Source organism: Oncorhynchus gorbuscha, linkage group LG18, assembly GCF_021184085.1.
Source record: "Oncorhynchus gorbuscha isolate QuinsamMale2020 ecotype Even-year linkage group LG18, OgorEven_v1.0, whole genome shotgun sequence".
In the NCBI taxonomy this organism is placed as follows: Eukaryota; Metazoa; Chordata; class Actinopteri; order Salmoniformes; family Salmonidae; genus Oncorhynchus; species Oncorhynchus gorbuscha.
In genome coordinates this window covers 25300414-25436577 of record NC_060190.1, presented here as the reverse complement: position 1 = coordinate 25436577, position 136164 = coordinate 25300414, and the positions used below count along the sequence as shown (strand labels likewise).

The 136164-nt window shown below is 43.6% G+C and overlaps 1 pseudogene; it reads left to right on the top strand.

The window, feature by feature from the left end:
* Positions 1–61246: 61246 nt before the first annotated feature.
* On the top strand, positions 61247–134719 carry LOC124003585 (annotated as a pseudogene).
* The last annotated feature ends 1445 nt before the right edge of the window (positions 134720–136164 follow it).

The window sequence follows — 136164 nt, the reverse complement described above, 5'->3', positions numbered from 1 at the left end:
AGACAAATAATCCTCGAGAGCCTTACGTTCGGGAGCCGACAGAGAGTATAGTCTACCCCGAGAGGAGTGGTCCCCGGAAGGAGATCAATACTACAATCATACGACCGGTGAGGAGGAAGGGAGTTGGCTCGGGACCGACTGAAGACCGTGCGCAGATCATGATATTCCTCCGGCACTCCTGTCAAATCGCCAGGTTCCTCCTGAGAAGTAGGGACAGAAGAAACGGGAGGGATGGCAGACATTAAACACTTCACATGACAAGAAACGTTCCAGGATAGGATAGAATTACTAGACCAATTAATAGAAGGATTATGACATACTAGCCAGGGATGACCCAAAACAACAGGTGTAAACGGTGAACGAAAAATCAAAAAAGAAATAGTCTCACTGTGGTTACCAGATACTGTGAGGGTTAAAGGTAGTGTCTCAAATCTGATACTGGGAAGATGACTACCATCTAAGGCTTAACATACGTAGGCTTCTAACTCTCTGAAAGGAATGTCATGTTTCGAACCTATGTCAAATTCATGAAACAACCTCAGCCCCAGAGTCTATCAAATAAAGGCACTACATGTAGTTATTCCGAAACTGGTCTTGTGTGGTAGATGGACCGACAAAGTAGTACAGATTTTGATGGAGAGACTTGAGTAGTTGCGCCTACCTGTAGCCCTCCGCTTACAGATGAGTTCTGGCTTTACTGGACATGAATTAACAAAATGTCCAGCAACTCCGCAATAGAGGCACAGGCGGTTGGTGATCCTCGTTCCCTCTCCTTAGTCGAGATGCGAATCCCTCCCAGCTGCATGGGCTCAGTCTCTGAGCCAGAGGAGAGATGGTTGCGATGCGGAGCAGGGAAACACCGTTGATGCGAGCTCTCTTCCACGAGCCCGGTGACGAAGATCTACCCGTCGTTCTATGCGGATGGCGAGAGCAATCAAAGTCCACATCTGAAGGAACCTCCCGGGAGAGAATCTCATCCTTAACCACTGCGTGGAGTCCTCCAGAAAACGAGCGAGCAGCGCCGGCTCGTTCCACTCACTAGAGGCAGCAAGAGTGCGAAACTCAATAGAATAATCCGTTATGGACCGTTCACCTTGGCATGGGGAAGCCAGGGCCCTAGAAGCCTCCCTACCAAAAACTGAACGGTCAAAAACCGAATCATCTCCTCTTTAAAGTTCTGGTACTTGTTAGAGCAATCAGCCCTTGCCTCCCCCAGATAGCTGTGCCCCATTCTCGAGCCCGGCCAGTAAGGGAGTGAAATGACGTAAGCAACCCGGAAGTCTCTCTCTAGAGTATGTGTTGGGTTGGAGAGAGGACACAATCTCACACTGCGTGAGAAAGGAGCGGCACTCAGTGGGCTGCCCGGAGTAGCAAGGTGGGTTATTAACCCTAGGTTCTGGAGGCTCGGCAGGCCAGGAAGTAACAGGTGGCATGAGACGAAGACTCTGGAACTGTCCAGAGAGGTCGGAAACCTGAGCGGCCAGGTTCTCCACGGCATGGCGAGCAGCAGACAATTCTGCTCGTGTCTGCCGAGCATGGCTCCTTGGATCTCGACGGCAGTGTAACGAGCGTCTGAAGTCGCTGGGTCCATTCCTTGGTCGGTTCCTTCTGTCATGCAGGTGAAAGAGGACCCAAAAGCGACTTGGCGAAAACAGAGTCTTTAATCCAGTAAAGTGAATACAATAAAAAAAAACACAACTTTCACTCGAAATGACGAGGACAAACTGGAGACTCGATCTTGAACAGCAGGTGAACAGCAGGTTGCCTCGGGAAAGCACTTGAACCAGACAGACTCAGACACCTGCTCACCACGCAGCATCTGAGGAAAACACGACACGACAGGGCGATACACAAACACAGCACGGTGAAATCTAGACAAGGAACCGACAGGGCAGAAACGAATAACAAGGAGAGAAATAGGGACTCTAATCAGGGAAAAGGATCGGGAACAGGTGTGGGAAGGCTAAATGATGATTAGGGGAATAGGAACAGCTGGGAGCAGGAACGGAACGATAGAGAGAAGAGAGAGCGAGAGAGTGAGAGAGGGAGGGGGAGAGAGAGGGATAGAAAGAGGGAAAGAACCTAATAAGACCAGCAGAGGGAAACGAATAGAATGGGGAGCACAGGGACAAGACATGATAATAAATGACAAAACATGACATTTGAGAGTTTCAGATCACTTTAGATTGTGAAAAGGCTGGGTAGGCCAACTTTATCACTCCATTTTTCAAAATAAATCGAGGGGAGCTGCAATTCTGATACACATATCAGTGCCCTTCGTTTCTTCCAATGTTATTTCAGATGCCAATGGCAGATATATTATTGTTACTGGCATAATTTATAACACTCCAATGATCCTTGATCCTTGATCTATGCGCCAAATTGGGATGACACATTTTTTGTGTGACTTTCTGTCTTCCATACATGACCACACACTTATTAATCTTGGGAGAAGATTTTAATTGCTGGCTTAATCCTACTTTGGATCGTTCCTCCAACGAAAGTACCACACCCTCTAAGTCTGCTAAGGTTATACAAACTTTTCTTGAAGAGTTTGCCATTACAGACCCTTGGCATTTCTTCTATCCAACTAGTAGGGAATATACATTTTTGTCCCATGACCATCACACAAATACCTGCATTGACTTCTTCTTTTTAGACAACAGACTTCTCCCCTCTGTACGTTCATGCTCATACAATTCCAATGTCATATCTGATCATGCCTCTCTGACTTTAGAGCTATCCGTTGGTGGTGGGACTGAGCCTTGTGTACCTTGGCATTTTAACATGTGCTTGCTGTCTGATTAAAGTTTTCTCAACTTTCTGACTGCTCAGATAGCTACTAACGACACACCTGACGTTTCAGAATCTGTTCTGTGGGAGACTTTTAAGGCCTGCATTAGAGGTCAAATCATGTCATAAACTAGATTTGAAAGAGAAAATAAGACTGCAATTAGACAATATTTACACTACCTCACCATCCCCAAACATGGACAAGGATCGGCTCTCAATACAAGCTGAATTCGATACCTTGTCAACAGGCCCAATTGAAGAACTGCTGCTTAAGTCGAGACATACTAACTATGGGTATGGTGACAATGCAAGTAAATTGCTTTCTCATCAACTTCACCATTCTTCCTCTGCTCAACAAATGTCTCAAATTCAAATGCCTACAGGTGCAATAACAAATCCCCAGCTAATACATACATCTTTATACTCTCACTGTCCCAACAATTGAGTCAGTCTTCAAGCTTCAATTGGGGGAGCCTATCACCATGGAAGAGATTTCAGAGGTGGCACATGCAATGCAAGGCGGTAAATGTTTTGGACCAGATGTGTACCCAAAATAATTTTATAAGAAGTTTCTGGATAAATGAGCCGTTCTTGATTAATATGCTTATTGAATCCTTTGAATCAGTCTCTCTCCCTCAATCCTTAACACAGGCCTCAATTTCATTGATATTGAAAAATAATAAAGACCCTCTCTCCTGCGGGTCATATTGTAACGGCGTTCTTCGTTTGTCGAAAGAGAGTCGGACCGAAATGCAGCGTGGTGGTTACTCATGTCTTTAATAAATGAATCGCGATGCATGAAATAACTTATACAAATACAAAAACAACAAACGGAACGTGAAAACCTAATACAGCCTGTCTGGTGAACAACAACACGGAGACAGGAACAATCACCCACGAAATACAAAGTGAAACCCAGGCTACCTAAATACGGTTCCCAATCAGAGACAACGAGAATCACCTGACTCTGATTGAGAACCGCCTCAGGCAGCCAACCTATGCTACACCCCTACTCAGCCGCAATCCCAATACCTACAAAACCCCCAATACGAAACACAACATTAAACCCATGTCACACCCTGGCCTGACCAACTATATAACGAAAACACAAAACACTATGACCAAGGTGTGACACATATTGCCCAATCTCACTGCTCAATGTGGATGTTAAGCTCTTAGCTATGCATTTGGAGTCGGTTTTACCATCTGTTGTTTCTTCTGACCAGACAGGTATTATAAAAAATAGAGATTCTTTCTCAAATATCAGACAACTCTTTAATGTTATGTATAATACATCTATCTCAAAGCTCCCAGAGATTCTAATCTATCAAGATGCTGAGAAGGCTTTGATAGAGTGGAATGTGGCTACCTTTTTTCATCATTTGGAAAAATGTTGCTTCGGTCAAAAAAAAAATATTGCTTGGCTCAAGTTACTATACACTTCTCCAACACCCACTCAGACTATTTTTCTCTGTTCAGAAGTACTAGACAGGGGTGCCCAAAGTCTCCCTTGCTTTTTGCCATTGCCATCGAGCCCCTCGCTATTGCATTTAGACCCAACCCACATATAACAGGAGTGTTCAGAAGTGACATCAAACAAAGGGTCTCTCTTTATGCTGATGACTAGCTTCTTTATATCTCAAACCCTGATGTATCCTTACCCATTGTGCTATCCATTGTGCTATTAATGACTGGAACGAACTACAAAAATCTCTGAAATTGGAAACACTTATCTCCCTCACTAGCTTTAAGCACCAACTGTCAGAGCAGCCCACAGATTACTGCACCTGTACATAGCCCACCTATAATTTTGCCCAAACAACTACCTCTTTCCCTACTGTATTTCATTTATTTATTTATTTTGCTCCTTTGCACCCCATTATTTTTATTTCTACTTTGGCCATTCATCCACTGCAAATCTACCATTCCAGTGTTTTACTTGCTATATTGTATTTATTTTGCCACCATGGCCTTTTTTTGCCTTTACCTCCCTTATCTCACCTCATTTGCTCACATCGTATATAGACTTGTTTATACTGTATTATTGACTGTATGTTTGTTTTACTCCATGTGTAACTCTGTGTCATTGTATGTGTCAAACTGCTTTGCTTTATTTTGGCCAGGTTGCAATTGTAAATGAGAACTTGTTCTCAACTTGCCTACCTGGTTAAATAAATGTGAAATAAAAAAAAATTCAAATAAATAAATAAAAATCTGTTCTTGATGCATTTGGCCTTGTCTCTGGTTACAAGTTAAACCTGAATTAGAGCTACACAGGGCACTACAAATTAGCAGACACCAGACTAATTAGCCAACTCCAGTCATGTGCGAACGTTTTCTGGTTTTCTGGTAAACAAACATAGCTTTAGGTGGGTGGGTGGTTGTAATGTTGTTGCTAGCTAGACATATCTACAACTTAAAAGGGTGTAAGTAATGAATTGGAACGAATAAACAAATAAATACGAATAGATTTATTATAGGGTTATATAAAGGATTATATAATTAAAAACATGCCTAGGTTCTCTATTGGAATAGGCTTATACGATCCTATAATAATTGGTGTTATTACCCTTTTACATTTAAAAATATATATTTCCATATAAAAAAATGTAAAGGATGATTATTGTTCCGATACACACCGGCAAATGGATTAGGTATTGTCAACAGTATTGATGTCTCTATTAGTGTGTGGCGGGCTGGTTAACACTGGTATAAATTGATTAAAGTTAACGGTAGAACTAACACAATAACTGGCAAATGGAAGCCCTTCTCTAAGCGAGAGAGAGAGGTATATTATATATTTCTATTTACAGTAAGAGATCTCTCAAAATAATCCTCCTCATGATAGCACATTGGTAGTAATCACATGTGCCGAATACAATAGGTGTAGTAGACCTTACAGTGAAATGCTTACTTACAAGCCCTTAATTAACCAACAATACAGTTTTAAGAAAAATAAGTGTTAAATAAAAAATTGTTAAGTGAAAAATAACAAATAACAAATAACAAGCTGTTAAGAAGCCCTTTGGACCTAGACTTGGTGCTCTTGTACCGCTTGGTGTGTGGTAGCAGAGAGAACAGTCTAGGACTAGGGTGGCTGGAGTATTTGGCCATTCTTAGGGCCTTCCTCTGACACCGCCTGGTATAGAGGTCCTGGATGGAAGGAAGCTTGGCCCCAGTGATGTACTGGGCCGTATGCACTACCCTCTGTAGTGCCTTGCGGTCGGAGGCTGAGCAGTTGCAATACCAGGCAGTGATGCAACCAGTCAGGATTCTCTCAATGGTGACATTGTAGAACGTTTTGAGGATCTGAGCACACATGCCACATTTTTTCAGTTTCCTGACGGGGAATAGGCTTTGTCGTGCCCTCTTCACGACTGTCTTGGTGTGTTTGGACCATGATAGTTTGTTGGTGATGTGGACACCATGGAACTTGAAGCTCTCAACCTGCTCCACTGTAGCCCTGTTGATGAGAATGGGTCCGTGCTCGGTCCTCATTTTCCTGTAGTCCACAATCATCTCCTTTGTTTTCATCACGTTGAGGGAGAGTTTGTTGTCTTTACATCACACGGCCAGGTCTCCCTATAGGCTGTCTCATCGTTGTCGGTGATCAGGCTTACCACTGTTGTGTCATCTGAAAACTTAAGGATGGTGTTAGAGTCGTGCCTGGCCATGCAGTCATGGGTGAACAGGGAGAACAGGAGGGGACTGAGCAAGCACCCCTGAGGGGCCCCTGTGTTGAAGATCAGCGTGTCAGATGTGTTGTTGCCTACCCTTACCACCTGGGGGCAGCCCCTCAGGAATTCCAGGATCCAGTTGCAGAGGGAGGTATTTAGTCCCAGGGTCCTTAGCTTATTGATGAGCTTTGAGAGCACTATGGTGTTGAACCCTGAGCTGCAGTCAATGACTAGCATTCTCACGTAGGTGTTCCTTTTGTCCAGGTGGGAAAGGGAAGTGTAGAGTGCATTAGAGATTGCATCATCTGTGGATCTGTTGGGGCAGTATGCAAATTGGAGTGAGTCTAGGGTTTCTGGGATAATGGTGTTGATGTGAGCTATGACCAGTGTTTCAAAGTACTTCATGACTACAGACATGAGTTCTATGGGTCGATAGTAATTTAGGCAGGTATCCTTAGTGTTCTTGGGCACATGGACTACGGTGGTCTGCTTGCAACATGTTGGGACTACAGACTACATAAAATGTCAGTGAAGACACTTGTCAACTCATGCTCGGAGTACACGTTCTGGTAATTCGTCTGGCCCTGCGGCCTTGTGAATGTTGACCTGTTTGAAGGTCTTACTCACATTGGCTACGGAGAACGCACTGTCATCCAGAACAGCTGATGCTCTTATGCATGCTTTGGTGTTGCTTGCCATGAAGTGAGCATACAAGTTATTTAGCTCATCACTTGGCAGCTCGCAGCTGTCCTTTCCTTTGTGGTCTGTAATAGTTTGGAAGCCTTGCCACATTCAAATGTCAGTTAAAGCTGATGTAGTACGATTCAATCTTAGTCCTGTATTGACACTTTACCTGTTTGATGGTTGGTCGGAGGGCATAGCGGGATTTCTTATAAGCATCCGGGTTAGAGTCTCGCTCCTTGAAAGCGGCAGCTCTACCCTTTAACTCAGTGAGGATGTTGCCTGTAATCCATGGCTTCTGGTTGGGGTATGTACGTTCTGTCACTGTGGGGACGACGTCATTGATGCACTTATTGATGAAGCAAGTGACTGATGTGGTGTACTCCTCAATGCCATTGGAAGAATCCCAGAACATATTCCAGTCTGTGCTAGCAAGACAATCCTGTAGCTTAGCATCTGCGTCATCTGACCACTTCTTTATTGACTGAGTCACTGGTGTTCCCTGCTTTCGTAAGCAGGAATCAGGGGGATAGAGTTATGGTCAGATTTTCCAAATGGAGGGTGAGGGAGAGCTTTGTACCCGTCTCTGTGTGTGGAGTAAAGGTGGTCGAGAGTTTCTCCAGTTGCACATTTAACATGCTGGTAGAAATTAGGTAAAACGGATTTAGGTTTCCCTGCATTAAAGTCCCCTGCCACTAGGAGCGCCACTCCTGTATAAGTGTTTTCATTTTTGCTTATGTCCTTATACAGCTCATTGAGTGCGGTCTTAGTGCCAGCATTAATTGGTGGTGGTAAATAGACAGCTACGAAAAGTATATATGCAAACTCTCTTGGTAAATAGGGTGGTCTACAGCTTATCGTGAGATGCTCTACCTCAGGCGAGCAAGACCTTGAGACTTCCTTAATATTAGATTGTGTGCACCAGCTGTTGTTTACAAATATACACAGACCACCACCCCTTGTCTTTACCGGAGGCAGCTGTTCTATCTTGCCGATGCAGCGTAAACCCCACCAGCTGTATGTTATCCATGTCGTCGTTCAGCCACGAAACATAAGATATTACTGTTTTTAATGTCCTGTTGGTAGGATATTCGTGATCGTAGCTTGTCTATTTGTTATCTAATGATTGTACGTTGGCTAATAGGACTGATGGTAGAGGCAGATTACCCACTCGCCGTCTGATCCTTACAAGGCACCCTGAGCTATATCCCCGATATCACCGTCTCTTTCTCATGAGAAGGACAGGGATTTGTGCCTTGTCGGGTGTCTGTAAATCCTTCGCGTCCGACTCATTAAATAAAAAAATTGTCTTCCAGTACGAGGTGAGTAATCGCTGTCCTGATGTCCAGAAGCTCTTTTCGGTCATAAGAGATGGTGGCAGAAATATTATGTACAAAATATTATGTACAAAAGAAGTTACAAATAACGCAAAGAAAAACACACACAATAGCACAATTGGTTAGGAGCCCACAAAATGGCAAAATTCTGTAATATAGGCTATGTTTTTTTAAGTCAACAAGCTCCACAATATGGCGACCATGAGGTGGTCAGGTGAAGGTGAGCCGTTTGGCATTCCGTTTCTTTACTAAAAGAACTTGACTCTAAAATTAAGAAATAACTGAAACGTTATGTTGGCTACTGCATGTTATGGCATATACTAGATCGAGAAATAGAGACTAACAAACACAACAAAACAACGGACCAAGTAGTTGCCGATTCGACTAAAGTGAGTTTAGAAAATTTCACTGGTAATGAGAAACCGTCTAAGCAGATGAAGACAATATCTAATGATATTGCAAAAAATATCCAAACTGATATGACTAAACTGGGCAAATGCGTGGAGGAGGCCGAAAATGGGTTAACCCTGGAGAAAATTGCATGAATAAATCTCCAGAAAATTGTGGCTGAACAAAAATACATCATTTTGGGGCTGACTGAAAGATTAAGCGGGATGAAGAACTTCAATTTCCTAGTGGTTAGAGCGTTGGACTAGTAACTGGAAGGTTGCAAGTTCAACCCCCCGAGCTGACAAGGTACAAATCTTTCATTCTGCCCCTCAACAGGCAGTTAACCCACTGTTCCTAGGCCGTCATTGAAAATAAGAATTTGTTCTTAACTGACTTGCCTGGTTAAATAAAGGTAAAATAAAATAAAAAATTCTAATCTTCATTTTGTACATTTTCCCAAATGCTGTTGAACAACCAGAATGGAAGAATTCCTGGAAACAACTACTGGGCCAGGAAAACTTCACACAGGCTCCCACAATCGAACAAGCACATGGAACAGTCCCTGAGAGGGGACACGATCAGCAAACCAAGGGGCATCATTGCAAAGTTCCTTAACTATAGGGAACAAGATAAAGTTCTACGACTGGCCATCCAAGCCAAAAAGTCAGGAATCTGACCTTTGATCTATGAGGGTCGTCGGACCTAGACAGAACTGTGTAGACTAAAACAGCCTGTCAATAGACGATGTACGACAAATGAGACACTGGACTATTGAACTGTCCTAAATTCTGAAATGAGGTGAACGATGGACTTTTACACCCCACCACATCAAAGACACAAAAGAGAAAGGTATGTGTTGTTAATGCCTTTAGTCACACGCCTATTGAAAAGACAATCACAGCACCACTCAGGCGATCTGTCTAAATGAATAACACTATAATGACTATTGGCTATGCAGCCGTAATGACAACCCATTAACTGGTAGGCTTAATCCATTCGTTTAAGTTATCAATTGCTATCATCTGAACAATTATTTTTGAAAGCTCTGTAGCTGATAGGCTGTAGGTGGGAAGAATTTGAATGGCTCATATGTGTAAAAAGACTGGGAGAGATCAAATGTTATACAGCCCGACGCCTCGAGTCCACCAGATGTGTCAAGCTCTGCGTTCAAGGAGTCCGCAAACCGCTAGGCTGCGGTACGTTCTGTGTAGCACATGTATTCAATATTTTCAATATGCATTGCTTTATCGTGGGGTGGTACAAACGTATGTACACACACCATCCAACAAGCTTGTTTTTAGCTAGTTGAAAAGCGAAGCACGTGTGTCAAGTACGGAGAATGCGGGCGAGACATCCAGCAAAACAAAATGCACATGCATCTGGTGAACTTCAGTCATAAGACGCTGACATTGTGAGCACACAGTACTTTTATTTCTGTTGATCTCTCTCTCTCTCTTCCTTATTTTTTCTTATTGTATTTACTTTCGCCTGATTAAGGCATGCTAACGAAGAAATTGATATATGAATTGAAAAATGTGTCACCAATGTGAGCAACATGATATCAGCAGGTGTCAATTCTCTTTTTTTTTCTCATAAAAAGTACAATGAAAAATGTCAATGAATTGGTTGAATTAATGTTGAAGAAACATGGGCAATTGACAAGTTTATAAAAGTGATAGACAAATAAGCAGGTTATGTGTGGGAAGCCCATAATTACGCACCTTTCAATTATTATTTTCAGCTCTTTGTTGGACAATTATATAGAAATTAATTAATTAAGTGAATCCCAAGGCGCAATGTATCAGAAATGTAGCTGAACATGTAGCTGATACACATAAAATCTAGTGAATAAATGGATGCACTCGCTTTGGCTCTACTGGTGCCCAGAGTGCACGGCTGTTGCATTGATGTTACAAATCATTATACCACCCCGCTCTTAGTAATCTGTTGTCTTCATCAAATTAAATGTATTTATAAAGACCTTTTCACATCAGTAGATGTCACAAAGTGCTTATACAGAAACCCAGCCTAAACCCCAAACAGCAAGTAATGCATATGTAGAAACTTAGAGACGAACCAGGCTCTGAGGGGTGACCAGTCCTCTTCTGGCTGTGCCGTGTGGCACATTATAAGAGTACATGACCATTAAGACGATATCGTTCTTCAAGATGTTCAAACGTTCATAGATGTCCAGCAGGGTCAAATAGTAATCAAAGTTGTTGTAGCTGGTGCAACAGGTCAGCACCTCAGGAATAAATGTCAGTTGGCTTTTCATAGCCGAGCTTTCAGAGGTCGAGACAGCATGTGCACTAGAGAGGGAGCAAGAGAGTGAGGGAGGGAGGGAGAGGGAGGGAGCGGGAGAAGGAGAGGGAGGGTTGAAAACAGCAGGTCCTGGATAAGGTAGCACGTCTGGTGAACAGGTCAGGGCTCCATGGCCACAGGAAAAATGGCAGAAAACTGGATCAGCAGCACAACAAGGTGGACTGGGGACAGGGTCAGCCAGGAGTCATCAAGCCATGAAGTCGAGAGGCATGACCCTAGGGCTAAGTTCCTCCGGGAGGGGGATGAGAGATAGTGAGAGATGGGAGAATTACACTAACCATACTTAAGTTCACACAGGACACCAGATAGGACAGACAGACCCTAGCCCCCCTGCACATAGACTATTGCAGCAAAACCGGACAGGAAGATCACTGAGTATAGCGAAAGAAAGCCTGGCACAACGTGACGCACTGCTCCTAGTTATGGCATGGAAGAGCACATACTAAGCCAATGAGCCCCTGTAGTAGGCTCAGAGGCAGAGAATCCCAGTGGAGAGAGGGGAGCCGGTCAGGCAGAGACATCAAGGGTAGTTCATCACTCAAGTGCATTGCCGTTCACCTTCACACCCCTGGGCCAGACTCAATCATAGGACCTACTGAAGAGATTCATTTTCAGTAAAGTCTTAAAGGTCGAGACCGAATCTGCGTCTCTCACATGGATAGGCAGACCATTGCATAAAAATGTTGCTCTACAGGAGAAAGCCCTGCCTCGAGCTGCTTGCTTAGAAATTCTAGGGACAATAAGGAGGCCTGCGTCTTGTGAAGTGTACGTGTAGGTATGTGCAGCAGGACCAAATCGGAGAGATAGGTTGGAGCAAGTCCATGTAATGCTTTGTAGGTTAGCAGTAAAACCTTGAAATCAGCCCCGGCCTTAACAGGAAGCAAGGGTAGAGAGGCCAGCACTGGAGTAATATGATCGAATGTTTTGGTTTTAGTCAAGATTCTAGTAGCTGTGTTTAGCACTAATTGAAGATTATTCAGTGCTTTATCTGGGTATCCGTAGAGTAGAGCATTGCAGTAGTCTAATCTAGAAGTGACAAAAGCATGGATTAGCTTTTCTGCATAATAAAAGGTTTTAGATTTTTACAATGTGAAGAAGATGGAAAAAAGGTGCCCTTTAAATATTCTTGATATGTTCATCAAAAGAGAGATCAGGGGCCAGAGTAACGCAGAGGTCCTCACAGTTTTTTTTTAGATGACTGTTCAACTATCAAGATTAATTGTCAGATCAGATCGCAGATATCTTTCTTTATTGGGACCTAGGACTAGCATCTCTGTTTTGTCAGATTTTAAAAGTAAAACATTTGCCGCCATCCACTTCTTTATGTCTGAAACACAGGCTTCCAGAGTAGGTAATTTTGGGACATCACCATGTTTCATCTAAATGTACAGCCGTGTGTCGTCCACATAGCAGTGAAAGTTGATTGTTTCCAAATGACATCACCAAAAGGTAGAATATATAGTGAAAACAATAGTGGTCCTAAAACAGAACCTTACGGGACACCGAAGCTTCATTTGTCACAGGACAAACCATCCAGAGAGACCAGGCCAGAACTTGTCCATGTAGACCAGTTAGTGTTTCCACTCTATTTTATGAAATAGCTTAAATTGAAACAGATTGTGTCAATTGTTGTTTTATTTGTCAATTCATAGACCCAATGCCAATGTATTGGGACATGAAAAACCTGTTCCCAACTGGCTTTAATTTTATATGGTATTGCTGTCAATATAACAACACAAGGCGAGACCCAGATGCAGACAGGAGGCAGATTTATTGTAGTCCAAGGGGTCGGCAAAAGGCAGGTCGGGAACAGGCAAGAGTTCATAGAAGGCAGAGTCCAAAATGTTACAGGGCGGCAGGCAGGCTCGAGGTCAGGGGCAGGCAGAGTGGTCAGGCAGGCGGGCTCAGAGTCAGGACAGGCAAGGCAAGGGTCAGAACCAGGAGGATGAGGAAAAAGAGAGACTGGGGAAAACCCAGGAGCTAAGAGGAAAACCGCTGGTTGACTTAGCAAACAAGACGAACGGGCACAGACAGACAGAAAACACAGGTATAAATACCCAGAGGATAAGTGGTGAAGATGGGCGACACCTGGAGGGGGTTGGAGACAAGCACAAGGACAGGTGAAACAGATCAGGGTGTGACAGTCAAACCTTTTGACTTTAAGTGAAAATTATACATTTGTCAATTGATACTGGGTGGCAGACTGGGTGGCAGACAGACTAACTCTCTATCTCCTTCAAGTAATTGTCTCTTCCTATTTTGTGGCAGAGAGTTGCTTATAATTTTGTATTGAGCATATGCCTCCATACACTGTTGTTAGTCGTTTGTGTGACAATATTCTACCGTTCTTGTTTACGATGTCCTTCATAATATTATACCCTTCTTTAAACATTTTGCAAAAAATATTTAAGGAAAATGTTATTGGTCACAAACACTTATTTCACAGATGTTATTACGGTTGTGGTGAAATGCCTGTGTTCCTAGCTCCAACAGTGCAGTAATATCTAACATTTCACAACAATACACACAAATCTAAAGTAAAAGATTTCAATTAAGAAATAAAGAAATATTAGGACGAGCAATGTCTGAGTGGCATTGACTAAAATACCGTAGAATAGAATGCAGTATAATGTACATATTAAATGACTAAAGCTGCACAGTATGTAAACATTATTTAAGCGACTAGTGTTCCATTTTTAAAGGGACCAATGATTCCATATGTATGTATATAGGGCAGCAGCCTCCAACGTGCAGGGTTGAGTAACCGGGTGGTAGCCGACTAGTTCATGGCTATTTAACAGTCTGATGGCCTTCAGATAGAAGTTGTTTTTCAGTCTCTCGGTCCCAGCTTTGATGCACCTTGTACTGACCTTCTTAATGGTAGCGGGGTGAACAGGCCTTGGCTCGGGTGGTTGATGTCCTTGATGATCTTTTTGGCCTTCCTGGGACATCGGGTGCTGTAGGTGTCCTGGAGGGCAGGCAGTGTGCCCCCGGTTATGAGTTGGGTAGACCGCACCACCCTCTGGAGAGCCCTGCGGTTGCAGCCGGTGCAGTTGCCATACCAGGCTGTGACAGGATGCTCTCAATTGTGCATCTGTAAAAGTTTGTGAAGGTCTTAGAGCCCAAGACACATTTCTTCAGCCTCCTGAGGTTGAAGAGGCGCTGTTGTGCCTTCATCACCACACTGTCTGTGTGGGTGGACCATTTCAGATTGTCACTGATGTGTACACCCAGGAAGTTGAAGCTTTTCACCTTCTCCACTGCGGTCCTGACTAAAAGTCTACTCCGATTACCTCTTCTCCACCGGCGGCATCTTGGAGCAGCCTCTGGGATAAGTTCAACCAAGGATCCAATTCGGGAAAGTCTTATTCCTAGTCGTAATGCTGGTGAGATACCGTGTCTTTACCAGACGCTTCTGTTCTGTCTTGCCGATAGAGTGTACAACCCGCCAGCTGTATGTTCTTAATGTCGTTGTTCAGCTACGACTCGGTGAAACACAAGATATTACAGTTTTGAATGCCCCGTTGGTAAGGATATACGTGCTTTCAGTTGGTCCCATTGATTTTCCAGTGATTGAATGTTAGCTAGCAGAATGGAAGGCAAGGGCAGATTAGCCACTCATCGCCTGATCCTCGCAAGGCACCCTGATCTTTTGCCTCGAAATCTCAGTTTCCTTCTCCAGCAAATCATGGGATCGGGGCCTGGTCGGGTGTCTGCAGTATATCCCTCGCGGCCGACTCATTGAAGAAGAACTCCTCGTCCAATTTGAGGTGAATAATCCCAGTTCTGATGTCTAGAAGCTCTTTTCGGTCAGCAACATGTACAAAGCAAGTTACGAACAATGCGAAAAAACAAACAAGATAGCATGATTGGTTGAGAGCCAACGGCAGCCCCACCCTCCGGCGCCATCATGGAAAGGATGTTATTTGATTAGATGTTAATTATTTGACTTGGCTACTTGTATTTAACATTGTGTTGTTATTTAGCTGAACACTAAAGTGTTTAATTTTATTTTTGGCCGTGAAATGAGGCCACTCAGGTGAGAGAAAAAAATGTCCCCAAATGTATAGCTCCGTTGGAAAATATAACATTTACATTTAAGTCATTTAGCAGACGCTCTTATCCAGAGCGACTTACAAATTGGTGCATTCACCTTATGACATCCAGTGGAACAGTCACTTTACAATAGTGCATCTAAATCTTAAAGGGGGGTGGGGTGAGAGGGATTACTTATCCTATCCTAGGTATTCCTTAAAGAGGTGGGGTTTCAGGTGTCTCCGGAAGGTGGTGATTGACTCCGCTGTCCTGGCGTCGTGAGGGAGTTTGTTCCACCATTGGGGGGGCCAGAGCAGCGAACAGTTTTGACTGGGCTGAGCGGGAGCTGTGCTTCCTCAGTGGTAGGGAGGCGAGCAGGCCAGAGGTGGATGAACGCAGTGCCCTTGTTTGGGTGTAGGGCCTGATCAGAGCCTGGAGGTACTGAGGTGCCGTTCCCCTCACAGCTCCGTAGGCAAGCACCATGGTCTTGTAGCGGATGCGAGCTTCAACTGGAAGCCAGTGGAGACTGTTTGAAAATGTGATTTTTTTTTTTTTTCAGAAAAAATGTGACATGTCATATCTGACACCACATTCTTTCTCCAGACATCTTTGAATCTTAATTCAGAACAAATATTTAAGAGTTGCCCAGGTGCTCTTTGGTTTAGGGGTCGTCTAAAGTCATTGGAAAGTAAAGGACCAAAGACTCTTCAAAAAGTATTTAAAATAGCTTTATAAACACAGCATAGAAATAGTCACTTGAAAGACTAATTTCAAGAATTTCCTTGTTATTCCCACGAAGGCAGAACAGGGCATCTAAAAAAAATGGTCACTCCTTTGAAAACATCTGTCTTGGTATGTCATCCTATCAGCTCTCTCTTTGCAATGGTGCCATATCTTTTCCTATTTTTCTCTCTCCCTCCTCTCTTCCCATCACTAATTTCTCTCCCGTTTCTCTGTAAAAGTTCTTTGTTCCAGGCTTCCAACGTAGGAGAGTTCCACTGACTTCCATTCGGGATTTCTAGCAGAGATGGAGAAATCAGACTGACAGGTCCCTGAGTGAACCCTGTGTCTCTCTCCCAAATATGGACGCTTCCAGATAAAGGGGGGGTCGGGGACAAGCAAATAGTTGACTCTGTTAGACCCCTAAACCTTGAGTCACTGCGGGCTTGAGTGATAGCTAACCCGATTGACTTAATTCTATATGGGCATTTCCATCCAAAAGGACCGATGAGCACCAAAGTGAAGTTCAAAGGAGCATATCAAATTGGGTGTCAAATGACAACTAAGGGTGTATATTTTGGGGAAATTAAAAGCCGTTTAAATGTTCAACCATTTTCCATCTTAACAATTAAGGGGTGTCAAATATTAATTAAGGGGGGTACAGGGCAGTACAGCAGAGTACTGTACAGTGAGTAGTAGAGTGCAGTAGAGTACAGTCCAATACTGTAGTATAGTACAATACAATACAATACAATACAATACAATACAATACAATACAATGCCGTAATGCACTGTACTCTACTGTGCTCTGCTATGCTGCGCTGTGATCTCCAAACTTGTCAGACATGAGGAGAATGACATTCATATCCATAATTGTGCATTTCTGTGTAGTACAGATCGGGGACCCATGATGTTACCGTAATTCCGTTACCGGGTGCAGATCCACATCACTTACTGTTGTTCAATAACCAACATAAGTCATTTCAAACTCATGGTCATATGTCATAGCTGACACCCCATTCTTTCTGCAGACATCTTTTAATCTTATTTTGGAGCAGATATTTAACAGTAATTACATACTTCCGTGACCAAAGTTTGCATCTGCACAGTTCTTCCACTCAATTAGATTTTGTAAATGTTTCCGTGGACATTGTTCAAAGGAGTCATTGTGCATAGAGTTGTATGCTTTGTTAAACTTGACACCGACGCTTTTTGTTTGGCATATATATTTACGTAGAAAGAGTCTAAGCGTTATTCCATTCCCATGGATTGCAGTAGCTTGAGAGACGCAGTAGCTTAGTTTGAGAGGGTCGTAGAAGGGAACCGTAGAAATGGTGTCCTTGATCATGGAATGTGTCTGAGACTGAGACGGGAGACGAGCCGGAAATAGATGTAAACAAAGACAAAATGTGTCATCAGCTACATTCACAAGTACGTTTTGAGAATGCTTTGTGTTCTGATCATTTCCCACGCCCCGTAACCATGTCAGGGTTTCTACCTCGCCTAAAGACCATATATTTGAAAGCTATTTTCAGGTATTTTCAGATTTTGTTGAGCAGATAGTGAGAAAGGATGGCAATTTGGAAAGATAGCGGTTGTGTCGCGGACAACAGGCCGTATTCAAACCCGTGTCAATGTCATAGTCCTTTGTGCTGGAGGCTGCAGCAGTGCTAACCCAGCCAGGCCATAGTCAACATGGTACTTTTATGTTCTTCATAATTGTTATTGGAATTAATTATGAGCAAATAAAGAAAACGAATCTAAACTCTTATTTGGGCTGGATAGATTCAGTGACTATCTTATCACAGATGTCAAAAAATCAATACTTGGCCAGATCAGTGTACGTGGTGAGATGAATGTTTCTAACCCAAGTCCCTAATGTGATTAGAGTTCTCCATTGATTAACAATAATCTTAATTAAAAACCTCCTCCCCTGGCATTAAATTCTTCCTGGCATAGTCTACCTTTGATGAGAAATCAACAAATTGCAGAGATAAGCTTGGGTTTAAGATTTTGCGATTGCACTTTTTGATTGAGATAAAAACCAGGCATCTGAAATTCGATGGAATGGAAAATTAGTTGTGGAAATACTTGTTGATGTCTCCAAAGTCACAAAGTTACTTCTCTAAAGAGCTGTGAGTTGGTGAGTGAGTCTGAGTGAGGGAATGAATGAGTTTAGTGTGTTTGTGTGTGCGTGCGTGTGTGCTCGGCGGCTGGGTGGTTTATTTTTATGTGCGCGTGTGTACTTTTCAGCAAGCTGAGCAATGTTCTTCTACAGTTCTCCATGTGCATAGACGCTCCTAGACTATAACATTTCGAAGAGCTCACACTCTGAGCAACAGGCATCACACCAGTGGTCTGTAGTTAGGCTGTGTGTAGCAAAATCAAGTTCTTCTGTCATTGGACAGACACCCACACACACAAGTACACTGAGTGTACAAAACATTAGGAACACCTTTCTAATATTGAGTTGCACCCCATTTTGACCTCAGAACAGCCTCAATTCGTCCAAGCATGGACTCTACAGGTGTCGAATGTGTCCCACCGTTGTGTTGAGTAGACTGGATGGCCTTTGGGTGGTGGACCATACACATGGGAAACTGTTGAGCGTGGAAAAACCCAGCAGCGTTGGAGTTCTTGACACATTCAAACCGGTGCGGCTGGCACCTGCAAGCATTCCCCGTTACAAGGCACTTAAATATTTTGTCATGCCTATTCACCGTATGAATGGTGCACATACACACTCCATGTCACAATTGTCTCAAGGCTTAAGGTGGGTTTAACAAGTGACATCAATAAGAGATCATCGCTTTCACCTGGATTCACCTGGTCAGCCTATGTCATGGTGTTCCTAATGTTTTGTACACTCAGTGTATACACACACAAGCAAATATGTACTGCACACACACACACACACACACACACACACACACACACACACACACACACACACACACACACACACACACACACACACACACACACACACACACACACACACACACACACACACACACACACACACACACACACACACACACACACACACACACACACACACACACACACACACACACACACAAATAAGTACAGAGACACCCACATTTGGTATTTATTAGGATCCCCATTAGCCACTGAAAATGTGCCAGCTACTCTTCCTGGGATCCACATGAAACATGACATAATACAGAACATTATTACTGAAGGTCTGAAATACATACATTTAAAACTTCACACATAGCCTACATACCAGTACAGGACATACACACAATATCTCGGTCTACTACGTGGTACAGTGTAAATTACAATACAAGATATATAAAATGGCTGTCTCTTCACAGTCCTCTTTGTGCAGTGAGGCGAGTTCCATGAAGTCAAGGTTCTATTTAATACTGTGCGTTTCCCAGCTTCTGTTGTGGACCTCGGAACTGTGAAGAGACCTCTGGTTGCATGTCTTGTGTTGTACCGATGAGTGTCCGAAATGTGTGCCAGCTGAACACAGACAGTTCGGTACCTTCAACACATCAATACCTCGCACAAAGACCAATGGTGATGCAGTCAATCTCTCCTCAATTCTGAGCCAGCAGAGATTGACGTACATGTTGCTGACACTTTCCCTCCGTGTACATCGAAGTGCGATACGCGAGGTTTAGCATTGATCAAGTGATTTGTCCCATAAATGTTGCTTTTAGTTTTTGAGGTATTTAGCACCAGCCTATTGCTAGTTTAACATTTTAAAATTGACCGAAGCTCTATGTGAAGTGTCTTGATTTTTTCTTTTTACTATTGCAGCCGACGGGTATACTGTGGAATCGTCAACGTACATAGACACACAGGCTGCCCTGCGGTACACCGCACTAGGGTTGAATGGCGGGAACCCGGTTACCGAGATTTACCGCCCAAAACCACCTCCTTTTCCCAGGATAAATAACTGGGAGAAACCGGTATATTATAATAATTTATTTATATGAACAGCATGGCGTGAAATGGAACTGTTAAATGATATGCAATGTCTAAATCTGGCTTCTCTACAGCCTCTGCATGATGAATCAACGCTCAGGGTGGGGACAGACAGCCCATCTCAGTATGGAGTGCAGTTCACAATGCATGTAGACCAGTGGAGGCTGCTGAGGGGAGAACGGCTCATAATAATGGCTGGAATAGAGCAAATGGAATGGTGTCAAAAACATGGTTTTCATGGGTTTGATACCATTCCGTTCACTCCATTCCATCTAATTACACTCCGTTCCAGCCATTATTGTGAGCCGTTCTCCCCTCAGCAGCTTCCACTGATGTAGACCTATCAGCTGTCTCGTCATGGTAACTTTTTTTTCTTGTGACAGGTAGGCCTATATTTGCTGCAGCATAGCCAATGCTACATTAATATGAAAACCGAATGAGTGTCTCATTTACCCATCTCCATATGGCTTTCGGGGTCAACTTGTTTTTTAATTGAAAATATATATCTATGTTTTTTTACTGCAGCTCCAGAGTTTTAAAACAGCCTATCACTTGAATATCCTTGCTTCAAATCAGTGCACACGCGAGCACTGTCTGGCAGTCTTTCTCTCTCTCCATCAACTTCATTCAAATTGCATCCAAAATAGACAATCCTGTTCTAGATTTATATATAGATGTCCTAGCCTACCTCTTTCAGGTAATACATTCATTGTAGTATTAGCCTTATATTTAGCTAATTAATGAGAGGTTATGCATAATAACCTTCTAGACTAAAGCCTCTATCTCTTAAGCAATATGTAAACACCTCTCCTTAAAAAAAGCTCCTTAGCTCTTGGAATCCCATGCAGGAAAAGCTAGACTAGAATAGCTTGTCGGACATAATTTTTTTCAAATAATTAAAGAGCAGCAGTAAAATAACAATAGCGAGGCTATATACAGGGGGTACCGGTACAGAGTCAATGTGCGGAGGCACAGGTTAGTCGAGGTAATTGAGGTAATATGTACATGTAGGTAGAGTTATTAAAGTGACTATGCATAGATAATAACAGAAAGTAGCAGCAGTGTAAAAGGGGAAGGGGGAGGGGCAATACAAATAGTCTGGGTAGCCATTTCATTAGATGTTCAGGAGTCTTATGGCTTGGGGGTAGAAGCTGTTTAGAAGCCTCTTGGACCTAGACATGGCGCTCCGGTACCGCTTAGTGTGCGGTAGCAGAGAGAACAGTCTATGTCTAGGGAGACTGGAGTCTTTGACTATTTTTAAGGCCTTCCTCTGACATCGCCTGGTATAGAGGTCCTGGATGGCATGGAGCTTGGCTCCAGTGATGTGCTGGGCCAAAGGCACTACCGTATGTAGTGCCTTGAGGTCGGAGGCCGAGCAGTTGCCATACCAGGCAGTGATGCAACCTGTCAGGATGCTCTCGATGGTGCAGCTGTAGAGCCTTTTGAGGATCTGAGGACCCATGCCAAATCTTTTCAGTCTCCTGAGGGGGAATAGGTTTTGTCGTGCTCTCTTCATGACTGTCTTGGTGTACTTGGACCATGTTAGTTTGTTGGTGATGTGGACGCCAATGAACTTCAAGCTCTCAATTTACTCCACTATGTCGATGAGAATGAGGGCTTGCTCAGTCCTTCTGTTCCTGTAGTCCACAATCATCTCCTTTGTCTTGATCACGTTGAGGGGGAGGTTGTTATCCTTCCACGACACGGTCAGGTCTCTGACCTCCTCCCTATAGGCTGTCTCGTCGTTGTCGGTGATCAGGCCAACCACTGTTGTGTCATCGGCAACCTTAATAATAGTGTTGGAGTCATGCCTGGCCGTGCAGTCATGAATGAAGAGGGAGTACAGGTGAACAAGGAGTAGGGGACTGAGCATGCACCCCTGAGGGGCCGCCGTGTTGAGGATCATAATAATAATAATAATATATGCCATTTAGCAGACGCTTTTATCCAAAGCGACTTACAGTCATGTGTGCATACGTGTCTTTATCTACCCTTACCACCTGGGGACGGTCCATCAGGAAGTCCAGGATCCAGTTGCAGAGGGAGGTGTTTAGTCCCAGTATCCTTAGCTTATTGATGAGCTTTGAGGGAATTATGGTGTTGAACGCTGAGCTTTGGTCAATGAATATCATTCCCACATAGGTGCTCCTTTTGTCCAGGTGTGAAAGGGCAGTGTGGAGTGCAATAGAGATTGCGTCAGCTGTGAATCTGGTGCTGCGGTATGCAAATTGGAGTTGGTCTAGGCCAAATTATACAAATAGGCCCTATTATATTTCAAATTTAAAATAAAATTTGCTAGCCTATACTTGTGACTTTGTAGACCGCATGTGCTGCACCAGAATCAAATGTTCTCTTCTTCTTTCTCCTGGTTTGTATGACGTGTGTAATTCCAGTCCATGTAATACAGTATAATACAATACAGTACAATAATACAGTATAATACAATACAGTACAGTAATACAGTATAATACAATACAGTACAGTAATACAGTATAATACAATACAGTCCATGTAATACAGTATAATACAATACAGTACAATAATACAGTATAATACAATACAGTAAAATTATACAGTATAATACAATACAGTACAGTAATACAGTATAATACAATACAGTACAGTAATACAGTTCAAACTCAAAACTATTTGCCGACAGAAGCTAGTTTCATTTGTTTACCCAAGAGACCAAATATCTAGCTACATCTATGGACAATCATTTGGGCTTTTTTGGGATTGAGCTCATTAAATGTCTTATAATGTAGGGCTCATAAAATAAATTTATTTTATGGCTCAGGTAGAATCGGGTTTGGAATTTTCATGCTGATCAACACTCTAATCAAATCCAGACATATTTATATGCTTTATAATGATTTTGAATGACACTTCCGGTATGGGCAGGACATTTCTCCAGTTTACCCGGGAGAAAAGTGGTTTATTCTCGGGCTGGAACATTTTGTAAAATACTGGGAAAATATTAAACCCTACACCACACTCAAATGAATTTCCATGACAGAGGCTTCCATTGTAATTATGTATTAACACCTTTGAAGGCACACACACACACACACACACACACACACACACACACACACACACACACACACACACACACACACACACACACACACACACACACACACACACACACACACACACACACACACACACACACACACACAGCCTCCCTGTAAGCCAGTGTCAGGCAACGTGGCCAAATCGAATCATGTCAGTGCAATACCGCCAAAATTCCACCAAGCCTATCAGAGGGTAAGGTGGTGCTCTCAATTCAATTTCAATTCAAGGGCTTTATTGGCATGGGAAACATGTGTTAACATTGCCAAAGCAAGTGAGGTAGCCAACATACAAAGTGAATATATAAAGTAAAAAACAACAAAAATTAACAGTAAACATTACACATACAGAAGTTTAAAAACAGTAAAGACATTACAAATGTCATATTATATATATATATACAATGTACAAATAGTTAAATGACACAAGATAAAATGAATAAGCATAAATATGGGTTGTATTTACAATGGTGTTTGTTCTTCACTGGTTGCCCTTTTCTCGTGGCAACAGGTCACAAATCTTGCTGCTGTGATAGCACACTGTGGAATTTCACCCAAAAGATATGGGAGGTTTTCAAAATTGGATTTGTTTTCGAATTCTTTGTGGATCTGTGTAATCTGGGGGAAATATGTCTCTCTAATATGGTCATACATTGGGCAGGAGGTTAGGAAGTGCAGCTCAGTTTCCACCTCATTTTGTGGGCAGTGAGCACATAGCCTGTCTTCTCTTGAGAGCTATGTCTGCCTACGGCGACCTTTCTCAATAGCAAGGCTATGCTCACTGAGTCTGTACATAGTCAAAGCTTTCCTTAATTTTGGGTCAGTCACAGTGGTCAGGTATTCTGCCGCTGTGTACTCTCTGTGTAGGGCCAAATAGCATTCTAGTTTGCTCTGTTTTTTTGTTAATTCTTTCCAATGTGTTAAGTAATTATCTTTTTGTTTTCTCATGATTTGGTTGGGTCTAATTGTGCTGTTGTCCTGGGGCTCTGTAGGGTGTGTTTGTGTTTGTGCACAGAGCCCCAGGACCAGCTTGCTTAGGGGACTCTTCTCCAGGTTCATCTCTCTGTAGGTGATGGCTTTGTTATGGAAGGTTTGTGAATCGCTTCCTTTTAGGTGGTTGTAGAATTTAACGGCTCTTTTCTGGATTTTGATAATTAGTGGCTCTCTCTATCTCAGCACTCATCAATCCCTCTCAGTCCTTGGGAGAATCTCAATTGCATTTCCTTGATTCATCGCATCCTCTCTCCTCGTGTCCTTCTCAAAAACCCATTGGATGAGAGGGTCAGAAGTCTCCCTCCTCACCTTCTTATCCAATGGGTTTTGAGAAGGAGGTGAGGAAAGGGAATGTGAGGAATCAAGGAAATGCAATTGAGATTTTCCACTTGTTTCCTCCATTCCTCAACTCCATCTCAAAGCACATTGGGGGAGAGGAGTGAAGGTTCCTTCCCCTGGGGTCCAATGCACTTTCAAGGAGAGGCAAGGAGTGGAGGAAACATGGACAGAGGAAGCGGTTTTCCATGTTTCAAGTGACATTTTGAATGACATGTAGATGTTTTGTTGAGTTATTGTCATGTTTGTCAATTATTATCATGTCTTGTCCCTGTGCTCCCCATTCTATTCGTTTCCCTCTGCTGGTCTTATTAGGTTCTTTCCCTCTTTCTATCCCTCTCTCTCCCCCTCCCTCTCTCACTCTCTCGCTCTCTCTTCTCTCTATCGTTCCGTTCCTGCTCCCAGCTGTTCCTATTCCCCCTAATCAATCATTTAGTCTTCCCACACCTGTTCCCGATCCTTTCCCCTGATTAGAGTCCCTATTTCTTCCTTTGTGTTCCGTTCCTGTCCTGTCGGTTCCTTGTTTAGAATTCACCGTGCTGTGATTGTGTATCGCCCTGTCGTGTCGTGTTTTCCTCAGATGCTGCGTGGTGAGCAGGTGTCTGAGTCTGTCTGGTTCAAGTGCCTTCCCGAGGCAACCTGCTGTTCACCTGCTGTTCAAGATCGAGTCTCCAGTTTGTCCTCGTCATTTCGAGTGAAAGTTGTTTTTTTTGTTTGTATTTACTTTACTGGATTAAAGACTCTGTTTTCGCCAAGTCGCTTTTGGGTCCTCTTTCACCTGCATGACAGAAGGAACCGACCAAGGAATGGACCCAGCGACTTCAGACGCTCGTTACACTGCCGTCGAGATCCAAGGAGCCATGCTCGGCAGACACGAGCAGGAATTGTCTGCTGCTCGCCATGCCGTGGAGAACCTGGCCGCTCAGGTTTCCGACCTCTCTGGACAGTTCCAGAGTCTACGTCTCGTGCCACCTGTTACTTCCTGGCCTGCCGAGCCTCCAGAACCTAGGGTTAATAACCCACCTTGCTACTCCGGGCAGCCCACTGAGTGCCGCTCCTTTCTCACGCAGTGTGAGATTGTGTTCTCTCTCCAACCCAACACATACTCTAGAGAGAGAGCTCGGGTTGCTTACGTCATTTCACTCCTTACTGGCCGGGCTCGAGAATGGGGCACAGCTATCTGGGAGGCAAGGGCTGATTGCTCTAACAAGTTCCAGAACTTTAAAGAGGAGATGATTCGGGTTTTTTGACCGTTCAGTTTTTGGTAGGGAGGCTTCTAGGGCCCTGGCTTCCTTATGCCAAGGTGAACGGTCCATAACGGATTATTCTATTGAGTTTCGCACTCTTGCTGCCTCTAGTGAGTGGAACGAGCCGGCGCTGCTCGCTCGTTTTCTGGAGGGACTCCACGCAGTGGTTAAGGATGAGATTCTCTCCGGGAGGTTCCTTCAGATGTGGACTCTTTGATTGCTCTCGCCATCCGCATAGAACGACGGGTAGATCTTCGTCACCGGGCTCGTGGAAGAGAGCTCGCATCAACGGTGTTTCCCTGCTCCGCATCGCAACCATCTCCCTCCTCTGGCTTTGAGACTGAGCCCATGCAGCTGGGAGGGATTCGCATCTCGACTAAGGAGAGGGAACGGAGGATCACCAACCGCCTGTGCCTCTATTGCGGAGTTGCTGGACATTTTGTTAATTCATGTCCAGTAAAAGCCAGAGCTCATCTGTAAGCGGAGGGCTACAGGTGAGCGCAACTACTCAAGTCTCTCCATCAAGATCCTGTACTACTTTGTCGGTCCATCTACGCTGGACCGGTTCGGGTGCTACATGTAGTGCCTTGATAGACTCTGGGGCTGAGGGTTGTTTCATGGACGAAGCATGGGTTCGGAAACATGACATTCCTTTCAGAGAGTTAGAGAAGCCTACGCCCATGTTCGCCTTAGATGGTAGTCATCTTCCCAGTATCAGATTTGAGACACTACCTTTAACCCTCACAGTATCTGGTAACCACAGTGAGACTATTTCTTTTTTGATTTTCCGTTCACCGTTTACACCTGTTGTTTTGGGTCATCCCTGGCTAGTATGTCATAATCCTTCTATTAATTGGTCTAGTAATTCTATCCTATCCTGGAACGTTTCTTGTCATGTGAAGTGTTTAATGTCTGCCATCCCTCCCGTTTCTTCTGTCCCTACTTCTCAGGAGGAACCTGGCGATTTGACAGGAGTGCCGGAGGAATATCATGATCTGCGCACGGTCTTCAGTCGGTCCCGAGCCAACTCCCTTCCTCCTCACCGGTCGTATGATTGTAGTATTGATCTCCTTCCGGGGACCACTCCTCCTCGAGGTAGACTATACTCTCTGTCGGCTCCCGAACGTAAGGCTCTCGAGGATTATTTGTCTGTGTCTCTTGACGCCGGTACCATAGTGCCTTCTTCCTCTCCGGCCGGGGCGGGGTTCTTTTTTGTTAAGAAGAAGGACGGTACTCTGCGCCCCTGCGTGGATTATCGAGGGCTGAATGACATAACGGTTAAGAATCGTTATCCGCTTCCCCTTATGTCATCAGCCTTCGAGATTCTGCAGGGAGCCAGGTGCTTTACTAAGTTGGACCTTCGTAACGCTTACCATCTCGTGCGCATCAGAGAGGGGGACGAGTGGAAAACGGCGTTTAACACTCCGTTAGGGCATTTTGAGTACCGGGTTCTGCCGTCGGTCTCGCCAATGCGCCAGCTGTTTTTCAGGCATTAGTTAATGATGTTCTGAGAGACATGCTGAACATCTTTGTTTTTGTCTATCTTGACGATATCCTGATTTTTTCTCCGTCACTCGAGATTCATGTTCAGCACGTTCGACGTGTTCTACAGCGCCTTTTAGAGAATTGTCTCTACGTAAAGGCTGAGAAGTGCTCTTTTCATGTCTCCTCCGTTACTTTTCTCGGTTCCGTTATTTCCGCTGAAGGCATTCAGATGGATTCCGCTAAGGTCCAAGCTGTCAGTGATTGGCCCGTTCCAAGGTCACGTGTCGAGTTGCAGCGCTTTAGGTTTCGCTAATTTCTATCGGGCGTTTCATTCGTAATTTCGGTCAAGTTGCTGCCCCTCTCACAGCTCTTACTTCTGTCAAGACGTGTTTTAAGTGGTCCGGTTCCGCCCAGGGAGCTTTTGATCTTCTAAAAGAACGTTTTACGTCCGCTCCTATCCTCGTTACTCCTGACGTCACTAGACAATTCATTGTCGAGGTTGACGCTTCAGAGGTAGGCGTGGGAGCCATTCTATCCCAGCGCTTCCAGTCTGACGATAAGGTTCATCCTTGCGCTTATTTTTCTCATCGCCTGTCGCCATCTGAGCGCAACTATGATGTGGGTAACCGTGAACTGCTCGCCATCCGCTTAGCCCTAGGCGAATGGCGACAGTGGTTGGAGGGGCGACCGTTCCTTTGTCGTTTGGACAGACCATAAGAACCTTGAGTACATCCGTTCTGCCAAACGACTTAATGCCCGTCAAGCTCGTTGGGCGTTGTTTTTCGCTCGTTTCGAGTTTGTGATTTCTTACCGTCCGGGTAGCAAGAACACCAAGCCTGATGCCTTATCCCGTCTGTTTAGTTCTTCTGTGGCTTCTACTGATCCCGAGGGGATTCTTCCTTATGGGCGTGTTGTCGGGTTAACAGTCTGGGGAATTGAAAGACAGGTTAAGCAAGCACTCACGCACACTGCGTCGCCGCGCTTGTCCTAGTAACCTCCTTTTCGTTCCTGTTTCCACTCGTCTGGCTGTTCTTCAGTGGGCTCACTCTGCCAAGTTAGCTGGTCATCCCGGTGTTCGAGGCACTCTTGCGTCTATTCGCCAGCGCTTTTGGTGGCCGACTCAGGAGCGTGACACGCGCCGTTTCGTGGCTGCTTGTTCGGACTGCGCGCAGACTAAGTCGGGTAACTCTCCTCCTGCCGGTCGTCTCAGACCGCTCCCCATTCCTTCTCGACCATGGTCTCACATCGCCTTAGACTTCATTACCGGTCTGCCTTTGTCTGCGGGGAAGACTGTGATTCTTACGGTTGTCGATAGGTTCTCTAAGGCGGCACATTTCATTCCCCTCGCTAAACTTCCTTCCGCTAAGGAGACGGCACAAATCATTATTGAGAATGTATTCAGAATTCATGGCCTCCCGTTAGACGCCGTTTCAGACAGAGGCCCGCAATTCACGTCACAGTTTTGGAGGGAGTTCTGTCGTTTGATTGGTGCGTCCGTCAGTCTCTCTTCCGGGTTTCATCCCCAGTCTAACGGTCAAGCAGAGAGGGCCAATCAGACGATTGGTCGCATACTACGCAGCCTTTCTTTCAGAAACCCTGCGTCTTGGGCAGAACAGCTCCCCTGGGCAGAATACGCTCACAATTCGCTTCCTTCGTCTGCTACCGGGTTATCTCCGTTTCAGAGTAGTCTGGGTTACCAGCCTCCTCTGTTCTCATCCCAGCTTGCCGAGTCCAGCGTTCCCTCCGCTCAAGCGTTTGTCCAACGTTGTGAGCGCACCTGGAGGAGGGTGAGGTCTGCACTTTGCCGTTACAGGGCACAGACTGTGAGAGCCGCCAATAAACGCAGGATTAAGAGTCCAAGGTATTGTTGCGGCCAGAGAGTGTGGCTTTCCACTCGCAACCTTCCTCTTACGACAGCTTCTCGTAAGTTGACTCCGCGTTCATTGGTCCGTTCCGTGTCTCCCAGGTCGTCAATCCTGTCGCTGTGCGACTGCTTCTTCCGCGACATCTTCGTCGCGTCCATCCTGTCTTCCATGTCTCCTGTGTTAAGCCCTTTCTTCGCACCCCGTTCGTCTTCCCTCCCCCCTCCCGTCCTTGTCGAGAGCGCACCTATTTACAAGGTACATAAGATCATGGACATGCGTTCTCGGGGACGGGGTCACCAATACTTAGTGGATTGGGAGGGTTACGGTCCTGAGGAGAGGAGTTGGGTTCCGTCTCGGGACGTGCTGGACCGTTCACTCATTGATGATTTCCTCCGTTGCCGCCAGGATTCCTCCTCGAGTGCGCCAGGAGGCGCCGGTGAGTGGGGGGTACTGTCATGTTTGTCAATTATTATCATGTCTTGTCCCTGTGCTCCCATTCTATTCGTTTCCCTCTGCTGGTCTTATTAGGTTCTTTCCCTCTTTCTATCCCTCTCTCTCCCCTCCCTCTCTCACTCTCTCGCTCTCTCTTCTCTCTATCGTTCCGTTCCTGCTCCCAGCTGTTCCTATTCCCCCTAATCAATCATTTAGTCTTCCCACACCTGTTCCCGATCCTTTCCCCTGATTAGAGTCCCTATTTCTTCCTTTGTGTTCCGTTCCTGTCCTGTCGGTTCCTTGTTTAGAATTCACCGTGCTGTGATTGTGTATCGCCCTGTCGTGTCGTGTTTTCCTCAGATGCTGCGTGGTGAGCAGGTGTCTGAGTCTGTCTGGTTCAAGTGCCTTCCCGAGGCAACCTGCTGTTCACCTGCTGTTCAAGATCGAGTCTCCAGTTTGTCCTCGTCATTTCGAGTGAAAGTTGTTTTTTTTGTTTGTATTTACTTTACTGGATTAAAGACTCTGTTTTCGCCAAGTCGCTTTTGGGTCCTCTTTCACCTGCATGACAGTTATGTCCTCTTTGTGCCTATCAAGAAGCATTTCCCTGTAACTACACATGTAAAGCTGCAAGAAAATCATATTTCAATGTGTATCAAACCATTTTTAAATGTTGACCCTGACACTTTGGCCCCTTTATTTATAGAAAGGCCCATATACAGTATGTATGAGTTGGAGGCCGACAGCTAAATGTGTACTCTACAGTCAGAGACACCAGATGGCTAATGTGAACGCAACGAGGAGAAGAGATCTGGTACAAATCCTGAACTAGTTCTTCTCCATGATGTTTTTAGGACAGCATGTCTTGGACCCATATCTCTCTCTCTCTCTTCCTCTCTCTCTCTGTGTCTCTTTCCCCCTCCCTCCCTCCCCCTCCCTCCCTCCCTCCCTCCCTCACTCTCTCTCTCTCTCTCTCTCTCCCTCACTCTCTCCCTCCCTCCCTGCCCAGCTTTTCAAAGAGCTTTAAGGATGCCTGAGGGGGCTTAACCACTTTAACATTATTACACTAGCCTGTCTCACTCAAACAAATCCAAAACCAATGAGAAGCTTACATCTTTGACACAGAGGCTTTTCCAGGAAGAGAAGATGTCTGCGTATCGAATTGAACCCTATTCCCTATAGACTCCACTAGTTTTTACAATGGGCCCTGGTGAAAAGTAGTGTTCTAAATCAAATCAAATTCAACTTTATTTGTCACATACGCTGAAAAGTGTGGACCTTACAGTAAAATGCGCACTTAATAGCCCTTAACCAACAGTGCAGTTCAAGAAGAGAAAATACTTACCTAATAGACTAAAGTAAAAAATAAGAATAATAAGTTACACAATAAGAATAACAATAACAAGGTAATTTGTATATGTAGGTAGGGGTGAAGTGACTATGCATAGATAATAAACAACGAGTAGCAGCAGTGTACAAAAGGGAGTGGGGGGGGGGTCAATTTAAATAGTCCTGTGGTGATTTTATTAATTGTTCAGTAATCTTATGGCTTGGGGGTAGAAGCTCTTGAGGAGCCTCTTGGACCTAGACTTGGCGCTTGGGTACCACTTGCCGTGCGGTAGCAGAGAAAACAATCTATAACTAGGTCCTGAATGGCAGGAAGTTGGGCTCTAGTGAAGTACTGGGTTGTACACACTACCCTCTGGATTTTATTCTCAGGTTCTTGCCTGCCATATGAGTTCTGTTATACTCACAGACATCATTCAAACAGTTTTAGAAATGTCAGAGTGTTTTCTATCCAATACTAATAATGATATGCATATATTAGCAACTGGGACTGAGGAGCAGGCAGTTTAACTCTGGGCACCTCTCATCCAAGCTACTCAATACTGCCCCTGCAGCCATAAGACGTTTTAAAGGAAAACGTTTATTCCAGTCCGCGGTGAGTAATCGCTGTTCTGATGTCCAGAAGTTATTTTCGGTCAAAAGAGATGGTAGCAGCAACAAGTATGCTCAAAATAAGTTAAAAGATAAGTTACACAAAACGCAAACATTTTTTACAAAATAGCACAATTGGTTTGGAGAATGTAAAATGTCAGCCATGGTCTTCGGCGCCATCTTTTTAGGTGTAATCGGGACAAAATTAAGGATGTAATTCAGAGACTTTAATGCTCTGTAGTCACATTCCACGTCAAACTATGGAACCATGGAATCTCAAACAGGAGATGCATGCTACTGCATTATTTGTGACCACATGTTATTGTGATCCATACATTATTATCATTATGAATGTGACCATTTTTGTCTGTAAAAAATGCATTGGATTTGTTTAGGTAACCAATCAAGTATTTTTGGTAAGTGTTGTATGCTGCGTAACATCACATTACATACCTACTGTATTTAGAAACATTATTATAACACGTGTTGTTTTAGAAAGGTTTCAAATAATTGCACTCCAGATAATGATGTTTTACGGTATTTGTTGTGCTCTTTTGTGTGACACAAATGTTACCCATAGCCTATAGACAGAGCAGACACAGACTACGTCTTTCCAGCATGAGCTAAATACACCAAACACAATCAAGAATTCAGACTATAAAAAACACGTTTCCCTCTCTTGACAGAAACACTCCTAACGATGCAACAACATTGCCAGTAAGCGAAAGACAGACAACACAGCTCATAAAAACACAAGTTGACACAATATGATACAGAATGATGAATGTCCTTCACATCGATCTGTCCTAGAAGCTACTCAGTGGGACGCTGAAAGGCTAATTGTTTGTTTCCCATTGAGCAGGCACTTGTGGGGGCATGTATAGGCTGCATCACAAATAACACCCTATTCCCTATGCATTGCAAAGGTAGTGCACTACATAGGGAGTAGGGTGACATTGGGGACAGATTGATCCATCCAAGCTAAGAGGCAGCTTTCACAATACAACAGCCGTGGCATCCAAGGATGGAATATATATGCAATAAATAGGGCCTCCTCCATAGTGAAAAGGTCAGTACACTCCATTTGATGATGATTTGAATGTGCACTTGATGGATGTTGTGGGTGTGGCTATTTTGGTTGACTGGCCTTGTTGTATAGAAAGTGATTGGCTGTGCCACAGAGAAGGTTGTATCATGGAACCTTTGATGCATTGTGCACAGAGAAGAGTGGTCTCCTTTTGCATCACTTACACCTGTCCAATCCTCTCAGATCTCCATAAGTGTCTAGGGGTAGGGGCTAGGGGGTGTTTCTGGACAGCACTCCTTAACAATTACAAGCATACCCATAACATGATGCAGCCACCACTACACTTGAAAATATGGAGAGTGATATGCAGTAATGTGTTGCATTGGATTTGCCCCAACCATTTTTCATTTTGCAGTATTACTTTAGTGCCTTGTTGGAATATTTATATTCTGTACAGGCTTCCTTCTTTTCACTCTATCAATTAGATTAGTATTGTGGAGTAACTACAATATTGTTGATCCATCCTCAGCCATTCAATTCTGTAACTGTTTTAAAGTCACCATTGGCATGGTGAAATCCCTGAGTTGTTTCCTTCCTCTGTGGCAACTGAGTTAGGAAGGACGCCTGTATCTTTGTAGTGACTGAGTGTTTTGATACACCATCCAAAGTGTAATTAATAACCTCATCATGCTCAAAGGGATATTCACTGTCATCTTTTTTTATTTACAGATGAGGTAAAAATCATGTTAAACACTATTATTGTACACAAAGTGAGTCCATGCAACTTATTATGTGAGTTGCTAAGCATATTTCTACTCGCAAACTTATTAGGCTTGCCATAACAAAGGGGTTGAATACTTGAATACTCAAGACATTTGAGCTTTTAATTTTTTATTAATTTGTATGAATTTCAAAATATATAATTCGACTTTGACATTGTACATATTCAACACACATACACTGAGTATACAAAACATTAAGAACACCTGCTCTTTCAATGACCAGGTGAATCCAGGTGAAAGCTATGATCCCTTACTGATGTCACATGCCTAACGAATTGAGGCTGTTCTGAGGGCAAATTTAATATTATTTTTATTTACCTTTATTTAACTAGGCAAGTCAGTTAAGAACAAATTCTTATTTACAATGATGGCCTACCAAAAGGCAAAACGCCTTTTATATATATGCAGTGGGGCAAGTCAGCCACCAATTGTGCAAGTTCTCCCACTTAAAAAGATGAGAGAGGCCTGTAATGTTCATCATAGGTACACTTCAACTATGACAGTCAAAATGAGAAAATAAAATCCAGAAAATCACATTGTAGGATTTTTTATGGATTTATTAGCAAATTATGGTGGAAAATAAGTATTTGGTCACCTACAAACAAGGAAGATTTCTGGCTCTCACAGACCTGTAACTTTTTCTTTAAGAGGCATAATCTGTCCTCCACTCGTTACCTGTATTAATGGCACCTGTCCCCTCTTTGGGACCTTTAACAGAATGTGACTGGCAGAACGGGTGTTGTATGTGGAGAATGAGGGCTGTAGTAGGTATCTCAGATAGGGTGGAGTGAGGCCTAAGAGGGTTTTATAAATAAGCATCAACCAGTGGGTCTTGCAATGGGTTTACAGAGGAGTATAAAGTGCAGTGTTGTGTCCTATAAGGAGCATTGGTGGAAAATCTGATGGCCGAATGGTAAAGAACATCTCGCCTCTCGAGAGCAACCTTACCTGCCGATCTATAAATTACATCTCCGTAATCTAGCATGGGTAGGATGGTCATCTGAATCAGGGTTAGTTTGGCAGCTAGGGTGAAAGAGGAGCGACTACAATAGAGAAAACCAAGTCTAGATTTAACTGCAGCTTTGATTTGTGCTGAGAGAAGGACAGTGTACAGTCTAGCCTTACTCTCAAGTACTTGTATGAGGTGACTACCTGAAGCTCTAAACCCTCAGAGGTAGTAATCACACCAGTGGGGAGAGGGGCATTCTTCTTACCAAACCATATTACCTTTGTTTTGGAGGCGTTCAGAACAAGGTGAAGGGCAGAGAAAGCTTGCTGGACACTAAGAAAGCTTTGTACAGCGTTTAACACAAAATCCAGGGAGGGTGCCAGCTGAGTATGAGACTGTATCATCTGCATATAAATGGATGAGAGAGCTTCCTACTGCCTGAGCTATGTTGTTGATGTAAATTGAGAAGAGCCTGGGGCCGAGGATCGAGCCTTGGTGTACTCCCTTGGTGACAGGCAGTGGCTGAGACAGCAGATGTTCTGAATTTATACACTGCACTCTGAGAGAGGTAGTTAGCAAACCAGGCCAAAGACCCCTCATAGACACCAATACCCCTTAGCCGGTCCACAAGAATGGAATGGTCTACCGTATCAAAAGCTTTGGCAATGTCAATAAAATAGCAGCACAACATTGCTTAGAATCAAGGGCAATGGTGACATAATTTAGGACATTTAAGGTTGCAGTGACACATCCATAACCTGTGGGGAAACCAGATTGTATACCAGAGAGAATACTATAGATACAATATCTAATACTATATCAAGAAAGCCAGTCAGTTGATTATTGACAAGTTTTGATAAACAGGGCAAAATAGAAATTGGCCTGTAACAGTTAGGATCAGCTTGAACTTCCCCTTTGAATAAGGGCGTACCGTGGCTGCCTTCCAAGCAATGGGAACCTCAGAGAGGATAGACAAGTTAAAATGATAGGGGCTGCAACCTTAAAGAAGAAAGGATCTACACCATCTGACCCAGATGTTTTTTGGGGGGGTGAAGTTTAAGGAGCTCCTTTAGCACCTCAGACTCAGTGACTGTCTGCATGGAGAAACGTTGTAGCGGGGCAGGTGGAAAAAGAGACATTTGGAAGGTGTTCCTAATGTTTGGTGTACAGTACTCAGTGTATACATGAACTTTTTAGCAGGTTCCTACCACAAGTGAGTGACAGACAACTGTACTTGTCAGCACTCGAAGTAGTTTGCCTTTATATCATCCGAATTGAACTGAGATGTGAAGACCTGCATAAACCATCTGAGTTAATGCCTAGGCTTTAGCTCAGCAGGCAAACATGTGGTGCGCAGGAGACCGTGGCTCACTTACATAATGATGGTGATGTATTGTATACTGTTGAGGGAAACTGTAAATAAGTGGACTAAATAGACCAGACCGTGTAGGATAAAGATGGTGCACCTGAGAGGGGAGAGAGAGGTTAGGTTCCAAAGGGTCGCAAAATATTATGACCGTTTGAATTGACCCTTGGACCCTTTCATTTGACACAAGAAGCCTTGCGGGATAATGCCATTGAAACCGTCTCCTCCTTGCAAGTCAGAGTTGGCATGAGATTGTCACTGTGTCAAAGCAGACGAGGCACATTTGTAACGCTCTAATTTGTTGACATGGATCCTTCATACAATTGTGTTGTAACGGTCCGCAGAGTTTGAAAAGTGGCTCTCCCACTCAAACCATGATTTCCCCCATTTGTTCAGCAATGACGTGGCTTCCGACCCATTGAATTGCTAGACTTATGCTCGAAAAGATGGAACCCTTTCGAACTCACTCATGACATATGCCACATAACACATGTGTATCAGCTCAGGATTCCAGGCTCGGATTCATCCACGTGGTGTAAACATCAGGAAAGGTCTATCTGTCGGACTTCGTCAAAGTCAGGAAAATATGCTGGATCATCCCCGTGCTTTCCCCCAGTTGGTTTGGTAATCAGTCACGAAGCAGACGATTGTTGAAGGGCTGTAGTGCTAAATAATATTTGGTAAACCTGACTACCTGACTCCATTTCATATTCACAGTAAAACCATGTGCAATCAAGTATTGTGTGTTTAGCTGACCGAGGTCAAGGAAAGGTCATGAGTCGTGAGCTTTTGTCAAATTAATGGATTCACATACAAGGCATAAAGATTAAGTTACAAGGCGATACTGACATTAACAAAGCACAATTTTAGGCATATAGATCCTAAGATTAACTTACAGGACAAAGCATGAACAGGCCTGAGGCCTAGAAGTCTAGTAAATTAAAACAAATGTCATACAACCGTTATCCAATGGACAGGATACAGGATAAGAGACAGAACAATAGACCATGAAGCTAAGACCCTTTTATAGGAATCTGAGTTGCTTGGATTCAAAATCTGATCTGTTGACCAATAGCATTACTGTTGAGTTAACCTCCAATCAGATATCAGACCTACATGATGTAAAGACAACAGAATCTCTGCTACCCAGAATTGTGACAAGAGGGGGTTGGTGAGATAAGGCAGCTTTACTAAGACAACAATTGATTCGAAGAGTCACTTCCGGGGCGGGGCCTCGCTACATAATGCTCCCTTGTCTGATTCTGCATCAGACAAAAGTGTTAAAAACCGGTCGGCCAGCACTGTAGTCACTGTAGACAATCTTCAGACTGGCAGTTCATGGGCCTAGCAGCGTCACTTCAAATTTGTCCATTTGGCGGGTAGCGTTGTCTTCTGCTTTAGACATGCAAATGTCCTTAGGTTACACCTTCCCTGCAAGCATACTAGAAAGGAATGCTCCATTCTTCTTTGTAAGAGCAAACATAACTGAAGGTAGAGCAAGACATCACAGATTCATTCACATTTCAATGAACATAAGATAAGAAAGAGAGCCTCCTCCGCCGCCACACTTGACTGACGGCTTGCTGCTAAAAACACCTGATTCCCTGTCCTCCGACCGCTGCGCCGCTTGACTGACGGCTTGCTGCTGAAAACACCTGTTTCCCTGTCCTCCGACCGCTGCGCCGCTTGACTGACGGCTTGCTGCTGAAAACACCTGATTCCCTGTCCTCCGACCGCAGCGCCGCTTGACTGACGGCTTGCTGCTGAAAACACCTGTTTCCCTGTCCTCCGACCGCTGCGCCGCTTGACTGACGGCTTGCTGCTAAAAACACCTGTTTCCCTGTCCTCCGACCACAGCGCCGCTTGACTGACGGCTTGCTGCTGAAAACACCTGTTTCCCTGTCCTCCGACCGCAGCGCCCCTTGTCTGACGGCTTGCTGCTAAAAACACCTGTTTCCCTGTCCTCCGACCGCAGCGCCGCTTGTCGACGTGACATGAGGCTTGGTACTTTGTCATGTTAATGCAGTCTGCCTGTCAGTGAGGACGAGGCAGTGAATGAGACGACAAGCAGTGCCACTGGGCGAAAAGGGTCCACATCAGGGGATATCTTTACAAGACACATTTTTGATATTCTATACAGACCATTTCCAATGCCTATTTTGAGTTTTGTGGATTTGCACCATCCTGACAAATACGGAATCTAGATGTGCATTTTAGACATATATGATATTGGGATTACTCTGAATATCCCACATGGACTAATCCTGAATGGGTCCCTATGAGGCTCTTGATGTGCTTTTTGATATGCTGAAAATAAGGACGATTTCTGATGAGTTTCTTAGTTTTCAGCATCTGCTCAATAATTTGACAAATATGATATCCTTGTTTTTTTTAATGCAAAAGTAATTTTTTGATTCCCTCCCGATATCACACATGGTATGGCTCATTAGACATCATACATGGAATGGATATTGGTATGGATATTAACTCATTAGATATCTTAATATAGGCCCATGTGGATATCTTATTTTCTCTATATGATATCAAAAACTGGCAATGATAGGGGCTGTATACAGTTGAAGTCCGAAGTTTACATACACTTAGGTTGGAGTCATTACAACTCATTTTTCAATCACTCCACAGATCTCTTGTTAACAAACTATAGTTTTGGCAAATCGGTTGGGAAATCTACTTTGTGCATGACACAAATCATTTTCCGACAATTGTTTACAGACAGATTATTTCACTTATTTCACTGTATCACAATTCCAGTGGGTCAGAACTTTACATACATTAAGTTGACTGTGCCTTTAAACAGCTTGGAAAATTGTTTCTGGCCATGGATATAGAGCCAGTTTGAGTCAATTGGAAGTGTACCTGTGGATGTATTTCAGATACTCAAACACAGTGCTAAAGAAGACTTCCACAAGTTTTATTTCCTTCAATTTCCAAACGTCAGAAAAAATGGTTCTGTACAAACAATAGTACGCTATAAACACCATGGGACCACGGGTTTACCGCTCAGGAATGATCAATTAGTCTTTTAGAGATGAACGTAAACTTGGATTAGATAACACAAAATCAATCAGAGAACAAATGATGGACCGTGCTGAAGATGCTGGAGGAAACAGGTACAAAAGTATTTAAATTCCAGTAAAAAAATCTGCAGTTTCTAGCTATCATTTATAACCTGAAAGGCCACTCAGCATGGAAGAAGCCACTGCTCCAAAACTGCCATTTTAATGGCCAGAAAACGGTTTGAACTGTCATGGGGACAAAGATCATACTTTTGGAGAAATGTCCTCTGGATTGAGTCAGGGCTTTGTGATGGCCTCAATTTGACTTTGTTGTCCTTAAGCCATTTTGCCAACAATTTTGGAAGTATGCTTCATGATGGAATCAAAGGAAGACCCATTTGTGACCAAGCTTTAACTTCCTGGCTGATGTCTTGAGATATTAATATATATAAATACCTTGCAGGAACTCTCTCTCCCACTCTGTAGAAATAGAAGTTTAAAATCCCTTTGTTACAACAGAGAGAGATGTTGCAGCACTGTAACATCAAAAGGTTGGACATTGAAACAATATTTCTAACATAAATCATGTGGAAAATGGTTGGTGGGACTCAAACAATAATCATATCAAATCAGTTGTTGTTTTGTGATATCGTTATGACAGTATAACTAAATAATTGTATCTCTAAAAGTGTACGCATTCAAGGGGTCAGGTTTACATCTAAATGTTGTAAAACTTATATGATTAAATATAAAACTATTTGTGAGAAATGGAATGTGATTTTAGCCTTCTAAATGAGACAGTTGTTTTTCATATAGACTTTGGCATGTCAGTAACCATGCCCATGTGAGCACAGACATGGTGGCAACGTGATGGAACTGCCCTCCAATGCGAGTGTTTAAAAGGACTCGCTGAAGAATTAACATACTAGACCAGCATGGCCGACAGCGTGAGTTGAACGATACGAAATGGTTAGAAACTCTGAAACTTTCAACAGAGAGGAGGAAAATCTATGTAGACCAGTACATTGCCGGGTTGCTACTGGCGTTTAAAATGGTTCTAGCTGTACCCTGAAAAATCAACCATTGAGACCAGTATACGGATGGTGTTGAGTCGGACGCCACGAGTGGTTAGACTCTACCAGACCAGAAAATGTTAAGACTCAAACTCTCGAGTTAAGAAGATAAAGACTACATCGGAACATTCAGTCTGCAGCTGTTGAAGTACTTTAGTCTAGTAAACTCGATCGAGGACCACCGCATGTGTACCTTTGATTGATCCAATCTAATGAAGACAAGATGGGAAGAACATTTCCCTCCCACCATCGTGTCGTACTCTGATGGATCCAGGCTAATGAACACTTCCAGAAGAAAGAAAGCCTCCTACCACAATTACTAAGTACATTGTGACCTCTGGTGGACAACCAGAGACTTACACACCCAGAGATTTCTGTCTAACTACTCTCCACAGACTGATCAAGTGATTTCAAAGACATACAAGCGTAAATATGTACATTGCATGTCTAAATCCGAATGAGCACTTGTTTGAGTGTTAAATATCCATATTTATGATGAGCATATTATTCAACTGTATGTACGATAGTTTAATTCCTTTGTCTCTTCTTATACTGCTCTTTATCCCCCCCCTTTCATCGTGTAACATCATATCAGGTTAGTCCACTAGGGACATTTCATTGCATTAGTATTCAATGCATAATCTATCATGTGTGTGTTTATGTAATTCTGTGTGATTATTTAGTTAGTTCCTCGCTGAGCATGATACTTTCAAAATCTTAGCTAGCAGTCATCATCATGAATCAAGTTGACAATCTCCTGGAAAATCCGATTTAATCCTTGTCATATGAAGATAAATAATGAAGAGAAATTATAGATCAAAAGTATCGGCCATTGGACATTAACATTACACAACAAGTTGGAAATCGCAAATTCAACAATGAGTGGTTTGAAAGGAATCAGGGCTTAAGGGGCTCTTTTCCTAGTTTAAAATGATAAACATTCAACATTGGCCATGCATTGGCCGTGCTGCGCACAAAACAACTGTTAATTCGGACCTGCAAAAACTTGACTTCATTGAGTTCAAGACAATTGGGAATTCTGGAGAAATGACTGGGAAATACGTTTTGAACGGTCATCCAACTCGGAAGTTGAGAACTCTGGCCTCTTTAGAGCTATTCCATGAAGATCAATGACGTCATCATGATTCGACCTTGTTTTTTTCAGAGTTCCCAGTTGTCTTGAAAACACCATAAATCATGAGAATGCCAGACTTTGATGACAAAATTTGCCCACGAAGGACCGCCACGCCACCTTCCTGTTCAAGTGAGCACAGCACAACAAGGTGAGCGCAAAAATATCTTGTATGCTGCTGCATAAATTATGTAATATGCCAGGGAGATATGTATACTGTAGCTAAGAAAGTAATACTAAGTGCATGTTGTGTAGTAAGCTGTTAGTAGCCTATGTGCCTCACCCTAATAATTGGGTCTATTTTACTCCTCTTGATGTTGCCTATTGTTCTGACTTGGTGGTGCCCATGTAGGCTATAATCTGTTTTAGAGAAATGTAATCATCAAATTTTGTAAGAACTTTCATTGTGTGCTTATATGCCCCCTTTATTTATCCTACGGTTCTGACTTGGTGTACAGGGAGACCACTGTAAGAATGGCCCATGTTCTGAATTCTGTTGCTGTATGTTTCAAAAGTGCTAAACAAATGGTTATATTGACTACGTCCGTCCTAGCTCGCTCATTAATGTCTTAATCGAAAATACGGATTGCCTCCTATCTGCTTGTCGTCCCCTTATGCCATACTTTGTACATCTCAATTGTCATTAGAAACCACATTTGTTTAAGCAAGTCAGCCATATCAGCTATGTTTTTTTAAAGGCAGTAAATGAGGCTGAATTAACTGTTTTGTTGCCAGACAAGGAACGCCTGATAGCCCGGGGTAGCAGTGGTAAGGTGCTGGGACTGCTGTTGGGACTCTGTAGGTTTGTGTGCACCTTTGTCACCGTTATAATGCAGTTAATGTATTGTTTAGTGTTGTGTTTTGTAGTGGCTTTGCTGGCATGCATCCAACTGTTATTTTTTTTTGCCCCACCAAGATCTACATGCTAAAATCGCCAATGATATGTGCACTTGTTTAATTGGATTATTTTGGATAATCCAAAAATAGTCTTACGTAGTTGTTCTATATTGAATTCAAGAAAGGAATATATTCTGACACACAACACTGTGTTTGTGGATCAGCAGATTATATTTTTGGAAAAGTGAGGAAAAAAAGTAGAATTCTTAATTGCCAGAAATGGCACCAGCCGTGTGAATTATCTTGTCACAAACTCAATGATCTCTCAAGGCTGGCACCAAATCACCAGCTGAGTCATACAGTGAAGAAAGTGGAGTGTCAGTTATATTAACACATGGGGACAGACAGGAGATAATATGCCAGAGCCAAAATGGTGACACATTTTAGCCTGGCCTCAAAGATAACACAGTAAATGTAAATCTTTGACACTAAAATGTGTATGTTACAACAGACAACAGGCTTTTAAGGCAAAAACAAAAGGTTGGAGGTTGGTCTGGGTGGATGGGTGGGCATATTAAATAAAGGTTGTGTGTTTGAAAAACATCACGGACTACTTTAGCATTTTATTAAATTAGCAATTTTGCAACTACTTACTACTTTTTAGCTATTTTGCAAATACTTAGCAGGTTAGCTAACCCTTCCCCTTCCCCTAACCCTAACCCTAACCCTAACCTTAACCCCTAACTCCTAACCCTAACCTTAACCCCTAACCCCTTGCCTAGCTAACGTTAACCACCTAGCCATCTAGCTAATATTAGCAACAACAAAGTGGAATTTGTAACATATCATATGTTTAGCAAATTCCTAACATATTGTACAAATTGCAATTCGTAACATATCATACAAATTGCAATTCGTAACATATCATACAAATTGCAATTCGTAACATATCATACAAATTGCAATTCATAACATATCATACAAATTGCAATTCGTAACATATCATACTAATTGTAATTCGGAACATATCATACGAATGGATGATGGACGTACACAAATGAATACATACCATATGAAATGTAACATATCATACTTAATGCAGGGAGACAGATTTATGTTTGCTGTGTTATGTCTATCCCTGAGTCCAGGTTGCACATTTACACTGTATCCCAAGAGAAATAGACTAGAGCATTCTGGAACATGGAGCCCCGGGACCATAATCACAAACTGATCTAGCACCATGTCATCTTAATCATTATCATCTATAAGCCAACCCAGATGCTAGATCAGCACTATTCCGAGACGAGTTTTGAATACAGGCCCTGATAGAACCACTTTCCCATGAAGCATCTCAACAAAGTGCCCAATGCCTTTAGCAGAAAGAGGTTGAGCTCCCAAGTATGACAGAGCCCAGCTAAGCATCTCTCTATGAGTCTGCCAATGTATTAGAACTTTCAGAGAGAGCGGCTTGCCATTAAGAAATAGACAATTTCTGCAAGGAAAAATGATTCATATAGCCTTTTGAATGTTATACCCCCAGCCCCAGATCTCTCTCTGCACTTTGTTCAAACTATTTAGCATTCTGATCCTAAGCCCTGGTCTCTTGGCAGTAGCCACTGGACAACAACTGTCAGGTTGAGGATTACTGTAAGCCTAACTTGAATCCACGGTCATACACTCACAGGAATCACCACAATCATACATTTCTTTTTCCCCAGTCTGTATTGTCTGTATTATTTGCTCCAAAGTTTTTCTCCATCTGATTTTTCCTCGCTTCCAGCTTTCCTGGAGATACCTAATCTGATAACACACATTCCCCTTTTGTCTAGGAAAGCTGTTTCTCCTTGTTTCTAAGAAACATGGATTTATGCATGTAAGATGAATTTGGCCAACAAAAAGTACGCTTGACATACACAAATGCTATTCAAGATCTACCTTTCAATATAATCTGCACACTGTCTAAAAATGTTTTTTCTACGTGTGTGATTTTCCCCAAAATATATACACTGAGTGTGCAAAACATACCTGCTATGATCCCTAAATACAGATGTTTATTTCAACCATCAGCAGGACAATAGGGAATAAATATCACTGAATGACAGAGCATGGGGACTGGTCTTTATAAATCAATCACATTTTTTATGTGTAAATGTAAGGATTATTTTGCTCTTCACTCGCAGTCACTTAGGAGCCTAGGCCTACTCCTGACCGGTCACGTTGTACAGTGCCATATTTTCCTAACTGAAACCCTTAATTAAATCGCTTTAGCCGTGATTGTAAAATTAATCAAGGCTCACTTTGTTATTTTGTTTTATAACTAAAATGCTTGACTGTATTTGAAGACATAGATGACTTGTATGCTGTGTGATGACATGCACAAATTATTAAGTTATCTATTGATGTACTGTATATTTAAGTAGGCCTTTATGCCAATAAGTAAGTTACGGTAACAAATGCATTTTCGTTTTTCTTGGAATAGAAACACATTGTACAGTTCCATATTTTCCCTTAGCCCTAAGGTACATCGGCTACTGTAAAAAATATATATTTTGTTTTTCTTGGAATGGAAAAACCATAATATTCATCAAATGAATCAAGCTACATTTCTAAAAATCAATCCCATATATTCTATGTTCTGTTCAAGGCTCCCTTTGACTCTTAGGCCTACGGCTCCATGTCATTTCAATAACTTAGCTTGACGCAACGTTTAAAGGAAGAACCACTGTAACAATCCCCCCTGCTTATGAAATAGAGTGTGCATCCCAAATGGCACCCTATTCCCATGGGGCTCTGGTATAAAGTAGTGCACTATATAGGGGATTGGGCACCATTTGGGATGCATACCCTTTCAGACTTTAATAAAGTCTAAGTTTGTTCACTCATTTAGCTCAGACCTCTTCCCAATTGATTCAGGTCGCAATAAACACAAGAGTGTTTCTCATCCTCTACAAAACTGCATTCATTCCCCCTGATTAATAATCCTTAAGAGTCAATTGACGCACATGTGTTTAATACAAAAATCCCCATCAATATGTGTCACTTTAAGATAGAGATATATTTTCTTTTTTTGTAGCATTGGCTGTGTCTCAATCCACCACATGCCTAGTGTATGTCGGCCTTCCGCATCTGCAGTAGAAGGTAACCGAGCTACAGCGGTGTTTGTCAGACCATGAGACTTCCCAAAACATTTCTCACAAAATCGGCTGTGGTGTCCATCTCCATTTTGCTCTACAACCCCCCCCCCCCCCCACAAGTGAAGGTAACCCATACAAACAAAATGGAAGTATGGAGGTAATTTTGTGCCCCCCAAAAAATAAGGGGTTAAATGTGACCAAAGAAATATAAATGTTCCTAAATTGATGTCTCCTAGATATTGGACAGACACATCAAAACCTTAATCCTTATGATTTCTTTTTTGATTGCCTTTTCTGTCATTTATGAATGTGTTATTCTATGGATTTCTATGGGCTATAGTAGTACATACTGTATGTATATTTGATACCTAAAGGAGTCCTAAAATTCGAAATCAAATAGTCATACAATGGATCATTTAGCTATCTTAAAGCAATTCCATATGTTAGCTTAGAGGTTTTTAACTGCCCAATACGAGTCATGCTACAACCCTAAAGGCGTCAATTCAAAAACCAATCCACACCCTGCTCAAGTTTTCCCCCCTCATTTTAAGGAAACAATACAGGCAAATTAAGTGATTAGATCCATTTCCAGGGTACTGTAATTGCATGTTATTCTTGACGAACACCTGCGTGTTGACATTGCCCCACGTCTTATTCAAACAGCCTTGTTGCAGTAATGCTTAGGCAGATGTTAGCATTAGCGCTAGCACTCGAGGAGCAGTCCAGATGTCTGCTTCGGCCTGTTCTCTGGGGAAGAATTGGAGCAGATTGTAATGGTGTGTTTGGATAATCAGGATCCATATTATGCCAGGGAAAACACACCCGGGCACTATTGTACTTTCTGGCTCGTTCTCTACCCTTCTGTCCTCCTGCTTCCTATGCTTGGCCATGTGTTCTATGTGAATACTTTAAGCTGTCTCTTTCAAAGAAGGTCAATGCGCTTAAATGGGTATTTTAAGTCAAAGAAAGGGCAGCGCTTTTTAACAGTGTATCCCTTCGGACACCAAATGTCCCTGAAGAGTATAATGTCACCCTTATGGTTATGTCATTATAGGTGAGCATACCCAATTGCCCCGGTACCACAGTAAGGCCTCTAAAAAAAAAACGAAGTTAGGTGCCAAAAAAATACAACTAGGCTGAAATCCTCTGCAGTAGATGCAGCTACAATGGGCACGTCAAAACTGATAATCAAATGTGATTTCTCTCCAAGTAGTCTGTGTGCTTGGTGGTCCCATAGGCTTTTGCGGTAGATCAGTCTGTTCTTGTCCCACTTTCCAGCAGCCCCACAGCGCGTTGTCTAGCGAACATGAGGAAACGGCCCCCCTCTAAGCAGATCCCTAGAGATATCAAACAGCGCTGCCACTCACCTCAGAGATGGGGCGGATTGGATTTCATCCCTCCATCTTTTTTTTCCCCTCTATCAGATCCAATCCACCCTGCAAGTCCAATCCACTGACAACCATCCATATATTTGATTCCCAGGGACTACAGATGAAAATGAGCCATCTAGCTATATCTGGTGCAGTGACATGTTGTACATGGTCCCTGACAAATAAACAAATGAAAGAATCATCTGGGACGCCTGGTTTCGGTCTGCGGCCCACTCGCGTTGTTTGTTTTGGTGGAGATCCTTATCTATCTTGGTCTATTTACCTCCTTTAAACTAAGAAGTCACAGGCTGCAGCCTATTTTAGGAGTGAAATTAGGAATGAGTTGACACTATATTTGATGCTAAAGATATCATTCCAGTAAAGGGAAGTGAGGAATGGTTTTTGATGCGAGCTCCAGCTGCCTGGGATCAATAAAATAATGTTGCGTTGCGATTCATGACCGGACCTACATTGTTGGGACCATCAGCGATATTTAGACAGATTTGTGTGTATTAGGTATTTGTTGTGAAATTGTTAGATATTACTCGTTAGGCATTGCTGCACTGTTGGAGCTAGAAGCACAAGCATTTCGCTACACCCGCAATAACATCTGCAAAACACGTGTAGGTGACAAATATCGTTTGATTCGATTCCATTCGAGGTCTGTGCGATAATTGCGGTGTTCCTCGAGGTCTAAGTATGGCTCCACGCAATAATTGAAAGCGACTAATTCGGCTACACATATTTATGTCTCCCACAGTTCTTAGGAAGCATAATGTTTGGTACTTAAGTGCCTCCAGTGTTTTCAGCAACTGCCATTTAGGAAGGAGAGGCCGTAATAACGGCGGCTGTAGCTCGGCTCACACAAATGCGGCTGCGCACCACAATGATTGAGAATTAGAGACCACACGCTGGTGTTGTAGTATTGTGGCCCGGCCGAGATAATTATGTTAATACGAAACACCCCACGGCCGAGATCAGAACAGCTGGCGCATGAACGGTAGCGCCCTTGGCTTGCCGTCACCACGGTGACGCTCCTGGGATGTGGGCCGTCACCATGAGAAACCATCCCGCAGTCCTCTTGTGTGTCTAGTAAGACAAGTTTTTCCCCTCAAAAGGGCAACCGGGGCATTGGGGTGAGGGCTATAGTGGACACTGACTTGGAATGCTAGACTGAAAGGCCTGATAGCTGGTCCGGCGCAGGATGCGAGATATACAAACCGTCAGTTTATGACACCATTCATAGTAACATCTTTGCTCCCAAGCTGGCAGGGGGAAACAAGTTCCTGTGTGGTTGTGACTTTGTACTTGACTGTCTCAAACGTCTCCCAAGAGGCCACAGAGCGTAACTGGGAGGTTTACCTGTTGTTCCACTGTCCACGTTACATAAGGGCAAGAACAGGCCTCAGGCTGTGTACCATACAGGTATAGCTGCTCTTGTCAGCATTAAAATCATTCAGACTGCTGTCTGTCCGTCTGTCTGTCTGCCTCTCTGCTTTCCCTCCAACTTCCAGGGTAATACATTTTGTGCCTTTGCCTATTATTGCCTATACAATATTTAATATGTAGTAGAATTACATTGTTTGGCTACTCCCCCCTCCCTTCCCTGGTGTTAACGGGAGGTTTTCAAAATATAACTTTTTCCAAGAATAACTAGATAGCCTACTGAAACGTAAACAATTTTGTTCTTTGAAATATATATATTTTTGACCCAAGACCTTCATAAACACAATCCAAGGATTTTCTGATAGCATATATGCAATGTATTTATTAGACTGTTAGAATGAGGTGAAATCCTGAGTCAAAATCGAAGTCGGGTCCCTCGAGGCCTGGCTTTTGTGGTGTTAATGTGAGGCATACAGTACAGGTGCCTCTAGACTCCAGCCATCTCTGCTATCCAGTATGTGTATAATCCATCTAACCAGAGAAAGGGCTGGGGTTTTTTTCATCTGATTTAACCCTATGATGCAGTAGGCAGATGCTGTGTGTGTGTGTGTGTGTGTGTGTGTGTGTGTGTGTGTGTGTGTGTGTGTGTGTGTGTGTGTGTGTGTGTGTGTGTGTGTGTGTGTGTGTGTGTGTGTGTGTGTGTGTGTGTGTGTGTGTGTGTGTGTGTGTGTGTGTGTGTGTGTGTGTGTGTGTGTGTGTGTGTGTGTGTGTGTGTGTGTAAAACAATGCATGGTTTGGGCAGCTTTATACCGAATTTCCATGGGAGTGGATTTATTTAGAGTCTGTGTATCTCATCTGACCTTCTCATAGCTTCTCCATGTCATAACAACTAAGTCATGAATGGTTTGTGTTTTTGTCTCCGTCAAATAATTAAAAAGAAATACAATGAGTAATAATCTGACGCGTAGAATATTTACTCACTCAACAGACGCACAAGCGCTCACACACACACAGACACAAACACAAGATACACGCAAACACACACACACAATTGCTCAATTTCAATAGCTCTCTCGGGATTGAATAGAATCCTTGAGTGTAACTGGTCCTTAAATCTTGATAGCGGCCATCAAGAACGACACAGACAAGCAATATTCTTTGAATCTGAAGTATATCTGCCCAACTCCTACACCAAGGACACGTCTAATGGTTGATCTGATTTAGTTGGCCTTGCCATTTAAATGTCCAATTGAACCAGTCTAGCGTAAACCCTTCATCCCCCCCGTCTGTTTAGTAACTCGGTACTGTATTTCTGTACGCAGAGCAACTCATTAAAGTTCTATGTGTGTGTTCCCGACGTTGGCTTGCCACACGCGGTTAGAGAGGGTTTTGCATCACACGTTCTGTTTTCCGAAGCAAGGCTTCGGAGCCCTAAGGAGTCACGGTTTGCTATTCGAAGCAAGGCTTTGGAGCTCTAAGGAGTCACGGTTTGCTTTTCGAAGCAAGGCTTTGGAGCCCTAAGGAGTCCCGGTTTGCTTTTCGAAGCAAGGCTTTGGAGCTCTAAGGAGTCACGGTTTGCTTTTCGAAGCAAGGCTTCGGAGCCCTAAGGAGTCACGGTTTGCTTTTCGAAGCAAGGCTTTGGAGCTCTAAGGAGTCACGGTTTGCTTTTCGAAGCAAGGCTTTGGAGCCCTAAGGAGTCACGGTTTGCTTTTCGAAGCAAGGCTTTGGAGCTCTAAGGAGTCACGGTTTGCTTTTCGAAGCAAGGCTTTGGAGCTCTAAGGAGTCACGGTTTGCTTTTCGAAGCAAGGCTATGGAGCTCTAAGGAGTCACGGTTTGCTTTTCGAAGCAAGGCTTTGGAGCTCTAAGGAGTCACGGTTTGCTTTTCGAAGCAAGGCTTTGGAGCTCTAAGGAGTCACGGTTTGCTTTTCGAAGCAAGGCTTTGGAGCCCTAAGGAGTCACGGTTTGCTTTTCGAAGCAAGGCTTTGGAGCTCTAAGGAGTCACGGTTTGCTTTTCGAAGCAAGGCTTCGGAGCTCTAAGGAGTCACGGTTTGCTTTTCGAAGCAAGGCTTTGGAGCCCTAAGGAGTCACGGTTTGCTTTTCGAAGCAAGGCTTTGGAGCTCTAAGGAGTCACAGTTTTCCTTGTTTTGTATCTCCAGCTCCCTCTTTCCTTCAACTAAATAACACTCTGCCTCCTCGCTCAGCAATGAGGAAGTTCAAAGGACCAATACAGAGAGGGAGGCTCAAACAGCTAACACACACACACCGTTCCCGAGTAATCGAGTTATAGTCTTTCAGGCTGTGCCGTACAGTACTCAGGAGAAAGGTCTTTGAAAATGTTGTTTTTTTCAGGAATTGCGCTCTAACTTTGTTTTTAAGCAGTGCTCGCAAGTTTTGATTCCGCCCCTGTACGAGCTCTCACTCCCTCTTGTTGCCTCTCATAACGCAAGATATTCCTTTTCTCATCTCGACTTCAAGTTATTCTGCGAAGGGGTTTGAGTGTGGGCCTTGAATGTGCTATTTGTTTCTTTGAAATAAATGTATTCTGGGTGTTGGGTCCAGGACATGCTGTCCTAAAAACGTCATGGAGAAGAGAGAGAACTAGTTTAGGATTTAGACCAGATCTCTTCTCCTCGTTGCCTTCACATTAGCCATCTGGTGTCTCTGTAGAGTACACATTTATCTGTCGGTCCTCCAACTCATACATAATGTATATACATGAAATAACATAGTCAACATACATACACCTTGACTATTTAGCAGGTTTCTACCCAAAGTGAGCGACAGACAACTGTACTTGTCAGCACTCTCAGTGGTTAGGCTTCATATCAATAGTGTTTGTATTGAGATGTGAAGATCTGCATAAATTCTCAGAGTTCAAGGAAAACGACCGAAAAATCTATTTTGGTATTTGTTTCATTAGTCCATTGTTGGTATAGTCCCAAAAATATTTTGCATGTCAGCAATCAAGTTCTCAAGATATGTAACTTTAAAAATACAGAAACCGGATGCAGAGGGAGAGAGAGAGAGAGAGAGAGAGAGAGAGAGAGAGAGAGAGAGAGAGAGAGAGAGAGAGAGAGAGAGAGAGAGAGAGAGAGAGAGATCCACAAGGACAACATGGCCTGAGATGCTTGAATGGGATTATTCTACAACCTCAGGCTAGAGGTAAACGATAGACTTCACTGTTAACGCTCCTACCAATCCCTCCAGGGTTTTTTTTGCGACATGACTGATGCCTTTATATTCACCAGTGTCACTCTAACAGTCCTCTTATCTATGGAATCGCCGTCCGGTGTTGTCTTTTTACTGCCTTTAGCTTCTACAGTACTTCTACTGTAGTTCTACTGTACATTCAATCAGTCATTTGTGAGGTAGCTTTCTGCTCAGACAGGTCAGACATGCTGCTCAGACATGGTTACCTGCAGGGGAAATAGAATATATTGTATGTGATGAAAAAAATGAAGGGGGAAGAACATTGTCTTGTCTATGCACATACTGTATGTCCAGTACTATAGTGACTATAGCGTATCCTGTAGTTGTGGCTACGAATGCCAACATTCAATTATATTAGCATAATTATAGCATGCTCGGCTTTGGAGCACTGCCTCGCTTTGATTCCAGTTGCTTTGCGACGGTGGTGTCAGAAGTGGGGTCCTCCTTGTGTGGGTTCAGAGGTGTGTTCCGGCTGCCCTGTGAATCCACACCAAAATTGGGTTCAACCCCTAAAAGCTCCACCTCATTTGTGTTTATATTGTCGGACTCTCTTTGATCACAAGCCTTCATTGAACACCGCGATTAGACGATCAATAGAATCAAGTGTGTTGCTCGGATGGAGCAAAAACCTGCACCCCACGCCGGCTCTCGTCGCCTGATACGGTGGTGCGGACTTCAGTGGACCTTAACTTATGCACTTGTGCGTAATGCAACAGACAGAGAGGTCTTTAATGGTGTCGCTTTGATCATGTAACCATGGAGTTTGGGATTATGGTGAGTTCTACTTCCCCTGCAGATACGCTATTTAACGTTAGAGGGCCACATGACAAAATACTCTGTCAGTTCTGGGAGAAAGAGTTGGGCTTGGCACGGATTACACAAGGAGGGACATGGATAGTCTGCGTGTGTGTTTGTGTGCATTAATGAATTAATGAATTAATGCACACATTTCTTGGAGCAGTGTATGTGTGTATATTTGTGTGTGTGTGTTTTTGTACAGGGGAGGACGGGTTAGGGTTAAACATGAACAGACGTCTATCTGTTTTTCAGCTAACTCATTGAAGCCTAAATACTTTGTAAACACCCTGGGTCACACACACACACACACACACACACACACACACACACACACACACACACACACACACACACACACACACACACACACACACACACACACACACACACACACACACACACACACACACACACACACACACACACATACACCAACACACACACAGAAAGACAGATGTGCAATAAAGAGAGACACACAGATAAGATGAGAGGGTCATAGAAGTTAGATGGCCACATTCCTGACACACAATCCATCTATCCATTAAGTGAAATGTGTTGTCAGAAGTCGGATGCTTGCTGTGTTATGGTAGGAATGTTGGATTGGTATGGATGGAGAACTGTTTGTTTACTGTAGATTGTTAATAGCAAAACATCCTCAGTCAACAGGAATGGACATCTGGTTTGATTGATTTTCCGGCGAGCTAATGTCGGCACACTTCTGTTTGAATACACATCAGAACTCTTAGTCTGAAAGTTTGAAAATGATCACATTTTCTCGAAGATCCTCGTGAGAAAGAGAGCTTTTTGCAGACAAAATGGCTGCGTAGACTTTCCTTGGCTACATTCGTGCTCTGAAATGAACGCAGCACTCAATTATCATCGCTTAGTGTGAATCACCCATGCAAAACCTCCAACAGATGCATTGTTTTTTTGGAGTGTTTTTTTAACCTTTATTTACAGTTTTTTTTCGATTGCTAAACGACATTGGACATAACTGGAGTCACATGTGCAAAACTCTAACTACAGTCTGCACAGCAGCAGTTCATGTGGACCAAACTCTAGTTCGTTTTTCATTGCTCGAACACAGTTTTCCAAACTCTACACACTTATCTCATGACTTTAACCACAACCTGCACAACACTGTGGATTTACAGCACTTTGTTCAAATGCTAACACACTGCTGTCAAAACGGTGAACCACACATTCAAAATGGAATAGATTTCAGCCTTGTGCCTTTCAAACACTGCTGATTGCAATTTCAGCTGAAAGGCTAAGCAGGTGTCTTGTTTTAGACTTGTTAGTGAACACACACGCATATTACAGTATATATAGGTAGAGCTCAGAAAGACTCATTTTGGAAATGGAACAAGGAAGATGGGTTTGTGGAGGGAGAAGGGTGGCAGGGAGAGGGCGGATGCGTGGAGGAAGACAAAGAAGACAAAGAGCTGTTATTTCAGATGAAATAAGGGCTACACTTATAGACCATGTCGTGAACCATGGTCTCTCATTGAGAGAGGCAGGGTTGAGGGTGCAACCCAATCTGCAAAGATCCACAGTGGCACCTGTAATGCGAATTTTCCATCATGCAAACAGGTGAGAGTTACATCCTTACAGTAAATGAAAACATTAAAGGAATCTATTTTGTATTGAAACTATAGAATATTTACACAGATACTGTATATATTACAGTAAGTTTGACTGTAAAATATATTTTTACAACAGGACCCAAAGGCTGCCCCCAACAGGGGGAAGAAGAAAAATATTTTCAGATGCGCAGGAAAATGCTATTGTTGACATGGTTGTTGTCAACAATGCAATAAAACTGCGGGGGATTCAAGATAGAGTGCTGGCTGATAATGATATATTTGAAAATGTTAATTCTGTCAGCACAACAGCTATTGCTCGAGTCCTAACGAAACACCAAGTTACAATGAAACAGTTATACACTGTACCGTTCGAGAGAAACAGTGAACGGGTAAAAGAGCAAAGAGACCAATATGTCCAGGTAAGACGTCTGAGGTTACGTACACAGCTATACAAAATACAGTAAAAAAAAACACTAGCATTTCTACAGTAAAACTGTGCACTTACTGTTTTTCAGAGAGTAATGGAGGTGGAAGCACTGGAAAGACCACATTCATTTGTATTTATCGATGAAGCTGGATTTAACCGTGCCAGGAATGTTATAGGTCAAAGGGCCACTGTGGAGGTTCCAGGCCAAAGGGGGGGGAAATATCGCCATGTGTGCTGCAATAGTCAATGATGGTTTGCTTCTCAACACACCACTCATTGGCCCATACAACACAGAAAGGCTTATAGCTTTCCTAGAACAGCTCTATGCTCAGCTAGTGCCAGCAGAACAGGGGGAGCCAGTAAGAAACCCCCAAGTTTTTGTCATAGTTTGCGATAACGTTGCTTTTCACCACTCTGCAGCTGTCACAGATTGGTTTGCAGCACATCACAGATTTATGGTTTTGTACCTGCCTGCATATTCACCCTTCCTCAACTCAATAGAGGAGTTTTTCTCTGCCTGGAGGTGGAAAGTGTTTAGTCACCACCCACATGACCAAATGTCTCTTTTGGAAGCCATGTGTGCCGGATGTGAGGACACGAGTCCAGAGGACTGCCAGGGATGGATAAGGCACTCCAGAAGGTTCTTCCCCAGGTGCATGGCAAGAGAAAACATTAGATGTGATGTTGAAGAAAACCTGTGGCCTGATGCTAGAGAGAGGCAGGATTAGCCCCTCAATTATTTGTTCGAATTACAGTACGTACTTTTAGTTTCTACTTTTTTTTCTCATTACTGTAATCCCGTAAATTACTACAGACTATTGAAGCAAACTGCTAATTTTAATTTACCTTAAAGAATTGTTATGTTCTAAAAAAATATATAAATGATGTGAAAGAATGTCACTCTTTTCTTTGAAGAAAATATTACTTTGTATGAAGTCACTGAAATTGTTCAAACTGTAAAGATGAAAAGTTTGTATTTTCTGTATTGGTGCTTGATGCTAGTGTTTTTACTCTCAGTGTGTTCTGAGTGACAGTGTGTGTTATCTCAGTGAGGGTTGTGCATAGTGTTTGGCTGCACTGAGCGTGTTTTGAGCCATGTGTTAATAGTTGTGTTGCTTGGAATGAGTTTTGCAGGTGATGTGAACTGTTTAGATCAGGTGACTGTTGGTACTGCAGACTGTAGTTAGAGTTTTGCCCATGTGACTCCAGTTGTGCCCACTGTCGTTTAGCAATCAAATAAAAACTGTAATCAGGTAGACCAGTTGAGAACAAGTTATAATTTATAACTGTGACCTGGCCAAGATAAAGCAAATCAGTGTGACTAAAACAACAACACAGAGTTACACATGGGAATAACAAACGTACAGTCAATAACACAATAGAAAAATCTATATACAGTGTGTGAAAATGAAGTAAGGAGGTAAGGCAATAAACAGGCCATAGTGGCTAAGTAATTACAATTTAGCAAATTAACACTGGAGTGATAGATGTACAGATGAGGATGTGCAAGTAGAAATACTGGTGTGCAAAAGAGCAGAAAAACAAAAACAAAATATGGGGATGAGGTAGATAGTTGGCTGGATGGGCTATTTACAGATGGGCTGTGTACAGCTGCAGCGATCGGTAAGCTGTTCTGACAGCTGACGCTTAATGTTAGTGAGGGAGGTATAAGTGTAACGGCTCTCGTTTGTAGAATGAAGAGTGGACCAAGGTGCAGCATTGTAGGCGTACATTGTAACTTTACTGATGACACCAAACAAAATAACAAAGTCAAAAAACGAAAGCGCACAGTTCTGTCAGACTCAGACACTGAACAGAAAACAATATCCCACAAAACCCAAAAGGAAAATTACAACTTCTATATGAACCCCAATCGGAGACAACGATAGATAACTGACAACCACACTCGGCCAAAAACAAAGAAATAGAAAACATTGACTTTCCCACCCGAGTCACACCCTGACCTAACCAAACATAGAGAATAATAAGGATCTCTAAGGTCAGGGCGTGACAATAAGTCTCCAACTTCAGTGATTTTTGCAATTCGTTTCAGTCATTGGCAGCAGAGAACTGGAAGGAAAGGCGGCCAAAGTAGGAGTTTGCTTTGCGGATGACCAGTAAAATATACCAGCTGGATTGCGTGCTACGGGTGGGCGTTGCTATGGTGACCAGTGAGCTGAGATAAGGCGGAGCTTTACCTAGCAAAGACTTTTAGATGACCTGGAGCCAGTGGGTTTAGCGATGAGTGTGTAGCGAGGACCAGCCAACGAGAGCATACAGGTCGCAGTGGTGGGTAGTATATGGGGCTTTGGTGACAAAACGGATGGCACTGTGATGGACTGCATCCAATTTGCTGAGTAGAGTGTTGGAGGCTATTTTGTAAATGACATCGCCAAAGCAAGGATCGGTAGGATAGTCAGTTTTACAAGGGTATGTTTGGCAGCATGAGTGAGTGAGGCTTTGTTTCAAAATAGGACGCCGATTTGAGATTTCATTTTGGATTGGCGATGCTTAATGCGAGTCTGGAAGGAGAGTTTACAGTCTAGCCAGAAACCTAGGTATTTATAGTTGTCCACATATTCTAAGTCAGAACCGTCCAGAGTAGTGATGCTAGTCGGGCAGGTGGGTGCAGGCAACGATCGGTTGAAGAGCATGCCTTTCATTTTACTAGCATTTGAGAGCAGTCGGAGGCCACGGAAGGACTGTTGTATGGTGTTGAAAGCTTGTTTGGAGGTTTGTTAACACAGTGTGGTGTCATCTGCGTAGAGGTGGAGCAAAGAATCACCCGCAGCAAGAGCAACATCATTGATATATACAGAGAAAAGAGTCAGCCCGAGAATTGAACCATGTGGCATCCCTATAGAGACTGTCAGAGGTCCAGACAACAGGCCATCCGATTTGACACAGAATGTGAGAAGTAGTTAGTGAACCAGGCGAGGCAGTCATTTGAGAAACCAAGGAGTCGAAAGCCTTGACCAAGTCCATGAAGACGGCTGCACATCTTTTATCGATGGTGGTTATGATATCGTTTCAGACCTTAAGCGTGGCTGAGGTGCATCCGTGACCATCTCGGAAACAGGATTGCATAGCGGAGAAGGTGAGGTGCGATTCTAAATGGTTGGTGATCTGTTTGTTCACTTGGCTTTCGAAGACTTTAGAAAGGCACAGCAGGATGGGTATAGGCCTGTAAAAGTTTGAGTCTAGAGTGTCTCCCCCTTAGAAGAGGGGGATGACCGTGGCCGCTTTCCAATCTTTAGGAACCTCAGACGATACGGAAGAGAGGTTGAACAGACTAGTAATAGGGGTTGCAACAATGGCGGAGGATAATTTTAGGAAGAGAGGGTCCAGATTGTCTAGCCCAGTTTATTTGTTATTGTTGCTCAGTAAAGCCATTTACCGTTACTGAGGACTCCCACCCCAAACCCATGCTCACTCTGGGAGAGAAATGTATGCCCAAAAGTGAGTTGACATTCATTATACATTTCCTAAATTAAGAGCCTAATCAAAAAGTCCTTCACCCACTGATGCCTCAATTTGCTTACTAATGCTCTTATTTTCACACTCCACAGCCACAGTGTGTGTGTGTGTGTGTGTGTGTGTGTGTGTGTGTGTGTGTGTGTGTGTGTGTGTGTGTGTGTGTGTGTGTGTGTGTGTGTGTGTGTGTGTGTGTGTGTGTGTGTGTGTGTGTGTGTGTGTGTGTGTGTGTGTGTGTGTGTGTGTGTGTGTGTGTGTGTGTGCTGTGTGCATGGTTGTGCCTGTATATTTTCAAATTCTTCTGCAGTGGGCTAAAAGTAGTGAGTGAATTCTGTTCAACATTACTCCCCATGCTTCTACTTAAACCGCCATACTCCATAAACTGCCATTAATTTGTCTGCTTCCTCCAATTCAAGTCCACTTAGCCGACACTAATGCTATTCGTGTCTACTTAGCCGACACTAATGTATCGTGTCTAACATCCAATGGACCTCCTCTTTCTCCACAGCTAAAATAGATGATTGTCATGCCATCCTTAAATGGGTACAAAGTTTCTAACTGTAAGTGTGTAGGATGCACATCGTGGATGAATGAGAATGGATGACATCATCAACCATCATCATTAACCATCATTATCTGATTTAATCCACTTGGAGCCGATGGCCGCGTTAATTCCTCAATTAACACATTTTCCGTGTTGGTTTGAATAATCGCAATGCTGCCATAAAGGGAATGATATAATTATGATCAAAATGATCCTGTATTGTTACACTAAGTGCTTGAAATCGATAGGGGGCTATGAGGATATGAAATTCGCACTTTCTTCAATGAATTGTTCAAGGGTACGTTCACACTTGCTTAGTTGTGGTAAATTAGCTGTGGTCAAAACCTGACAAGGAATGTAGTACCAAAACAGATTCATTTTAAAACGGAAAAAAAAAGGTCAAAATGAGATTTCAGTACTTGTGCATACTGTGAAACAAGACAGAAGTTGAGTCAGACACAGCAGCACTTCTCGATAAACACAAGCATTTCCTCCTCTCCAGCCAGTCTTTACTGCTGTGGTCTGTTTCCCCTCGGCTCAGTTAGCTCATCCACTCATCTGCTGTGACTTTCTCCTGCTGAGCCATCCAGCCCTGCTAAGGATGTCTAGGAACCCAGGGAAGGTGGGGGCGAGATTTGTGCTGGGATACACAATATGATATGGCACTGTATGGCTGGGGTTTTGGTGTTAGGGTTAGTTATTTAACCCTTATCTGACCAGGCATGTTAATAGGAACCCAGGGAAAGTGGGCAAGCTGAGCCTTGACTGGGATACACAGTATGAGACTTACGAATAGGGTTTGGACTTAGGTTTCCTTTTTTGACCACAGTATGTTGGTGTCTAGGAACCCAGGGAAATCAGGGTCTGGGATATACAGTATGAGACTTACTGTATGGCTGGGGTTTTGTTGTTTAACCCTTATTTGACCAGGTACAGTATGTCAAAGTCTAGGAACCCTGGGAAGGTGGGGGGTGAGATGGGGCTGGGTACACAGTATGAGACTTACAGATTTGGACTGGCAAGCTGGGGTGTTAAGGGATCATTGTTCAACCCTTGTTTGACCAGCTATAACACGTTGATATCGAGTAGGAACCCAGAAACGGTAGATGGGGTCTCTGATACAGGTTTGGGCGGGTATATACATTTTAACTTTTTTTTTTTTTTACTTAACTATGTTGGACAGGTACAGTGTAATGTTCTGTAGACTAAGCTTGGGCTTGGTCAAGTTGGGGCTGGGGCTGGGTTGTGGGCCTTTAGACTGGGTTTGGAGCCAGTTGACTGGACATGGGCTAGCTTAGCAAAGGGAGTTCAGCTTGGACCATCAAATTATAGTGCCCCTCTCTGGTTGTTCTGGGACTATAGTCTGGAGTTTGGACATGGTTGGGCCCTGTTGGGGCTCCCTGATCCAGGCCCATAGTAGGTCCCAGCAAAGGCAGCTCTGGTGCATGGAGGGCTCATTTGGGCAGAGCTTACAGTGGCCTGAGGGCAGAGGCTAATGTTTCAACTACACAGGGGGAGCGTCCTCAGAGTGTCTCTGTCAGAGATGGCGTTTAGAGGGTGTTTGTATGTGATGTCGGAGGGTGTGTGCGTGCGTGCGTGCATGTGCGCTTGTACAAGGAGCATCAAGTGCTGCTCTACCCAAAAAATCTAAGACAGACTCCAAAAGTTCGTGAGGGGGAGATGGAAGAAACGAAGCATAAAACATTTAATACTTTTCCACATGAAGGAGGGGAAAATATGCTCTTCTATGTGTGTTGTATAAGTGAGGTGAGAGTGAGGAAGGAGGAACAAAGCTTCCGAGTTTTGAAGAAAGTGATGTTCTATGCAGTTTGAAGAACTCAACCTGTTTCTCTTGATTTTCAAAAGGCACATGCCGAAGTGGATGTGGGGAAGAGGGCAAGAGGCTCAAACCATGGACATTTGCTGTCACTGTGGAAGGACTGGAAGTAGAAATCCTATAATTTGTACGAGGATGGAGAAAGGGGGCCACAAATCACCAAGCTCTGCCTGTAAAAAGTGAAAAGTGTCATAAATATACCATAGAGGTCTTTGTTATCCCCTTGGCCCAGGAGATTCTTTCTCTCTCTATGGATGATGGCGTTTGACATGAATACACACTTGTCAGTTCAGGGTCAGTGAGCAGTGTATGGTGGTCAGAGTCTCACACCCACGCATGCACATACACACACAAACACACACTAAATAAGGCTGCAGTGCCCTTACCTCCACTTCTATCCGCTGTGGCATAGCCTTTGTGCATGGCCACACACACACACACACACACACACACACACACACACACACACACACACACACACACACACACACACACACACACACACACACACACACACACACACACACACACACACACACACACACACACACACACACACACTCTTGCATAATGTATGGGAACACACAGTACACCCAAAGTCCCGGTCAAGCCCAGGTGTGGAAGCACCCTGCTGCTGTTGTCATTTGGGTCTTGAGAGGAATCTGAGCCAGCAAAAACCATAACCCAATGCTTTGACAACCCCTAACAAACAAAAAAGTTGTTACGCAACGGCTTTTAATATGGATGAGGATGGGAACGTTATTGAAATGTTGTGAAGCGAGTCGGTGCCTTTGTCCTCTATGCTGTCAGGTGCACAGAGGGAAAAAGATGAGTAGTAGACCAGGGAAGCACAGTTCCGTACAGTACAAGGTGGAACCGCATCGCATGCCGCTACTTTGGCTTGTTGGCTTGGTCCTCCTGGGCAGAAGATGCCCCTAAAGGCCCGCACAGATGATTTTAGCAGTCTTACGCCACGATTTTGCCCGTCCCAGACAAAATATCCACGTTTTGGGCAAATTCTTCCGACGTAAATGGTTGACGGACATATCGGTCTAGGTCTGCCGATGAAGTACCACTATGTGTGTTCATAGGCTCAGACAAGGTTCAGATAGTGTCAGATTTAGGCTTTATCGTGTAGTGTGGCTGGTGCTGCGAGCCCATCCCGGTTACTGACCAATAGGAACACAGCCGGCACTGACTATGCACGCGGTAATATGATTATTGTGAATAATCAGATGAATATAATAGTTTGATCTAAATATTCACATACTCTGCAAGAAGAACGATTTCCCTAAAAGTCTGGTTTAAAGGCACGAGATCGCCGATCAAAATAGGCTTTCTACCACGTTATTTTTGGGAAGCCTGTTTGAATCGGGGGTTTGGACATACGAAGTCTCTGTGTCAAAACTATTTCTAAGATGCATACTTTCAGTTTTTCCGAACTCACTTGGGAGGCTTGCAGTTGCTGGTGCTGGCATGTCAAATACACCGCTGCAGTTGACCTAGCCAATGTCGGCTGACGTAGCCTCGCAAGCCATTCACAGAATGTGACGGCAGAGCTGAAAGCGAATCGTTCAAATTTGGCCAGATTGATATCGAGATTGTGATGTGGTAACATCGCACAGTGTGACTGACATGTAATAATCGCAAAAGACTGAATCCAACATACAGTGTGGGAAGGCCTTAAGGACTGGTCTACGATCAGATTATATAACTCAATGCTGGCTAAGAATTTGTGTGTGTGTGTGTGTGTGTGTGTGTGTGTGTGTGTGTGTGTGTGTGTGTGTGTGTGTGTGTGTGTGTGTGTGTGTGTGTGTGTGTGTGTGTGTGTGTGTGTGTGTGTGTGTGTGTGTGTGTGTGTGTGTGTGTGTGTGTGTGTGTGTGTGTGTGTGTGTGTGTGCGTGCGTGCTTGCGTTGTGTGTGTTATTTACTTGGCGATTTGGCACGGCGTTTACCTGTTACATTGGTTATTCCCTTTACATTACTAAGCCTATAATTTTATATGTTTCTTTGACAGGAAACCTCTTTCTATCGAGACCTTGGCTCCTGAAGAATGAGCAGCCAATGTAAGTCCCTGCGTTGAATAAATGGATGAATAAATGAATGAAATGAATGTCTTGATGGAAGATCATAGGAACACCGTTTCAAATGCAAATCAATAGAGTTAAAACACAGTCCAGTGTCAACATTTTCTGATTATTGGAGCTTTTTTTGCTTTGGTCATCCTCCATACCAGGAGAGAAAAGGCAGAGTATTCAAAATGGATGATCCGGGCTGCTTTCAAGGAGCGGCTCTGCTTTCAGTCCTAACCTCTCGGGCCTGTTTCCCTGTCCCTTGTAAGGAAGGGTTGTGATGCCAGTGTTCAAGGAAAATCAATCCCCTGTGCTAAGCTGCCACCTGAGGGTTGGGTTCCTGGGTATTCTGAGGTTCTCTTGAAATTTTAGTCTGTGTCATCAGAAGTTTTCAATCAAGCCTCAAATGAAAAGATCAAGGTCTGTATTCATAAATCGTCTCAGAGTAGGAGGGATGATCTGGGATCAGGTCCTATCTCTCCCATTCATTTAATTCATCACGATCTGAAAGGCAATGATCTGATCCAAGACCAGCACTCCAGGAAGTGCCCTGGTCTGAAAGTTGAAGTAATAATCAAATGAATGCTTCAGTGCCGGCTTATATCCAACTTCATGACGGCTTCATATTTTGTCAGTTTGATGTGGCCCTCCTACTGTATATGTGTGTGGTGCAAGGTTGCACGGCTGGGATGTGTACGTGGTCTGACGCAGCATATGGTAGTGTGTGTGTGTTTGTGTGTGTGTGTATGTGTATGTGTGTGTCTGTGTTTGTGTATAAAGGCACATGTGTATAAAGGCACATAATAATAATAATAATATATGCCATTTAGCAGACGCTTTTATCCAAAGCGACTTACAGTCATGTGTGCATACATTCTACGTATGGGTGGTCCCGGGGATCATGCAAACTGCAAGCTAAAAGCACTGTAACTGGTGGCCTAGCAGCAAGAATCACGTATTTTTGCTGTGGAGTTCCAACTATAATTTTGTAAATTTTGGGCCACAAATGTGTGTGTGTGTGTGTGTGTGTGTGTGTGTGTGTGTGTGTGTGTGTGTGTGTGTGTGTGTGTGTGTGTGTGTGTGTGTGTGTGTGTGTGTGTGTGTGTGTGTGTGTGTGTGTGTGTGTGTGTGTGTGTGTGTGTGCAAATATTGAGTCGGTTGGTGTCCGGGGACGTAAGACCCGGGTCAAGTACCAATTATTTAAAATACTTCAGGACAACTGACCTTGATTTAGCTTGCCCGGTACAATGGTACCAATTCCCAAATGTGCAAACATTTACATTTACATTTAAGTCATTTAGCAGACGCTCTTATCCAGAGCGACTTACAAATTGGTGCATTCACCTTATGACATCGAGTGGAACAGTCACTTTACAATAGTGCATCTAAATCTTAAGGGGGGGTGAGAGGGATACTTATCCTATCCTAGGTATTCCTTAAAGAGGTGGGGTTTCAGGTGTCTCCGGAAGGTGGTGATTGACTCCGCTGTCCTGGCGTCGTGAGGGAGTTTGTTCCACCATTGGGGGCCAGAGCAGCGAACAGTTTTGACTGGGCTGAGCGGGAGCTGTACTTCCTCAGTGGTAGGGAGGCGAGCAGGCCAGAGGTGGATGAACGCAGTGCCCTTGTTTGGGTGTAGGGCCTGATCAGAGCCTGGAGGTACTGAGGTGCCGTTCCCCTCACAGCTCCGTAGGCAAGCACCATGGTCTTGTAGCGGATGCGAGCTTCAACTGGAAGCCAGTGGAGAGAACGGAGGAGCGGGGTGACGTGAGAGAACTTGGGAAGGTTGAACACCAGACGGGCTGCGGCGTTCTGGATGAGTTGAAGGGGTTTAATGGCACAGGCAGGGAGCCCAGCCAACAGCGAGTTGCAGTAATCCAGACGGGAGATGACAAGTGCCTTGATTAGGACCTGCGCCGCTTCCTGTGTGAGGCAGGGTCGTACTCTGCGGATGTTGTAGAGCATGAACCTACAGGAACGGGCCACCGCCTTGATGTTGGTTGAGAACGACAGGGTGTTGTCCAGGATCACGCCAAGGTTCTTAGCGCTCTGGGAGGAGGACACAATGGAGTTGTCAACCGTGATGGCGAGATCATGGAACGGGCAGTCCTTCCCTGGGAGGAAGAGCAGCTCCGTCTTGCCGAGGTTCAGCTTGAGGTGGTGATCCGTCATCCACACTGATATGTCTGCCAGACATGCAGAGATGCGATTCGCCACCTGGTCATCAGAAGGGGGAAAGGAGAAGATTAATTGTGTGTCGTCTGCATAGCAATGATAGGAGAGACCATGTGAGGTTATGACAGAGCCAAGTGACTTGGTGTATAGCGAGAATAGGAGAGGGCCTAGAACAGAGCCCTGGGGGAAACCAGTGGTGAGAGCGCGTGGTGAGGAGACAGATTCTCGCCATGCCACCTGGTAGGAGCGACCTGTCAGGTAGGACGCAATCCAAGCGTGGGCCGCGCCGGAGATGCCCAACTCGGAGAGGGTGGAGAGGAGGATCTGATGGTTCACAGTATCGAAGGCAGCCGATAGATCTAGAAGGATGAGAGCAGAGGAGAGAGAGTTAGCTTTAGCAGTGCGGAGCGCCTCCGTGATACAGAGGAGAGCAGTCTCAGTTGAATGACTAGTCTTGAAACCTGACTGATTTGGATCAAGAAGGTCATTCAGAGAGAGATAGCGGGAGAGCTGGCCAAGGACGGCACGTTCAAGAGTTTTGGAGAGAAAAGAAAGAAGGGATACTGGTCTGTAATTGTTGACATCGGAGGGATCGAGTGTAGGTTTTTTCAGAAGGGGTGCAACTCTCGCTCTCTTGAAGACGGAAGGGACGTAGCCAGCGGTCAGGGATGAGTTGATGAGTGAGGTGAGGTAAGGGAGAAGGTCTCCGGAAATGGTCTGGAGAAGAGAGGAGGGGATAAGGTCAAGCGGGCAGGTTGTTGGGCGGCCGGCCGTCACAAGACGCGAGATTTCATCTGGAGAGAGAGGGGAGAAAGAGGTCAGAGCACAGGGTAGGGCAGTGTGAGCAGAACCAGCGGTGTCGTTTGACTTAGCAAACGAGGATCGGATGTCGTCGACCTTCTTTTCAAAATGGTTGACGAAGTCATCTGCAGAGAGGGAGGAGGGGGGGAGGATTCAGGAGGGAGGAGAAGGTGGCAAAGAGCTTCCTAGGGTTAGAGGCAGATGCTTGGAATTTAGAGTGGTAGAAAGTGGCTTTAGCAGCAGAGACAGAGGAGGAAAATGTAGAGAGGACCCGCAGGGAGGCGAGTTTTCCTCCATTTCCGCTCGGCTGCCCGGAGCCCCAAACGATGTCCCCTTTGAATGCTGACCATACTCAATCAAGCATACCTAAAGTATATAAAAGTGTTTGATCTCATGGATGTGTATTTGACCCAGGTCTGATACAGAATGATATACTCGGCTATCAAAAGAAAACATTGAATCCATCTCCCCTCACCTCTGTATCAATTTCTGGTCGGGACTTTGCCTTTCCACTCTCCACTGCTTTTCAAACTCAGATGCTGCTGCATCCACAACATATTCAATGCGTCACTCTTCTCTTGCTCCATCTCTCCCTCACGGACGACCATGTTGGACTCTCTTTGATGTTTAAGCTGATCAATGCTTCATGCTCCCGCATGTACACACGCACACAAACACACACACACACACACGTATACATACACACACACGCAAGCAAGCACACACACACACACACACACACACACACACACACACACACACACACACACACACACACACACACACACACACACACACACACACACACACACACACACACACACACACACACACACACACACACACATGACCATCTCATGCTGCTGGGTTGTCCCCCTGCTAGCCATGTTGCTGTAGTAAGGGGATAAGAAGAGGCTTTAATCATACAATACCTCCGAGGCCGACCCATATCCATCCTTCTATCCAGTCAGTCAGTCAATGTGTCTTTCCGTTTATCTGAGTCTTTCTATCTCTCTGTCCATTTGACCGTATGTGTGTTTGTCTGCCACATTCTACAGTATATAGTGCTTCTACACCTGCATTGCTTGCTGTTTTTTTGGGGGGGGCTGTGTTTCTGTACAGCACTTTTTCGTGACATCAGCTGATGTAAGATGGGCTTTATAAATCCATTTGATTGATTGGTAGTCTTTTTGTTGCTGTGTGTGTGCCTGGTCTGTCTGTCTCTGTCCGTCTTATGTACCCCCCCCCTGCCCCACTCCTCCAACTTGAGGCCCTGTTCCGATCCTTTCAAATGCATCCTTCCTGTTTTCCTTCCTTGAAGAGATCGAACATGCTTCAATCACTGAAAGCGAGGGTTCCACTGCTTTCACCAATCCAGTCATTACTGATCCCTTGATTACTTTCGTTAAATGAGCAAGGATGGGTGGGTGGATGGACGGATGCATATTCGTAGTAATTGAATGCGGCCTTAATACAAAAACAGCTCTGCAGATGAGGATGGAAGTGAGGAAGGGAAAATTGGAAAGAGACTGATGTGATTGATGTATTTGACTGTCCCCGCCGTCGCAACTGGGGAAGTAGGCAATTTCCCTGAATCAGAGTGCAGAACTTCTCTTTCTTCCCCTTTCAATCGCTCCAAATTCTCCTCCCTCCCTCCTCTCGCTCTCTCGCCTCTTTTTCTTCATTATGGGGCCAAACCTTTCGGGTAGCCTTCCACAAGCTTCCCACAATAAGTTGGATGAATTTTGGCCCATTTCTCATGACAGAGCTGGTGTAACTGAGTCAGGTTTGTAGGCCTCCTTGCTCGCACACGCTTTTTCAGATCTGCCCACAAATGTTCTATAGGATTAAGGTCAGGGCTTTGTGATGGCCACTCCAATACCTTGACTTTGTTGTCCTTAAGCCATTTTGACACAACTTTGGAAGTATGCTTGGGGTCATTGTCCATTTGGAAGACCAATTTACATTTACATTACATTTAAGTCATTTAGCAGACGCTCTTATCCAGAGTGACTTACATTTGCGACCAAGATTCAACTTCCTGACTGATGTCTTGAGATGTTGCTTCAATATATCCACATAATTTTGATTCCTCATGAGGCCATCTATTTTGTGAAGTGCACCAGTCCCTCCTGTAGCAAAGCACCCACACAACATAATGCTGCAAACTCCAGTGCTTCACGGTTGGGATGGTGTTCTTCGGCTTGCAAACCTCCCCCTTTTTCCCGCAAACATAACAATGGTCATTTTGGCCAAACAGTTCTATTTTTGTTTCATCAGACCAGAGGACATTTTCCAAAGTCTGGATTTTGTTTGGCTGAAATTGCTGTCATTGCCATGGTAATGGCTCATCCCATCTGAAGTGTTGATAGGTTGACAGAAGATCATTAGGTTACTATGCTGCCCTACCAAGCAAAAAGGCAGTAACTGCTTACAGCGTGGAAATTAGAAAAATTGCCTTTATTTACCTTGGTTTCACAGTAACTTTATGCAGTTACTGCTAACATGACCCCCATTTTCTCCAAAACACAATACAATAGAGGCAGGATATTTGTCCACGTGATTACGCATGTATTTAATGTTGCAGCAGTTACATTAACTCACTTTTGACCAAATGAGCTTGGTAGGGCAGTATGGTGATATCACAGGGGAATGATACACTGACTGACCAAGTTCTCTGAGAGGACAGGGGACCCTGAACTTGTGTCCTCTGTTCACACTACTGTCACTGCTGTCACACTGCCAGCCCATTGAAATAGCACAAACAAGAAACACAGAACGTGACCTCTGACCCGCCTGTCAAAACAGGAAGTTCCTGTGGGAGGTCAAGGTTATGTGAACAGGTCAGAATGGCCACCATGACCCCTGGATGCTGTGGATTGGCTAAGCATTTGTGACCGGGCTCAATTCGATCTTATGCAGCAAAATTTGAAATTGTGTTTTTTAATTGGATAAAAGTAGACACTCAGAGCTAGAAAATAGTATATCATACACTGCAGTTGAGGAACAATGGGAAAGTAATTCTGCTTTGATAGTTGATGAACTTGTGACCTCACTATTGAGAAAATGGCCCTTGAACATTTGGTACAACTACTGGAGAGCTCTTCTTTGTGTACACCCATTCAGCATCATTCACACCCTCTTAAGCTTTAGCTCCACCCATCTCTTTAAGGATTCACATGTGAGGCCATGTACTAAACAACCAAAGATTTCAAGACTGATGGCTGGTTTATATTACAGGTGTGTTCGTAATCTCAAGTGCTAGAGTGAGTCTGGACGTTCGGAAATTCAGAGCGCTGTCAGATTGTCCGTTCGTATATTCAAAGCATCAAACTGGACGCTCTGGCCGGTTGGTAAGGTTGATCCGAACATTCTGACCTCACAAAAGGAGTCAAGCACCAAAGCTAACTGGCTAACATTGGCTAGCTTGCTAGCTAGTTCCAGACACAAATGTGAGAACAGCTCACTCTGACAATGTTACTCGCCCTAGTAGAGATGGTTAGGCTGTTTTCATTTTATCCAGAGCGTTGGTGACTGCAACTGTGTTGCTGGCAGCAATTGAATTACATTTTTTCCCCCAACGTTTACTGACACCGGCCACATTCAACGGGTGTTGAGCGTTCGTACATTTGTACGTTTTTCTCCACTCTGGCACACTCAGATGAGAATGCTCTGAAATTGGAGTAGATAACCAGAGCAAATTTACACCAATCGGCAGTTGTCGCAGTGATATCATGAACATGCTTCTCCCTCTCTGTCGCGGATGCCATCATTGCCCTGAGTTTGAAGATGCAATCCAGGGACAGATGTTTTATACAACAGCCTTCTGTGTGTTCTCTTTTCGACTCCGTCTGCATATTAGCAATCAAATGGCAGGATTTTCTCCATCTCCTTAGCTATCAAACTCTAATTCCACTGATTTCAAGACTCGGTCCTCCGGAAAGTGGAGTGCAACACTTATGCAGTTCTACTACGTGATATCTTTCCAAATATCTGCGTTACAAAGGATTAACTACAGATACTGACCAGTTCATGCTATCGACAGAAGCGTGTTACATGGCAGACCAATCCAAACTGGCAGACCAAGCCAGTTGATGGACAGAGAAACTACTCTAGTGTGAGTGCTTAGTGTTGATTATTTGGATTGTTGGACTAGGTGTAATGGAATGGTCTTAATTTAATAATGTGCACAAGATGGGTGGTTGTAGTGTAGAGTGATGCTGTTTTATAATACAAGGGATGTTTTAGCCATCTGCCTGGGTCTTTCTGGTGCGTGTGTGCGTGTGTGCGTGTGTGCGTGTGTGCGTGCGTGCGTGTGTGCGTGTGTGTGCGTGTGTGTGTGTGTGTGTGTGTGTGTGTGTGTGTGTGTGTGTGTGTGTGTGTGTGTGTGTGTGTGTGTGTGTGTGTGTGTGTGTGTGTGTGTGTGTGTGTGTGTGTGTGTGTGTGTGTGTGTGTGTGTGTGTGTGTGTGTGTGTGTGTGTGTGCGCACGTGCATGTGTCTCGCATCTCTGTATGTCGGTTTGTATTAGGGTTTCTTATCTGCCCTGGATCTAGAGATAGCAGACCCAGCTGTAGCCTAGAACACCCAGCTCTACTGCTCTGCTCTGTGCGCATGGTACTCTGGGATAGCTGCCCATGTCCGTTTTATTCCCTGCTATATAAATACCCACTGTGCAACATACACACACACACACACACACACACACACACACACAACACACACACACACACACACACACACACACACACACACACACACACACACACACACACACACACACACACACACACACACACAATCATGCTAAAAGTAAAGTAGTACAAGACAACCTCAGAACGTTTCTCCAAATTGTTTACTGCAGCATACATCAGGGTAGCCTCATTTTCTAAAGGGAAGCTCTGTTGAAACAGGGTTAAAGAAATGTGCCGTGAGTTCCATTCTGACCATTATGACTTTACCCTCCTGAATCTGAGTGGAATGGTTCGTTCTGGTGGAAGTGTCCTGATGATAGGGTGATCCATCCTGTTGCTCTCACCTCTCCGATCCATCTCAGATCTACAAGGGGAAGTCAACAAGGGCATATGGGAAGGAAGGGTGCATGTTTTCAGAGTGGAACCTAGCCCTGGCATCTGTATGTTGTCACCGATGAAAAGGTAAACAGACGTGAAATTGAATGGCTAAATCGGCCCTGGGCTAACAATCCATTTAAAGCTAAGAGTTTAGCTAGAGCCTCTGTTGTGGCTAAAATCCTGCAATAGCTCTGAAATTCAGAATAGGAGCTATAGACAGTGTTAAATACCATTTCTTTATAACTATGCAAAACGTGCTTATGTATATGCCATGCCATGAGGAAAATGACTATCCACCACCAATGTACTTATATTACACTACTTTCAAATGATCATTAATTCCATTGCTGTAAATTTCTCTACCTTCCGTTAATAACAGACCCAAATGAAAACAGAGGAATTCCATTTCGCACAGCCACGCTAACTACTGAAATTAGATCATAACTCAGTATCCGTGTTCGCCTCTTAACTTTTAAAATAACAACTTTTGAAGGGCACGGAACATACTCCAATCCGTCCCCGCCTTTGCTGGTGAAGTAGTGTGTGTGTGTGTGTGTGCGTGTGTGTGTGTGTGTGTGTGTGCGTGCGTGCGTGCGTGCGTGCGTGCGTGCGTGTGTGTGTGTGTGTGTGTGTGTGTGTGTGTGTGTGTGTAATGGTCTTCAGAGATTGGCTGAAATGAGTGGGCCACCAAGACTGGTAAATTTATAGATGTGAAACTAGGCCAGAGCCCAGAACTGACGGCATACAGCCTAATGTAATTAGGAGCTACTGGTGCTTCACACATACACACACACACACACACATTTGATTAAATACACAATCTCAGGAACACATACACACAATCTTGTTCAGCTAACTTTGTGGGGGAACACAATTCAGTTCCATTCAAAATCTAATTTAACCCTGAACCTAACCCTAGTTCCTTACCCTTAACGTAATTCTAACCCTAACACTAACACTAATTCTAACCTTAACCTTAAACCCCCTAGCAATATCATTTGACCTTCATATTTCTGTTTGTTTGCTATTCTTGTGGGGACTTCTGGTCCCCACAAGAATAGTTCATAATTACTCCACCTATGTTTCTCGTATTTTATTTCTCATTCCTTCATTCCTTCTTACTCGTCATTGATTTCTCCCTTGTTCTCTATTTATTCCTCTTCCCTCTCATCGTATCTCTCCATCTCTTCCTCCATATTTTCCTCCCTCCACCTTTCTCACTCACTGTAACTCTCTATCTCATCCTCCATATCTTCCTCCCTCTCTTCCTCTTCCTGCTCACCGTATCTCTCCATCTCATCCTCCATATCTTCCTCCCTCTCTTCCTTTCTCACTCACCGCATCTCTCCATCTCTTCCTCTATATCTTCCTCCCTCTCTCTCCCTTTCTCAACCCCTCTCATTTTAGATCACATTTTTCGCATTTCGCATTTCCCTTCAGATTGTTTTCATTCAACACAGCACCTCTTGTTTACTCCTCCCTCCCTCCCTTCTCTCTCTCTCTCTCTCTCTCTCTCTCTCTCTCTCCTCCCTCCCCTCTGTCTCTCCTCCTCTTCTCTATCCCTCCCTCACTCCCTTCTCTCTCTCTCTCTTCCTCCTCCCTCCCTCCCTTCTCTTTCTCTCCCTTATCCTTCTCCTCTCTCTCCCTCCTCCTCTCTCTCCCTCCTCCTTCTCCTCTCTCTCCCTCCTCCCTCCCCTCTTTGTCACTCCTCCTTCCCTCTCTCTCTCCCTCACTCATATCTCCCTTCTCTCTCTCCTCTCTCCCTCTCTCTCCCTCCACCTCCACCTCCTATCTCTTTCTCACTTCCCTTCTCTCTCCTTCCTCCTTCCCTCTCTCCCTCCCTCCTCCCTCCATTCTCTCTCTCCCTCCTCCGTCCTCCCTCCTCCTTTTCCTCTCCCTCCCCCCTTCTCTCTCTCCCTCCTCCCCTCTCTCTCCCTCCTCCTTTTCCTCTCAATCCCTCCTCTCTCCCTCCCTTCTCTCTCTCTCCCTCCCCCTCCTCCCTCCCCCTCTCTCCCTCCCTTCTCTCTCTCTCCCTCCCCCTCCTCCCTCCCCCTCTCTCCCTCCTCCTCCTCTCTCTCCCTCCTCCTCCCCCCCCCTTGCCCCCTCCCTTCTCTCTTTCTCTCTCTCCCTCCTCCTTCTCCTCTCTCTCCCCTCTCTCCCTCCTCCTTCTCTTGTCGCTCCCCCAGCCTTCTCTCTCTCTCCCTCCTCCCTGTCATCTCTCTCTCTCTCTCTCTCTCCTCCTTCCCCTCTCTCCCCTGCCTACCTCTCTCTCATTCTCCCTCTCTCTTCCACACACACACACACACACACACACACACACACACACACACACACACACACACACACACACACACACACACACACACACACACACACACACACACACACACACACACACACACACACACACACATGCACACACACACCCCTCTCACACCCCTGTCCTCTAAGCCAGTGGAGCAGATGGGGCTCAGGGCTCCATGACTGAGATATGTTCTGACAAAGTACACATCTTCCACACAGCGCTTCTCAGATGTGGCTATACCTTCCCCGCTGTGAGGTAACCCGCCCTCAGGCTCCCATGCAGTCTGGATCTGGCAACCTGGAGGTTCCAACTTTGCTATTGGCTTTAGATGGCCAGCTTGGCTCAGGGTTTGAGTTTGGGATTTACCTGTTTGAGGACATACACTGAGTGTACAAAACATTAAGAACACCTTCCTAATATTGAGTTGCATCACCTTTTGCTCTCAGAACAGCCTCAATTCATTGGGGAATTTACTCTGCAAGGTGTTTAAAGCATTCCACAGGGATTCTGGCCCATGTTGACTCCAATGCTTCCCACAGTTGTGTCAAGTTGGCTGGATGTCCTTTGGGTGGTGGACCATTCTTGATACACACGGGAAACTGTTGAGTGTGAAAAATCCAGCAGCGTTGCAGTTCTTGACACATTCAAACCGGTGCACCTGGCACATACTACCAGACCCCATTCAAAGGCACTTAAATCTTTTGTCTTGCCCATTCACCTTTGAATGGTACACATACACAATCCATGTTTCAATTGTCTCCTCGTTTAAAAATACGTTTTTTAACCTGTCTCCTCCCCCTCATCTACACTGATTGAATTGGATTTAACAAGTGACATCAATAAGGGATAATAGCTTTCACCTATATTCACCTGGTCAATCTATGTCATGGAAAGAGTCAATGGTGAGTCTATGTCATGTTCCTAATGTTTTGTACGCTCAGTGTATGTTCGACCCTGTAAAACCACACGTTTCACTGCACCTATCAGTGTACATATAAATATATGTTGCGCGTGTTTCCTAGTAGCTAAGCAGACACGATGTTGGAAGACTGGACTACACAACTGAATCACGGATTATCCAAGTGTCCACGGGATTTTCAGATATCTCAATGTCTCGGTGTCAAATGTTATTTGTATAGAGCTTGTACGTTTAGCCTGCCGAGCGGGGACCTTGTTGATAGTAGTTGGTATGAAAGCATGTGGCTGCCCATATTCATGTTCAAACTCTAATTGGGTAATGACAAATCAATAACACAGGTTTTCTGACAGATATATGCTTCCATAATTGGAGATGTGGGTGTTATGTCTCCTGTGGGTCGTTATTTAGTCCTGAGACTAAATGAGACACCAATGCCAACCTTGAACAAAATGAATATTTCCCCACGAGGCTTATTAGATCCAACAGCTTTCACCTGAGAGACTCTTCGAGGTTTTTAACCTTGGAGTTTATCACCTCTTAAAACCAAGCAGTAAAACAACCAAGTCCAGATGGCCGTTGTGAACAAAGCAGTCCCACAAGCAATAATGACGCATTTTACGCCGGTGTTATTCTATTAAAAAACGATATTGCCAGGCAACCGTTGTAAATAAGAACTTGCTCTTAATTGACTCGTCTGGATAAAGGTTAAATTTTTAAAAAAATCGAATGAATTGTATTGTATTCCACATATTAAAACTGTGTATTATGATTGGCCACCGGGTAGAAGTTGCCGTACAGTACAGATCTAGGATCAGCTTACCTGCGCCAAAACCTAACCTTATCCAATAGGAAGAAAAAGCACACAAATGCAAAACCTGACCTTTCCAGTGGCAAATTCACCTTACTCATGAATGCATGGAGTCCGTGTTTTTTTGTATTGGATAATGGCACCCCCTAATGGTTAGAAGGGCACATTATTTATATGGTTGTGGATGGAAATGTGGTCAGGTCAGGGATTGGACACCATGCCAAACTCGCCCTTTCCATTGGACTATGAGCAGATGGCAGCTCCCCTGTGCACGAGGCAGGGAGAATCTCTTCCAATAAGCCGGTAGCAGCTCATGTCTTTGAAGCAGCTACCGGTAACTGCATAGTGATGTTTCCTGCTCTACCCTCCCCTTCTATCTGTTCTGTCCTCCTCTTGAAATCGCCTCTTCCTTCTCTCTCTCGTTAAAGATATGTTATGGCTATAATGGCAATGGGGTAATATCGATACCATGGTGCTGTGAACCAGGGGACTATAACGTTTGCAGAAGTAGACTGGTCTAATGGGGTGTTATTTCCGACCACAAGTTTCTCCACAATGAAAAGGAACTTGACACCTCATATTGACCTGGCTGCTTTATGAGTCACTACAATGCGAAGCAGCTAGACCCCAACTCAATCCTTCCACCAAATAGAGAAACAGCTGAATTAAATAGCCTCCTACATCCGCCTCTGCTTTCATCTTTTCAACCACATGGGCTCGTTCAATAATAGAACGTGATTTATTACAGTAACAGAAAACACTGCATGCAAAGAAATATATAAAAGGAGAGCGCAAGAAACTGTCGTCTCAGGCCGAGCCCTCCTCAAAACGAGGGAAGAGTACATCCTCCTCGACACGCAGCGTGGCGTTTTAATCAATCAATCCCAATTTATTTGTGCCGCTTGAAAAATGTACAAAAAAAAATGTTTCACCTGGACTCGATCAGCGCAGCCTCTTCGGGCTTTCTGGGTTGTTCAGGGTATATCATCATCACCATCTAGGCCAATGCAAGGCAGAGCAATAAGCAAGGCAAATCCCTTAAAAAGACCTAACCCAAGTCTATTCCAAAAAGAGGGCTACTCAGAGTAGACTAACTAGGCCAATGACGCAGTATGTGAAGTTATATTGGAAGTGACCTAAATATAATTAAAAGGAGTCTTTCTGATCACGTACTGTATATTGACTCCATTAAATCTTCAGAAATGTGTGTGTGTGTGTGTGTGTGTGTGTGTGTGTGTGTGTGTGTGTGTGTGTGTGTGTGTGTGTGTGTGTGTGTGTGTGTGTGTGTGTGTGTGTGTGTGTGTGTGTGTGTGTGTGTGTGTGTGTGTGTGTGTGTGTGTGTGTGTGTGTGTGTGTGTGTGTGTGTGTGTGTGTGTATCTTCACTGGCTGTCTGCACATTGACACTATTCGGGGCTTAATCAGTGGTGTAGAGGTTCCTGGAGAAGTGGGTAAATTCTAATTTTGCAAAAACAAAAATCCCACACGGGACCCTGTGTGATTAATGACATGACAAACAGTGACATACACTCTGAACTAAATAAAAATGATTCATCTCATTATGGGTTTTTTTCACAGTCAGGCCAATTCAAGCTTTACCGTGGCAGTATGCTAATAGTAGGCCTACTATTTAAATGAGGCTGTCAACTGAGTCAAAAATTCCCAGGTTTCAGATTTGATTTCTTTCTTTCAGGTGTTTGCCCTCGAAGTCACACTTTTTTTAAATAGAAAAACACACACATCAGATGTTATAAGTCTGAGTTTGAGAAACGTTGAATACATTTCAACTTTTCGAGTGTAGTTACCCTTTTAATTAAACTGTGCAGGCACCGAGTACTGTTGTTTGGTTAGGGGTGTTTCTGGAGTGCACATGAGATGCCGGTTTGCAAAACAAATGGCCGCTGGACTGAAGTAATAATCGTGATATCATTCTGCCAGGTAGGCATAGACTGATTTGTAGCTAGTTAACATTGAATTTGAGAGGGTGTTTGGGAAAGCCTTTCCATTGACCAGAAGACGGTTGGCCCTTTCATTAGCATCGCTATATTTGTTCTGTTCCTTAATTGTTTGAAACCTGGACATTTTACTTAATATTATGAGGTCTTACCTTACTTGAAAGTAGCCTATATCCAAAATAAATTATTATTTATTTCTTAATTTAAGAAAAAAAATGTACCTTTATTTTCTCGGGAGTCATACTGAGACCATGCTCATTTTTACAGATTAATTACATAAATTACAGTAAATATACACATCAAAATATGAATCCAAAATGAAAGCAGAATGAAAAACACCGTCATAAAAAAAACACATTCACCAGTAATGTGGTCCTCAATCAGCTTCCTGAATTTAAACTAGAGGCACTAAAACATCAAATGTAAGAACATTTTGACGGCTGTTCCAGAAATAAGGTGCAACAAAACTAAAAGCTGATTTACCAAAGGACACAGTTGGCCATCTCTGTGACCGGGTGTGGAAACTCGTATGTATAAAGTTTAGTAATGATGTTAGGTACAGTGTGACTTTTTGTAAAAGGGCTTTATAAATCAAAACATAGCAATGTATCAAAAGCTGCGTGATATCAAAGAGGGCCAACCAACTGTCTGGGATAGAATGCAGTGATGAGTACTTCAATTCTTGCCTGTAATAAAGCGCAGTGCTCCATGATAAACTGCATCTACTGACTTTAATGAAGTGGCAGCTGCTTTCATATAGATGCTGTCGCCATAGTCTAGGACCAATAGGAACGTCAACTGAATAATCGGCTTTCTATTATGTAGCGAGAGTGTCACGCCATGACCGTAGTTATCTTTGTTTTCAATATTATTTGGTTTGGTCAGGGTGTGATAAGGGTGGTGTGTTTGGTTTTGTATTGTCTAGGGGTTTTTGTATGTCTAGGGTTTTTTGTATGTCTAGGGTTTTTTGTATGTCTAGGGTTTTTGTATGTCTAGGGTTTTTGTATGTCTAGGGTTTTTGTATGTCTAGGGTTTTTGTATTGTCTAGGGTTTTTTGTATTGTCTAGGGTTTTTTGTATGTCTATGGTTTTTTGTTTATATGTTGTTGCCTAGATTGGTTCTCAATCAGAGGCCGCTGTTTATCTTTGTCTCTGATTGGGAACCATATTTAGGTAGCCATATTCCTTGGTTTATCTGTGGGTTATTTGTCTATGTGTTGTTGCCTGTGTCCGCACTCAGTTTATATAGCGTCACGTTCGTTTCGTTAGTTTGTTTAAGTGTTCTTCGTTTGAATTAAAAGTAAGAATGTATTCATCTCACACTGCGCCTTGGTCTCATCGTTACAACGAACGGGACAGAGAGGCAGGACCTATTTCTATAGAAGGAAGCCCATTTTTACTCGCAGCTTCTTAACTAACTCATCAATATGCTTTTTAATTGACAGATTTTCATCTATCCAGATGCCCAGATATGTGTAAGCATGGACACGATCAATAAGGACACCATCCAAAGTACATAGAGTGCCTTCATATTCAGCCCCCTTGATTTTTTTAAACGTTAGCTTTATTTTAAAATTGCTAAAATAAAATATTATAAATTGCTCATCAACCTACACACAATACCCCATAATGACAAAGCAAAACACAGGTTTTAGATTAGATGCAACAAAATCGGAAAATTCACCAAGGGGGGTGAATACTTTCACATTTCCGTAAGATTTCAGACCCTTTACTCAGTACTTTGTTGAAGCACTGTTGGCAGCAATTACAGCAGAGTCTCTTTGTATACAGTGCCTTGCAAAAGTATTCACCCCCTTGTTGAATTTTCCTATTTTGTTGCATTACAGCCTGTATTTAAATAGATTTTTAATTGGATTGAATGTAATGGACATAAACAAAATAATTCAAATTGGTGAAGTGAAATAAAATAAAAATGTAAAAACTGAAAAGTGGTGGGTGTATATTTATTCATCCCGTTAGCTATGAAGCCCCTAAATAAGATCTGGTGCAACCAATTACCTTCAGAAGTCACATAATTAGTTAAGTAATGTCCACCTGTGTGCAATCTAAGTGTCACAAGATCTGTCACATGATCTCAGTATATATACACCTGTTCTGAAAGGCCCCGGAGTCTAAAACACCACTAATCAAGGGGCATCACCAAGCAAGTGACACTATGAAGACCAGGGAGCTCTCCAAACAGGTCAGAGACAAAGTTGTGGAAAAGTACAGATCAGGGTTGGGTTATAAAAAAATATCTGAAACTTTGAACATCCCACGGAGCACCATTAAATCCATTATTAAAAAATGGAAAGAATATGGCACCACAACAAACCTGCCAAGAGAGGGCCGCCCACCAGAACTCACGGACCAGGCAAGGAGGGCATTAATCAGAGAGGCAACAAAGAGACCAAAGATAACCCTGAAGGAGCTGCAAAGCTTCATAGTGGAGATTGGAGTATCTGTCCATAGGACCACTTTAAGCTGTACACTCCACAGAGCTGGGCTTTAAGGAAGAGTGGCCAGAAAAAAAGTAATTGCTTAAAGAAAAAATAAGCAAACACATTTCATGTTCCCAAAACATATGGAAGAAGGAACTCTGGTCAGATGAGACTAAAATTGAGCTTTTTGGCCAGGAAAACGCTATGTCTGGCGCAAACCCAACACCTCTCATCACCCCGAGAACAACATCATGTTTTTCATTAGCAGGGACTGGGAAACTGGTCAGAATTGAAGGAATGATGGATGGTGCTAAATACAGGGAAATTATTGAGGGAAACCTGTTTCAGTCTTCCAGAGATTTGAGACTGGGATGGAGATTCACCTTCCAGCAGGCCAATTGTTATGCAGGTGAATGAGGACCCAAAAGCGACTTAACAGAAACAGAGTTTATTCCAGTCTTAACAAAAAACGATTAATCCTGAATTCTTTCACAGGTAATGTCCAAACAGGAATAACTGAAATCCTCTAGTCAGTAGAGGGGAACAACAGGAGATGCAACCACAGACTGCAGGTCGCTTCGGGTTGGCGCAGGCCGTAGCTGATAGAGACACCTGCTCACACGCAGCATCTGAAGAAGGCAAAAACACGACAGGACGAAACAAGAACACAGTACAGCAAACAAGGATCCGACAAGGACAGAAGCGGAAACAGAGGGAGAAATAGGGACTCTAATCAGAGGGCAAAATAGGGGACAGGTGTGAAAGAGTAAACGAGGTAGTTAGGAGAATGAGGAACAGCTGGGAGCAGGAACGGAACGATAGAGAGAGAGAGAGAGAGAGAGAGAGGGAGAGAGATAGAGAGAGGGAAAGAACCTAATAAGACCAGCAGGGGGAAACGAATAGAAGAGAAAGCACAGGGACAAGACATGACAATCTATGACAAAACATGACACAATGACCCCAAGCATACTGCTACAGAAACATTTGAGTGGTTTAAGGGGAAACATTTAAATGTATTGGAATGGCCTATTCAAAGCCCAGACCTCAATCCAATAGAGAATCTATGACATGACTTAAAGAATGCTGTGCACCAGCAGAACCCATCCAACTTGATGGATCTGGAGCAGTTTTTCCTTGAGGAATGGGCATAAATCCCAGAGGCTAGATCTGCCAAGTTTATAGAGATATACCTCAAGAGACTTGCAGTTGTAATTGCTGCAAAAGGTGGCTCTACAAAGTATTGACTTCGGGGGGGGGGGTCGTTATGCACGCTCAAGGTCTGTTTTCTTGTCTTATCTCTTGTTTGTTTCACAATAAAAAATATTTTACATCTTCAAAGTGGTAGGCATGTTGTGTAAATCAAATGATACAACCCCCCCCCCCCCAGAAAAAAAAATCAATTTTAATTCCAGGTTGTAAGGCAACAAAATGGGAAGAATGTCAAGGGGGTTAATACTTTCGCAAGCCACTGTCTACCGCTACAAGATTGGCACACCTGTTTTAGGGAGTTTCTCTCATTCTTCGTTGTCGACCCTCAAGCTCTGTCAGGTTGGATGGGGAGTGTTCCTGCACAGCTATTTACAGGTCTCTCCAGAGATGTTCGATCGGGTTCAAGTCCTGGCTCTGGCTGGACCACTCAAGGACATTCAGAGACTTGTCCCGAAGCCACTCCTGCGTTGTCTTGTGTCCCTAGGGTTGTTGTCCTGTTGTAAGGTGAACCTTCTCCCCAGTCTGATGTCCTGAATACTCTGGAGCAGGTTGTCATCAAGTATATCTCTGTACTTTGCTCCGCTCATCTTTCCCTCGATCCTGACTAGTCTCCCAGTCCCTGCCGCTGAAAAATATCCCCACAGCATGATGCTGCCACCACCATGCTTCACCTTAGGGATGGTTCCACGCTTGGCATTCATACGCTTGGCATTATAAGGGCACAGGGCGAGACCCAAATGCAGACACAGGAGGCAGCTGGTTGAGCTCCGATATTTATTATATAACAAAAGGGGTAGGCAAAAGGCAGGTCGGGGATGGATGAGAGTTCATATACCAGGTCAGAGTCCAAACAGTACCAGGCGATAGGCAGTCACGAGGTCAGAACAGGCAGAGTGGTCAGGCAGGTCGATACAGCGTCAGGACAGGCAAGGGTCAAAACTAGGAGGGCTCGGGAAAAAACAGAGACTGGAAAAATAGGAGCTAGGAAAAACGCTGGATGACTTGGCAAAACGAGACGAACTGGCAAAGAGAGATAGGAAACACAGGGATAAATACTCTGGGGACTAATGGGGAAAACAGGTGACACCTGGAGGTGGGTGGAGACAATCACAATGATGACAGGTGAAACAGATCAAGGTGTGACAGGCATTCAATTTCATCAGACCAGGGCATATTGTTTCTCATGGTCTGAGAGTCTTTAGATGCCTTTTGGCAAACTCCAAGTGGGCTGACATGTGCCTTTTTACTGAGGAGTGGCTTCCGTCTGGCCACTCTACCATAAACATTTTAAGCTAAACATTCTGATCTTTTCTATCAGCCTTATTAATTGATACAGCCTATACCTCCCCTACACTACCTCCCCATAACTGCCATGCAGAGGAAATATCAGCCCGTGCAGAGAAGCACAAGATTGATCTTCACTCAATTTTCTAGAGTTTTCCTCCTTAGTTAACACTATCAACATTTCCCTTTACTGGGTGAATTGTGATCGAATCAACGCAATATTAGCCACTTTCAATGCAACATATCAAACTATGTAAAAAAACAAAACAAACTATGCAAGACTTGGTATGCAAAAATAACTATGCAAGAGATTTTGTTGTAGGCAGAACGCATTGGAGTAGGATTCTATTACATTGACAGGCACAATTTAGCCCATATTCTGCACAGATCGGAGCTGCATAACCAATCAGAGCTGCAGAAGGCCTATATGCAAATAGACCATTGCCATATGGATCTGTGCAATTGGACTGGACTGTGTTTACAGCATGAGTAGTCGTGAGTAGATGCGCTTGTTTTGTGATCAAAGCGAGAGCTGCGTGTAGCCACGTGTGCACATTTGTTTATATCCTTTACTAGTTAGTGAGTTATTAGCCCAGTTATAGATCATTTGTAGTCAGTGATTGGTTCCTACAAGAGCACAACATGTGTACATTTCTAGACATCTTTGAAAAGCGAGTCAGGTAAATGACCTTTTTGGTCTTAAAGGGGCAGTGTTGTATTTTGAGACAGGCTTGAATAAGCTAGGCAGCCAATAGGCAGAGGGTAGCATAATTTGTCTGATTCTCTGTAATAAAGGTATGGTAATAATAATAAATTTGATTTTGTAAAGTAAGTTCTTGCATCAAACACAACAACATTTTCAGTCACCTCCTTGTCTGAAGGACAAGTGGATGAACATGTTAAATGTCAAGCCCAAAAGTATCATGGAATGTAGGCCTACATTGAACACCACACATTGGCTGCTGCTGTGGGCGAAATTATAGAACAGCTATTTCCAAGTTAACATTTTGATGGTAGGCCACTCTGGTAGTCCTACATTATGATCACAGTAGCCTACTTGACCACTGTCTGAAACTGTAAAGCGGGTACATCCTCAGTGTTCACAATAAACACGTGCTAGAATTTGCACATCCTTTTTACAAAGTTCAAGTTTGTGCTCAGCAGACCTGATATTTGCTCAGTGACCCCCAAAAATTGATTGAACATTGATTGTGGGGATTAAGAAGTGAGTACATGCAATGGCCACAAACATTAAAGGTAAATGGTGTTTTCCTGCGTATACCCTCCTACTACAGCACATGTTTTATGCTCATCACAGAGGACAACGCTGATTAGCATTCAGGAGGCTACGCTAAACCAAGCCAAGCAGTGTGGCAGGATGCGATATGAGACTGTCAGCTAAATGTGCTGTGAATTGATAGTGAGGAGTTGACCCTCTGGGCAGAGAGATTGTATTTAAACAGTTCTCTGATTATCACGTTAAATGAGCATGAGTCTGTCGCATGCTAATTGCGGTGGGATAGAAGTGGCAGTCGGTTGTGTGGGGAGAGATGCGCTAAATCAATCGTTAGCGTATACGGATGAGTTAGACTACTCTCCGGGAGCTGGGTTGTCCAGCGTGTGTGTGTGTGCATTCTTTCCTGTTTGTGAATGCGTTCATCTGCGCCTGTGTGTATGTGTGCGTGTATTCCAGCTGCACCTTCAGAATCATTCATCTCATTTGCCTGCTAGAAAATCACACTCCATTTACATGGGGCTGTAAATTAATTGAGATATAATGTGTGATTTATTTGTCCGTTGCTATCATTTTCAGTCAGCGTGGTAGTACAATTATCATATTTTCTGCTTCGGAAGAAAATGTATACCTTATATTATTTCCACCCTGGTTACATTGAATAAATTACGCAATTTTGTCAGCCAAATTAGCTCATTCTGCATGGGCATTTTGCTCTTGTCTTGTCCTCAGTCAGAAGTCAATGCACTTTTATTAGTTGTTCAGAGCTATCAACTTGATACTTAATAACATTTTGATATAATAATATATACCATTTAACAGACACTTTTATCCAAAGCAACTTAGTCATGCATGTACACAATTTAAGGATGGGTGGTCCCGAGAATCAAGCCCACTGTCCTGGCATTGCAAGCACCATGCTCGCCCAACTGAGCTATAGAGGACCATACTATCAGACAATAAAAACAACATCCTGACAGTTTTTCAGAGTGTGTAGAGAGCCACAAGAGACAACAGACTAGAGTCAGTTCCACTTTTTATTTATTGATTTAACCATTCACCAAATAGATTAATCTGACCCTTTTTGCATCCAAGAAATCATTGAGAAATCAGATAGTCATTATTGACCACATACATATGTAAAACACAAAACACACCAAACTAAACATACAGCTACAGGCTTAAACTTAACTTGTTTAATTCCCTTGACTTTGCGGTTCAAGTTTATTTTCAATTGTAAAATAGCAGAAATCCGTGTAGAGCCACACCCATTCCCTATAAACACACACTCACTAAATGCACACACCTTCGATACATACCCCTATAAAAACCTACTCCCCCATTCAATACTTTTAATACCACTAAATATACAGTGTACACATACTATATATCCCGACTAAAATACCTTTGGCCTACTACACCTGCTGCCTTCCCGAAAGAGAGAAATGTAGCAAATGTTGATGTGAACAGAACATTGAGGAGTATTGCAACTCTTTGCTGTTGATTGGGTGACCGCGTATAGTGCGCTCCGCTTCAGCAGGATGTTTTTAGCAAGCCAAGATTTTTAAGCAAGCCTTCCGGTCGACACCCCTTCATGCCCATCGAGCAAACGTATCTCAGTTGTAAGAAAACAATGTCGTTCAGCACACTGTCGCAAAACATAGCAAGACGTTTTACCAACTGAACACACCCTTGGCGTTTTAAAGGCCAAGCAGCTCCTTGGGGCAGTGTTTCTCAACCCTGGTCCTGGGGACCTAAAGGGGGGCACATTTTTGGTGATCATTCTTGTTTTTGCTTGACACCAACGATTGTTGACTTTTCCAAAAAGCAGGACTCGATTGTCACAGAATACTTGTTGTTTGACATAGAATTGTGTAGTAAATAGTGACGCAAGAGATCATTTGTGTATAAAGACCTGGCTTTATACCGTTAATTAAACAGTCCCTACGGTTATTCAAATACTGTAGAGTAGATTGTTGTAGAAAATTGAACACATTTTATGACTAGCGTATTTAAACTGAATGCTCACTTTCACTGCTGTTAAACAATCTGTGAATCGCTGCCTCCTCTTGTGACTGTTGGTGCTGAAGCAATGTGCTGCACCCTGCAACCAGAGTTTTGTTTCCCTCTAACTATACAAGTTTATTTTCCCCCTGTAACTAGTCCGTTATAGCCCACCAGAAAGTGTTTGTAGTCAAAAACCCACTCCAGGGTAAAGATCCATTCTGATTGGTGTCCTTTCGTATCCAGTTCTGTCCTGGGCTTGGTCTTGTGCCCACAGCCATAAACTACAGTAGGTGAGATCTCTTTGAGAGGAATAAAAAGTGTGTGCAGTACAGACAATCTGTACACAGTCTGTCAACGCCATACTATAGCAACAACATGTTGAAAGAATTTTAGGTTTACACCAAATGATTGTATTCCACAAGAGGTTGTAAAGGTGCTTATTGTGTCTGTACGTACCTGCAGTTTTTGAGAGTGCATATGGAGACACAGGAGACAGTTACTCTGTATTTCTTTAGTTAACCATTCCCCCAATAGATCAACCAGACCCATGTTACATGACGAAAACACAGATAAATCAGACACAACTTGCAGTGTATTAGATACTCGTTGTTGACCCCGTAAACCATCCTTCCGGAAAGCTCCATCCCTTTCCAATGGCAAGCGTTAACCACCTTGCCAGGCAGGGCACTGGCACAGACCGTCTTGGGCTGGGCAGGCGGGCGGCGGGGCACCAACCAGCCAATCCCCATCTGCCACCCCCCGCCACCAATCCTCTTAACCCTCATCATAATACCACTGGGCGTGCCGGTCTTAGTGCCCCGTGCCAGGGATGCCCGCTGGAAAATATCTCATGTATTGGAGACTGGCGAGGAAGAGACAGATGGGAAGCTGGGAGAAGGGAGGGGTCCACCCGGAGGTAAGGGCTCTCCTGGTGATAAGGCACTGGGTACCTCCCGGCTGTGGAGGATAGTTGGTAGCAGGAGGTGTTGCTATCAGAGTGGAACAGAAGCGAGGTGGAGGTTTGATGTTGGACGTGTGAGAGGATAAAAAGGGATGTCTTGGTGGGTTTAGCTTGCTACTCATGCTATGCCGAGAGCAATGACAACGACATCCCATCCCCATGCAGGCACCACAAAAACGCACACTATCCTCTCTCTCTCTCTCTCTCTCTCTCTCTCTCTCTCTCTCTCTCTCTCTCTCTCTCTCTCTCTCTCTCTCTCTCTCTCTCTCTCTCTCTCTCTCTCTCTCTCTCTCTCTCTCTCTCTCTCTCTCTCTCTCTCTCTCTCTCTCTCAGATTACAATGTCAGGTTATGATTATCTCGTCAAGAAATGTTGATAAGGAGAGATGAATTGCCAATAGTCATAATTTTCCTTGTGTTGTTTTCTGCGCTCTCTTCAGTTGAAAGTATAACTCTACAATGCCATTGATGTAGCTGTTTGTGGCTGCCAGCAATTGTCGACAAAACAAACCTTCTGACCCACAGGTTGCAACATTGCATTGTTTCTAGTCCTATCTATTTCCAACATTTTAACATTTGAAGACTGATGTTCTCCATGGGAGGCTGTGGGGTGTTGGCTCTTTGAGATGAAAATATTTCACAGTGCTCGTCTGTCTGTGAGCATAAATGTTTTTTTTTGTTTGCCTGTCTGGGTAGAAGCTGACCCAACTCTCTCTCTCTCTCTCTCTCTCTCTCTCTCTCTCTCTCTCTCTCTCTCTCTCTCTCTCTCTCTCTCTCTCTCTCTTCCAGGAGTCATCCTCCAGGCCTCTCGTCTCTCCCTGGCTGGGGAGTCTTCTAGAAGGGGGCCCCTCCTGACCACCATGAAAGGGTTAGGAGCCAACCGCAATCGCTCCGACTCCTGCGACCCCACCCAGGGCCCCCGGAGCCCCTGTACCCCCACCAGGCCTCCACACTGCCTCGGAGCCCCTACCTTCTCAGCCCCACCAGCATGGACCACTACGGCACCATGGACCCGCACCACTACAACCCCTCTGTGGACCACCACTACAATCAGGGCTCCCTGCCCCCGGACTATTCTCTCCCCCTCAACAACCAGCTGTCCAACAGCAGCACCTTCCCCCGCATCCATTACAACGCCCACTATGACCCGTCCGACTTCTCCCCGCCACAGGGGGACAGCATCGGGGGCATTAGCACGGGAACCCTGGGCACCTCCATGTCCATGGGCATGGGAATGGGCATAGGGATGCATGGCTCGAGTGGCATGGGGGGCCTGCAGAGCAGTCGGGGGCCCATGATCACCAGCGGCTCTGCCACCATCTCCGGCGGGGCCAAGATGAACCGGCAGCTGGCGCCTAACTTGCTGGACCAGTTGGACAAGCAGCTGCCTGGGGGGCCCAGAGATGGCTTCAGCACACTGCAGTTCCACCGGAGCACATCGGCCGCCCTCTCCGCCGCCTCCAAGCAGCGCACCGACAGCCCCGGACGCATCCGTAACCTGGTGTGCTCTGTCCAGAAGCTCTTTGCCAAGTCACAGTCCATGGATGGCCACAACCTCAAGGGTGTCAATGGGCGTTCGGGGGCAGGAAGTGGCAGCGGTGGGACCTCATCCGGGACAGAGGACGGTGGGAAGCGGGAACAGCGAGCAAAGAGCAAAGACCGGGGCGGGTCCAAGTCAGACGGGGGCGGGACGGGCAAGCGGCGGCCGCGCTCCAACATGTCGGGCTATTGGAGCTCGGACGACCTGGACAGTGCTGACCTCAGCAACTATCGCAATCCCATAGCCATGACACTGGGACGACCCACAGCGCATGCCACCCAGCACGCCACCCACGGTACTGCCTACGATTCCCAGCAGGGGGCACTACAGCAGCAGCAGGGGCACCAGAGCCGCTACGTGGTCCACAGCGGATACAACACCATCAGCTCATCCAAGAGCCACAACGAGGTCATAAAGTATCAACAGGCACTGCCAGGACCTGGGGGCGGAGGTGGGGGCGGAGGAGGAGGTGGGATCAGCATGGGGGTGAACAGTAATGACTTTATGAAGGGGGGTTCGTGGTCGACACTGACCCTGGGTCAGCCCAGACAGGTGCTGCAGAAGGGCCACTCGGCCACCCTGGACCGGTCCATGCTCAAGTCCAAGTCGTGCCAGCAGGAGCTGGCCTGCAACTACCTGCAAGTGGGCCGACAGGTGAGTAGTATCTAAAAAATGTCTGTTGTCAAACGGATATGTGCTAGACATAAAGAAATTGTGGAGAGATAGAATAAGGCATAGTGGACACAACTCCAAAAGTGGCAACATATTAAAGATTTTAAAGGGGATATTCTTTTTACCAAAATAGGAAAATATGACAAAAATACACTTTCTGTCAAACAATAACACTTTTTATATATAAGCCTATATAAGCATATATTTTGAAAATAATTACACATTTATAGACAAATTTGATGTTTCAAAATAAACGTTTTCGTATGGTTTCATGTTTTGAACAGATATTTTGATCATTTTCATCCATAGCCACTTGTTATGAACATGTTATTCATTCAAAGTGTTTTGTTTCTGTGATACTCAGAGGCTGAGAAATTGGCAAAACAGCTAATCTGACCTACTGGTATGGCCTAAAATGGCCGAAAATATAGGCGATATGGGCGCCGGTGCCATCAGACTCTTAGCTCTAACTTTGGAATGCTATGGGCTATCAATTCAGTTCCTATTGCATCTAAAAGATGAGACTCTCGATTTGGTATTTTTTAGCTACAGTGGTTGCCATGCCCCCCCAGGGGCCACATCTGGGGTAGCTCCATAGAGCCAGTGGTGGAAAAAGTGCTCAATTGTCATACTTGAGTAAAAGTAAAGATACCTTAATAGAAAATGACTCAAGTAAAAGTGAAAGTCACCTAGTAAAATACTACTTGAGTAAAAGTCTTTATTTGGTTTTAAATATACATAAGTTTCAAAAGTAAATGGAATTGCTAAAATGTACTTGAGTATCAAAAGTAAAAGTAAAATAAAAATCATTTCAAATTTCTTATATTAAACAATCAAGAAGGCATTTGTTTATTTTTTTAATTTTATTGACAGATATCCAGGAGCACACTCCAACACTCAGACATCATTTAGTTTAGTGAAGTAAAAGTTGCCCAAAATATAACTAGTAAAGTGCAGATACCCCAAAAAACGACTTAAGTATCACTTACGTACTTTACACCACTGCATAGAGCCCCACATAATACCCATAAAACCTAGAGGTCAAACAGTGAAATGGTTCCAATCATTTTACCACCATTCATTTTTTCCACAGGGGTTTTTAGAAACACCATGCTGTAGGTCATGTAAGTGTCTGCTACTGTACATGCAATATGCTTTGTGGACTTCACTGGACAGAGGTTGCTGTCCGGTTTTGTGCTAAAACAAACGTGTGGTTGACTTTATTCTGCCAATGCGTCTTCTTATTGTCTCGGTCTTTAGGCCTATATGTCACGGTCACAAGGTGTGGTGCTTCTATTACTAAGTTTACTAAGTTTACATTTTCAGTTTAGCCACGCAAAACAAGTACACAAAATAGAGATTACTATGTTAACACAGAAATCATGGTAAATTGTGGGGGGGTTGTCTGAAATGGCCATTTTTGACCACTTGAGGGTCAAAATTGACCCCTGTTGGCACTTATAGGGTTAAATATTCCAACAAATATCCAGACAGTTTTTCAGGTTTGACAAAGATCTGTTTGGATCGAAACATAAAACTTGTAGCCTTGTGACTACAATAAACCTACTATACTGTATGTGTTGGACCATTTGAGTGTTAGGTTGACTATTCCTCCACTGTATGTCCGATTGTCTTGTTTTTCAATTACCTCAGTTTATTTCACTAAGATATGGCCCTGTCTACCAGTTTTGTATGATTACTGTGCATCATCCATTTGATCAGCCTGACTTTATGTCGTGACATTTATCCATGTGACATTAACATGCTTTTTTTACCCATAGAATTGTTTTGATACAAATTGTTTTTACTTGGTTTTCAAAGTAAAGATATTGAGGGAGGAGTTGGTCGAATGTAACAGCCCTATAGCATTCTTAATGATTTAATTCATTTTTTTGTAGTTCAAAACGTTTATTTACATGTGCAATCGATAACACCATAGCTATGGTCAAGAAAAATAGGATGGTGTCCCTCAGGGATCTGTTGTGGGTCTTTAGAGCATACTGTAGATACTTTAGATTACTGAATGAATTCAGCAAAACAAATTATATTATGTGAATATCACAATACACACACAATCCTCTCAATATAAATGACATAGTGGTATATTGTCATATATAAGAATATATATGGGCTGCTGCTTGTAGGGGGACTGGAGTAACACGCTGGGTCGCAGCGGTGGAGTAGCCGGAGCCAACGAGATCCCATGCAGGCGCATGCGGAGTGGCAGCTATGTGAAGGCCATGGGTGACCTGGAGGACAGCGACGACTCAGACGTCAGCATCAAGCCCTCGCCCAAAATGGCCGCCCGCCGCCAGAGCTACCTCAGGGCCACCCAGCAGTCTCTGAGCGACCAGCTACCGTCACGCAAGTAAGCTCAGCACCAAAGTATCCCACATGGACATTCATTTAGGCAAACATGCATTCATGTCAGCATACTAACATGTAGACTTTTTTGATGTAGCGATTTGATCAATACTGCCTTGCTGACATAGAGTTTGTAGACTTTATAACACTTTCAAGTTGACGCAAACCCGAACTACACTGAACAAAAATATAAATTCAACATGTAAAGTGTTGGTCCCATGTTTCATGAGCTGAAATAAAAGATCCCAGAAATGTTCCATACGCACAAAAAGCATTCTTTCTCTAAAATGCTGTGCACAAATTTGTTTACTTCCCTGTTAGTGAGCATTTCTCCTTTGCCAAGGTAATCCATCCACCTGAGAGTGGCATATCAAGAAGCTGAATAAACAGAATGATGATTACACAGGTGCACCTTGTGCTGGGGACAATAAAAGGCCACTCTAAAATGTGCAACACAATGCCACAAATGTCAACATTTTTGAGGGAGCACGCAACTGACATGATGACTGGAGGAATGTCCATTTATTTCTTTACCATAATCCACCTCCAATGTCGTTTTAGAGAATTTGGCAGCCGGGCCTCACAACCGCAGACCACATGTAACCGCGCCAACCTAGGACCTTCACATCTGGCTTCTTCACTTACGGGATGGTCTGAGACCAGCCATCCGGACAGCTGATAAAACTGTGGGTTTGTACAACTGAAGAATTTCAGCACAAATTGTCAGAAACCTTCTCAGGGAAGCTCATCTGCATGCTCATTGTCCTCACCCGGGTCTTGACCTGACTGCAGTTCGGCGTCATAACCGACTTCAGTGGGCATATGCTCACTTTTGATGGCCATTGGCACGCTGGAGAAGTGTGCTCTTCGTGGATGAATCCCGGGTTTCAATTGTACCGGGCAGATGGCAGACAGTGTGTATGGCGTCTTGTGGGTGAGCGGTTTGCTGATGTCAACGTTATGAACAGAGTGCCCCATGGTGGTGGTCGGGTTATGGTATGGCCAGGCATAAGCTACAGACAACGAACACAATTGCATTTTATCACTGGCAATTTGAATGCACTGAGATATCGTGACAAGATCCCGAGGCCCATTGTTGTGTCATTCATCCAACACCATCACCTCATGGCCTGCATACTGACCAGACACGTCACCCATTGAGCATGTTTGGGATGCTCTGGGTCGTGTACGACAGTGTGTTCCAGTTCCCACCAGAATCCACCATCTTCACACAGACATTTAAGAGGAGTGGGACAACATTCCACAGGCCACAACCAACAGCCTGTTCAACAATGTGAAGGAGATGTGTCGCGCTGCATGAGGCAAATGGTCACACCAGATACTGACTGGTTTTCTGACCCACACCCTTACCTTTTTTTCAAGGTATCTGTGACCAACAGATGAAATCCATAGATTTCGGGCCTAATGAATTGATTTCAATTGACAGATTTCCTTATAGGAACTGTAACTCAGTCAAATCCTTTACACTGTTGTGTTTATATTTTTGTTCAGTGTAGCATCAACTCAATTACATTGTATAGGATAAGCATTAACAAGGCTACGTCACATAGCATACACACATCCTTTCACTCTCTCTTAGACGCCCACACACAAGCATACAGACGTACACACAGTTACATGATGTATACTTTATCTTTATTTAACTAGGCGAGTCAGTTAAGAACAAATTCTTATTTACAATGACGGCCTACACCGGCCTAACCCAGGCGATGAAGGGCCAATTGTGCACCGCCTGTGGGACTCCCAATCATGGCCGGTTGTGATACAGCCTGGATTTCGAACCAGGGTGTCTGTAGTGATGCCTCTGGCACTGAGATGCAGTGCCTGAGACCGCTGTGCCACTCGAGAAGAATGAATAAGGCTATGTCACATAGTATACACACACATCCACATCCTTTGACTCTCTCTTAGATGCACGCACGCACGCACGCACGCACGCACGCACGCACGCACGCACGCACGCACGCACGCACGCACGCACGCACACGCACGCACGCACACACACACACACACACACACACACACACACACACACACACACACACACACACACACACATAAACAAACACACACACACACTGAGCCCATGGCACCATTTCAAAACAGAGCTGTGACATGCAGGAAGGAGACGGCCATGCTGCCAGCTTTTGGCATGCCAGTAATAATAATAATATATGCCATTTAGCAGACGCTTTTATCCAAAGCGACTTACAGTCATGTGTGCATACATTCTACGTATGGGTGGTCCCGGGGATCGAACCCACTACCCTGGCGTTACAAGCGCCATGCTCTACCAACTGAGCTACAGAAGGACCAGGCCTTGCATACTATAGAGACTAACACACACAGTCAGACAAGCTGTGCTCACTCACGCGTGGGATTAAGCACCGTCAGACTCCTGCCTCCTACACATGCCAGAGCTCTGATTATGGTTTCCTCACCGTTGATTTACTAACATTTCCGCAACGTAGCGGCTTGGCCTGAAAGGATAGAGTCCTCTTACCGTAACATTTTCGGAACATCACACACACGATGCCGCCTTCAGCTACTGCACAGACAAATAGTGAGTCACCACAAACTAGGCTATAGTCTCCTCCTCTCCCCCTGACAGACTGACTAGGGTTTCTAGTTCATTGTCTCTAGATTACATGCTTTCTGAAGCAGACAGACACACACTGGGCTAGACACAGGGGGGGGGACAGTGCATTGGGGGTCCTGTTCATTTTCACATAATGACAAACGAATCGACACCCATTTTGATAAAGTAGTCGCAGAGAATGGGATCAACAATGAGCAAGCTGCTGGGTTTACGGTTTCCTCTAATGTCTCCTTTGATTTGAAGGAACTTAAAGGAGTTTGTAACGTTTGTGTTCTCCATGTTCTCTGTGGTGAGGGTGATATGGCATGACATGTGTGCCAATAGTATCCTACACCTTTGCGTGATAGAATTTGACACGGATGTATTTCCATAGGGACGTGTTGTTGCAGACTGGCCATTATTTGGAAACATACAGACAAGAAAAGAGTAACAAGAACAGGAATACAGTGAACGTTTAGTCCACAAGGCAGCAGCAAATCAACAAGCATACTGGCCAGGCAATCATGAAGCAAAAGTGAATATATTCTGTTACGTCATGATAGACGCAGCTTTTTGTTGATATTGACAACACACACAACAGGATAAAGTAGCAGGAGTGTTGCTTAAAAAAATGACGTCATTAAAATACGTAAATGATTTCAAACCTGCATGCTAAATGACTCTAACCCTGCTCCCCCCCCCACCCTGCCAAAACCCAAACGCCAAACCCCTGTTCTCCCGCCGTGGTCTGCTCCACCCTGGTTGGCAGGAGCAGCAGAGCCCTGGATTACGCCATGCTGCAGGGGGAGCTGGAGGCACTGTGGTCTCCTCTGCACAGTGTGTCCTCTCTGCACCAACTGGGCAGGTCAGTGCTAGGCAGCCAGCTAATCACCATTAGGTGGCAGGCTTACGCTTGCACTGGATTGGATGCTGCCCCAATCAATCAATCAATCAGTCACCCCTCCCCCTGCCCCCCAGGTCTTGCCCACCTCTTCGGGTTACCCATGCCACGTGAGTGCCAACGCCATGCCAAAGTCATGCCACCCACCACACCCGCCTTTTCCTCCAAACTAATTTGCTTCCCCCACTGCCCCCTCTGCCCTCACACAAAGTACCCCCCCTCCCAAATAAAGGATTGCCAATGCCCAGCTGGCCTTCCATGCCAGGGATCTCCGTCTGTACAGTCATGACAAGAATATATATTGCTCAGAGAAATATGATTAAAAATGATTGGATCTCCTGTTATCAATACTCCAGCACCATCCTCTTGCTAGGATAATGACGCTGAGCCTTTTTCTCAAATGTTTTCTGAGATTGGAGAAGACATTGGGAGGGATCTTCAACCACTCATCCATACAGAATCTTACCAGATCCTTAATCATCTGTGCTTATGGACTGCCCGCTTCAATTCAAACCACAGGTTTTCAATAGGGTTCAGGTCCGGGTACTGAGATGGCCATTGCAAATGGTTTATTTTGTGGTCAAATAATTTATGAATTTCTTTCTTTGTTGTTATCCTCGCAAAGGGAGGGTGCCGGAGTATTGAAAACCGGGGTGGCACAAAAATTGACCCCTATCCTTTTTCGTTCCACGAAATGAGTATTTTAACAATTAAAATGTCCTTGTGAAGCTTGCATTCAATTGCCACTCCCTGTTGGACACTATGCACTTCCATTCCCTCTGTCACAAGGGGATTTATGGCTGATTTTAGATTAAATCATCAACCCTGTTACTGTCAACCCTGTTACTGTCAACCCTGTCAACCACTTTATTTGGCAGTTAACAGGCACTTGTTTTTTTAAATTAGAGATGGGAAAACTAGTTTTTTAATTAAATTAAACATGTGCTCTTTATGCACAGAATATAAACATTAGGTGAAATCCCCCCCAAAATGTGATCAATTTGAATTGGTGGAACGACCCACTTCTTAAACAAATATCTTTCTCTGAGCAATTGTATTAGTATAAAATAATAGAATTATCCCATTTATTTAGCATACAATTTCGGTCATGACTGTACAGTTGAAGTAGGAAGTTTACATACACTTTAGCCAAATACATTTAATCTCAGTTTTTCACAATTCCTGACATTTAATTCTAGTAGAAATTCCCTATTTTAGGTCAGTTAGGATCACCACTTTATTTTAAGAATGTGAAATGTCAGAATAATAATAGAGAGAATGATTTATTTCAGCTTTTAGTTCTTTCATCACATTCCTAGTGGGTCAGAAGTTTACATACACTCAATTAGTATTTGGTAGCAATGCATTTAAATTGTTTAACATGCTCAAACGTTTCAGGTAGCCCTCCACAAGCTTCCCACAATAAGTTGGGTGAATTTTGGCCCATTCCTCCTGACAGAGCTGGTGTAACTGAGTCAGGTTTGTAGGCATCCTTGCTCACACGCGCTTTTTCAGTTCTGCCCACAAATGTTCTTTAGGATTGAGGTCAGGGCTTTGTGATGGCCACTCCAATACCTACTATTTGTTCTCCTTAAGCCATTTTGCCACAACTTTGTAAGTATACTTGGGGTCATTGTCCATTTGGAAGAACCATTAGCGACCAAGCTTTAACTTTCTGACTGATGTCTCGAGATGTTGCTTCAATATATCCACATAATTTTCCTTCCTCATTATCTATTTTGTGAAGTGCACCAGTCCCTCCTGCAACAAAACAAAGCACCCCCACAATATGACGCTGCCACCCCCGTGCTTCACGGTTGGGATGTTGTTCTTCGGCTTGCAAGCCTCCCCCTTTTTCCTCTAAACATAATGATAGTCATTATGCCCAAACAGTTCTATTTTTGTTTCATCAGACCAGAGGACATTTCTCCAAAATGTACGATCTTTGTCCCCATGTGCAGTTGCAAATCGTAGTCTGGATTTTTTATGGCGGTTTTGGAGCAGTGGCTTCTTCCTTGCTGAGCAGCCTTTTAGGTTATGTCGATATAGGACTCGTTTTACTGTGGATATATATACTTTTGTTCGCGTTTCCTCCAGCACCTTAACAAGGTCCTTTGCTGTTGTTCTGGGATTGATTTGCACTTCTCGCACCAAAGTATGTTTATCTCTAGGAGACAGAACACGTCTCCTTCCTGAGCGGTATGACGGCTGCGTGGTCCCATGGTGTTTATACTTGCGTACTATTGTTTGTACAGATGAACGTGGTACCTTCAGGCGTTTGGAAATTGCTCCGAAGCTGAACCAGACTTGAGGTCTACCATTTTTTTTCTGAGGCCTTGGATGATTTCTTTAGATTTTCCCATGATGTCAAGCAAAGAGGCACTGAGTTTGAAGGTAGGCCTTGAAATACATCCAAAAGTACACCTCCAATTGACTTAAATGATGTCAATTAGCCTATCAGAAGCTTCAAAAGCCATGACATATTTTTATGGAATTTTCCATGCTGTTGAAAGGCACAGTCAACCTAATGTATGTAAACTTCTGACCCACTGGAATTGTGATACAGTGAATTATAAGTGAAATAATCTGTCTGTAAACAATTGTTGGAAAAATGACTTGTGTCATGCACAAAGTAGATGTCCTAACTGACTTGCCAAAACTATAGTTTGTTAGCAGGAAATTAGTGGAATGGTGGAAAAATGAGTTTTAATGACTCCAACCTAAGTGTATGTAAACTTCCAATTTCAACTGTAACGGAATGATCATCACAATCACATGAAAAGTGAAATGTCATGTCGCTATCACTGTGGGCCAGCAAAGACAAATAAATACTAGGTTCTCTTTTGGTAATCACATTCATTATTGCTGATATGAAGTGAATGTGGATTCTTTTCCCTACTAGTCTTTGATATTGGCACCCTGATGCGTGGAATAAGACTTTACATATGCTTGACCTGTGTATCATTGGCTTTGCAGTGTTTGAGGGCTACAGTATATGGGTTATATTATTGTAATGAGATGAGATGGGAGAAACATTATTCACAGGTGTCATGATAGGGGCAATGATGCTGACAGGTAATGAAAATGATCATGAATGGAACCAGGGATGAGAAGCGACCTAAACTGAATTTCCCTTCCTTTCATCTCCTGTCTGCCCCTCCCCTCTACTTCTCTCTTTTCTTTCCTTCATAATCCCTTTTCCCACTCCTCTCGGCTCTTCCATTCTTTGCTCATTCTCTCCTTCCCTTCTCTCTGATATCATCCCCCTTGTCTTCTCACATCAACTCTCCTCCCATCCTCTCCTCTCTTCCCCTCCTCCTCCTGTCCCCTTCAGCTGTCTTCCCTCTCTGAGAGAGCTGTCCACCAACCGTAGCCTGGACAACCTGGACTGTCTGGGGGGTCCGGTGGGGGGCTCCCTGTTCCCCCGCTGGGATGATGAGGACTTCAGCCAGGGTGGCGGATGCAGCACCCTGGGGAGGAGCAGCTGCATTAGCCAGGTCAGAGGTCACCTGTGATGGGGGTTGGAGGGGGGGGCGTCTTTGGGGTCATACAACTAGCATGGGACTTGAGCTTATCTCAGCATTAGACTCTATTTTGTTCTTCTTCTTTCCGATCGTACTTAATTATTTTTGTGACAGAATAGTGGGGATGTACAGAGAAAGGGAATTAGATGCAGGAAGGAGCAGATGGGGGAGGGGGGGGGGGTGAGAATTACCTCTACACCAGACTCCGGCACATATAATTGGACATATTTTGATTTTGGAGTGAAGTATAACATTAGCTCTCCAATTCTCCACCTCAGTTGATTCTGCTCTAATGAGGTAGAAGATAGTATTTATACACCTCTCAAAAATCACCTAGCTCATTCCACTCATTCCACCTGCAAATCACTCAAGTCATTTTCAAGAGGCCCCTCTTTTGCCTCGAAATGAGAGTTTGCCTTGTCAAATGGGCAATTACTCTGATAACAGCCTTCAGCGACATGACTGCAATAGAATAATTCTCCTATTGAAAAAAGAAAGAGTCCATTTTCATTATGTCTCTCATATTAATGTTCTGAGCCAAAAAAGCTAATTCCTCCATTTACACAGAAAGATCCATTACCTTTCTAGGTCATCATGGTTATGAAGAACGACTCTTGATCCTCTTTGATCTTTTACAAAAGGCCTGTCAAACTAGGCTTTAGAATCCATTAGTATTAAGCATTCTGATCCCATCTTGGGAAATGTACAACGTCTTATGAATTCAGGAAAATGCATGCGGATTCAGGCCTACATGTAAATTACTCATCTTCAGAGCTGCAAGGTACAGAACGCCTTTCTGTGAGTTGACTGTATGTCAACCAAAAACAGCAGAATAACATTCAATTAATATGACACATTATGCTGCTATTAATAAAGGGGACTGCAAAGTACAGACATGACGATGACCCTAAGAGTTGGCGAGACAGCGCTAAACAGATCGGGGATCAGGCTATAGATCTCAGACCCTCACTCTTTCTCTCACTTTCTCCCTTTTTATCTGTCACTCTTTCTCTCTCGCTCTCTCTGAGCTGTCGTTACTCCCCACTCTTTGATTTACTGAAGCGTGCGACAGAGCCAACTGCATAAGTGACAACTCAAACACCATACTCATCATGTCCCCGTCACTCCAACACGGCGTTAGGCTCGCCTCTTAGAAAGATTGTTCACGTCCCTCAGTCAAACCTCAAGAGTCCTTCATTTGCACTGCTGCGCCTTTAATCTGGCTTCGAAACCAATTTAATGTAAGTCAATCAAATGGCTACGTTTTTATGAGAAGTTAGTCTTTGATTAATACTTACAAAGTGATACTGAAACTAATTGGCAGTTAAAAATTGCATGGTTGTTAGCTTTGCTTAGCTTCTCAACTGCCTTAGACTTTGACAAGTTGCTATGAGGAGTTGATTTGGGAGAAAGTGTTACTGCTGCACTTCCCTGACTCCTCACCCAGCCTTAATACTGTAATGTGTACTGTAATGCTGTAATGTGTCCTCTTGGGTGCATTTTACTGCATTCCATCCAAATGTGTCACACCACCGATAAATCTACGATAATCGAGAATTTGAATAAGTATTTTTCTACCGCTGGCCATGTATTCCACCTGGCTACCTCTACTGCGGCCAACAGCTCTGCACCCCCTGCAGCAACTTGCCAAAGCCCCCCCCCCCACCACCCCCACCCCGCCGCTTCTCCTTCACCCAAATCCAGAAAGCTGATGTTCTGAAAGAGCTGCAAAATCTGGATCCCTACAAATCAGATGGGCTTGACAATCTGGACCCTCTCTTTCTAAAAATTATCTGCCGAGATTGTTGCAATTACTATTACTAGCCTGTTCAACCTCTCTTTCGTATCGTCTGAGATCCCCAAAGATTGGAAAGCTGACCTATAGACCTATATCCATCCTGCCCTGCCTTTCTAAAGTCTTCAATCACCGACCATTTCGAATCCCACCGTACCTTCTCCACTATGCAATCTGGTTTCCGAGCTGGTCATGGGTGCACCTCAGCCTCGCTCAAGGTCCTAAACGATATCATAACCGCCATCGATAAAAGACAGTACTGTGCAGCCGTCTTCATCGACCTGGCTAAGGCTTTCGACTCTGTCAATCACCACATTCTTATCGGCAGACTCAATAGCCTTGGTTTCTCAAATGACTGCCTCGCCTGGTTCACCAACTACTTCTCAGAGTTCAGTGTGTCAAATCGGAGGCCCTGTTGTCCGGACCTCTGGCAGTCACTATTTGGGAGCCACAGGGTTCAATTCTCGGGCCGACTCTTTTCTCTGTATATATCAATGATGTCACTCTTGCGGCTGGTGATTCTCTGATCCATCTCTTACGCAGACAACAACATGCTGTATACATCTGGCCCTTCTTTGGACACTGTGTTAACAAACCTCCAAACAAGCTTCAATGCCATACAACACACCAACTGCTTTAAATGCTAGTAAAACCAAATGCATGCTCTTCAACCGATTGCTGCCTGAACCCGACCGACCAGCATCACTACTCTGGACGGTTCTGACTTAGAATATGTGGACAATTACATATACCTAGGTGTCTGGTAAGACTGTAAACTCTCCTTCCAGGCTCGCATTAAGCATCTCCAATCCAAAATTAAATCTAGAATTGGCTTCCTATTTCGCAAAACAAAGCCTCCTTCACTCACGCTGCCAAACATACCCTCGTAAAACTATCCTACCGATCCTTGACTTTGGCGATGTCATTTACAAAATAGCCTCCAACACTCCACTCAGCAAACTGGATGTAGTCTATCACAGTGCCATACGTTTTGTCACCAAAGCCCCATATACTACCCACCACTGTGACCTATATGCTCTCGTTGGCTGCCCCTCAGTACATATTCGTCGCCAAACCCACTGGCTCCAGGTCATCTATAAGTCTTTGCTAGGTAAAGCCTCGCCTTATCTCAGCTCACTGTTCACCATAGCAACACCCACCATAGCACACTCTCCAGCAGGTATATTTCACTGGTCATCCCCAAAGCCAACACTTCCTTTGGCCGCCTCTAATTCCAGTTCTCTGCTGCCAATGACTGGAACGAATTGCAAAAATCACTGAAGTTGGAGACTTATATCTCCCTCTCTAAATTTAAGCATCAGCTGTCAGAGCAGCTTACCGATCACTGTACCTATTCACAGCCAATCTGTAAATAGCACACACAACTACCGCATCCTCATATTGTTATTTATCTTTTTGCTCTTTTGCACCCCAGTATCTCTACTTGCACATCATCATCTGCACATCTATCACTCCAGTGTTAATGCTAAATTGTAATTATTTCGCCTCTATGGCCTATTTATTGCCTTACCTCCCTACTCTTCTACATTTGCACACACTGTACATAGATTTTTCTATTGTGTTATTGATTGTACATTTGTTTATGTGTAACTCTGTGTTGTTGTTTTTGTCACACTGCTTTGCTTTATCTTGGCCAGTTGTAAATGAAAACTTGTTCTCAACTAGCCTACCTGATTAAATAAAGGTGAAATAAAATACATTAAAAAAATGGAATAAGCTCACTCCTCTAACAGACACAGTCAGCTGTGCTCTCAATGGCAGACCTGGTTCATATAGTATTTGATTTCATTCAAAACACTTAGTGTTTCCGTGAGCCTGCTTGAAGTATTACATGGGTATTACATGCACTTTTGGGACTATTCCATTGGTTCAGGAAATGTATTTGAAAAAGCACTATTAGAACCCAGGTTTAATCCATGGATCTCTAACAACTATTCCTCTCTGGTCCCGGGACAAACCATGCCTTTCTTTCACTCTCCTGCTAGCAGCAGGAGCCGTGTAACGCTGTCCCTCTCTCTCTACCTCTGCCACCCATGCCAAGATGCCAACCTATGCCACCCATGCCAACCTGTCTTTCTCCTTCCAGCTACGAGACTTGGAGATGTTGAGCCAACGCTACGAGGATAGCTGCGCCGAGTCGTCGTTCCGAGATTCCCACACACTCTCGCGCTCCCATTCCCAGGCAGTGGAGCCTCCCGATCTACCCATGCCCACGTGCTTCCGATCTCGTAGCCATAGCTACCTGCGGGCCATCCAGGCCGGATGCTCGCAGGATGACGACACTGCTTCTGTGGACTCGGATTCGCCGCCGCCAACCGCCACTACTGTTCGTACCTACAGCACCAGCACTGGTGAGTAGGCCTACCTTAGAGGCTGATCTTAGGTCATTTTTTCACTTTTACCTGCTAATGGTTGAGGTTATCATTATAGAGAGGGTAAGCTTTCTACTGTCAGACTACTCACCACCCTGAACACCAACCTGGTCTCAGAGCATTGTATTATTCTGTACATAAATCTGGGACACTCATTTAGTATGATATGTTATGTTTAGTTTGGTATGTATTCATTTGTGGACATCCATCACCCATTTTGAATTATCACAGTAGGTTACGAATTACTATTCGTATCATATGTTATGAATTTGCTAAATGTATGACAGGCTATGAATTCTAGCTAGGTGGATAGGTGGTTAGTAGTTATCTGGCTAACGTTAGCTAGGCTAGGGGTTAGGTATATCTGGCTAACGTTAGCTAGGCTAGGGGTTAGGTTTAAGAGTTAGGTTAAAGGGTTACGGTTAGGGTTTGTGAAATTGTTAGCTAAAAGGGGAAGGGTTAGCTAATATCCTAAGTAGTTGCAAAGTACTGTCGCTAAAAAAGTAGTAAGTAGTTGAAAAGTTGCTCAAATGCTAAAGTTGTCCATGATGAGATTCAAACTCACAACCTTTGGGTTGCTAAACGTTTGGTTATACAGCCACCCAAGTAACCATCTGCTTTATGTAACCGTACCAAATGTAACATTTACTAATTTGAGCATGCAGGATTTACATGTACTATGTTATGTCTAGTCTCTGATACCAGGCTGTGAACACATCCTGTTGTTATCCCATATCTGACAAGGTCAGTCACCCTTGGCTATGGTCCAGGCTTGGCCACCTGTGAAGTTGGCATCGGTGGAGGCTGAAGCGTGTCTCTCTCTCCCTCTCTACTAGACTATGAACCACTCGTAATACAGAGGCTGAAAGATACACTCAGTTGGTTTGAATTGCCATCATGAGTTTCCTTGCTATTTTGTATCCATGAAATGATAACCTACTTCCAAAGCCTCCACATTGCAGCGCTCTTGACCGTACTCACCACGCCTCTTTTCCCACCGTTTCCTGGGAACTGGGCAATACAAAAGAAGGCTGTACCAGAAGCTTGTGTTGAAACGGGTTGTTTCGAAGTAACAGCTCCTGCAATCCCGAATCCATTTCTAGGCTTCGTTTTCAGTTTTTATCTTCTGATACAAGGGTAAGTGTTTTTTTGCCAATAATGTTTACCTTCGGCTGTGACTTTGATGGTTCTCATTTTAACTCCTGAACAGCTTTGCAAACTATAATGTTAGCGAGTATAATGCAAGGGATACTGTTTGGATGGATATATTACTGTAGCTGTATTTGATTTTGACAGTAAACCTGGACGAGAACAGTTGACTTTCGTAATATTTAGCCACAGTTTAGCCTATAGATGCGCAATATTCGGGAATCGAGATCAGAGCGCGCGCGGTGTAACGTTAAGTCAACCGAGGTCAAATTTGTTTTATACTGGAAATTCGGTGGACATCCATTCATCAGTAGCTAACAATTGAACCAAGAATGCCATGACTACGAAAATGGTATATTCTGAATCAGGGACGGATGGAGAACAATCCACACTATATATTAGTGTGGATTGGTCTCCATCTTATTTTATATATATATATTTTTTATTTTTATTTAACTAGGCAAGTCAGTTAAGAACAACTTCTTATTTTCAATGACTGCCTAGGGTCAGTGGGTTAACTGCCTGAACAGGCAGTAAACCCACTGTATATATATATATATATATATATATATATATATATAGATAGATAGATAGATATATAGATAGATATATATCTATATATATATATATATATATATAGATATATATAGATATATATATATATATATATATATATATATATATATCTATATATATATATCTATATATATCTATATATATCTATATATATCTATATATATATATAGATATATATAGATATATATATATATATATATAGATATATATAGATATATATAGATATATATATATATATATATATATATATAGATATATATATAGATATATATATAGATATATATATAGATATATATAGATATATATATATATATATATATATATAGATATATATATATAGATATATATAGATATATATCTATATATATATATAGATATATATATATATATATATATATCTATATATATATATATATAGATATATATATATATATATATCTATATATAGATATATATATATAGATATATATATATATATATATATATATATATATATATATATATATATATATATATATATATATATATATATATATATATATATATATATATATATATATATATATATATATATATATATATATATATATATATATATCTATATATAGATATATATATAGATATATATATATATATATATATCGATATATAGATATAGATATATATATATATATCTATATATATATATATATATATATATATATATATATATATATATATATATATATATATATATATATATATATCTATATATATCTATATATATATATATATATAGATATATCTATATAGATATATATATATCTGTGTGGATTGTTCTACAATGTATTATATATGTATCAATACAACAAAATATATACTGAACAAAAATATGGATTCAAGGATTTTACTAATCTATGGATTTCACATGACTGGGCAGGGGCGCAGCCATAGGTGAGCCAATCAGAATGAGCTTTTCCCCACAAAAGGGCTTTATTACAGACAGAAATACTCCTTAGTTTCATCAGCTGTCCGGGTGGTTGGTCTCAGGCGATCCCGCAGGTGAAGATCAAATCAAATCATCAAATCAAATTTTATTTGTCACATACACACGGTTAGCAGATGTTAATGCGAGTGTAGCGAAATGCTTGTGCTTCTAGTTCCAACAATGCAGTGATAACCAACAAGTAATCTAACTAACAATTCCAAAACTACTGTCTTATACACAGTGTAAGGGGATAAAGAATATGTACATAAGGATATATGAATGAGTGATGGTACAGGGCAGCATACAGTAGATGGTATCGAGTACAGTATATACATATGAGATGAGTATGTAGACAAAGTAAACAAAGTGGCATAGTTAAAGTGGCTAGTGATACATGTATTACATAAGGATGCAGTCGATGATATAGAATACAGTATATACGTATGCATATGAGATGAATAATGTAGGGTAAGTAACATTATATAAGGTAGCATTGTTTAAAGTGGCTAGTGATATATTTACATAATTTCCCATCAATTCCCATTATTAAAGTGGCTGGAGTTGGGTCAGTGTCAATGACAGTGTGTTGGCAGCAGCCACTCAATGTTAGTGGTGGCTGTTTAACAGTCTGATGGCCTTGAGATAGAAGCTGTTTTTCAGTCTCTCGGTCCCAGCTTTGATGCACCTGTACTGACCTCTCCTTCTGGATGATAGCGGGTGAACAGGCAGTGGCTCGGGTGGTTGATGTCCTTGATGAACTTTATGGCCTTCCTGTAACATCGGGTGGTGTAGGTGTCCTGGAGGGCAGGTGGTTTGCCCCCGGTGATGCGTTGTGCAGACCTCACTACTCTCTGGAGAGCCTTACGGTTGAGGGCGGAGCAGTTGCTGTATCAGGCGGTGATACAGCCCGCCAGGAGGCTCTCGATTGTGCTTCTGTAGAAGTTTGTGAGTGCTTTTGGTGACAAGCCGAATTTCTTCAGCCTCCTGAGGTTGAAGAGGCGCTGTTGCGCCTTCTTCACGACGCTGTCAGTGTGAGTGGACCAATTCAGTTTGTCTGTGATGTGTATGCCGAGGAACTTAAAACTTGCTACCCTCTCCACTACTGTTCCATCGATGTGGATAGGGGGGTGTTCCCTCTGCTGTTTCCTGAAGTCCACAATCATCTCCTTAGTTTTGTTGACGTTGAGTGTGAGGTTATTTTCATGACACCACACTCCGAGGGCCCTCACCTCCTCTCTGTAGGCTGGATGTGGAGGTCCTGGCCTGGCGTGACTACACATGGTCTGCGGTTGTGAGGCCGGTTGGATGTACTTCCAAATTCTCTAAAACAATGTTGGAGGTGGCTTATGGTAGAGAAATTAACATTCAATTCTCTGGCAACATCTGTGGTTGACATTCCTGCACTCAGCATGCCAATTGCACACTCCGCTCAACTTGAGACAACTGTGGCATTGTGTTGTGATAAAATGACACATTTTAGAGTGGCTTTTTAATTGTCCCCAGCACAAGGCACACCTGTGTAATGATCATGTTTAACCAGTTTTAGTCAGTTGGACGGATTATTATTATTTGTGCACAATTTTAGAGAAGTTTAGTGCTAATTGAACATTTTTGGGATCTTTTATTTCAGCTCATGAAGCAACACTTTAGATGTTGTGTTCATATTTTGGTTCAGTATACATCATAGAAGACTTAAATATAACAAAACAATTTGACAAACCCTGGATGAGGTGTTATTTAAAAAAAGTTTAATTATCATATCAGAACAAATATTAACATTCCACCCATGAGGCCGCTAGGTAATTTGACTGCAGGAAATGGCTACGGCCCTTTAAGGAATACTCCATTAGGGTTAAGGTTAGGGGTTAGCTAACATACTAAGTAGCCTACCCATCCAACCTCCTTTCATTTGTGGCTTAAGTAACTATACCAAATGTAAGATAACATACTAATTTCAGTGTCACATATTTAGTTTCACTATGTTACATCTAGAATTTGAGGCCAGGCAAAAAAAAAAAAAAATTCTATACTGTATTTCACCCTGAACCAATGGAACATTATCTGTTAATAACCTCATCAGGCTCAAGCATTTCATCAGACACAAGCATTTTTTTATCAACTTTCATTTATCTGCACGTTCTTTTGACAAACAGTTGATTTGTTATTGGCAAATGTCAATAAATAAAAAGTTCCCCCAAGAAAAACCCTGAGCGAAAGTGCATAAATGGTTTGCCCAGTGGGAAATATATCCAACTAGTCAGTGACAACTGTTGCGGAGTTTGACTGCAGCTATGCGAGTTTATTACAGACCCCATGTCCTGGGATTCCCTATGATATTCTGTGTAGAACAAATCATTTAGCAGACAAAATTTGCAGTTAATCTTAAAATAGCTAGGTGGGACATCACTGGCATGGGAGGGATTATTTGAGATACTCTTCAAAGAGTAGTGGAGGCTGCAGAGGGAATAACTGCTCATAATAATGGCCGGAAAGGAGCAAATGGAACAGCATTAAACACCTATAAACCGTGTGTTTGATACCGTTCCTCGCCGGTCATTACCACATGCCCGTTCTTCCCAATTAAAGTGCCATCAACCTCTTGTGTTGAGGTTGGGTTTCTGCTGTACTAGCTTCAGGGGGAAGCTGGTCCCACCATTGGGGTGCCAGGACAAAGCAGAGCTTGGACTGGGTTGAGTGGGACCTGCCCTCCCGTAGGTGTGGGAGGGCCAAGAGACCAGAGGTGGCAGAACTCAGTGCTTGGGGTGATGCGTTTGCTCATGGGGCAGTTCTTGCTCCGTAGGCAAGTGCTATGGTCTTGTAGTGTATGCGAGCTTCAGCTGGAAGTCCGTTGGAATGTGTGGAGGAGCAGGGTGACTTGGGAGAAGTTGGGAATGTTAAAAACCAGGCGTCCGCGTTCTGGATAAGTTGCAGGGGGTTTGATGGCACAAGCGGGGAGCCCAGACAGTAGGTAAGTGCCTGGATTAGTACATGCGCTGCTTCTTTTGTGAGGTAGGGTCGTACTCTACGGATATTGTAGAGCATGAACGAGTCACTAATGTCATGTTAGCGGGGAAGGTGTTGTCCAGGGTCACGCAAAGAATATTTGTTGGGTGAAACTGGAGTTGTCAACTGTGATGGAGAGGTTTGAGCCGGCAGTCCTTCCCCCGGAGGAAAAGCAGCTGTCTTGTCAAGGGGGGGGGGGGGTAGTTGTGTCATCCACATAGCAATGATGGGAGTGACCATTTGAGGTTATGAAAGAGCAGAGTGACTATAGAGAGAAGAGAGTGAGAAGGTGGAAAATAGTTTCCTAGGTTTAGAGGCCGACGCGTGAACTTTAGAGTGATAGAAAGTGGCTTTAGCAGCTGATACAGGGGAAGAGAAGACTGAGAGAGTAAAGGATGATAGGTCCTCCAGAAGTTTAGTTCTCCTTTTCTGCTCAGCTGCCCACAGCCCTGTAAGCTCGTAATGAGTCACGCAGCCACAGAGCAAGAGGGGATGGATGAGCCGACCAGCAGGAAAGGGGAATGTGAGAGTCATAGGATGCGGAAAGGGAGGAGAGTAGGGTCAAAGAGGCAGGAGGGAGAAGGATTTAGCAGAAGGGAGTGATGATAGGATAGAAGAGAGAGCAAGAGAAAGATTGACAGATCATGACCATCTGGGTAGGGGCTGGAGGAAAGGGAGACAGAGAAGGTCAACAAAGTAGTGATCAGAGACCTGGATGGGGTTTGCAGTGAGATTAGTAGGAAAACAGCCTCTAGTAAAGATGAGGTCACGCAAATTGCCTGTCTTGTGTGTTGGAGGGGATTTTGAAAGGGTGAGGTATAGAAAGTTGCCAAAGCTACAAAAGAGCTAAATGAGATCATCTGAAAATAACTAGGTAAGATACTCAAGTGAGAGTGGCACCTTCTTTCCTGCCTTGAACAACTCGACAGAACCGTTTTTGTTTTCTGTGATGATCTTAGTTTTGCCGACGAGACCACCGCTAAGAAACCAGTGGAGACTGAAGTACTAACACTAATTGCTAATTTCCTAGCAGATGTGAAGAGCACCCCCCCCCCCCCCCCGTACTAATTGCTGATAGCTTAGGAGAGGAGAAACAACTCCCCCCTCCAATACAGCCACTGATTACCAAGCACGTCAAAAATTGCCCTGCCCCTTGATCCAGGCTGATGTATCAGCAATCATCTGCAAGTTATTAGCAGTCGGCAAGTTCACACACCAAGTAGGCTACTGGGAAAACAGACAGGACTTAAAGTAAATGGCCCTAGCTTGCAAAAAGACAGTACTAGACAACCGATAAAGACACAAATTTTACTTATCACTCCTGGAGATATCAGGAGTCCTCCAGCTATAGACTGAAGCTACTCCTTACCTCCTAACTACTCTTGAGTGGCTTGTGAGCACCATAGAGCAATACATTAAATGTACATGTTCGTGAGAGTCTCGGCTTTTCATAGATGGGTCATAATAGTTTTTTTGTGAAACCCATTTGAACTTTATAGACGTTTTTTTTGTGAGATGAATCACCCCCAGACCTCTTCGGGATCTGCCCTTGTCTTACATACATCACTCTAGCTCAGCCCCTGTTAATCACACAGACCAATGGTTGATATCAGTGGATGCAGAATAAAAAGCAATAAACCACCTAAAGTGGCTTACAACTCACTTTCTTTCACACGTTGAAGCAGTTTCTCCACCCAACAATACTGTTCTCCCTCCATCCATCCTTAGTTACAGATCTGATGCCTGAGGGCCATATCGACTGCTGCCCCCCCCCCCCCTTAATTGCTTTTATTGCTTCTGGGCTTGTGTGGGTCTCCCTCCGGAACAGTGGGACACTATGGGATTATTTCATAGACCCAACCACCACTTGATCAATTATTAAGGACCCCCACACCACCAAGTATATCCTACTATCTAAAGTCTTCGAAAGCCAAGTTAATAAACGGATCACTGATCATTTCGAATTCCACCGTACCTTCTCTGCTGTGCAATCCGGCTTCCGGGCCGGTCACGGGTGCACCTCAGCCATGCTCAAGGTAATAAACAATATCATAACCGCCATCGATAAAAGACAGTACTGTGCAGCCATCTTCACCGACCTGGCCAAGGCTTTCGACTCTGTCAATCACCGTATTCTTATCGGCAGACTCAATAGCCTTGGTTTTTCTAATGATTGCTTCACCTGGTTCACCAACTACTTTGCAGACAGAGTTCAGTGTGTCAAATCGGAGGCCATGTTGTCCGGTCCTCTGGCAGTCTCTATGGGGATACCACAGGGTTCAATTCTCGGGCCGACTCTTTTCTCTGTATATATCAATGATGTCGCTCTTGCTGCGGGCAATTCCCTGATCCACCTCTACGTAGACGACACCATTCTGTATACTTCTGGCCCTTCCTTGGACACTGCGCTAACTAACCTCCAAACGAGCTTCAATGCCATACAACACTCCTTCCATGGCCTCCAACTGCTCTTAAACGCTAGTAAAACCAAATGCATGCTTTTCAATCGTTCACTGCCCGCACCTGCCCGACTAGCATCACCACCCTGGACGGTTCCATCCTAGAATATGTGGACAACTATAAATACCTAGGTGTCTGGCTAGACTGTAAACTCTCCTTCCAGACTCATATTAAACATCTCCAATCCAAAATCAAATCTATAATCGGCTTTCTATTTCGCAACAAAGCCTCCTAAACTCACGCCGCCAACCTTACCCTAGTAAAACTGACAATCCTACCGATCCTCGACTTCGGTGATGTCATCTACAAAATAGCTTCCAACGCTTTACTCAGCAAACTGGATGCAGTCTATCACAGTGTCATCTGTTTTGTTACCAAATCACCTTATACCACCAACCACTGCGACTTGTATGCTCTAGTCGGCTGGCCCTCGCTACATATTCGTCGTCAGACCCACTGGCTCCAGGTCATCTATAAGTCTATGCTAGGTAAAGCTCTGCCTTATCTCAGTTCACTGGTCACGATAACAACACCTACCCGTAGCACACGTTCCAGCAGGTATATCTCACTGATCATCCCAAAAGCAAACACCTAATTTGGCCGCCTTTCCTTCCAGTTCTCTGCTGCCAGTGACTGGAACAAATTGCAAAAATTGCTGAAGTTGGAGACTTATTTCCCTCACCAACTTTAAACATCAACTATCTGAGCAGCTAACCGATCACTGCAGCTGTGCATAGTCCATCTGTAAATAGCCCACCCAATCTTCCTACCTCATCCCCATAATTGTTTTTATTTTATTTACTTTTATTCTCTTTTGCACACCAGTATCTCTACTTGCGCATCATCTGCTCATGTATCACTCCAATGTTAAATTCAAAATAAATTATTAGAAATATTTAACTTTCATACAATTGTAATACACAAAAATAATAAAGCTTAACTTCTTGTTAATCCAGCCACTGCATCCGATTTCAAAAAGGCTTTACTGTGAAAGCAAACCATGCTATTAACTGAGTACAGCACCCCATCAAACAAATGCATGACAATCATATTTCAACCTGCCAGGCGTAACACAAAACTCAGAAATAACAATATAATTCATGCCTTACCTTTGAAGAACTTTTTCTGTTGGCACTCCAATATGTCCCATAAACATCACAAATGATCCTTTTGTTTGATTGATTCCGTCGTTATATCCCCAAAATGTCAATTTATTTGGCGCGTTTGATTCAGAACAATTAAAGTGGAGGGAGCGCTAGGTCACGTGCCCCAAACACAACAGTACACTAGACTTTGACACTCAGTCTGAACAGCCATACTTCTTCATTACTCAAAAGATAAACATCAAACAATTTATAAACGACTGTTGACATCTAGTGGAAGCCCTAGGAACTGCAACCAGATGCCTCAGAAATCTAGATTCCTATAGAAAACCAATTGAAAACAGTCACCTCAAAAATAACATTTCCTGGGTGGTTTGTCCTCGGGGTTTCGCATGCCAAATAAGTTTTGTTATACTCCCAGACATAATTTTAAAAGTTTTGGAAACGTTAGTGTTTCCTGTCCAAATTTACCAATTATATGCGCACATCCTAGCTTCTTGGCCTGAGTAGCAGGCAGTTTACTTTGGGCACGCTTTTCATCCGGACGTGAAAATATTGTCCCTATCCCAAACAGGTTTTAAGAATTAAACTGCACATATGACCAAATTTACAAAGGTCCGGATGGCCGCACTTAAAATTGGTTCTATTTCCTTGCCGTCATACTTCCTTTTCCCCGACTTTCTAGCTTTCATTTCGATGACTGTTAGCAAGCTGGACAGAGTAAAGAGACTATACATTTAAGTCTATTATCGTTAGGATTTAGTTTTAGTCATTTCAATGTCAATTCTCCTGAAAAAAAATCTAATAATAATACTTTTACTCAAACCACCTCGTGGGACAGATCGAATGGGCTTAGATACAGTGTATTGATTATCGTATAAAAAAAAATGTTTACATTTCTATGTGGACTTTTCAACAAAAGTTCAAGGTATAAACAGTTCTAATGATTATGTTGAAATTATATTGATGTTACAACCTGTTAGTCAGGTTAAGTCGTATTTTCCACATCACAATACACTGAAAATTTACATAGAAGTTTTATATTATTACATTTTTATTTTATTGAGCTAAGCAAGTCAGTTAAGCACAAATTCTTATTTACAATGACGGCCTACACCGGCCAAACCCGAATGAAGCTGGGTCAATTGTGCACTGTCATATTTTTTTAGTAGTTATTTTACCAGGTAAGTTGACTGAAAACACATTCTCATTTGCAGCAACAACCTGGGGAATAGTTACAGGGGAGAGGAGGGGGATTAATGAGCCAATTGGAAACTGGGGGTTATTAAGTGACCGTGATGGGTTTTAGGGCCAGATTGGGAATTTAGCCAGGACACCGGGGTTAACACCCCTACTCTTACGATAAGTGCCATGGGTTCTTTAATGACCTCAGAGAGTCAGGACACCTGTTTAATATCCCATCCGAAAGACAGCACCCTACACAGGGCAGTGGGATATTTTCTTTAGACCAGAGGAAAGAGTGCCTCCTACTGGCCCTCCAACACCACTTCCAGCAGGTCCTTCCACCAGGAACAACCCGGCTTAGCTTCAGAAGCAAGCCAGCAATGGTATGCAGGGTGGTATGCTATGGGACTCGCAATCACAACTGTTTGTGATACAGCCTGGATTCGAACCAGGGTGTCTGTAGTGACACCTCAAGCACTGAGATACAGTGCCTTAGACCGCTGGGCCACTCGGGAGTTGAAACAGGGTTGATTCAACCAGTATGTGCCCAGTGGGATGGAATGACTTGTCATGACAACTATCCTGCTTAGTTTGCATCTGTCCATGATATATTCTTTTTACCCTTCCAATAACCCATGGTGAACTAGAGTCCCGCCAGTTGATAGCTTGACCGTTAATACAGATGGCAGAAGACCGGACCGTTGTCCACACGCCTTCCAGTCAGAGTAAACATTTTGAACAAATCTCTGGGTTTCCCGTGTTGTTTTTGTTTTAGTCCTTCTGTTTAAGTCAGAACAGCTACTCCTATTTAATAGGATTTCAGTTTGGTGGTGGTGGCAGCCAACAACCCGTACCGCCTGAGCTGTATTCAATTAGTGCCATTAAGCAGGAACAGTATTTAGCTGGATTGTTTGCACAGCTTTAAACTGCTTTGCAGATGGCTTCTGAAAGCAAGCTTTGTCAGCATCAACATTATGTACGTAACTGGTGGAAAGTTTAGTTGCGTCATCGCACATTGGGGCTGTCTTATGTTGTGTGTGTGAGTGACTTATGCATAATAGCCAGAAATTGGGAGGGAAATGTACTCTGGAGACAGCTGCACTCTCTTCCCGTGTTGGTAGGAGATCACACATTTCACATTTAATTGGGTGCATCTCACAAGTCTCAAGTGGCTTCCTCTCGCCTGTCATTTTCTTTAATGTCCCGTGCAAATTACCTAAAGAAGACAACTAAAGGAAGCTACTTTAAACTATTGAGATGCACCCTTCTCTTCTGTATCCATCTCTTTGTCACAGAGCTAGCCTGATGTAGGTTATAGGCAAACCCAAAACCCACAGCCTCAATAACCATGTAAACCAGCATGAATAATCTCTGTGTGATTTGAAAATAGGTCATTTATGATTTTCCATCTGTTAGGGTTTTTTGTAAGAGAATCAGATTTTTTGGGGGGAGGGGCTGGGTTTCACACAAGGATAAATTCTGGGCAGACTGTTTGTAATTATGCAATAATAATATGCCAGTTGGTGCCCCATAGGGCAGGGCAAGTATCCAAAAAATGCATCTCAAACATGCACACAAACATACAGACTGGAATCTGGAGTGGAGCCAGCATCTCACATCGCTGCCATTGCGACGACAAGCCCCTTCAGCCCTGTCGACGTCTCTGTTATTAGAGTTGGCAGACAGGCAGTGGTCACCAGTCCCCCTTCAGCACTATCTTCCCCTGGCATGGATGTCTGTCAAAAGCTCGGGTATACAGGTATAGCATTAAGCAGCAGGGAAACACATTGACTAATTCACAAAAGTCTTATTCCTGGGTAGCTATGAGGGAATATGTTCTCATATAGGCCTAGTCTTAGATAATTTATGTCATATAATCTTACTTACAAGCAGCTACTGTACACAGTGCTAACCTGTTTTCTAAAACGTCTGCAAAAGATGGTAAGCAAGCCATAAGAGCGTTTACTTCTATCCTATTACAGGGTAATTGCGTACATTATAATATATTACCCAGATATTTACTCTGGTATAGGGTTTTTGCAATATTAAGTGTGACCCGCAGACCCATCCATAACACAGGAGTCAAAGACTCACAACGGTCGATATGGCAGTACATCTTTGACAGCATGTGTTTCCTTTCCTGTCTCTCTTTAGAAAACTCTTTCCCTGGGGCCCGGCCACGGTAGTTACTGATTATGTTATCGGGTGGTATGTCAATGAAGAGATGGATGACAACATTGGAAATGTGTACTTGTACTCGTCCTTACACAAGCTATTTGCCATTGTTGTACAGTTCTAAAAGCCCGACTGTTGTGGGAAAGAATGTGACTGCACCATTTGAACTAGATATGCGAGGTGAGGCAACCTCTGGTGTATGAGGAGAGAGAGAAGTAACTGGGTACCGTGTTATCGTTGCTAGTAGTGACGGAATGGTGAAAGCCAGAGCATCCATTATTCAGGGCTCAACCCGTCTTGCTGGTATGTTCTTTGTCAATGTGAAACCTATGTATTTGAAACATTCTGTGTATTGTTGTTGCATTCCAAGTGAAGGCCCCCCTCTTGCTCTTGACCTTGCTGTAGGGATTTATGTACCATTTTGTACAAGACAATTCTTTTGTTGCTCTGGATACTCTTTGCGATGTTCCTTACATTTACAGTGAGAAGACGTTGAACGTTTGCAGTTCTTTTACACTGAGACTATTCATGAGTTGTCTGTGGTTTTGGAGTGACACAAGGGCGTACAGTTTCCCAGTGGTGCAGCCTGTCGTTTCACCTAGAGACAAGCCTTAGTAGTTCCAGCTCAGCCATTCTACGGTAACCGAGAGCTAGCCTGTTCTTTGACGCAGCAACGAGGCAGCGCAAAAACTAGCCTGGCGGTTTACAGCAAGACACGAGTGAGTTCATCTGTGCGTATCATTAGGTGTAGTGTCACGATACCCAAATTTTGACTTTGATACCAGGTTTACTATCAAGATACTCAATACCATCGCGGTACTTGATACCACAACGAGACAATGGCAACAACAACAAAGGCGTATTAGCCCAGGTCCAGAATTGCATCCATATAGATCTTTTGAGTTCACTATCATTACATTTGGCATGTTTGATTTTTGAATGTATGCTTTAATGAATCAATTATACAATCAAATAATACATTTGTAAAAAATAAAATAATGATAATATTTTAACTACATAATTGTAATTATTTATTTGAATGGTAAATCTCTAGTCTATCGATTTTAAACTGGGTAAATCAAGATGTAGCCTTGGCGTAATCACACAATACAGGTGAATGCATATTCAATAGGAGTGTGCATGCATTTGGGACTTATTTTATTGTACTGATCAAAAACATTTGCATCGACGAAGCAATCTCTTCTTTTGTAAAAGTGTGTGCTGTTTCTTTAAGGCCCATGACATCATTTACACACAATCAGCTCAAGGATCTAGTGAACATGATCTTGATTGGGAGAGACATGAGACAGAGGACACAAAGTGAATTAATAACATTTTTTTTTGTGACGATCAGCTTTCAAATCAGCAATATTTTACATTGTGGTTTGCATATTATCACAAACAAGGTACTAGGGTAGTGAATTGATGTTAGCTTTAGCAGTAAGCTAACAAGGAAAGTTAGCCTACTAAGATGGAAGCTACATGCATCTTCTTGCATTGTAAATTCTTCTAGCCTGTAATGGACATTTTGTTTTGCGAACAGTAATTAACAGTTTTAGCTTTTCTGCATTATTCAAGTGTGTTAACTTCTTCGCAGCAAGAGTGGGGACTGCAGTGGAGGCTGCTGAGGGGAGGACGGCTCAAAGTGGAGCAGGCACGGTGCTCACACGTAATAAGGGGACATCAGCTGTGCTGATAGAGAGACTCGATCCTCAATCAGTAGACGATGTGAGACACATTTGACAGAAGTACCGAAAGTTTTTTATTTTTTAAATCAAGTCCCGAACCCTTTTTCATGTACTAGTATCGAAAAAGCTTTGGTATACCGTGCAACATGAATGAGGTGAGGTCGTGACACATATTGAGGCTAAGGCTGTCTGTGGATCAAGCCACACAACAGATCTTTTGTTTGGAGTGTTTGTTTCCGAGTTCCAACGCATGTTTATGTTGCTGCTGTGAGGGTTTTTAAAAAGCTGGTGCCCATAGAGTAGCTGAGATGGACAGTCATAGGGAGAACTTACTAACATAACAATATTAGGGTTTGAAATACTGTACATCTCGATGGAAGGACCAGCCTCAAATCAAATGTTATTTGTCACATACACATGGTTAGCAGATGTTAATGTGAGTGTAGCGAAATGCTTGTGCTTCTAGTTCCGACCATGCAGTAATATCTAACAAGTAATCTAACTTAACAATTTCACAACAACTACCTTATACACACACACAAGTGTAAAGGAATGAATCAGAATATGTACATAAAGATATATGAATGAGTGATGGCCGAACGGCATATGCAAGATGCAGTAGATGGTATCGAGTACAGTATATACATATGAGATGAGTAATGTAGGGTATGTAAACATTAGTGGCATAGTTTAAAGTGGCTTGTGATACATTTTTCCATTACAAAGTGGCTGGAGTTGAGTCAGTAGCCACTCAATGTTAGTGATAGCTGTTTAACAGTTTGATGGCCTTGAGATAGAAGCTGTTTTTCAGTCTCTCGGTCCCCGCTTTGATGCACCTGTACCGACCTCACCTTCTGGATGATAGCGGGGTGAACAGGCAGTGGCTCGGGTAATTGTTGTCCTTGATGATATTTTTGGCCTTCCTGTGACATTGGGTGGTGTAGGTGTCCTGGAGGGCAGGTAGTTTGCCCCCGGTGATGCGTTGTGCAGACCTCACTACCATCTGGAGAGCCTTATGGTTGTGTGCGGAGCAGTTGCCGTACCAGGCGGTGATACAGCCCGCCAGGATGCTCTCGATTGTGCATCTGTAGAAGTTTGTGTGTTTTTGGTGACAAGCCAAATTTATTCAGCCTCCTGAGGCTGCACCTTCTTCAAAACACTGTCTGTGTGGGTGGACCATTTCAGTTTGTGTACGCCGAGGAACTTAAAACTTTCCACCCTCACCACTACTGTCCCTTCAATGTGAATAGGGGGCTGCTCCCTCTGCTGTTTCCTGAAGTCCATGATCATCTCCTTTGTTTTGTTGACATTGAGTGTGGGGTTATTTTCCTGACACCACACTCCGAGGGCCCTCACCTCATCCCTGTAGGCCATCTCATCGTTGTTGGTAATCAAGCCTACCACTGTAGTGTCGTCTGCAAACTTGATTGAGTTGGAGGCGTGCATGGCCAGTCAGTCGTGGGTGAACAGGGAGTACAGCATAGTGCTGAGAACACACCCTTGTGGGGCCCCAGTGTTGAGGATCAGTGGGGTGGAGATGTTGTTACCGGCTCCAGTTTTGCCTAGATGTCCAAAATGTGATGTGCCATGGCATTGGCCTATATTGTATGTGTCATGCTTAGTGCTTGTTGTTAGCCTTTAACTATAACTGCTTGTCATTTAGGAAATTCAGCTCACGTAGGTGAATAATAAACATATCTGGGTAGTTAGAATTACACCAGACTAGCGCCTCCCAAGTGGCGTCACTACAAATCCGGGTTCGAGCCCGGGCTGTGTCGCAGGCGGCAGCGACCAATAGACCCATGAGGCGACGCACAATTGGCCCAGCGTTGTCTGGGATAGGGAAGGGTTTGGCCGGCCAGGATGTCCTTGTCCCATTGCGGTCTAGTGACTCCTGTGGCTGGCCGGGCACATGCACTCTGACACAGTCACCAGTTGGACGGTGTTTCTTCTGACACATTGATGCAGCTGACTTCCGGGTTAAGTGAGCAGTGTGTCAAGAAGCAGTGCGACTTGGCAGGGTCGTGTTTTGGAGGAGACATGGCTCTCTACCTTCGTCTCTCCCGAGTCCGTACTGGAGTTGCAGTGATATGACAAGACTGTAATTACCTATTGGGGAGAAAAGGGGGTAAAAAAATATATATACAGTGGGGAGAACAAGTATTTGATACACTGCCGGTTTTGCAGGTTTTCCTACTTACAAAGCATGTAGAGGTCTGTAATTTTTATCATAGGTACACTTCAAATGTGAGAGACGGAATCTAAAACTAAAATCCAGAAAATCACATTGTATGATTTTTAAGTAATTAATTAGCATTTTATTGCATGACATAAGTATTTGATCACCTACCAACCAGTTAGAATTCCGGCTCTCACAGACCTGTTAGTTTTTCTTTAAGAATCCCTCTTCTCCACTTGTTACCTGTATAAAAGACACCTGTCCACACGCTCAATCAAACAGACTCCAACCTCTCCACAATGGCCGAGACCAGGGAGCTGTGTAAGGATATCAAGGATAAAATTGTAGACCTGCACAAGGCTGGGATGGGCTACAGGACAATAGTGAGAAGGCAACAGTTGTTGGCGCAATTATTAGAAAATGGAAGAAGTTCAAGATAACGGTCAATCACCCTCGATCTGGGGCTCCATGCAAGATCTCACCTCGTGGGGCATCAATGATCATAAGGAAGGTGAGGGATCAGCCCAGAACTACACGGCAGGACCTGGTCAATGACCTGAAGAGAGCTGGGACCACAGTCTCAAAGAAAACCATTAGTAACACACTACGCTGTCATGGATTAAAATCCTGCAGCGCACGCAAGGTCCCCCTGCTCAAGCCAGCGCATGTCCAGGCCCGTCTGAAGTTTGCCAATGACCATCTGAATGATCCAGAGGAGGAATGAGAGAAGATCATGTGGTCTGATGAGACAAAAATAGAGCTTTTTGGTCTAAACTCCACTCTCCGTGTTTGGAGGAAGAAGGATTAGTACAACCCTAAGAACACCATCCCAACCGTGAAGCATGGAGGTGGAAACATCATTCTTTGGGGATGATTTTCTGCTGATACATGACGACTGCACCGTATTGAGGGGAGGATGGATGGGGCCATGTATCGCGAGATCTTGGCCAACACCCTCCTTCCCTCAGTAAGAGCATTGAAGATGGGTCGTGGCTGGGTCTTCCAGCATGACAACGACCCAAAACACACAGCCAGGGCAACTAAGGAGTGGCTCTGTAAGAAGCATTTCAAGGTCCTGGAGCCTAGCTCAGTCTCCAGACCTGAACCCAATAGAAAATCTTTGGAGGGAGCTGAAAGTCAGTATTGCCCAGCGACAGCCCCGAAACCTGAAGGATCTGAAGAAGGTCTGTATGGAGGATTGGGCCAAAATCCCTGCTGCAGTGTGTGCAAACCTGGTCAAGAACTACAGGAAATGTATGATCTTTGTAATTGCAAACAAAGGTTTCTGTACCAAATATGAAGTTCTGCTTTTCTGATGTATCAAATACTTATGTCATACAATGAAATGCTAATTAATTACTTAAAAATGTATTTTGTTGAAGTGTACCTATGATAAAAAATTACAGACCCCGTCATGCTTTGTAAGTGGGAAACACTGCTGATTTTGCAGGTTATCTAATACTTGTTCTCCCCACTGTATGTACAGTGGGGCAAAAAAGTATTTAGTCAGCCACCAATTGTACAAGTTCTCCCACTTAAAAAGATGAGAGGCCTGTAATTTTCATCATAGGTACACTTCAACTATGACAGACAAAATTAGGGAAAAAAATCCAGAAAATCACATTGTAGGATTTTTAATGAATTTATTTGCAAATTATGGTGGAAAATAAGTATTTTTGTCTATTTCACAATAAGCTGTGATAGTGTGTTGAACTAATCTGCATCAGTAAGTGGTTTAATGTAGCCTACTTATACTCCCAACACGTGGGCTACAGTGATGACTGAAAGCACTTCACTGATAATGAATTTCTTTCGTCTCGCAAGCCATGAATGTGTGCTTTATGTACTGAACCAGACTATGGCTGTGTCCCAATCCAAAGGCAGTGTCCTTGTCGATTTGGACACACACAGCCTAATGGCTCCAATTGTGGGTCACCGAGCATAGTTATCATGACTCGGCAAAAAAAAAAAAACATAAGTCCCTATTAAATGTTGTTAGAAAAGCATTAGTGTGCGGTGGGGTAAGCCGTGGGTGGGAATGGAGTTGAAAATACACAATAGGAACTCTGTCAGGTAGCCTAGCGGTTAAGAGTGTTGGGTCAGTAACCAAAAAGTCACTGGTTTGAATCCCCAAGTTGACTAGGTGAAAATCTATCAATGTACCCTTGAGCAAGGCACTTTACCCTAATTGCTTTGGATAAGAGTGTCTGTTAAATTACATGTAACCATTTAAATTATATATATATATATATATATATATATTTATTTATTTATTTATTTATTTATTTGGTGATCCAACAGTGGTGAGTTCCTTTAGTTATTCTATTATTGCTGAGTATCGTCCTTAATATGTCCCTCATGTCACCTGCTGTACTGTATGTCACCATTCTGTTGACAAAGAGGGGAATGAGTAGAATTGGCCTTCTCAGTTAAATGCTGATGTAGCAGAACAGATTGCACACAACACCCTCCTTCTATTCAGTTGGGAGTGCTTCTCGTCTCTCTCTCTCTCTTTTTTTCTTTCTTTCTCAACTTCATCCCCACAGCCCTTCGCTTACACTTCAGCTGCGCTACACGTGTCACGTTGCGTCGCCATCAGCGTCGTGTCAATTCGACACTCTACCTGCTACACCAGAAACCAACCAAAATCCACTTTATTTCTCGTTATTTCAATTCCCAAGATAGAATGAGCGCGCGTCAGCCATCGAGAATTGAACCTCGACGATTCCATTGGACTCAACGCAACGCAGGCAGTATAGGAGCCTTCATTGATATAAAAGGAATCACTCCCTCAATGGCTGATGGCTGTAGTGTAGCAGGGTGGTTACTCTGCCATGGATAGATAGATTTATTTGATCATTTAAAACACAATACAACCAGACAAGTGGATAATGCATTTAAATGAATCGAGGATGACAAACAAAAACAACATTTTAATTGAGGTCCTCTTAAATAAATGCCAAAAAACAATTACAAACGTAACAGACTGAGCCTTCTAGGCATACTCGAGTTACATATATAATAATAGTTAAGAATTTCCCCCCAAAAATACTTCAGATAATCTCAAAAGCGCATTGAATGTAAAACAACAAACAAAACATGTAAACGACAAAGATTGAAAGCCTCAGTTGACTTGGGATGAAGTTGAGGCAGTTTGAGTTGAAAAGGCATTGTAGGTTCAGTGGAGGAGGCACCGATGGGACAGGAGGAGAAACAAAGAAACAAAGACTGTCTGAAAAAAAAAACAGGATCAGCGCTATTCAACAGCACACCTGCTTCCCCGAATGGTCAGTCACTCCATTGGAGCTGCTCCTCAGGTACTGGTCCTCCATTACCAGGAATTTCTCTCTCTCTCTCTGTCTCTCTCTCTCTCTCTCTCTGTCTCTCAATGCATCCGTCCTCAGTCAGTCACATCACCTGAAGTGTGGGATTGGGATCGTGTTCTTCGGGCTAGGTGTTCTGGGCTGGAATTACTTGAATCAATTGTCTTATTCATCGAGCTATGTGAAAGCCCCATAGGCTCCACTCCGCAATCAGCCGGTGGTGATCTGTACTTCCTGTTCACATGCAATTGCATTCATTATTTGATTGGCAGAATCGGAATTTGGACTTTGACGTATGCGACTCATGCTAACCACCTGTAGAACATTATGTGCCTGGTATGTACTGTATGTTCCGTGTGCCAGTAAATGTAATTCTCCGCTTTAAAATGTTCCTGTTGGTGCGGGTGTTCCTCCTTCGCGCTAATCTAGCGTGCATTTGATTCGTTTATTTCTGCTTGGAGATAAAGGTATCTTATATTAAAGGTGGTGACACTTTCCCTCACATCAGTTTTGTTGGTATGCAAATGAACAGACAAAGTACAGCGGTCTTCAAAATTCACGCTGACGCCACTTCATAGGAATTGATCTCTCTGAACCCTCAAAGCTTTACAGTATATCATTGTTGAACAATAAAGACTTGTTAAAACTCAACTCTCTCTCCCTTCCCTCCAGTCTCCACATGCATCACCACCTGTAAGAAGCCGGCGCCCCCGCCCGTGCCGCCCCGCACCACCTCCAAGCCCTACATCTCGGTGACGGTGCAGAGCAGCACAGAGTCGGCCCAGGACACCTACCTGGACCACCAGTCTGAGCGCGACCGTCGCAGCGAGACTATCACCAGCCAGTCTAGCCAGGCACACAGCAATTCCTCCGACAGCCTCGACAGCACGCGCGCCAACAGCCTGGCTCGGGGTGTCCCTCGGCCTATCCCCATGCCCGTCGCCATCCACCGGGAACCCCTCGCCACCACCGTCCACCACGCCACCACCGGGACTGACACCAATGACTCCCAGCATGAACCCTTGAGGACAGGCGGTAGCAGAGGGAGCCTGGCAGCAGAGGAGCCACGAGCGGACATCGTGCCCCGGAGAAAGCTCTCCTCCATAGGGATACAGGTTGGAGCGCGTCGTTACAGTTTAGTCAATGACTATACGGTATAGTCAGTGGCATTACGGTAATATAAGTGACGTTACGGTAATATAAGTGACGTTACGGTAATATAAGTGACGTTACGGTAATATAAGTGACGTTACGGTAATATAAGTGACGTTACGGTACTGTCTGTGACGTTATGGTATTGTCAGTGGTGTTACAGTGGAGTCATTAACGTTTCATTAGATTCCGTAATATCACAGTATGTTTCTTAGTGTTTGAGGTAAAAAGCTAGAGTAAGTGTGTCTGTGGTACAAGTTTGGCAGTGTGGCTTAGGTCCAGCAATGGACTGGCGTGCAACCATTGGGCTGCTGGAGGCTATTTAACCTAACCATGGATCATTTTAAAGAATAAACAAACAGTGAACTGTGCTAATTAAACATGTATTTTTCTTATGCTTACAGCTCATATGGGGCATGCTGAATTAGAATTTTGAAAAAGTGCCATCTGGAAAATGAGTTTTCCCCATCCTTGCCTGGGGAAAACATTATGCTTTCACTTCATTATTTAATATTGATTTTTTTTTTCAGACTGTCTCTAGAATGAGGCAGCTGGTTCTTTTTTTGCGCGATGCAAATGGTCAGATCTCACAATGCCTGCAGAAGTGTTTACTGTCTCTGGAACCACATAAACATTATATATAGTAGCAATCTTCTGAGGCGCGCAGATCGCCTGCAAAAAAAATATGACCTGGAGCACCACACATTTTCTACCGGAATCAACCTTTTCCAGGTGACAAATGTTTTGTATTGAATACTGTTTTTTGATTGGTTGTTAGGTTGATTGCATTCAGGAGGAAGTCCAGCGAGAGGAGACACCGCCACCGCCATTGGCCAGATTCCAGTCAATCGGAATCCAGGCGGACGACGGCTGGTAAGGGCACTTCCTGTCCCATTTGTGACTCCCGTTCATTTCTCCTCCACACAATAAAATGTTGCCTAAATATATTCATTTCTGAGGGGCCATTTTAATGTAGACACTGAGCAAATATACATAATGTGAGAAAACCGTAACACACCTGCTATGTTGCCAAGAGCATACAATATTTACATAAGCTATTTTACAATGACATTTGAAAGTCATTCTGTAGTTCTGTAGCGTAGTACTTGTCATGTAGTTTTACATAGTTTCGCAATATTTTGAATGCCAGGAAGTCTTTGCATGCCACACTTGGCTTCACTCCCCTTTGTTCCCTCTCTTTGACCTCCCTCCTAGCTTTCATGCTGTTTTGCAAATACCAGTTGGTTGTCAGAATTATCTCACTATTTGAATACATCTGAATGTGGCCTTTATCATTTGACATCATAGACAGAGCCTAAACAAAGAGCTTCTATACCGGAATGTCCACCAATAACATACTCATTTTCAAAACACCACCTCCTAGTCCTATTTCTAATTAAAACATAAATGCTATTTATTGGCACCCCATACCAACAATTAAAGTATGTATTTTACCTCCCTCCCCATCTATTATTATTATCCTATTCTTAACCATGGATATTCAGACTGCCAAGCATCCATAATATTTCCACATATTCGTCCATTCCCCTGTTTGGCGTTTCCTGTTCTATCACTTCAATCAGAAGGTAGCATTGTAGCCAAGGTCCAGACAAAGGTCAGGGTTTGCACTAACATACCATTCCCCAGCCAAGCCCTTTACCCGTACACGTGATGAGTCATAGAGATAGATAAAGATCGAACTTGCCACAAAAGACTGCGATGGCATGTGCAATGCAATGGAGGGCTTTCACCATTTTAACGTTGTCAACTGTGTGGTATGCTCTCTATCTATCTCTATGGTTTAGGCTATGTTCTGTGTCTCCTGTCTACTGCCTCCGAGCTGAGTGCACCACCGCATCATGTCGACAAGGCAACGCTACACTGTGATCGATATCCGTCTTCTGTTTTTATACCTGTATTGATCAGTAGAGGATGTATGTAGTGGCTGGCGTTGAGAACATTCCTTGGTTTGTTTTGCAGCAGGAAAAGGCTAGGTCGTATTTTTGTCCTCTAGTCTTTGTTATGGATGGTTGGCTCAGTTACAGAAGCAGTTGGGGTTGGTTTGGTTGGCTTTTGATTGCAGGTTGGTGTTACTTATCCATTGTTTTGACAGAATAACATTATTAGAGATGCATTGTCTGGTTTGCCATCGATATTGATGGAACATTGACCACTTTCTATTTTTTCACTGTTTTGTGTGGGGTTTTTTCAGGCACAGTCGCTCCAGTAGCATGGCCTCCAAGCAGGAGACAGACTCTGACACACAGGACCTTCCCATCAACTCGCACGCCAACTCCCACACCAAGCCCGCCGCCGAGAAGAAGAGCATGGTCAACAGCGCCTGCCAATCCATGGCCTCGCCCCCGTGCAGCGGCCAGGTCAGCAAGGGCAACGGATCAAATCCCACCGTTGACACCAGTACGTCGCCACCTCCGCTTCGGCAGATCCTCAACCGCTCCACCACACGGTCCGACTCCTCCGACTCCTTCTCCGAGAGCATGGACCCGGCCCTGGACCCCTCATCCCTGCCCCCTCCGGACCCCTGGCTGGAGAGCGGGAACGGAAATAGCGGTAGCGGGAACCCTAACGCGGTGCCCCCTCCAGGCCCTGCCTGCCGGCGGGACGGCCACTGGTTCCTCAAGCTGCTGCAGGCGGAGACGGGCCGCATGGAGGGCTGGTGCCAGCAGATGGAGCAAGAGACCAAAGACAACCAGCTCTCAGAGGAGGGTAAGACAACTAATCGTTCTATTCTTGCAGGACATATACAAACAATTGCCTACCCTAGTTACAACTATCATTGACCGCTTTCATTTGAAAATGTTTGCTCCTGTGCAGACATAATGATCATGAAACTATCAGAAAGTAGGTCATACCCTGACAACAGACTATGGGACAAACCTCTCCCTAACTCAACTCTATGCAAAGTTTTTCTGAGATGACATAATGTAGCCTATTCTTTTGGAAAGAGCCCCCACTAACATCGATACCATGCGGATGGACTGATCTAGATAGTGGTTAGACCTGAACTGACTCGATCCAAAGGTTCAAAGCCTTGGAAGTAGGGTTCAACCACAGGATTCACACACAAACACACACACACTGCAGTGGATGAGGCGGTAATACCTGGGGTTAACACACAGACAGACCTGTTATACTAGAATTACACTAATCTACTCTGGACCGAATTACAGACCCAGATAATATTAACGCCTCAACATCAGGCTGACACAGCACACAAGAGAGAGTAGGCATGAGACACACACACACACACTGCACAGTCCTGACACATCATCTCAGTCAAGAACGCACGCTATATCAGAAGATCTTAACCATACCAAGAACCAGCCATGGTCACGCATGTGTGTATCTGCTCGTGCACAGTGTATGCGTGCTCACATGTGCATTTCTCTCACTGTTGGCAAGATCGAGTCGACATCAAATCAGATTACTGCAGGACCATAGAAAAATACCTGGTTCCGCTGATCCCTATTCTCAATTCCATAACCTCATCATCCAGTGGTCAGATTTCACCAATGAAGATGTTCGTTCTACTTCTGACGCAGCAGTAAAAGCATGTCCTAAAGACATTGTGATCCTCTCGTGTTGCCCTCTTATGGAGTCATTCTGACATGTTCATTTTGACATGGCCTTAACGTCCACCTCTAGTCTAGACGCCCAACATTAGCTTGGGGTTCATTTTGGTAACGTTGTTGGCATGTTTTGCTGTTACAATGTAATGTTCCTGTTAAAACAGGTTGCTCTCCCTCGCAAATCATCTCGTTTCTCCCTGTGTGACAAATCCTTTTCACAGATTCCCTTGTGTGCTAGCTTTCAATGTAGTTGTACAGACAGGGGGAAGTGTGTAGACAACCGCATCTCTCTCAAGATGGTAGTGTTCTAAGTATTTACTCAGTACATGGCAAGAACACTGTCTTGTTGTTTTTGAGACAGTACGGAAATGGATGTACAGTAAGACCTGATACACATCAGTAGCTATGGCAAGAGTTTATTACCATTAGCCTAGTTTAGGGTTTCATTCCTGAGTGAAACAATAGACATTCAAGGCGCTCCATTGATTAGCGTTGTATTCCAAATGCACAGCGAAATGTGTGTGTGTGTGTGTGTGTGTGTGTGTGTGTGTGTGTGTGTGTGTGTGTGTGTGTGTGTGTGTGTGTGTGTGTGTGTGTGTGTGTGTGTGTGTGTGTGTGTGTGTGTGTGTGTGTGTGTGTGTGTGTGTGTTTGTTATCTGCAGTGTTGGGGAAGGTCCGCAGTGCAGTGGGCAGTGCTCAGCTCCTCATGACCAAGAAATTTGAGCAGTTCAGAGGGCTGTGTGAACAAAACTTGGTAAGTATCACCTCTGCATATTCCAACTCACCCATATACACATCACATAAACAGGCAAAACAATACTACCCGGTGACAACAACATCAAATGACTAGACCAAACAATGATTGTTATGCCACCACAACAACATCACATAACAAAACAACACTACCCTACAAAAGCCTCACCAGACAAAACAATATCACCACATTACCAGACAAAACAATACTACCATACAAAAGCCTCACCAGACAAAACAATATCACCACATTACCAGACAAAACAATACTACCATACAAAAACATCACCAGACAAAACAATACTACCATACAAGAACATCAGACAAAACAATATCACCACATTACCAGACAAAACAATACTACCATACAAAAACTTCACCAGACAAAACAATATCACCACATTACCAGACAAAACAATACTACCATACAAAAACTTCACCAGACAAAACAATACTACCATACAAGAACATCAGACAAAACAATATCACCACATTACCAGACAAAACAATACTACCATACAAAAACATCACCAGACAAAACAATATCACCACATTACCAGACAAAACAATACTACCATACAAAAACATCACCAGACAAAACAATATCACCACATTACCAGACAAAACAATACTACCATACAAGAACATCACCAGACAAAACAATATCACCACATTACCAGACAAAACAATACTATTCCATACTCTACACACACGTCAAATAACCAAACATTACAAAAAAGCACACAAAAAAAGAAATTCCACATCTGATCGTACACACATCACATCATTAGGCAAACACATGCCACATGAAATGCGACTGAGAGGTTAGCATTAGCTAAGTGACAAGCTGAATGCTAACAGGCAGTAAGGTCAATGGTCAATTAATTGACCGGGCTTTTCCCCGACCTGACGGGTTAAGCACCCTTAAAAAGTCAGACACGTCACTCTGTATCCCATCATTCCACTGATCTCAGTACAGCGGACTCAGACTATGACAGCCCCAATCAGTAGGATAAGACTGACGTTCAGGCAAAGGACTGCATTTTGTTGGTTGCGTCCTCTTGTACCCTATTCTCAGGGGAATTCAGTGTCATCATTGACTGAATGTTTTACGTTCTCTCAAAATGAGAACTAGACGCGCAGTTATTCAGACAGAGGACCAAGAATCCATGGATGTTAACACCGTTTTTCTGAGTAGTGATCATGTGGTCATAAAGTTCAGTGTGCGTATCGTTGTAGAAAGCGGTACTGATTTGTGTTCAATGAGTCGGTTGTAATGTGAGTCAGTTTTAATGGCACCATATTGTTGAACTGATGTTTTGCATTAATGGTTGTGTATTGAACCTTTGGGCTGTGCTGTTCTTTGCTGATATAATTCTATCAAAAGGCATCTATATTCAGAAGAAATGGTCTGACATCCAATACAACTTCTATCCTACAACTAAAGTCTACATTTTTTTTGTATTTATTGGACAATTACCTATTGGGACCCCCCCCCCCCTATCATTACACAACATGTCCCGTTTGAAGGAGAAATGTTATTCAGAATGCAGATAATTTCTCTCAATACATACAATTTTCAGCTGGAAACGGTTAGTTCTACCGTACTTTGTTGTGTTGTTTAAATCCCACAGAACGAGAACGGTCCCTCGAATTAAGTCTAGGTAAACAGATGGCAGGAAACGCAAGCATTTCTTTAAAAAAAATGTAGCAGATGCTTTTATCCAGAGTGACTTACAGTAAGTGAGTGTATACATTTCTCATACTGCTCCCCTGTGGGAATTGAACCCACAACCGCCAGGCTCTACCAACTGAGCTACACAAGACCCGACCATAACCAGGGAGACCCGACCATAACCAGGGAGACCCGACCATAACCAGGGAGACCCCACCATAACCAGGGAGACCCGACCATAACCAGGGAGACCCGACCATAACCAGGGAGACCCGACCATAACCAGGGAGACCCGACCATAACCAGGGAGACCCGACCATAACCAGGGAGACCCGACCATAACCAGGGAGACCCGACCATAACGAAGAACAGTCTGGTAGCGCATTAGTCACAGAACGAGTGGGTCAGGTGGAGAAAACGAGTGGAAGTGTGACCGTCAAGCCGTCCGTCAGACTCTGACAGACTTAGCTTGCACGGCAAAACGGAGTGCCACCCAAGTCACTATACAGTCAGTATACTGCTTATGTAAAGTGGTCATTCTACCTTGCGTTAAGGGACTTTTTTTTGTGCTTTTCATTTCATTTGACTTCTTATACTTTATCAAGCAGGGAAAAATATATATTTTCAAGGATGACCTTCCCCAAGACAGCAGCGTGGGTTTTTACAGAGGCAAATATCAAATGACAATACAGTAGCACACTTGAGTGCAAGGACAAACAACATCTACACATCTCGACAGAATGATTTACACAAACTCGTTCCTGGGGAACCCAAGGGGTGCACGTTTTGTTTTCTGCCCTAACACTGCACAGCTGATTCAAATAATCAAAGCTTGGCGACGAGTTGATCATTTGAATCACCCTTGTAGCGCTAGGGCAAAAACCAAAACTGGCACCCCTTGGGTTCCCCAGGACCGAGTTTGGGAAACGCGGATCTATTCAGTGGGACAGAAGTCTTCACTGACATTGTGTTGTAGGACAGCTCCCTCTAGTATCCAAAGTGGACAGAGCAAGACTTGATGAATTTCAAACATCTTCTTTATCTCTCTCTTGTTCTCTCCCTCACCATTTCCCTCTCCCCCTCTAACATTCACTCTCTTTTTCACTATTTCTCTCTCTCCCCCCTCTCCCACCTACTCCCCCATTTTTTTTTTTTTTTTTTTTCTCCCTCCCTCCAGAATGTGAACGCCAACCCGCGACCCACAGCCCAGGACCTGGCGGGCTTCTGGGACCTGCTGCAGCTCTCGATTGAGGACATCAGCCTCAAATTTGACGAGCTCTACCAACTCAAGTCCAGTGACTGGCAGTCCCCTGCCGTGGCCCACTCGCCCCCCGAGCGGAAGGTACTTCCCACCCCTGCTGCCCAGTGCCCAGACTGGGGTAGGAAAGCCGCCGAAACTGGCCTCTCTCCTCCCTCCCCATCTCCCCTCTCTCTTCTCCCCCTCCCTGTGTGAGGGGAACACCTTAAAGGGGCTTCCCAGCCCAATGTAAAGGGGGCTAGAGAGAAGCCACCTCCCTTTACACATGCATGGTGTTCAATCTCAAAGAGGGCAGTTTGTTTTGGACTGTTTCTGCGCTTTTAAGCCCCTCCTTTGAGCATGCATGTCAGCTGTAAAATAAATGCTCCGGTCTGAAGTCGAACTTGCATGGCAAAGGTTGCATCACGTCATGGAATGCGGCCCTGGCTTTCGCTCTATCGTGTGTGTGTGTGTGTGTGTGTGTGTGTGTGTGTGTGTGTGTGTGTGTGTGTGTGTGTGTGTGTGTGTGTGTGTGTGTGTGTGTGTGTGTGTGTGTGTGTGTGTGTGTGTGTGTGTGTGTGTGTGTGTGTGTGTGTGTGTGTGTGTGTGTGTGTGCGCGCGTGTGTAGGGAGCGGTTAGTTTGATGGCTGCTGGATTGACTGTAGTGGAAGGAGTATGTTTTGGTGAGAGCAGTTGGGTGGATGTGCGCTTCAACTGCTTTGAGTTCGTTCAGCGCCGTTTCACTTCTTCTGCAGTGACACTGCATTAGATTCAGTGTGATTCATCGAATGGGATACACTTCATCGATGTGTGTTATGTCTTGTTTAAGTTATATGAATATAGTGACACTTTTATGGCGTACGGCCAAATAGTGTGACCATTTTAATGTCCTCGTCATGTTATTCACACAGCTATTGTTCAGCGTCTACTCTGACAAAGTGTCACCGTAAAGCTCCTATATTCAACGTATTTTATCTGGGTTGTCCATATAATTGGCCCTGTGTCAAGTTAGCCACCTTGTACATTTTATTGTAGAAAGCACCATGATCAAATGTCCCTGTCAAAGATCTACGTTTATCAAATGACACAATGCTCTTTTTCTGCATCTCTGCATTACCCTCCGTTGTTTCGTTGCTTTCAGAATAAAACCTTGTATCTCCAAAACTGAAACAAACTGAAACCATGTATGAACATACATTTCACGAAAGCTATTAATAATCAGATGCTATTTTGAATACTTTTTCTTGGTCCTAAAGTCATAAAATATGAAGTTACAGCTTTTAATGGAGTTACAAGGCTTTCTTCCTACAGCAACAACGCCTTGCATCCTCTCACTCTCTCATCTCTCCCCCCTCCACTCCCCCCCCCCTCCACCCAACCCCTTCTCTCTCCCGTGTCTCTCTTTCCCATGTCTTTTCTGCCCCCTTGTGGTTGACTCCGTCCATTGTGGCCCACCACCACCAGGAGGACAAGAAAGAGGCCCCTCCTCCAGTGCCAAAGAAGCCCGGTAAGGGGAGGCCGGTGCTGGGCCGCGAGAAGAGCGCCGACTCCGCCTCGTCCACCTCTTCGGCGGAGAAGCAGCGGACGGAGGCCCGCAAGCGCCTACTGGCTGCCAAGAGGGCCGCCTCGGTCCGGCAGAACTCGGCCACGGAGAGTGCCGACAGCATTGAGATCTATGTCCCTGAGGCCCAGACTCGCCTCTAAGAGAGAGAGCGAGAGAGAGAGAGAAACTGGGATGGAGAAAGGGATGATGGCGGAGGGAGAGAGGGAGGGTTGGGGTCTTTTCACCACACGCAGGGTCGTCTGGTCTTGGTGGCCGCCAGTCTACAGTAGATGGAGTGAGAAACAAAGAGAGAGAGAGAACTTTTGGGCTGTAGACTATATGGGGAATGTTTGTCTCCTCTCACGAGGCTGCAATGGAAAAACCTAAACCACAGCCTTTGTTACTATTTTTAGAACTTTTGGGGGGGGTTATTTTATTAGGATCCCCATTAGCTCTTGCGAAAGCAGCAGCTACTCTTCCTGGGGTCCACACAAAACACGAAACATGACATAATGCAGCACACATTTAAAACGCCGCAGATAGCCTACATACCAGTACATACACACAAGTATTTCGCAAATGATGACATTTTTTGTTGATGGTATTATTATCTCATTAAGAAACTATATCAAAACTATTTTAGATGTACCTGTATCTTGGCTATAAGAGATCTAATATGCCGACAAGAGTAAGAGTTTGTGCTTTCCAATGCCCCTCCCTCTCCCTTGCCTTGGCCCACCCATAGTTTGCACAACACCACCATGCGGTCAAACGTACACACACTTATTCGGAGGAGGGCACACACACACACACGCGCACGCATCAGACCCACAGCTATCTTATGTCTTCCTGGTGCTTTTTTGTTTTCATTGTGTTTATCTGTTTTGTATGAGCCCTTGCCTGCAGCTCTAGATTTGTGAGCAGTTTCGAAGAGCAGGGCACTGAAAACTGAATTAGGAAATAGAGGATTGGGGTATTTCATGTCAAATACCACAACTTTATATAAGTGAGATCTATTGAAAACATAATGTATGTTTTTGTCCAACCTTTTTAAATATATATCGGGGGGAAAAAAGAATCGGTACTTTATAACCGACTCGAACTACACTCACACGTCGATATTTACTGGAATAACGTTTGAAGGTCCTACTTTTCCATTGAGATATTGTTTTCTGACATTTTTGGTCTGAGGATGTATTCATCAGCCAATGGCCACAGTCCCATGACAATGTCCACAGTCCCATGACAATGGCCACACTTTGCACTCGCATGCGTCTCCATTGGTCTGTGAATTTACTAATCGGTCCTTTTTATAAGGCACCACACGGGGAAAAAAAACAGACTGAAACCTGGTGGAAAATCTAATTGAATTTTCCATTGCAAAATGTTTTCGCTACGTTGTTGCCTAATGAATACAACCATGGTGTAGGTATATCAGATCAATTGAATATAATTCAGGTTTTGTGGAAAACGTAGACAGGACCACAATTGAGAACTGTCCCACTGGGCAAAAAGTGATTGAGTTTTTATTGTTTCCTTGTTATTTCAGGATGCTTTTAACAACGTTATCATGCTGCATCATTGTGGCTATTTCATTGAACATTTCAAAAGTCTGTGGGTTTTATAAAGTAGGTCATTCTAGCAACTCAAAGCTTGTTGCGGCAGCAATATAATTCAAAATGGTTTCTCTCCCAAACTTCTGCCTACAGATAATAGTTTGCACTTCATTTCAATTGTCCATGACAGTTTTGGAGGGAAGGATTTCATTCTTGAATGTAGCAGAACACATTGTTTGCATTAAAGATGTTTAACTAAGCACCCTGTCACACCACTGCCTACCATTGTTGCAGTTTTCTTACTTTTTTCGTTAAATATCATCCCTAGCTACCTACATCTTTTAAAAATTGAAACAAATGATTACATCTCTTTATATTACATCTATTTGTAATTTCTTTGACATTTTAGTTTTTGTTGGTCCTTTAACAAAAAAGTAATGCATTACATTTCTGCCTGTGTGGTATGTATAGCCACTTTTATATTTCACTAGGCAAGTCAGTTAAGAACAAATTTTTATTTTCAATAACAGCCTAGGAACAGGGGGTTAACTTCCTGTTCAGGGGCAGAACGCCAGATTTGTACCTTGTCAGCTCGGGGGTTTGAACTTGCACCCTTCCGGTTACTAGTCCAATTCTCTAACCACTAGGCTACCCTGCCGCCCCGTATAGCCATCAGGTGATTCACTCTCTCAAGGGGCCTGTAAATGTGGAAAATGGAACGACTCCAGTCAAGTGATTAAAAAGTAGCCTAATCGCTCATCTAATAAAACATATTAACCTTGTCAATTGAAAATATCTGTAATACATTCTTTATCTGGGTGTGAGAGATCAATACGTTTTGAAATGCAATGGTATTTAATTCACCACTTGGGGACATTTGTTAGAGGGTACCTGTCAAAAGTTGGTGATTTTCAAATGATGAAACTCTGATAAAGACAACTTGCTGTCGAAAACATTAGTAACTAAATCATAGCATCAGAGCTACTAGAGTGTAGCTAGTGTAGCATTTCCTTTTCTCTAAAAATATTTTGCTTTCTCTAAAAGACTCCAATGGTTGTGGGGATACGCCATGGGTGTGACCCAAGTGGCACCCTATTCCCTACAAAGTGAACTCGCTTTGAAAGTACTTTTCAAAAGTAATGCACTGTTTTTAGGGAGTAGGGTGCAATTTGAGACAACTTCTATAAAAAAGGCAGAGTGAACTGTATATTACCAGTGAACAGCAGTTGGTCATTACAAATTGGCATTTTGTAAGTCGCTCTGGATAAGAGCGTCTGCTAAATGACTTAAATGTAATGCTTCCGACCATACATTTCCAACAAGTACTGTTTAAAAATAATGTTTTTTTATAGCTAATTAAGACTTTTAGTGGTAGCCAGATACTGGTTCATTGTGTTTTGTTTCTTGTTGTTTGACAAAACACTGAAGAATGCAGTCTCCTCCCCCTTCTCACTATCTCTCACACCCTATGACCAACTACTAATTTGATTTGATTTGACCAACTACTAATGAATGTTCTCTGTCCAAATCCACGTGGTTTCCCCTTTGCTACACATGGCTAGGGCGTGCAGTAGTGACAGGGAACTCTACATCTTCACTATATGTCAGTCAAAACCAATGACTTTTCTTCCATTTCTCCTTCCCATCCCCCCCCAACATGTTCTTCTGCACCATATTGCCGGCGACAAACACTACCTTTCCCTGCTCATTAATTAGTGGTTCTTCAGTTGATCCAATGGCTCAGTCTGTTGAAGATGGTGCTCGCAACACCCGGGTCACCACATGGGACATATACAATGTGTTCGCTTGAATAAAAACATCATTCACTTTTTTTTTTTTACTTAAGTCATTCCAACCATATGCCTGGTTGCTTGTCAGCTAGTTGTTCCATTTCTCGTTTCTCATTTGGGGGTTATTTTTCTCCCCACCACCACAGTGACAGAATAGCCTGAGCATCAGGCTTTGCATTGGAAAGGCCTGGCTTTTATGGGCCATCATCCCCCCCTCCTGGGAAAAGGTCGGTCTTGATTGCAGCCTATTGTTTGCTGTTGGGTGTTTGCCTGAATTGCTGATGGCCCCCTTTGCTCTGCTCAGTAAACGGCGGGGTGTCAATGGCTCTGCTCCCTCTCTGTGAATAAGTCATCTCCAGGCTTTGTGTGACAATCACTTGTCATTGGTGATTTGATCATTTACCAGGAAGGGGGTTGGGTGTGTCTGACAAGTTGTGTTCTTGGTTTGCTCTTGTGACCAATGTAGTTAGACGTGGGTATTTGTTTTTCATGCTTATTCTGGACCATTCCAACTCGTTTCTCTGGTGTTTTGTAATCCAGTGCCTTGGACTTGGATACATTCAGTTATAACATGAGGCTCCCGAGTGGCGCGGTGGTCTAAGGCACTGTATCTCAGTGCAAGATGCATCATTGCAGGAGCTGGTTTGAATTCAGGCTGCACCACATTGGGAGTCCCATAGGGCGGTGCACAGTTGGCCCAGGGTTGTCTGGGTTTGGCTGGGGTAGGCCGTCATTGTAAATATAATTTGTCCACAACTGACTTGCCTAGTTAAATAAAGGTAATAAAAACAAATGATAATAACAACATATTGGTAAGATGAGGGCAGTGGAAGGTAGGCCAAGAAAGAAAACAAGTAGGCAGCCAGTACGATACAGAACATTTTTACAACTAATACATACTGTATAAGGAGCAGATCGGCCTATAGTGTATATAACATCAGAACGTACGACTGTAACGCATTTTGACTAAAAGAGTCATCTTCAGGCAGGGGGAACATAGGGGTAACAAGTGTTATTTGTAGCACTATATGAGAGCCTGCTAGATTGCGCAAAGCAATTTATATTGTAAGTTGAGAACAGGGTAATGGTCATATGAAGAAAATAATGAAACTGACTATCAATACTGATAAGAATGGATGTCCCCCCCCCCCCTATCACATCACTTCACTTCTGGCCTTCCAAAACCACTTCCAGACACCCGTCTTCCAAGGTGGTTTCCCATCCGAGCACTAATCAGGGATAATCCTGTTAGTTTCAGAGGAAAGACCACTGAGATCTGTCAACACTGCCAGCTTTATTTTGATTTGAGTCAGTTCCTGACAGGAATTGAAATAATGTAATATGCATATGGTGAGAGAGAGGGAGGGAGAGAGAGAGAGGGAGAGAGAGAGGGAGGGAGAGAGAGAGAGGGAGAGAGAGAGAGAGAGAGAGAGAGGGAGGGAGGGAGGGAGAGAGAGGGGGAGTGAGAGAGAGAGGAGGGAGGGAGGAGACGGAGGGAGAGAGAGAGGGAGGGAGAGAGGGGAGAGGGAGGGAGAGAGAGGGAGGGAGCGGGAGAGGGAGGGAGAGAGAGGGAGGGAGGGAGAGGGAGGGAGGGAGAGAGAGGGAGAGAGAGGGAGGAGAGAGAGGGGAGGGAGAGGGGAGAGAGAGGGAGGGAGGGAGGGAGAGAGGGAGGGAGAGAGGGAGGGAGAGAGAGAGAGAGGGAGAGAGGGAGTGCGTCAAGGACAAAAAAGGCTATTACAGGATGACAAAGGCAGACCACTTCTGCTCTAATCTGCGTGAATACGTAAAGGGCAGCAACTATCTGTCCCTGAGAGACTACGGCAGAGGCTTGTCTCATACATTTAAACAACCCACTGCTCCAATACACAAACCCGAGGGACACACCTAGGCCAATTTCCTCAAGATGTTTAACCCATGTCCTGATTCTCTGTAGGCATGAAAGATCTTATGACACGTGTTGAGGTGTTTTAAAACAAATGTTTTAAGCGTTTGATTCTGAGATTTAGATCTAGGCCTTACCCAGGTGTAATGGATTGGTCGATATTCACAATGTCACATTTTGCTTGAAATGATGAAGCCATTGTTTTGTTTAGAGGAAATCGAGTGACTAATTGACAAAGGCCAGTTGAAATACTCTTAAACCAACAACAACAACTTTATCATGGTCCCTTTGGTGTAGATTACACAGTGTACACTGACTTGATGTGTTCCATGAAACTGCATTGTAGGTCTGCATTGGTAGCAAACCTCCACAAGGAAGAGATGTTTTAGACTGTCTTATAATTCACAGCTCTTGTTTATTATAATGGTATTTTCAAGGCTTTACAATATTGGTAAAGTGTGGCCATGTTCCAATTCCTTACTGCATTTAGCGATGCTGTTTGTCTTGTCACACTTAATCTCCTTATAATTCAGAAGTGTTTTTCACATCACCAGTTTTGACTCGACTCATCTGTGCTGTTAGTGAGTGTGACATATTAGGGTGGTCAACAATCTTTTTGGATGTGTTCACTATGGAATTCTGACTACGGGCCATTTCCTGAACGTTTTTCTACATCTTCAAACTTCTAGAAGACCTGACTGTCGTGGTGGACACTTGCCATTCTCACTTGGACTCACAGCAAACTCATTTCTGTGAGACTGAAGTCAATTTGAACTGATTTACAGTATATGACTCTCAAGGCTAGGATACAACAATACATTTCAGGGGGTGCCCAGATAGGGTACTCCAAGGTAGGAGTACATGTCATGCCACTCCCTGGTCCAAAGGCCTACGAAGCAAAAATAAGCCCCCTCCTGAATTGTCTG